The following is a 144179-nucleotide window of genomic DNA, read 5'->3' on the forward strand; positions in this document are numbered from 1 at the left end:
TAAAATATCTTAAGAGTAATGTTATGTTTCTTCTCAGAATAAGTGAATTCTTTCAATAGATGTCAGCCATTGGGTGTGTGGCTTGGGTAATGTGAATCACGAGGAGCATCGCATGGTGCCTCTGACCAGGGAGAGATAGAGAGGCTGAGCTAGAGAGGGAGGGAGGGAGGGAGGGAGGGAGGAAGAGATAGGGAGAGGGAGTGAAAAGCACAGAAAGACTGAGGATAGTGGCACATTTGTGACCTAAAATATAATCAGCATGTGAGGTACAGGTTGATTGCTCAATAAAAGAGACTTACATGCATAGCTAGCCTCTAAAATATATAGCAGCAGATGGATTGAGGTCTTCCAGGTACTAACATCTTTTTTGAATTGTCTACAGTTTATTTGATAGGGACAATAAAGAAAGAATTCAGTAAAGTATGTAAAAAAAAATAAAAGTGCAGGTCACAAAATGGACCTAAAGTTTTGAGTAAATGGCAGAAATTAACATTTTCTTACAGCTGTCAATCAAATAGCCATGACTAAATGCACTAAAGCTATGCAGTGTATCAGCTGCCCTGACAACCAAGAAAATTCACATTTCTATGCCTTTTTAATGTGCATGCTGTGAGAGGTGTATGAGAATGTTCATATGCAAATGTCCTGAGGTGATTGGACTGGTCCTAGCCACATGGTGAACATAGTTCATAGGCATAGTATATCATTGCAAAGGTTTACCCAAGGCAACTGTCTAGCAATATATATACACGTTACAACATGTAAAAAAAAATTGAACAAATTAGTATCTACAGCAACAACCTGGGAGCAGTTACGGTCTTGCTCAGGGACAGAAAGACAGGGTTGATCACCTTCTCGGCTCCAGGACTTGAACAAGCAACCTTTCGTTTCCAGCTATCCTGAGTCTGAAATCTAGGCACGAGTGCGCGCTTGTGGTAAAACACAAACCATACCCTGTTCCACAGCTTCAAACTGAGACGCCTGCACTTTTCGATAGTGGCAAGAAATCTATCTGCCCTAAAATGGTTTGCCAGTATTTGCATGAATCCATACAACGGCTAAGGTTAAGGGATCGTGACACGTGTACTAGTCTAAAATAAATATTAAAGCGTTAATCGCACGAAAAAAGACACTCTTTGTTTTTCCAAAATACATTTAAGTTGGATGGAACTACAGTAAGTTAAATTCTCCAGCGTGACCAAAAAGGTCATTTTAGTTCCGGAATTGGTGCAGAACTATAAAAAATATCTACGTCGGCTACGTGATTTGTGAATGCAAAAAATAACCATTAGTCTAATTAACAAGTAATATTGACTGTGCCTATTTTGTGTAAAGACATTTAAATCCGTCGTGAATTGAAACCAAAATAAACGTGAGAAAATGAAGATGTTGGTAGTAGGCGAAGCTCACGAATCTCCGCCCCTCGGCGACCTCGCATTCCTTAGATTCCCACTCACTAACCTCACCTGCCTATTCATTGCCGTTTGATCAGTCCCAATAACGACCATGTACACTAATCACAAGTACTGCTATAAAAAGTAATACTTTTTTTGTAACGTCTACAATACAGTCTGCAATAACAGCCAAATTGAAAGTTTCAGCTACCACGTATCAAGGCGCACCTAAACGCTACACCCCATACCCAGTGAAGGTCCCGCAGAGGTGCGTGGTAGTGAATTAGTCACAAGAGAAAGATTAGTGTGCGTTAAGATCCTTGCTTGCTAAGTATAGGCTATGGCACTGCAACAAATGCATACAATAAACAGCACATGGTATATACTGTAACTGTTCACATAGTAAAACCGAAAAGGGGAATTCAGTAGGCTAGATGAATCGGCTCCTCTAGTGCAAAACTTTAACACACAGAGGCTTTATACTCTTTTTATAGAGCCATTCTAGTAAACGTTTTAGAATGAATGAAAACAAGTCAGTACCTTGAGAAGTATTATTGTGATCGCTGTGTTTTGGCGTGGATCCACATTTGAATATGTAACTTCATCCGCATTGAAGTTGCACCTCTACAAGTCCGCTCCTAGTCCCATGCATGTGGAACAGTTGAAACTCGCCTCCATAGTCAAGAACAAGATCCCTTCTTCGCACTCTGCTTCCACTCCAAAGGAATACGAGAATGCATGACGTCACCTCACTGTAGATTTGCAGCTTCAGTCTTCATTGGGTCTAGTTTGGAAAAGAGGGCGTTTCATTGGAGACTCGCATTGTTGAATAGACCAATGGCAAGGAAAAAATAGTTTCCTTGGTTACAGTTTTTGTCAACCAAATACATTTAAAGCGGTGTAGGAGACTATAAGGTAAGATACGAGAACCATGTTCTGGTCAATTGTTCTCCAATGTGATTCACATTATCTAGATAGTCTACCTTGTGTAATATAAAGCTACTCGTTGCTGAACGCGTATAACATGTCTTCAATATAAAGCTTTACTTTGGTCATATATCTATTTTTGATGAGTTGGACTAATTTAATACCGTTTTACTGAACTGTATGATACTGTATGGTAAAATGTGCATGTAGGCCTGAACTCAACTGTGTATCCAGGCCATTTTGGCTTATTTACCAGCTTGGGCAGCACCATTGAGGCCATCCCCATGTTAAAATAAGGCACTTTGGTACAATTCATTGTTGATCCCTCCCAATGACCAGTGGTGTAATCACATTACGTTGGAAGTCTTCTCACTGTTTAGTCATGTAATCATCTATTGTGTTGTCGATTCCTTTTGAAATGCCATTTGGACAGGTTGGGGGCCATTCATTACATGTGCCTAGTTTGTCTTACGAATCCTAGAATATAAAAGTGCATATTAACATGTGAAACTAGTAACAGTAAGTAAGAACTGTATGCGTACACCTTTGCAAACACTTCCTGTCACCTCAACTACTCATCAGGTACAAATATACCAAAAATAATGTGTGATTTCAGAGACCACAACCCCGCCCAAATGGTTCACTCAACATACTTTATGCCTACACATTATTACAGTATCAGAGCTGATGAGAATGAGAAGTTACTAAGGTTATTTCTATAATCCCATTCCTGAATGTTGAATAGGCTGTTTTGGAGGAAATTAAGTGATAGTGGTTCTCTCCATTAAGTTTTTTAAAGTAAGTTTTAATCCGAAGAATAAGCTGATTAAAGCAACAGCAGGAAGGTAATGAGGTGTAATGACCTTTCTGTCAAACATTACATAAATGTTTCTACATATTCACATATTCAGTTTCCTCCTGGCTGATGTTACCTGACAATTCTGTGATTACAATGTTTTAATGATACATAACATAATGCAACATTTCTATAAGACTTGCCACTCTTTAAATAAGCTCTAACTGTGATGCTTACTAATGATTCCATCAGTCAGCACCTAAAGCCAGTGAGCTCACTGAAACTCTTAACACAGTGTAAAGATAAAGTCAATATCGCAATGGGTGATTAATATCAAGCTAATTCTAAATACAATTTGTTTACTTATTTTCCTGTTATTTAACCAAATAGGTCAATTCTTCTGAATTATGACCAGGCCAAAAGCATGCAACTGCAAGGTGTCAGGATACCTCAAAGGACCAGAGAAATAAAGTCTCATGTACATTAAAAATACCAGAAATATTCTTATAAGAGAAATAAACATATAATAATCAGATTAAATATCATATACTGTACAGTGAAACGTTTGGATGAGTTAACATTTTTGATGCGGAATAACATCCTCTAGCTTAATAGTAGAAAGTCCAAACTTGTAAAAATGACCATCCTGCTCTTCCTCGACCATGGCAGCGTAGTGTTTAGGCTATTCGTTAAAAAGCACCTCATTAAATTGGATGAATTTAACCACACTGCCATCTGCTTGGTCTCACCTCAATCCTTAAAAGATAAACAAGTTGCTACCTCATATTTGCACCCGCTGAGTCCCTAAACATATCAATGGTTTAGGGGGTGCGTCTTATGTGTCCTTCTGTATTAAGTGTACTTTGTTGTTTATTTGTCTATTTCATGTATATAGTGTTAATTTGAAGTTATTTTATCTTACATTGTTAATGCTATTCGGGTTATTGTTATTTGCAATTGAATGCCTTCATCCAGGCCATCACTGACTATTATAATTTGTTCTCAGTTGACCTACATGGTTATTTTTTTTTTCATGCAATGCTAACAGGCATCTAACAGAAGACCAACTTCTGCAGAGACGGACACCTATTCCCATAATTTTAGTCATGACCAACCCCGTTGTGAAATTTGAACCTGCTCTCTCCTTTAAAGCCCACATTAGCCTACTCGTGTCGGTAAAACGTAATTGTTTCACCTAAGGAATGTCTCACCTAAGACCATCTCTCATCACCTTTGATGCAGAAAAGCGTATCCAGGCATTTCTTTTCTCCGGGATTGATTATGGGAATGTAATGCTCTGGGTCCTGTTTTCAAACTCCATTCTTTAATTACTTCTCATTCGAGCAGTGCAGCAAGGATCCTGACACAAACAAAAATGTCTGCCGATATCACCCCCATCCTGGCTGACCTCCATTGGTTTGCGGTCTCTCAAATAAATTACTTGAAATGGCATCGGACCTGGCTACCTGTCTAATCGAGGTCACCTCTCAAGAACCTCCACGCAACCTATACCGTCATACCACTCCAAACTGCTTTAACAAACCAACTACCAGGTTGAGTGAAGCAAGAGAGAACCCTGCGCAATTGAAACGAAGCGTGCGCTATTATAACGTCGGCTCTCGTTGCGCATGTTACTCAAAACCATTCCAGCTGCGTTAAAGTCAGTTCTCAATGCAATCAGAAGTCTTCATCTAAATATCTGCAACTGGATCAGAAGACCCGGAGCTATTCCATAAAGCCACTGAAGCTCAGGCCTAATTACGTTCTGGTCCTTTCTACGGTGGTAAAGATGAACTAGCAAAGCAGCAGTTGGTTTTCAAGACAGAAATAAACATTGCCCTTAACTGCTCACCAAGACGTAGCATTACCAACATGTTTTTCTTTCTTGTTTCAGACTTTACAATACATTTATTGCATTTTCTTAAGTTTTTTATAACATATTTCTGTAATGAAGAATCCTAATTGTCTGATAACATACAGCTCAGATACCCATACCCCACAAGACATGCCACCAAAGGTCTCTTCACAGCCCTCAGGTCTAAAACCAACTTGGGCGAAGCGTAGTATAATACAGAGCCATGAGCACATAGATAGAACTCCCATCTTCAATAACTCAAGTAAACAGCAAAATGACCGTAAACAGACTGATAACACAACATCGCATGGCACAACTAGACAATGACCGGTTTTCTGTTGACTTCAGGGAAAGTAGCTTTTGCTTTGGTCAAAGCGAATGGGAATCCAAATAAATCAACATTAACTAACGCCACATCATTTCAATTGTTAACACAAATCATTTGTGGAAAATCATATTTCAAACCAACTATTTGTGCGTGATCTTTGTATTTTCTTGTCTGCCTTTCTGTAAAAAGAATCAATTGAATGAGGACAATCACATGGAACCTCATACTGATCAACAGATGTAAAGCCATGAGTGGAAGAGACTTACACAGCGTCCTAAGTAACTGCCGAACAGAGGATTTAGGTGAGTCATCTTGGCTTGAAACCAATTCTGACCTCTCTAGACTCACTGACCTCATAGTCCGCAGCTGCAAATTGGACCTGAAGTCCCTGTGTTATTAGATGCTCAACCGTCAGCCAGGACATTTCTGCCTTCGTTGTCAGAGGCAACGGTACAGCTTGTGTTTATTCACCTGCCTCTGGAGTCACAGCTGAACCGTTCAGGAGCTGTCTGTCTGACATGGCCAGTTTGTTTCCTCCCTTCCCCCTGGCTGCTCCACATATAGGACATCTCTCATCATCAAGCTTGTGTCACAAATGCCACCTTATTCCCTATGTGGTGCACTTTTGACTGTTCAGTTGTGATCGATTGAGGGGCCACGGTTAAAATAGGGCACTAAGCAGGGAATGCCATTTGGGCCAGACATTTATTGTACAGGGCCATTTCCATCACACTTCTTTCCTCAGCTGTCTTTGGGCAGGAACAACACCTGACCTAAGAATTGACAGTTGAATAAGTGGTTAATAAGTGATTCACATGCTCAGTGGTTACACACATAGCCCTGTCTTAGACATAATGCTTTTCTTCTTTTGCTATAGAAAAACAGACTTTTCGGATGAAGGATGGACATGGAAGCTCAGTGTATAAACCGGCTGAGTATGAGAAACTACAAGCAATAGTTGCTGCCAAACGACTGGAGTCTGCACATATTGCTCAAAAGGTATATTTTCAGACATTTTATGCTTTATTGGACAGGAATGTGGTGAACGATTGAGAAGAGAGTTTTTGATGAAAGGGCAGTAGGTCACGTTCAAACCCATGCTGCAGCAGAACATAGCTCATGGTATAGATCTGTGGACCACCCTAGGCCACCAAACAATACATATTTCTGCTTTGTGATTACTCTGATTAATTTGCCCTTGTAATGCTATGTGAATATTAGCCCCAGGCAATATATACTATACCTAAAGCAAAAAAGTGTTGCAGAACGTATGAAACCAAAGATTGCATTTTTTACAATCTTTTAGTGTATACTATAAATACTTTAAGCATATTATTCAGTTATTCTTTCAGGAAACATCTGAAAAATATATCACTCACCAAAGGTAACAACTCCCATCCTATGTCTGTCAAGATGGCAGATTTCTCGACATAATGGGACAATAAAAGACTTGGACAGTGAATGCATGTCTCTGCATGATACCTGCGCATCGTTTTTCTTACTCCAATAAGCAGCCACGAGCTTTGTCTGAATCATAATCCAGTTTAAGGTTGTAGTGACCTGCATTCAGAATGTACAGATCATGGGCATGCACTCAGATGACTGCTCACATTCGCTCTCCAGTAATGCGGGGGAAAAGATTTACTGTGGAACCAACAGTGGACTCTTATCTAATTTATGAAGGCTTTGCAAAACACACAACAAATTATAGAAGAATATCGACATTGTAAAGTATTGTGTTGGATGTTTGCTGAGTCTACGGCAGAAGGATACTATAAACGTGTTTGAACTTGGCAGTCTCCCATCTTAGCATCCTAGCTCTGTGAGAAGGTAACCTTAGGGGCCATGGGGATTATGCCTGTAGACCTGCAGTGTTTTAATTGGTAAACTTTGGCAGACGCTTTTAAGTGTCTTATTATGGTTGCCCATGGCTCGTTCCAATTCAGCACTCTGCATGGACCAGATAAGGCAGCCAGTGTTTGCATGAGCCCGCCCCGCTGAAAGGCAGCCGTTCAGTTGTGGATTTCTCAGCTGTGATAAAGGGGAAATAAATGACCATGAGTCACTGCAGGATGTGATCAGATCATTGGCTCCTAAGTTGGAGAGTGGGAGTGTCCTTGATACTGAAGGCCGTCAATCTTTGCACAAGGGATCGTGATAAGATCCTAGGGACATTGGGAGTAAAGGGACAGCTTACAGTTTTAATGAATTCAAACAGGGTTTTTAACGGGAAAATCGAGAGACTCTTGCCTCTGTTTGTATGTATGTAGTAGGGATGGGGATTCTGAATCACTAAAATGAATTGAATCCTTCAGTTCAGTCATTTGAAATGATTTATCTCTTTTTAATTATTAATGAATTTACCAAATCATTATGTCCAATCTGTTAATTCCATTACTAACTTGCAATGCGATCATATTATTAACTATAATAGCAATCAATTTGCATTTTCCAACATAAAACAAATGCCCATAGTAATATTAACAAATTAAGCTTGTTAATATTTTTCAAACAATTAACCATATATGAAAAAAAATTAAGTGGAAATAACATGATGTGCTAAATGAGGCGTTAGGTAGCCTACTATTCATATAATCCAAGAATCCAAAGGTTGGTCGATTAAATCCCAAGCTGACAAGATGAAATGTCCATCCAGTTTTTTTTAGCTAGTATGCATAAATGAGGAGAGCCATTTAAAAATGTTAGGCCTAATATACAATGCAGTTCATTAGTATTTGTAACAGATTTGATATTGTTTTGGATCTGTTCTCCAGGTCACAGAGTTAAAGTACATTCTGTCAGCTTTAATTTCGGGGTATTCTCCTCCATATCAGGTGAACTGTTTAGACATAACAGCACATTTTGTGCATAGTCCCCCCATTTCAGGAGACCAAAAGTATTTTGACAATTTACTACACAGCTGTCTCTTATTAGGCAGGTGAGTATGTTTGCATCATTAGTGCATGTGCACAAGAGAACTGTCATGTATAGTTGTTCAGATTCTAGGCTATGCATTTGCATTTGGAGTCAGTTGCTGTCTGACAACATAAGGGCCAAAGTAGTGTCAATGCAATTCAAGCTGGCCACCATGAAGCTGGTCATTATGATGAATTAAAACATTAATAGAACAGAAAATTGCAGAGCCAAAATTAACTGTGTTTGGTGCATTAATAAGAAGAATGCACTGATTAGCTCAGCAATGGCAAATTACTGGCTAGATCAAGGATGACCTCTAGAGTGGATGACCAAAGATTCCTCACCATAATTCACAGAAGAACTACGAAGATTGAAGTGAAAGGGCAAAAACAATAGCTGGATTAAAAACAGGATAGCCTAAAAAATAACAAAAAGAGCATGTAGATATCTGGAAAAGGTATTGTGTACAGACGAGTCAAGTATTAACATCTACCAGAGTGATGGCAAGAGAAAAGTTCTGAGAGAAAGAAATGGTTTGCCAAACGTATCTGTAAAATAAGGCGGACGTGTGTTACATTTTGAGCCTGTATGGCTGCCACTGGAACTCTCTCACCTATCTTCACTCAACTGGTGAGTGCAGCAGGATGAGGACTTCTGGAGTCTAAAAAAAGATCTTGTCTGCTCAGATCCAAATGCCTCCAAACTCATTGAACAGCACTTTTCTCCTTGCAGCGGGACAATGAGACCAGACATATTGCTAAAGTAACCGAGTCTTTCCGTTTTTACCTGACCTGAAAAATCTATTAATCATGTGTTTCAATCAATTAATAATCAAATATTAATTTAATCAACAGGAATTTCTTTGGCAATGGTATTCAAACCCAATTATTTGATGTTTCCAAAAATGAGTTATTATTCATTGCTTTCAAACATCTGACAACTGTAAGGCATTTGTGATGTAAGTTATCAGATTCTGACTTCACCAGCAGCCTAAGTATGTGTGATTTTCTTTTGCGCAATAGTGATTCACTTAAACAAATCTGTGAGAGAACTGATTCAGTACACTCAGTTCATTGAAGCGATTAGTTTAGAAAACTGCACATCACAAGTGTATAGTGGAAGAATTAGAGGTGTATTCAGTTTAACAGAGGCATACAGCACTTACTATTGAGGAATTTATTGTGGGGACCGCTGCACATTGGTGCCTTTGAGCGATCTTGGCTGATATGTTATATTGTAATGGGTTATGTTTTCACCTATGTTTACCAATCCTCTTTGCCTTCACACGTTAGCCTTGTTAATATCCTTCAAGAGAATCCTCAATGTGTACAATTAATTATATTCAGCATGTCCATCCCAAATGGCACCTTATTGACATTTTAGCACTCCGCTTTTGACACCCCACTAGTGCTCCACTAAATAGGAAAAAGGGTGCATTTTGGAATGTGGACATATTTACAATTATCTGAGCCAATGACCTGTGCCCTAATCACTGCCATAGAGGACAGCGTGGAGGGCTACACAGAGAGAGCTTTGGAAATCTTCTCTTTCAAAAGGGTAAAGAGGAATAAATGAAAAGGGATTAAGATACACACTCCCTCCTTTTCCCGCCAGAAATCCCTTTTGTATGTATGTTTTGCATGTTCCACCTGAATATTTCAATTTGCCAATGTGTGCTTTCCTTTCAGGTGCTCGGCAGAGATAATGTTTCACATGCATTCCTGTAGATTATAAACCTTTCAAAGTCAATATTTCAAAGGCAAAAGCACACACACATACTGGCTAAACTAAACAGCTGAAAATAGACACATTTCACAGTAATGCATAAAGTGGAAAAATTGACCAAACTCTCCTTTGTTGTTCAGTAAGCTAAAAAACATTACTAAGGAGTGTACTGCTTTCTGTTCATGTTTTGTCATAATATATCACTAATATGTCTAGGGAATAGGAATGGATGGTCAATACAATTGCACTATGTAGGTAATGTTGAATATGGAATGCCATCACTTTTACAGTCTATAACGCTAGCAACGATTTTTTAAAAATCTCTTTTAATGGATAACCCCAGTACCCTTAAAACATAATGAAGCACTTGTGAGATATACCTGATAATGACCACAGTGTTTCAATTAGGAATTAGCTGATATGAAAGCTGTCTTCCAGGTGAAGAAGACACTCCTCATGGCCAAGGAGACCAAGGAGAGCTCCTTACTAAGGCAGCACAGGCTGGTGTGGAGCCGAGAGCACAGCAGACTAGCCGACGCAGAGTAAGAAACTCCTCCCAGCACGCCCGTTACCATAAACCATTACGTCACATACTATAACCGCCGAACACACCCGTACATGTCTGACAAACACTGCTCCCAGATATATAAAAAAGCCCAAAACAAACCTGTGTAAAATGGGTGATGAGTGATTCAAGATGGCCAAAACGAAGAGGGGGAAGATGTGTTGCAGAGGGGATGGGATGGCTCGGTTCAGACTGCTATCTGTCCTGTGATAATGAGGCAGTAGCAGCAGCATCGGTGTCACACGTTTTGAAGGGAATGTTGACGCTAGATCCGGGGTGTAGCCCGTTCTCAGGGTAATGTACTGTGTCAGGGATCCAAGGTTAATCGGGCACACAAGTGTGAGATCCAGTAATGAGCCTACTCTGAAGACAGACACGGACAGGCACAGACAGAGAGATACGGACAGAGATGGAGAGGCAACGGCAAGCCCGCAGATGGACGGACAGCGAGACAGACGCAGACAGGCGGACAGTAAGACAGACAGAAAGACTCATCATGCCGCCCACACATATTCTCCAACTTAATTAGTGTGCAGCTGATGTAAGAGATAGGAGGAAAACTTTGTTTCTATAGTTACAATCCCATAATGTGTTAGCTGGGACTAATGGTCACAAGGCATCCATAATGACACTGTGTGCCCTATATCGGGCCCTACTTTTTAGGGTACTGCTCTTGACACGGGCCCTGGTAAAGAACACCATATCTTGCTCTAAATTCACTTTGCTCTCTTTCCGTGCTGCAGGGAAAAGGCTGAATCAGAGCTGCAAGAATGCCTGAGAGCAAATGTTCTGGGCAGTAGAACAGACATGGGCATCCTCTCTGAGCTGTTGGACCACGGTACAGTATCCCTCTCAGTCCTGACTGTATAAACATGGTTCCAGTCCCTGTAGCGTGTATCTGACAGTGTGTGTGTGTGTGTGTGTGTGTAACTCTCATTAGAGCTGCATCTGGGGCGTGAGCGCGAGGCGTTCAGATGTGCCACTGTGGAGCCTATCTGGCAGCTGAGGGAGGACTTGCAGCACAGACTGAGTGAAATCCAACACCAGCACCACCAGCAGCTTCCTCAGTCGGCAGACTGGCAGCAGGTACTCCAGCAGGTAGGTAAACAGCACGGTTGTGAGGCAAAAAAATTGAATAGGGAGTAATTCAGGACACACACCGCTTCCTGGGATGGGAGTGCAGGGGCTCGGGTGCAGAATGCTTCAGAAAGCTACAGAGGAACTTCCTTTTCTTCCCGTTCTTAATTGATACAGAATTTCAGCTGCTCAACAGTTCGGGGTCTCCTTTGTCATATCTTTCGTTTCATAATGTGCTAAATGTTTTCAATGGGTGAAAGGTCTGGACTTCTGGCAGGCCAGTTTAGCACCCAGACTCTTTTACTAAGGAGCCATGCTGTTGTAATACGTGCACAATGTGGTTTGGCATTGTCTTGCTGAAATAAGCAAGGTCTTCCCAAACAGACGTCGCCTGGATGGCAGCACATGTAGCTCCAAAACCTGTGTAGTTTTTTTCATCATTAATGTTACCTTCACAGATGTGTAAGTCACTCATGACATGTGGACTAATGCACCCCCATACCACCACGGATGCTGGCTTTTGAAATGTGTGCTGATAAAAAGCTGGATGGTCCCTCTCCTCTTTAGTCCGGAGGATGTAGCATTCATTATTTCAAAAAATTATTTCAGTTTTCCACAGGACAGTTTTCCACTTGGCCTCAGTCCATCTTAAATGAACTTGGGCCCAGAGAAGGTGGCAGAGTTTCTGGGTCTTGTTTATATATAGTTTCTCTTTGCATGGTGGAGTTTTAACTTGCATTTGTGGTTGCAGCGACGTGCTGTGTTCACAGACAATGGTTTTCAGAAGTGTTCCTGAGCCCATGCAGTGATTTCCACTACAGAAGCGTATCTGTTTTAATGCATTGCCGTCTGAGGGCCCGAAGATCACGGGCATCCAATATTGTTTTTTTATTATTGGTCTCTTGCATACAGAGATTTCCCGGATTCTCTGAATATTTTAAAGATGTAGATATTTTTATGTACTGTAGATGATGAGATCCCCAAAGTCTTTGCAATTTTACATTGACAAATGTTATTCTTAAATTGCTGCACTATTTGCCCACGCAGTCTTTACCAGTGTGGTGAACCCCTTCCCATCCTCACTTTTGACAGACCCATCCTCCCTGGAATGATCTTTTAATACCCAATCATGTTTCTGGCCTGTTGCCAATTGACCTAATTTGTTGTGTGATATTCCACCAGATTTAGTTTTTTAGCATTGCACCTCTTTTCCAGTTTTTTCTATCCCCTATCTCAACTTTTTTGAAAATTTTAACTGGGCATATATTTTTCAAGAAACATGTCTCAGTGTCAACATTTGATATGTTGTCTTTGTACTATTTTCTATTGAATATGGGTTTGCAATGATTTGCACATCATTGCATTCAGTTTTTATTTCCGTTTTACGCAGCGTCCCAACCTTTTTGGTAACGGGGTTGTACTAGGACAAATCTGAAAGCATTACATTGCTACAGGTACACATATAATAGAACTCACTCTGAGGATCCCAGAGTCTAAATGAATCAGCCTTCTGTTTCTTTTGTCCGTAGTTCCTCTGGTAACCAACGGTGCTGCATTCATTCCCCATGAATCTGGTGTTTGTTAGAAATCCTTGCAACGTAAAGTTAGTTCTCCTCTTGACTCCTGGAGGTTTTTCATGCTCAGGGAGACCATTGTTGGATTAAGAGCAGGCAGGAGGGTTGTCTTTGAATTTGGGATACATAGGTGGACACAGAGGACCCTGCCAGACATTTTGTCTGTGTGCCTGCCCCTGTGAGTGAGTCGGTCTCTGGCCAATCTCCATCCCCTGTTCCTCTCCTTTTTCATCCAGACACTGCTGCCATCCTCACTTAGTCCCGCCCACCCGAGAACCTCACCACTTCAAACTATGACCTGACTCCCTCTTTCTCTCTCTCCCTTTCCTTCATTTTGTACTTGTCTGTGCGTCAGAGTAATTTGTCTGGAGGGAAGGGTTGAGTTTTCAGATGAACCTGAGCTGTTTTGTCTGATTTGAAAACAGCGACTCTCTCTCAATTAGAAACCTAATCCCTGTGTTTCGTGCTACTTTTCATTGCAGCCCAATGAGGACTGGTCAAAAGTAGTCCACTATGCAGGGAATAGGGCAATGTGGGACGCAGCACTTGAATCCCTAATGGCCTGTCTGAGTAAACAACTGTTCACCTCTACTCTACCGACTGGCACCAACCTGCAGCTCTCAGCACAGCCCCAAATAATTATACACTTGTTGGATTTTTGCTATTTTCAGTCAGAACACCTTTTCACTAGGATCTGGTTGAAACAGCACACACCGCATTGTATAGAAATGTCATGTTTCAAGCAAGAGCCATTCAATTCCTGCTTAATAAACGTATTTAGAGGTTTTGGTGGGGACAGAATCCTCACAGTCACAAGGGTTTTAATACTCCCTCTTCGTTTGCATTTGTGCGCCTCTTATGCCCCCCCCCTCACTTGTACCCAGATTATGCTGATGGATGATATACAGTATCTCACTGAAGTGAGTGCACCCCTCACATTTTTGTAAATATTTGATTATATCTGTTCATGTGACAACACTGAAGAAATGACACTCTGCTACAATGTAAAGTAGTGAGTATACAGCTTGTATAACAGTGCCCTCTTGGGCATGGAGTTCACCAGAGCTTCACAGGTTGCCACTGGAGTCCTCTTCCACTCCTACATGACGACATCACAGAGCTGGTGGATGTTAGAGACCTTGCGCTCCTCCACCTTCCATTTGAGGATGCCCCACAGATGCTCAATAAGGTTTAGGTCTGGAGACATGCTTGGCCAGTCCATCACCTTTACCCTCAGCTTCTTTATCAAGGCAGTGGTCGTCTTGGAGGTGTGTTTGGGGTCGTTATCATGTTGGAATACTGCCCTGCGGCCCAGTCTCTGAAGGGGGGGGATCATGCTCTGCTTCAGTATGTCACAGTACATGTTGGCGTTCCTGGTTCCCTCAATGAACTGTACCTCCCCAGTGCCAGCAGCACTCATGTAGCCCCAGACCATGACACTCCCACCACCATGGTAGACTGTAGGCAAGACACACTTGTCTTTGTACTCCTCACCTGGTTGCCGCCACACACGCTTGACACCATCTTTACCGAATAAGTTTATCTTGGTCTCATCAGACCACAGGACATGGTTCCAGTAATCCATGTCCATGCACTTTGTGCACTCAACTTCTTTGGTTGACCCTGGCGAGGCCTGTTTTGAGTAGAACCTGTCCCTGTTAAACCACTGTATGGTCTTGGCCACCGTGCTGTAGCTCAGTTTCAGGGTCTTGGCAATCTTCTCATAGCCTAGACCATCTTTATGAAGAGCAACAATAATTTTTTTCAGATCCTCAGAGAGTTCTTTGCCATGAGGTGCCATGTTGATCTTCCAGTGACCAGTATGAGTAAGTGTAAGAACGATGACACCAAATTTAACACACCTGCTCCCCATTTAAACCTGAGACCTTGTAACACTAACGAGTCACATGACACCGGGGAGGGAAAATGGCTAGTTGGGCCCAATTTGGATATTTTCACTTAGGGGTGTACTCACTTCTGTTGCCAGTGGTTTAAACATTAATGGCTGTGTGTTGAAATATTTTGAGGGGACAGCAAATTGACACTGTTATACAAGCTGTACACTCACTACTTTACATTGTAGCAAAGTGTAATTTCTTCAGTGTTGTCACATGAAAAGATATAATCAAATATTTGCAAAAACATGAGGGGTATACTCACTTTTGTGAGATACTGTATACTGAACATGGTTATTAGTTTTTTTCACTGAGGTTGAATGGTTAAGCCTTATTTTTTGTGTTCATGAGAACATGTACAGCAGGGAAGAGAATCTAACTGTTTTCATTGTGATCTAGTGTTGGCTGTTTCACAATAGATTGCTTTCCCCCCTCTGAGTGGCATCAAAAATCAAACCTGCTAGGAACGGAAAGAGGCTATGATTACAGACAAATTGGCATCAGTGAATTGCTCTGATTATATGTTTTTCTGTATTTTCTGACTAAGGAGACAATAAAGCAAGAACAACAAGATAGAAAGGGAAATGTGATATTGCTCTGGGTTGTATACACTAAGAGACATCAATTTCTCCATACTCTTAAAATGTGACCAAATTCAGATGAGACAGATAACAGCCATGGAGAGCAAACTGTTATAATCAGATACAGAGGCGGAAAGAGACTAAGTAATGACTACTTGAAGCAGAGTTTGGCTTCAAAAATGTGTCTTTGAGGTCACTGTCAATGTGAGTCTAAACATCTTTTCGATATATTCTTTGCGATTGATAGGTCAACTTTGTGAAAGACCAACAGGCTGTCATCAATGAAAAACTTCAGACAGAGTATCGGGTCATAGAGGAAGTCACCCAGTCTCTGCAGGAGAGTTTCACCAAGACCGCAGACTATCTGGTTGAGGTAGATGACGTCCCAGAGCAGATTTTGTATTCAGACTGCGCCTACCCTGAACTGAAAGCCTCCTTGATCCAAGAATTCCAATCCCTGTCTGAGAAGTACCAGTCCAGACTGCAGAATATACTGGACCGCCTGCAAGGATTGGATAGGTAAAGAACTGCACAGACTTCAAGTATTACCATAAAGAATGATTTCACCAAGCACAAAACTGTTGAAGGTACAGTTGTTATCACAACTTTGAAAAAGAATTAATGTGATGGTAATGAATCAACATGGAAAATTGATTTGAAAGGAAAAAAGTAAAGGGATAAAAAAAAAACTTACTTCTTCTAACCTAAGTTCAATAGCATAGTAAACAGAAATATGTGATGACTGTAAATTAGTTGTAAACAGAAGCTAGACTTTGAATTGACTGTGCCCAGCAAATGGTTCCTCCTGAACAGTGACAGGTGACAAAACACTGACATTTTGTTTCAAATATTGTCTATTCAAAACACAGGCGGACAGAACCGTACAAAACTTCTACAAAAAATGTACAAATGCCAGACATTTTGAATTGATATCTTGCTCAAAACTAATCAAAGCAAATTAGTACTTTTTGATATCCTGGCTTATAATAAGACTATAGAACACAGTGTGGATGTTGATAATAGATGGAAAATCAGCTTGATGCCTTCAGCATATGCTTCGGAACAGGGGTATTCAACTCTGTACCCCACAAGGCCCAGAGACTGCTAGTTTTCTGTTCTACTTCATATGAATTGCACCCACCAGGTGTCAATCAGTCTCTGATTACAGGTGACTAATGATAAAAAGCTGTGACACTTGCTTCCAGGTCCAGAGTTAAATATGAAGGTCTAGCATTGCACAGTATATTGATGTATTTCCCCTACAGCAGTCTGAATGGAGCAGATAAACAGACAGCAAGTTCTATCACCAGAGAAGAGTGCTGCATAGAGATGGACAGAGATCTCGTCTGTGTAATAAAATTACTGAAATAAATGTAAATAGAAAGCTGCCTGAAACCCATTTAAAATATAATTTCTCATACCAGAAATGAGCCAAACAAATTGTTGGTTCAATGTGCTATTTAGCAATTAACACCTGTAGGCTAACTGCCTAACAGCACAATCACTACAGATAGGTGCAGTAGATTGAATTATAGAGTTGGTCTGGGCTGGCAACAGGTGGCCCAAACCCGGCCATTAAGTACATTATCGGGTCCCACAAAGTTTCAGATAAATTTGTTAATTCAATTTTTGAGAGGGGTCATATTCATCTTTTTTAAATCACTAACAATAGTGGTGGATGAAAATGGTTTATTTAGGGAATCTGGGGATGGGCCGTGAATGCTAACAAGCTAATAAGAACAGCCTTGTCTTGCTGACATGATGTAGCTGTCTCTGAGGGTATGTTTGGTTCACTCAACAAGCAAGTTGCGTACATGGACCCCCTCCCCAACTCATGCAGCTCGTCATCATAATTAGGTTTCCTTGTCAATGAACTGATGAACAACTTCTGTCTGTAGCATAGATGATGCTTGTAACGGAGCTTGGACATTTAATTACAGTTGATAAGAGTTACTATCATAGAAGGCTGTAAAACACATATGGACCACTCTTTTGGACCACTTTTTGAGAGGGGTCATATTCATATTTTTTTAAATCACTAACAATAGTGTTGGATGAAAATGGTTTATTTACAACTCATAAAATAGTAGACAGATTATATGATCATGTCTCACTGTAATCAAGGTATGAAATAATTGTTAATTTCAAATACAATATTTTTTGGGTTGAGTATGGGCATTTATTTTTATAATGATTATAGTTATGTTACACCCCCCGAGCATCTGTCAAACTAGGCATGCGGCTGATTGTAGCTGTTGCTGCTTACTCCTGCAGTAAGGTTTCCCATCTGCATATCACATTGGGCTAATCATTAGTTAGATCAAAGGTTCCTATACTACTCCTCTGGGACCCCAAGCCGTTCCATATTTTTGATCTATTTCAGAGCTAGCACACCTTATTAGACTTGTCAACTAATCAAGCCTTTGATTAGTCAATCAGATGTGCATGTTCAAGGCTACAAGGAGAGAGGTCAGAACCACTGAGCTAGAATACAAAATTAGAAACTGCTAACCCTAAACATTATTTTGTTGCTACTTGGTATTACTTAAATGGCCCCAAAAACATTCCACTGGCAAAAATTTTGTTCAGTTTGTTCAGGAAAATTATGATATTTAAAAAAAACAATTAAAAAACCAAAGTTGTTCGGTTGTCAGGTTTGTTTTGCTTTCATTTGGTTACAGGGACTGAACACAGTGGAATTGGGCCTTACTGATTTGGAATTGGGTGTAGTTGATTTCAGTGTCATTCATTCTGATTTGTATTGTTTATGCAGTTGTGATCACATGACCAGCAAAACCTTCAGGAGGACCAGACAATAAATTTGGAAATCCCACTTAGTTGACTACATTAAGAGGGCAGATGCTTTCAACTGTGCTGTCCTTGCTAAAATACGTTTTCTCACAGTTAATTCCTCTAACCATCTCTATGGTGGTTGTCAAACTGGCAAAGTCTAACACTCCATGGGTTTAATTACGTCAAGCCATTCTACACAGTACAGCCATTTTACAGTAGTTAAAACCATATCTTCTATGTCAAGAAAGCCTCAGATAGTCATCATCCAGAGATGTTGTGTGTTAAAAATGTAACACTGGCAGGTGTACATTGTCTGGTTGTCACCTTACAGGAATTCTCAGCATGTTTATACTGTGGGCGATCGAGAAACGTTTCCCTTTGCTCTCTCTCCAAACTGTTCCAGGTTCTTTGGTTGGTCGGCAAATGACCATCTGCGCTTCCAGATGACCGTGAGCCAGTATCGTCATGATGGACCACAGCACCACCGAGCCCTCTACGTGGACATGCTGCAAAGACTGTTCCCCGACAGAACCAGAGAGGAGCTGGTCAGTTTCCAGAAGTAACCACTCCCTGTTGAGTGCCCTGGATAAAAGTAGTGCACTGTTTTGGAAATAGGGTGACACCTGGGCTGTCGCCAGCCAAAGTGATTCATCATCACACTGCCTGACAAGCACAACAACCAAAAAACATCACCCACCCATAAGGAGAGCATGTTTCTTAAAAACACACTCTCTCAGAGCTCCCTGAGGAACCCCCACACCCACCAGGAGAACCTGCGTCTCCCTCCCCCTGGTCAGCCCGCCAAATGATGTGCTTGGCAGGCTGCAGTATCTGCCGTGTCACCCTCCATGGGCACATCTCAGCCCTCCATCACGCCACCGCCTCCACCCACTCATTGCCATGACAACCGCCAGGGCGCTCCTCTCCCTTCTCCCCCCGTCCTCTCCTAGACCTGTCCTCATATCTTAGGGCAACATTGCGCCTCCCCCCAGTGCGCTCTCCTTTCTCCTCTTCCTGCAGACACAAACAGAGTCAATGGAGTGCAGACTGCACCTAATACGGCCATTAGTCCCAATTACGTTGACTCAATTCTCATTGGTAATCAGTCCCCTGAGCGAAAGAGCAAAACCCATCACGGTGAAGTTGAGTTTGAAAGTGCATCACATGGTAGCCTCTCCTCGTGTGCCGCTTGGAGAAGCCAAAATCTTGCATTGATTTTGAATAGGATACGTCTGACTGCGGTGTAACGTCCAATAGGGAAGCTGCCATCTGAGGGTACTGTACACAAACAGTCAGTACATAATCAAAATTATTCTGACATAATTGTGTTCTCGTAATGTATACGGACGGTGAATGACAGAACAGTGCGTTCTGAACATTCGTTTTTTCTCCCCCATTAGAAACAAAATGAGTCTTGTCCAGTTTTTTACAGTACCGCAGCTGTGTTGTGGACACATTACTCTGTTTATGTATGTTGTTGGAAAACATAATTCCCTGAGCTCATCCACAGACATATATGGCCATTGTAAAGCCTAATTGTTAAGGATTAGAGAAGTCACATGGTCACTACATCACTTCGAGTCAAGACCTTGGCTTCTCGCTGCCGTTCAAAAGACAGCATACAACAGTTCTCATTATACAAGGGTTAATGTGGCGTGGTTCGTTGGATGATGGTTAGCAATTGTGATCCATGATCCGCAATTCGTTATACTTTTGATGAACGCCAACAAAAAAAAAATCTATCAAAGTAGAGCAGAGTGTTGGGAATGGTTCTGTCCAACAGCCCACTCTAAGCTTTGATGTTAAAATCTGTTTTCTAGTGTTTTTTTTCCCCCTCTAATGTGTAGCACACTACCTGAGCTGTATGTGGCACTGTGCCACGTTTTCCCGGTCTTCATTAGAAAGAAAAGGGGGAAGAAACTATTGCAAAGCTAAAAGAAAAATCCAAAAAATAAAGGGCCGTCCCAGCGCCTTGATTGCTCTGCCTTTTGATTCGCTTCAGTCATTTGAAAAGCACGGGCACATTAAATGAACCGTTGTGACAAAAGGCTCTTTCAGTTATTTCCGTTCCTTTCATAATCATCTCCTTTGTAAAATAATTGCAGTTTCACAGTGTTTTGGAGGGGCCCTCCAGAAATATTTCACTTGAAAGGGGACCCTGGTGTGATGTGAATTTGATTGGCTAATGGTGGGTCAATCAAAGACATGTGACCCTTGATCTTGGTTTGTCCTTTTATCTGATCCTTTTTATTCACCTGTTAGAAATAATCAGTATGTTAAACTTTGTTAAACTATTTTAGTTGCCCTTTCAGGCCACTGTCCCTATCCCTACCAAAGACACTTGCTATGGAAATATGGTAGGTGTTTACAAACCCAATCATTACATTAATGATAGGTGCCATAGATGCTCGAATTTGCCATTCTTTTTCCAGTTCACTATGCCCCCTGGTGGACATGCCCAACAAACGTTACCATTTTTTATTTACCATGGTCATGATTTCCATGTCATGTGTCGTAGCTAATGAGATGTGAGAGGCCAATTGTCTGCTATTACCATTTAATGGAGGTGCCCCAGGATGTTCCTAGGCATTTATGGAATTCAGTTATGTTTTTTTGAATCTTTTCCTAGTGGCTCAGGGATTTGTCTTTATTTTTCCATTATGGTACAGCTTTTGAGCTTTCATGGTGAAGGCTAGGGCACTGAAGGAGTCAGGGCAGCGTCTGATGTAATACTGCTGTACTGCTTTAAGAGTGCTCATGGGATATGAGCATGCACACCTTGACACACGCTCATTTACATTCTCATACACACTAATACATTAACATACATAACTAGCCACACACACATTAACATGCATGCACAGAAATGCAGAAAGGACACATGGACAAACACATTTAAATCAACAAATGTGCACTCATTTTCACATGCATGTTAATGCATATACTGCACACACACAAACACACACATATAACAGCAAGTGAAACAGAGATAGATAAAAATGTCTGATGGATCTGTAAGATCTGAAGTTGTGCATTAATAAACAAGATATTCTGGGCCTGCCTCTGGCAGAGTGGCGTATGTTAAATCTGCCAGTTCACTCACTTTCAATAAAAGCAGTCAGCCACCGAATGCCTTCTCAATGTCAGTTAGCCATTATTAGTCCTAGTAGATTAATATCATTCCCTCCATTCCAATAAAGTAGTGAAGTGAAGCTGCCTTTGTGTGATTGCTGACAAAATGATGAATTGCTACAAATGCTCCTTAAACACAAAACACTTTCCTCTAGCACATTTGACAAAAAAAGGAAAAGTTCATTTCACACCACATATGTTACTAATATCCACACCTTGTTTAGCTGTAATCCTTCAATAGGTTTATGCTGCTTTGGCACTTGGTAGTTTAATCCAAAGATTGAATACTTTATAGTGTTATAAATCATGTTACAAGGGATGTTAATATGTCATTCTGACCAATTTGTGCATGTCTTATTACAGCACTAGTATTACAGCCAATTTGGATATTCTTTATACTGAACAAACTTATTCTATAATATAGAACACTGCAGCTAATCCTGTTCTTTATTCTGTTATAGTTCCGTCTCCATGGCTGTGTTTTGTTGCAGATGGACCATGAGCGGAGCTTAGACTGGCATCGCTTCACCCAGGTCCAACTGCGTGTGCTGTCCCAGAGCTGGCAGCGGGACCGAGCTGACCTGCTGCTCAAAGCCCTGGCGACCCTGGAGGAGGCCAGGCAGGCCCACGAGGAGGATCTGGCCCTCCACACAGACCGGCAGCACCAGCAAGACATCTGCTCCCGCCTCAGAGACAAGGTACAGATACATGCAGTAAACAGAAATGGCATCCTGTGTCTGAAATAGAATCCAGTAAGGCTGAAATACAGTCCAGTATGTCTCCAATAGCATTATGTCTCAAATGGCATCCAATGTCTGAATTAGGAAGCAGTGTCTGAAATGGAATCCAATATGTCTGAAATAGCATCCACTGCCTGAAATCACATCTGATGTATGAAATAGAATAAAACATGTCTGAAATTGTATACAATTTATTAAATAGCATTCATCGAGCGAATTAGCATCTGATGAATGAAATGGAATCCAATATGTCTGAAACAAAATCCAATTTGTTAAATAACATCCAATGTCTTTATTGGAATCCAATGTGTCTGAAATGGCACCCAATTGCTCAAATTGTGTCCGATGTCTGAAATGGAATTCATTCATTATCTGAAGTGGCATTCAATGACTGAAAAGGCATCCTATGTCTAAAATGTATGAAATGACATCATATGCCTAAAACAGCACCATATTCCCTGTCTAGTGCACTATTTATGACCAGGGAATTTATAGAGCTGTACAAAATATGGCACAATTTTGGCTCCATGTCTGACTGCAGAGGATCTTCATTAAGAAGGCAGCCATCTCAATACTCTGTTACAGTATCTGTTGCCAGCTTCTCTTGCTTAGTCTGGGCTGTCACTGGGGATGGGCCGTGAATGCTAACAAGCTAATAAGAACAGCCTTGTCTTGCTGACATGATGTAGCTGTCTCTGAGGGTATGTTTGGTTCACTCAACAAGCAAGTTGCGTACATGGACCCCCTCCCCGACTCATGCAGCTCGTCATCATAATTAGGTTTCCTTGTCAATGAACTGATGAACAACTTCTGTCTGTAGCATAGATGATGCTTGTAACGGAGCTTGGACATTTAATTACAGTTGATAAGAGTTACTATCATAGAAGGCTGTAAAACACATATGGACCACGCATGAACATGTTTAAACAGGAAAATGCACATAGAAATTATACCCGGTACCTTGTACATAGACCCCTATACTGTATAGCACAGTGATAAAGGGAGTCCATACGTTTTAATGGAATCTTTGCAATGCATATACACACAAATAAACAATACACATCTATCTATTAAACTTGTTTTCCAGCATCCAGTATACTCACACATTTCTGTGCTGGAGTGGAGTCCGTTTATATATTCATCGGGACCAAATCCACTTCTCCAAATAAATTATAGTATTTCATCATTTACTATTGTAAAGCTTTGGTAATGCAGTCTAGTTGGCTTTACAAGCACGCAATGACTAAATCAATTTTTTGGAGATTGGATTTTGTGATTTGATTTTGTGATTCACATGTACAGTTCAAATGTATCCTCATTTGAGGGAACGTGTTTTTAAATGTTCACTGGAGGAGGTTTAGTGGTGCTGGAGGAGGCCTGGTGGTTGTGCCTGGTGGTGGTGCTGGAGGAGCCCTGGTGGTTGTGCCTGGTGGTGGTGCTGGAGGAGGCTTGGTGGTTGTGCCTGGTGGTGGTGGTGGTGGTGCTGGAGGAGGCCTGGTGGTTGTGCCTGGTTGTGGTGCTGGAGGAGGCTTGGTGGTCGTGCCTGGTGGTGGTGGTGGTGCTGGAGGAGGCCTGGTGGTTGTGCCTGGTGGTGCTGGAGGAGACCTGGTGGTTGTGCCTGGTGGTGGTGGTGGTGCTGGAGGAGGCCTGGTGGTTGTGCCTGGTGGTGGTGGTGCTGGAGGAGGCCAGTTGATTGAGCCTGAGGAGGCCTGGTGGTTTGTGCTGGAGGCTTGGTGGTTGTGCCAGGGGAGGCCTGGTGGTTATGCCTGAGGAGGCCTGGTGGTTGTGCTGGAGGCGGCCTGGTGGTGCTGGAGGCCTGGTGGTGCTGGAGGAGCCTGGGTGGTGGTGCTGGAGGCTTGGTGGTGCTTATGTGCTTATTACATTGTGTTGTATAGTACAAAGACTGATGGCCCACTGAGCTGCCTTTCTTGAGTCATTATGATGTGCAGTGAGTATTATCTGAGCCAAATTGACCCCTGCTGCTATGAAGGACAAGTCTACCTCAATGGCCAGGGCCTGGTGTGTTAGCCTAACTATGCTGTGGACCATGCAGTGCAGATGGCTGCATGGAGAGGAAAATTAGAATGAGCCAAGCGCCCCCGGGAGTTGGAAAATCCAAGACTTATCCTGAATGTCTGGGCAGAGATAAATTCTCATGATAGGTTTTGCTTGTTGGCGCTTCATCATCTTGATTTCAGATTTACATGTTTCAGATTTACATATAGAATAAGTTGACACATTAATATGGAATGGTGAACTAGCATTGCCAAGTGAAATCTAGCTAAGAAACACATCATGTAAAATCAGCTGTTCCAATAATGTAATCAACAGAATATTCTTCTCAAGGTATGTTCGGTTTGTGTACCAGCCGATTTGTTATTCTGTGACTTCATTTGAAGGCTTTTGTAATTACAGTACATTGTTCTGGCCTCTTTTTTAAGACGAGCACTTGTAAGGCCATTGCCATGGAAACTTGAACCCAAATACCCTCATTCAAGTAATTAATTTCCTCCACAGCTGTCCCTGACAACCCCTCAAAGACATTTTAATGAACCATTATGTTTAGCACATCAGCAAATTAACCATTTAGATTATGCATTGAGTTGAATCAATCCTGCACACCAGATGCTGAAAAAGAAAGACGGATAGGTTTTAGTGGCAGGAGGTGCTAATCTTTGAGTCAGGGCTCTCTGGGGTACTTGGCAGTAGCAACAACACTGTTATAAATGTACATGTGCTCAGGCAGGTGTTCTGTGTACTCCGCCCTCGTAACCTAGGTGTCTGGAGGAAAATCCAATTTTGTAATTACAACATTGTCTCATCGCCGCAACCCCAACAGGCTCAGGAGAGTTGAAGTTCAGGACATGCATCCTGTGAAACATGCCCGCCAAGCTTTGATTCTTATTATCACACTGCTTCCTTCAATTTGTGAGAGAAAACACTGTAAAGACCTAGGATTGTAAAGGGAAGGTACAGTACTTAAAGACTGGAAACTTGCCAAGACATCCAGGGTTATTTAAGATGCTTTAGACTTGTATCGTGTCTTCAATTATCTCTGGTCTCCTGTGTGGACTGATAACAAAACAATGTATGAAAGCTGCCAAACATTATCCTAAGTATAAATACTTGTGAATATCATTGCTGTTCAATTTGAGAATTTTAGATACTGTTTCCAGTGGCCTGACCCACCACAAGGAGTCACTAGAGCAATATGACACAAGGACTGACATGCTTGTCCTAGCCTGAGAAATGCAAATCCAGCTGTGCACTGAATTGGGGAGCACTCCCAGTCACAAACGTTGAACCCAGGTCGTAGTGGCATCTCAGCATAGCTATGTATTGTTGTTGATTTATTGGCAGAGGTATGGAAACATTTTGGGATACTGAAAAGTAGTAGGATAAAGTGGAGACAGAGATTGAACCCTGGTCTCCGCTAGGAAATGGTGTTCTCACGTCGGCGAGTAGGAGGTTAAGGTTAACACCAGCCAAGACAGAAAGCCTGCATGTGAAAGTCTGATGGACTGCTGGTTAGCGAGGCTTCAGTACAGTGGGTATTAGGTAAGACTGTGTGGGCCACGTAAGATGCTTGAGCTGCCAGCCCCCAAGGATTAACTGCTTACTGTGTATGTCCAATTGATCTCCCGCGGGACTTTTTCATCTTGGTTAAAAAGGCCCAGTTCACACTGTTTGTTAAAGCACACTTGAGGAGGCCCAATTAATTACATAATACATATAGGCTACATCTGCAATGGCACCTGTTGTCTACACGGTGCCCTTCTTTTGACTAGGGCTCCAATCCAAAGTGGTAAAGTATATAGGGTGCCATTTGGGCCGCTGTTTGTATATCTGCATAGAAATGACTACATTCATGGCGGGGGTGTAGTTCTGGATGGTGAGAGCTACAATGGCACCATACATGGCCACACTTAATCTTAATAAGCCACATCATCATCACTGTTTTTTGGGAATTGTCAGGATTGGTTCTGGAAAGTCTTGGCTGATCACTCATTGGTTGATCTGCCAGCGAATTAAGTAAAATGGGGACCTATTACAATTTCTTCCCCACCAGCCATGTTCAGAGGACAACAATGTTAGAAAGATTGTTCATTAGCAAACACTTTTTTTGGAAGGCCTGGCAGATGTAAAAGGCGCAATGTTTTTTTTTTTTTTATTCTGATATTTCTTGGTTTACTCTTCATTTTTAAGGCTGGGAAGTGCGAAAAGTATGTGTACTCTGCAGTGAAGAAGAGACAATGAGCTTGTAGTGATACATTGTTGTAGACTTTGTGTAATGAACGTGTTATTCCTCATCTGTCCTCAAAGATGTATTTTCATCCAGCAGCCATAAACAAGCAAGACATATCCAATCATTTCAACATCAGTTGTGGCAGAGTTTCCCCCGTTTTCTCAGGAGCTTGGGGAAAGTGCAGGAAGATTAGTTGAAGATCTCAAGTGGTTCTGATGGGCGCTACACTGAGATAAACACTCAAACCAGAAAAAAGGCTCACTTAACAGAAAGAGACGCATGCATGCCAATCGTGACACACACAACCCGCCCAGGTTGTTTGCACTCCTTGCATCTTTTCAGGTTCCAAGCATCAAGCACCCAGCTATCTTATCTAGGCCAGAGTGGAGCTTGATTGATGGTTCAATTATGTGTGTTAGTTATCAAGGGTTTTAAAAACCTAGATCTTCTCTGGTGTGATTTCATTTATTTATTTTTTTTGCATTTTTTTTTTTGCAACTTCATTGGTTACCCAACAGAATATGAGTCACAAATGGCACTCTACTCCACAAGAGTTCTGGTCAGAGGTAGTGCACTATTCATTGTTTAGGGTGCCATTTGAGATGCAGACGGAATTTGTGTGTATTTAATCTTTTGATATATGGAAGATATACATTTTCCTGTTTTTCATATAGTAAGTTTTCATATTGCCAGTGGACTCTGCACAGCTGCTCAATATTGACAAAGGCCTCTTAGCTATACCCATGAACTTTGTCTCTACCAGTAACTAGTGATGCTCGCTAGTTTTGAATATCCAAGGCTGGGTGCAAACGAGTACTGTTACTGTTATTTACACTGAAATATTTTTAAAATTCACCGTTAAGTGCATTGCTCAAGGGCACAACAAAATATTTTTTTACATCAGCTTGGGGATTCAAACCAGCCACTTCATCTGCTTGTGAGCGCTTCATCTGCTTGTGAGCGCTCATCTACTTGTGAGGGCTATATGCTGCCCACTATATAGTGCACTACTTTTAAACCGTGCCCTAAATCTTGTCCAGCTCAGTCAAAATAACAGCATGCTATTCAAAGAGCTTGATGTGCTATACATTTGGTTCAGTACTCATGTTTAGAAAACCATGGGTTGTTGTGTGCTGCAGGCAGGGTGTTCTGTCCAATGCTGTTGTAATTATGCTGAATTCATCTGAGATGTGATGATGTCATGACTCAGGCAGCAATGCCTGAACTCATTAGAGGCCAGTCTAGACCAGGATGATGCCCACAGAACCTGCAGCTGCTGTATCCAGACTGATCATTACCATCAAATGTCAGATAGACTTTGCCTGCCTCCCAAATGGCGCCCTATTCTCTAAATAGTGAACTACTTAATACCAGGTAGTGTGTTATGTTTGACAAGACCCAAAGGCACAGCTTTTCTTTTCCTCTCTCTCTCTCTGGCTCTCTCCATCTCTCAATTTTATTGACAGTACAGAAAGCAATGTAGACAGCACCATGCCTACAATTGTGGTCTATGTGATTGTGAAGCCATTCTTTATCTATTTTTTCTCCCTTGTCTCTCTCTTTCTCTTCTACACTCTTTAAATGTCAAAGACTAGGTGCTAGTAAGAGTTCTATTTTTAAAACCATCAATAGGCTTGTTACAGTTGATATTATGCTTGACAGAAGCCCTGATTAAACCTGGTTCAAACTAGCCATCTTAATTTTTTTCCACATTCTGATTAAATGTTTAGACCATTAAAAGACAGATTGTGATTAGCTCTTACAAGTGTAAACAGAAAACATTACATTTTTAAACCAGTGCTTGAGTGTACTGACGTGTATGTAGGTATACAGATGAATCATTGGTTACTTATGAACTGCACTCCTACTTGTATTTAATGTCAATATATGTCCTTGTATATGTTGGATTATGGGTTTTATGTATGTAGACAGCCACAACCACAGTTTCACACAAGAGCAATAAAGTCATGATCTTTTATGTCAAAGTTGAATGGAAAAGGTTGAGTAAGTTTGAGTATTTAATGAGAAATATAAAGACTGCCCTCTCAGGGCTTGTTTACATTGCGATACATTTTCAGAGACATATCGAATAAGACTTGTGACACTCGATTGTTTTGTTGTTTAAACTTGCAGATATCCCCCACCTTCTGAGGTAGTATGAGCCACATTTTTTATCGAACCTTCTCAGGGGTTTGTAAGTGTAAAGACAATTGTGTTGGAACAGTTTCAAGTTTCTGTTCAGTGCGCACGCATATGGCTTGATTTTTCTTCTATTGACGGGCATAATCCTGTGTAGTACATCTCAAACACGCTTGTGTTATTCAAAGGCTATGAAAGTTATTATTCAAACTAAGATAAATCTATCTAGCGTTTTATTCTCTCTCGTAATGTAAATAGGCCCTAAGTCTGAGGGAAGACTATCTACAATATTGAGCCTTTGTCTTGCTTTAGAACAGATTAGTAATCTTTTAAATCCTCAAGAATAGGCAGTTTTCACCCTTTTAGAATCATTTTGATTAATTTGTGCAGTTTTTCAAAATACCCTTCAAAAGAAGCCCTTAACTGTTCCGAACAGATTTCATATTGAGATGTGGTCTTAGTTCGGTTCATTAGAAGTTCCTGATCTGGTTCCCTTTTTGGTGCAATGTGCACACAAAGCCTCCACAGTTTGCTTATGAATATTCTTACACTAATGACTTTAGTGACATACACACAAAAGAGATGGTGCATGTTATCTTATAATTTGTATTATACAAAATAGTAATTTGTGTATCCTTTATCTAGTTCAGGGGTGTCCAAACAATTCCACAGAGGGCCGTGTGTCTGCAGGTTTTCGCTTTCACCTTGTACTTGACTGACTAATTAGGTTACTAATTGATATGTTTCTACCCTCACCTGGTTGTGTAGGTGTGAACTGGGAACCAATTCATAGGGCAAATCTAAAACCCTTAGACACTTAGCCCCGTGTGGAACTGTTTGGACATCCCTGATCTAGTTACTTCTGCATGCAAGCTACGCATTTTTTACTGTAACTATTACTGTATGTTTATTTATTTATTACCAAATGTGTAACCATTACCTTTCAAGAAGTAGTTACATTCCTAGCTGTCCAATAAAAAGTTCGGATGGCAAATGGCTTTTTCTGTGCTGTGTATTTTCCCAAAGTGCAGTTTTAGAAAATGATCGTGGTACCTTTCTAAACATAGCAATGTAAATGCAAAGAGGACTCGGGTAGGAAAATAGTTGAAGTGAACAGGCAAAGAGGGCTGAGTCCTCATTTCAGGCAAGGCCAGTGTGAGAACAAGAATTTACTTCTTTAGCTTTTTTCACCTCAAGTTCGGTTTAAATTGAGGTTGGTCCTTTTAAAAGTCCTATGTGTGAAAACACCTGTAATGTAAAACCCAGAAATCTTTCAAAATCACAGTTTGTACCCTTAGTGGCAGCCTATTCCCTCTATATAAAGCATGTCAAAGTAGTGCACTACATGGAATTGGGGTGCCATTTATGGAACACGCCAATTTCATTAGAATAAGGCCAGCCCAGGGTCTTTCCTCTTAACAGCGTTCCCCAAACAGACAGCCAGTTGTTGGGTTCTCTCAGCTAGGCAGGCAGGCATGCTGATTGGATTGATGATGATGCTGGTGTTAATGTGTGATAGACTGTGTTAATGCCTGACTCTCTGTGGGGGATTCCTAAGCTCCATATTGATGGATCTGTAAATCTGTTCGCCTGTTTGGAATGCAACACATCATTGCACACTGCGCCACAGGGACCCTGATGCATAACCAACCTGTCACTCAACCCCCAACAACTGTTTGTGTGTCGACGCATGTGTGCGTGCGTGCGCACACGCGCACACACACAGGCGTGCGCACACGTTTACAAAGTGTTTTTGCATACGTGGAGGTTGTGTGTGTTTTCACAGCTCTGATCGGGTGGATGGTAAGCATTGGAGCGTGCTTGGTGGGACCTTTCCCTTGTGGTAGTGTGTGCGGTGTTTAAGGTATGTTGGGAACAGATACAGTAAAATATGTGCGCAAGAGGGGGTTTCTGGGCGTCAGCAGCCATGTTATGCTGTCATGAGTTATTCTGATGCAGATGTCCTGTGAGTGCCTGTTTCAATACTCCTTATTACTTTGCATTCATACTATGTGGTTAGGACCCAGCTGGGCATCTGGCAACGCCATTCGGTCCAGAGAGGCGCTCTCTAATGAGCGCTAACCTTCGCGTCGTGTTTATGCGCCTGTGTCCAGCTGCAGCAATGGCGTGTCCGCCAGGAGGAGGTCGCCAGACTGGAAGCTGCCATAGCCGCCCGGCAGCACGATGAAGAGGAGGATAGACGGAGGAGGGAGCAAGACAGAGAATCGGCCATGAGGTCACTGCAGAAGGAAAAAGTAAAGACCCATTCCTCCTTACAACTGACCAGCACTGCCCTCCTAATGACCCTCTACTCCTCAGCTTGCCTGACTGTGTGCAATCACATTGTAGCATCTGTTCAATGGTTCATAATGATTAACTCCATGGATTTACATGTTGTCAGAAGGAAATGAACTAGCTCTGTTTGTTAGGGTAATCAAGAGGATTTTCATCAGCTTGATTAATTGTGTATTCTACAGAATGAGATTAAGATAGTGTGTGTGTGTGTGTGTGGTCCCTGACCTGCGTTGCTCTTGGCATTCCCCTAGGGTGTGTATTGTTGAAGGTCTTGTTTGACTGCACCCCTCATGTTTTATTAGCACAGTCAAGCCGGAAGAATCGTTGATTAATGATGTTGTTTAGGCTGAAATTGATTAAATATACTTCTACAAAATCATCACGCAGACAATCAAATATCATCTAATTCATTTGATTTACTTGTATCTGATTTCACACCTGCACAATCTTTAACACACAAACGTACTACAGCGACGCTTCCCTCATGTTGACTGGCTTTGCCCCAGGCGTCGTTGTAAACTTTCTTCTCTGTTTTGTGAACTTTTGTTCCATTGCCATATCGCAGGTGAAGCAGTATTATGATGAGAAATGGAGGAGGAGAGAGGAGCTGGAGAGGAAAGATCAGCAGAGACTGACGGAGCTGAGAAGACTCATGGCAGAGCAAGCTAAGAGAGATAAGGAGCGGTAAGCATGCACCAAGGACCCTGACTGCAGCAGAAACAGCTTAGCCCCAAGGTCGCTAAAGGAGAAACCTCCTCATCCGACAACCACACAGGTCCTGGTTTCTCCCTATGGCTTGATGTCGTTTGAACTGTGTTAATAAAAATGTGTTGGTGAGTAAAATAATGGATTCATTTTTATGCCCTTGACAGATTTAGACATTTGTGTGTGAATTTCAGGAAACGCCTGTGCGTTTGGATGGAGGGGTTTTCATTTCCTCTTATATTCGGTTCTCCTGTTTATCTGTGGTTCTCTTTTGGATTATGTCCTCCTTTCAAGTCCAGTACATTGCGAGAAGAAAGAGAGAGGGAGACTCAGGGTTTGGCCAGTCGGGGCAGGGTGAGGGCTGTTCAGAGGCAGGGTTGCTGTGGCAGTGAGTGGAAGCTCTCTCTGGCAGCTCCTAACGCCGACTCAGCCTGGGGGACCGCTGTGCCACCATAGATAGTTGGTGCCTGGGCTGACGGCTCATGTCCTTGCCCACTTCCCTCTACTCATCACCCCCTCCACCTCGTCCCTTGTGCCCTCAGGGTGCAGTTTCGCGAGGAGTTGCTGCTGCGGCGCAGGGAGGAGAGGGAGGCGATGGCACTCCGAAGCCTGAAAGAGGACGAGGAGAGACAGAGTCGTCTGGAGGCCCTGAGAAATCAGGCACGTCTCTTATCAGCACTTACTCGCATTAGCTGCGCTGATTGGATCTGCCATTTAAAATGCCACGCTGGAGAAGTATGGGGGGGGGGGTTGACCTGCTTAAATGTTGGTAAAGCGACATCACTGACACTTAGTGGTGGGATGGGAAGAAACAGGGAAATACACCACGGCTCGGCTACCACGAAATGCATGGTTTCAAGTGTTTTTCCTACCCCTCACATGGTCAAGGTGGCGGTGTTAGCCGAGCCAGATCCAGATCGTATGATGGGATGTACGGAGGCCTGGAGAGCCCGGCTGGCGCAGCTGACCGAAGAAGAGTCTCAGTGGCATCGTCCTGTCTATCACCTGAACACATACACAGACTCTCAGGTGGGTCTGACTTGGCACTGCCCTTGATTGAGTGCTTCCAACTCAATCTGCACTAATGTTAGAGTTAAGTGTCTGGGTTGACGAGACTGCTTTTATAATAACGCGCCGTCGCCATTAGTTTCCTCCTTGGTTTAGATGTCTTAAGGTACTATTTGCTATTCTTGAGCTTTCCATGAAAATAATACAAAAGTGTATACTGTAAACTTAAATGCTTTTTCAAATAAAAGGAAGGATAGAGGAGAGTGCTGCCATAGCTGTAAGCCACAAATTGTTTAGTCGAGGTATCAACAAAAAAGGAATCCCAGTAACGTTTGACCTGGGTTAACGGAATAACACCGTCATGCAGGTGGCTTCGTCAAGGCCAGTTAGGGAATGTCTGGCAGGTTGGGTTATGACTCATGACCAAGAACAGTCTATTTACAGCATATAATGCAATGTTCCAAACTTGTAATCAATGACTAACTGACCTTGGTTCACGATGTTTGTCTAGAATACAAAAATACAATACAAATGACTTGTGTTACAACGCCTTCTTTACGCCTTGTGGACGTTGGAATGTTTTGACTTAAATGCCACCTTCTTTCTAATATAATACCTAACTTCTGACCAGTCATATGGGCCTTATAGGTTCCTAGTCAAAGGAAGTGGACTAAATCAGGACTAGGGTGCCATTTGGGAGAGGTTTCTTTCTATTAATAATAAATATGTGTCCATCCTGATTGTTGTGTATAGGTTCTGGATGTGTACTCCTTCCTCTCTTGGTTTTTAGATTGTGTCTGATCCAAGGCTGAGGATTGAACAAGCCCTTCGGGAAGCAGGTCTTCACAACACTCTGTATGCTAAGGAGGTTCTGTCTGGAGTCCAGCCACTCAGACCACCTCGACGGGACACAGTCTCCACAGGCTTCAAGTCTTCAACAAAGACTATTTAGGGCCATGTTCATCAACACTGTAAAATCACTTCTGGAAACTTCTGGAAATAGTTACAGTACAATTTTCTTTTCAAAATTGTAAAGAGCATTTTTATTGATATTGCCATTGCCAAAGTGTATGCTCAACTGTAAAACCTATGCAGGCAATATATGAAGATATGTTTTTGTAATATTTTATAAATGTTTTGGCTGTAATAGTGATAGTTACAACAGCTTTTAATATATTTCTCATAGACCACTGGTATCCATCAATATCTGGAGTGTATTTATTTGTTTTAGTTGTGAAACGTTTTATCAAGTCTTTTCGATTGAAACAAGTATGTACACTTGTCAAACAGAACAGGGCATACACAGTACCTTGCTATCTCTAAAATAAACTATTTGTCGGAAATGTTTCACAATTTCTTTGGCAGACACTTCTCAGAGAAAATTTAAAACAGCATTTATTGTTCATGTCACTATTGGATAAGAACTGCTTGCCTTTAAGTTATTCTGCTGCTGTATAGTTGATAATTTGACTGTGTAACATACAAGAGGTGTGGCTGTGTCAATTCAAAGTTCAAACAGGAATCTATCTTGGCCTAAGATAATCCGGTGCATGTCATCTGTATTTTCAACTAGTCATTTCTTATTAATCCATGTGGAATAAGAGGATGTGAACTCAAATCAGCCAGGCCTGAAGAGACTCAGGATTTAAAATGTTGGCTACACAATGCCTTATTCATGAACTACAATGAGAGGTTTAATTAAATTAAAGTCAGAAGATTTTATTTCTCATAAAATTAACACATAACTACATACAAAACTCACCAAATAGTAAGAGAGAAAAACAACAATCTACACACCACTATACAGTATACACATATACACATCAGCCTGGATTGTGGCTATATACATTTAACGGCCAGTGGAGGTGACCGGGGGAGTTTAGGTGATGAGGCCCAGGCGTTTCTTGATGAAGTGGGCCAACAGAACCTGTGGCCTCTGCTGGTATTCCTCTAGTACATCATGAGGGGTGGAGATCTGATCTCCGTCGAAGCGGTTCAACAAAGTCACACAGATGACAGCAGCTGGGGAGATCACATCAAACACAAGGACACTTTTCTGTGACTGCAAATCGACTGGTTACCACTTTCATTCATATTAGGGTTTTCGCCACTGGACAGAGGATTTAGACTTTTTTTTTTATAATACCTTTGATGCCACAGGCGTGACACATTGCTCCAAAGACTGTGGACTCCATCTCAATGTTCCTCACTCCACTGTTGTAGGCTTTCCTCAAGTACTCCAGTTTGTCTTCTGTGGAGAAGGAGCAGAGGGCTCCATCCAGTCGGCCCTGGCCTTGTGGGACACAACATTAAACAAGCTGGTTAGGCCAAAGCTAGGAAGCCAAAGAAACTATCTGAGTGTAGCTTTACCTTGGTGCTTTTGTGTAAATAGGTGATCAGGTTACCTTCGTAGAAGTCGTGTGTGCACATGGTGTTTCCGATGACGGTTGGAAAGTTGTTCAACTCAGAGGAGCACTGCAGCAGCTCCTTAGAAACACCCACATCCAGCTCGGTGCTCCTGATAATCACCTTACCCAGAACTACCTGCTCAAACTGGGGACGGAAGAAGCAGTCCACTGCCTTATCTGTGACCACTACTGTTCCTGGGGCCAGACCTGTAATGAGACACCAGTGGGATTGTTTAAAAAAACGGTGGTTCTCAACTAGCTGAAAATGGAACCGATTAAAACCAATGGCAGTCGGGAACTTTCAAGCCAATTACCCTTGAATAATATTTGTTTTGCAAATGGAAGCTTTAAATTCCAAGGTCACAAAAATGCCCAAATTATTTTAAAGGAGAATGCGGATGGGAGGGTGGGGGGTAGAATATGCTCTTACCAACTCCACCCGAGGTACCAATGCGGAAAAGGACGACATTGTGGCAGCGGGCATGATGCACCAGTTTGATGAGCTCATGAAGCATGATGGAGATTGACGGGCAACCCATACCATGCTGCAGAGACAACGGGAAGAATTTCACAATCAAAAAGACTTGTAAGATCCAGCATACTGGACAAGAATTGTCTGTTCACAAAGATGAGCCATGTTATACCAGCTGTTAAAAGGCCGGTGAGAGTCAAGTGAGATCATTATTTTATTAGAGAGACATATCCATTGTAAAATACTTACACTAATAGAAAGCACAGGTCCCACTTTGTACATTGAGTAGCGGTCGGTTCCCTCACAGATATCTGTGATATCATCTATGCTTCCGGGCAAGTCCAGCTCCTGGTGAATGAACTGGGCAAAGGACTTCATCCGATTTGCGCTGCCACCGACACACACAAACTACACAAGGGATAGGAAAACACCAGTGTAGCTTTTCATAATCGTCCGGTATTTGCAGTATTTTCTTTAGGCAACTTACACAAACCTTGATTTCTCCAAACATCTCAGGCAGGTTGTGGGTCTTGGTCCCCAGGTTTAAGTGATAGAGAATATCCTCTTCCATTGTATCCAAGTGAGGGTTCTTGACATGGACCTGGTCGGCTGTGTGGAAAACCTCATGCCTGTAATGACGTCGGTGGAGCTCATTATAAAATAAAAGTCAAATGGGCAGTGCTTCAGTTTGTCCTATTCTATAGGGTATTGTCTATGTTGTGTGAAGTCATGGTGCATATCCCACTTCCCTCAGTGTAAAGTCAGAGATCAACCAATGTTGAATCTAACTCCTATAATTGCATAGTTGAAGTTTCTTTAGTGCAGGACAAGACTAAGCCAGAGTATGATGAAGCAAGGTCAAAATAAAATACGCACTTGCTATATTCAGACTGGTCAGGGACAGTCACCATGTTGTTAAGTAAAATAGGTGCCATGGCTGTCATTCACTAGAACAGATAGAAAAACAATTATTATTTACAACCTAATTGATACAGTATGATGTAAATCCAGAATTAAATTATATTAACACAATGTTACACCCTCACGAGCAATGCATACCTCTCAGGTTGGAAATATTCTGTATTCTGAGTAGGATAATAATGTAATGTTGTGTGGTCTAGCAAATCCCAAATAAGTGTTGCCTCTTGTTCACCTGAAGGATTTTACGAAGTTGTTTGGTCTATTAAGAGGTTTTGTCTCGCTGGGACTAATATAGTGTTGACCTGTTACCTCACTCAGGAGTGATTGGTCAGGAAAGGAGGAGTGACGGTTGGTCACTCCCTCAGGAAAGTTAACTAATATCAACTTTGAAAAACATTGCCAACTTCAAAAAACAAAACAAATACTTGGCACAGATCCAAAGTAATGACTTGACAGTGCATTTCAGAAAAAAATAGAAAATACTCAGGTTTTGTAAACAAATTACAGCCAAGCTACTGAAAAACAGGAAAACGGTAAAAAGTCCCAAAAATGCAAACTGCAATGCAATAAATATATAAAGGGACATAACTATTCTGACGAGTTGAACACAATTGAGGGTTGTGTAATATCACACTCATGGGTTTCAGAATAGGTCTAGTTTTTCAACACAGATTTGAAAGCAATCAAGTGTCCAGAAATATTTGAGGATTTGTGTCAAAATACTGGAATACTAGATGTCACAATTTCAAAACAATTGTTGCAGACCTGACACATTCCTAATCCTTTGTTTGATATTAAGGGTTAAAGAAGTCTGATTATATTTGGGGGCCAGTAAGGAAAAGTATGAAAATGTATGCAATCACTATTGTCATTCACTAGATAAGCTAAGTTGCTAGATATTCACTTTGTAGTTTATGTAAATTGCATCTGTTGCATATTTATAATTTTGACATTGCTATATTATAACAAAGGAAAAGCCAAGGACATTATGTAAGAACAAGTCAATTCATAGACAGCACAGGTCACTGTAACAATCTGTCACATTAATACATACTGTATTGCTATGTCATTTGAAATGGTGACGAGAAATGGTCACTGAGCACAAAAACAGACTATTGTGAAATGCGAGTGTGAGAAAATAACTCATCCAGTTTCCATGCACAACAGATTTATTTAAAAAAACAAAAAAACTTTATAGCAACCATAATGAGGCACAAGAAATACATAACACTTTAAACACCAGGCATTTTTTAAAGGAGCCATTCTAAGCAATAGACACCTTTTAAAAGCAAACTATCACTCTGAAAACTACAACAACAAGAGATGAACAAGATCATGGCGTAACATATTACATTTGTTCTTATTAGTGTTACAGTGCAAATACAGTTTATTAGCAACAACTTCAGGCACAAAACAGAGTGAGTCTGTCAGCGCAAACTTACAGAATTAATTTTGGAATTGTGTATACTTCTTGGAACAAGCACACATAGGCTATTATACCAACATTAACTGCTTTAGTTGACATACATGTGGTAGTGAACAGGCAAAACCTGTGAACGAACGTTCTGGAAAACACTGATGAAGTAGGTTGTCCTCTACTACTTCTACTGTTTTCTACTCCTTGGATCCTGCTGGAAAATACAGTTACAATTTATATTAAACATGATCACAGATAACAATGCATTCATAATGCAAATCAGGACATGTCAAAAAGCATAGCAAGTTAATTTCTTGTCTTTTTAGTTGCTTTGTATCAATTATGTAGAACTTTACATTATTTGCTAAACATAAATCAATACATTGCTTCCTGGCTCGACTTTATATTATTTTAATGTTTTATTGTTAGTGAATGTGTCATGTGTTTCTAATCAATGAAGGATATTGCCAGCTGAAATCGGGTGACATTAAAGGTTAACGTTCAAAACCGGTAAGTGATAATACTAACTTGATGAATCAGAATTTGGCCCTTTCTTGTCCTCTAGATAGCCAAAGCTCAACAGCTTAGACATGTTTACTGGGGTCGAATTCTTTGATTCTTGAGACCTGCAAGAACAAAGGGTAAGCATTACAATCATACTGTGGGGGAAATTGGACCCTTAAACATTTTGATCCAGGGAAGTGTTAATCACAACCACAAAAAACTAATTGTTCAGCTGATGCTAATATTGACATGGTGAGAGAAAGTGTACTAAAACAACCATTGAATTTGGATCCTGAAAATACTACCTCTAAATGGAGATGTAAATAATTGTAGATAATGTTGTTATACCCCACAACAATTTAAACAATATTAAAAACCTGCCATAACACCCTGTAAATCATTAAGGTGCTTTTGTAATTGATTGACTGTGGTGGTTTGCAATCATGTGGTGTACTTTCAGTGTTTCCTGATTTTTATGAAATGTAACCTATAAATTGCATTGGTAAAATAATGTTTCCCAATTCCCAAGAATGGTAAGTGTTAAATAGCAGCTTTTCTGTATAAGAAGGGTGTGAACATATCCCAACAACAGATTCCGATGGGCGTATATGACTAGACTGTGGACTTAATATTGTCCTCTAATAGGAAATCAGAGGCATTTGTTGTAAACAGCTGGGTTTCTTTCAAGGACATCATTTGGTTAGGAGTTAACAGGACATTTTCACTGGACAGTTACTTGTCAACAAAAAACATTTGGTTACTGTAAGTCGTGTCACTGTCACACGTCATTGCCAAGCACTGAATGTAAAAAAAACCCCATTGGAAGTCATATCAGAATCAATGTTGGTCTTGGCGTCATTCCACCTTAAGCTGGGAATCATTTTGTTGATGTATTGGTGTGTGCACATGGTGCTTGTGAGGACAATTCTGAATATTCTTGTCTTTAAATCAGCATTGCATCTAGGGGCAGTAAGCATGTAGGCAGGCACGTATGGCATTGGCTGAATCACATAATGGGCTTTACCCCAGCATGGTGCAGGGATTTTGGGTAGTGTCATATTGTGTGAGTGACAGAAGGCCATATTCAGGATTACCACTGTGAACGTTATCTGCATATTTTGACTTTAAAAGCCTGCAGATTTAAAAAGTTTTATATTCATAGCCATTTGACACTAGCTTTGACTCTGGAATAATACAAAAGCCTTTCATCCAACATTGTTAGAAGCTATACATTGTTTAAAGACAATGGAAACAAAAAAGGATATAGAATAATAAATAATAAGGATGAGCTAATTGAATGAATCCAAAGCAGTGTTTAAATTTAAAATAGTTACATTTCTTTAGCCCCATCCATGGATAGCGGGGCTGCTGGGCTGAAACACAAATACACCAAGAGTGTAGCTTTAAATCAACACTTGTGCTTGGTAAATGTCCTGTAAGTCACTCAGGATAAGTCTGTCTGACTCAAATAGAAATTGATTTTTTTTTTACATTGTAATCTACTTTTCATGTTAAAAAAAATGTACACTGAAAGACACCATGTGCAAACTGGTTGAGTCAATGTTGACATTCAGTAAAATGTGTTGTTTTCCCACACAAGATTTCAACACAATGTTCTGTAGATTCAACCTATGTTTAAAGCTGACATTGCTGTGTTGGGGGGGGGGGGGCACTGCAAGCTCATGCATTTCTTGCAAACCAAAAACCCTATATAATAACAAAACTAGTCAAGAGAAGAAAATGGCTAATTTCATGGCTTATTTACTCTGAGTTTCTAGGTTTGTCCCAGATATAGCAAAGGACTAGCCTTCCATTATCTTAGTTTTTTTACCCAACCCCATTTTACTGTCAAAGCTTATGAAAGAAATTGCTTTTAGAATGATCACAAATGCTGTCAACAGTTTTTGAGTCTAGAAACACAACCCTGGTAAACTAGCGTCTATCACATTGTTTGTAACAGTCACAGAGTCCAATTTCATTAACAATCAATAGGCATAAAATACTGAAATCATGTGTGGTTACATTTTCAGAGTAGTAAATATATGACAGTTACACAGTCATGGTGCCTCAGCTGTCTGGAGAGAAACAACTCTGCAGTACTGTGCACATAAGTAGAGCATTGCCATCTTGTGGATATGAAGTGGAAACATGGATACTCACGCTTTCTTGAAGTTGCCTGCAGCTGCTTCTTCATTCTTTTCTGATGCTAAAGACAAGCTCTCCATCTGGCTGTTTGGAGATATCTGACGACCACAAACAAGTCATTTATTATCTGGTATCTCTGCAGGATCTAACAGAGAAATTAAAATTGATAGAACACAAGACCGAACTCACAGTACCTTGGGAAAGTATTCAGACCCCTCCACTTTTTCCACATTTTGTTGTGTTATTGACTGAGTTTATCATCCACTTTTCTTTTTCCATCAATCTACACAATATCCCAAAATGACAATGTAAACCATATTTCTAGAAATGTGCCAATTTAAGGAAAATAAAAAAATAAAATAAACTCTGTTTTGCACCAATGCATTCAGACCCCCTTATTCCCTTTTTGACTATGCCTCTACCATTTTTGCACATCTGGATTTAATCAATGTCTACCAAGAACTGCAATCTGTACATCTTCCACAGATGTCCAATGGGGCTCAAGCCCAGGATTTGGCTGGGCCACCCAAGGACATTCAAAGACTTCCCAAAGCCACTCCAGTATTGGTATGGCAGCATGCTTTGAGGCATTTCATGATGGAAGATGAATTGACACCTGCTGGAGAGTTTTTAATCGAAGACAACTCTGTATTTTTCTTAACATCCAGGCTTAATAGTTTGATTATGATCAGAGTCCTTCTTCTGGCCTGTCATATTCCTTTTACTCTGGCGTGCCTTCCACCAAACCACTGTACCATACAGGCCTAATTGATGGAGTGCTGAAGAGATGGTTGTCCTTGTGGCAGGTTCTGCCATGTCCGCAAAGAAACTCAGAAGCTCTGCTTTGGCAATTCCTTTGCTTGGTATTGCTCTGACATGCACCAAGAAGAGTGGGACCTAGTACAAACAGGTGTATGTTTTGTTTTTTTAAATCATGTCCAATCAATTGAGCCACTCCGGTCAAGTTCAAGACTAGAGACATCTTAGGCATGATCAGAAGACACAAGATTTGGACAGTCATTCAAAGGGTCTGAATTCTTATGTACACGAGATATTTCAGTTTTTCGTTTACAATAAATCGGCACAAATTAGGTTTTCGCTTTGTCATTAAGTGACACTGTTTGACAGATAGCAAAAAATGTAAATGTAATCAATAATAAGTCTATAACAAAACAAAATATGGTAAGAACCTTTCCAAAGACACTGCATTACAGCACAAGTATTAAAACTACTTGTCTACCTTTGAACATACTTGATCACTTTCTACTCTTGAATATGGATGGAAGTTCTGTGAAATACATTAGACATTCCTTTGTTGACACCCTTAGTTGTGCATCGTTCCATAAGTCTAGACGAAAGATAAACATAGCTGGGTTCTGCAAAAACACATTTTTCATCAACAAAGCCATGTATATAATCCTTATGCACCACTTACCTGACTGGGGTTTGAATGTGTCCCTTGCTATCAACAAACTTCAGTTCAAAGTTCCTATAGAACAGCTGGGCTAAGTGCTGCCACCATAAAAGAAACCTAATTATTTAAAAATATTTAAGTATGACTACCCGCGGGGAAACCATTTTTCTTGACTGCATGTCGTTGTACTGTACTTGTAATGACAACGTTGAATCTAATAAAATGTTTACAAGTTTGCTAAAGGCGAGCAACAGATTCATCCCCCTGACTGGTAAATAAGAGCCATTAGGTATTATACAGGATTAGGCATATGGGTTTGTTGATGAGAAACATGCTTTTGCCATATTCAACTATGTTTTCATTTTTGCCTCAAGCTATGATGTGCAACTATGGGAGTGGACAAGGGATTATCTGATAACAAGTAGGGCAACGATTCCATAATTGTGGTTGTAGTTACTCAACATGCATATCTGAATACTTACTTCACAATACATTATTTGATATGAAAGTAAAAGAACATTATATTGCTGACATGACACTGAAGTTATTATCCCATTCACCTTCTCTTTGTCATCAAAGTCCCTTTCCCAAGTTGACTTATTATCACTCCCAAAGGGAGCAGTACTTGTCATGTAGTTTTGGAAGCTTTCAGTTGGACTGGAAGAAAAAATGTTTAACAGAGTTTCATTACCAGAGCCAGGGTGGCTGTGTATAACAGTGTGCCACATGAGCTTTGCAAATGAAATGGTCACACCCATATTGAATTATTGATCAGGCCACACTCCCCCACACCCAGTAAACAGAAGCAAACATATCCTAAAATACATACTATTGACATAAACTGAACACCCACCTGTCTTAATCCCAAACAAATTTTACATTTTCACGATCAATGTTAATAACCCACCTTGGCCGAGCAAAGCAGACAAATTGAAAACCAATTGCATGCACAAATTATTTACATGTATTGTATTCATGTTGTCAATATTCTCATCTTCATTTGCTTTTCTTAGTTATAGGTTTACCTTGCTTGCTCTTGAGCTTTTGGAGATCCAGAAAACCAGTTAGGGGCTTTGTATGATGAGGCTGCATTTGGCTTGGTGTCCAAGTTGGTCTCCTCATGCCACAAGAGACCTGTAAATGATATGATACTTGGCTGGATATAATTTTACAGATAGCTACCTCGAAATGGTCTATTCAATTACACTCATCTCTGTTAGCCAGCTAGGTAGCTAGTACTCTTGCATTGTCATCCTATCTTTCCAATGATATGGATGGGGTGTGTGATTTTACTTAGATACACAAATAATTATACAGTCAGTAGCATTTCTAGCTATTTTGCTAAAACAGAATACAGTTGTACCCCTTTGTCCTCCTTGTTTGGCCAGTTTAGTATAAGCAGAGTCAGACTCATTTATTCCCGTCCGGCGCCCTTTACTCCTCTCCTCAGGACCATTGTTAGCATCTTCCGACAGACCAGGAATCTGGGAGGTCGGCGCAGCTTTTGTTGAATAATTATTCAAGCCTAAAAAAATAACAAATACATTGTTAAGCCTTACTTCAAATTGTTGCTAACGTTACGTCGTATTTCACCTACCTGGAACATATTGAGAGACTCGTTGGCATTATTGAGATACAACGTCACTACTAGCTAGCAGAAGCTAGCTACAGACGGTTAGTAGGGCAGGCCTTCATATCTTTCGCTACTAATTAGCTAGTTAGCTAATGATAGCTAGCTAGCTAAGTTAGTCAGCTTTCCACATTTGAAGACCCTATGTACTTGCCATTGTTGTTTTGACGGGGATCTGTTTCAGTGTTCATGTCTATTGTTTTCTTTCTGATGGAAAAAGAACGCAGTACAGTACATTCAGCATTGTCATCCTAGCGAACGCTGCTGGCGAAATAGCTAACATTTACTTGCTAACATTAGCTTAGCATTAAGGCGTTGCCAGCTAGCTGCTGTATGTTTTTTTTTTAGCACATGGATGCATTCAAGCGTAACGACGTCTGTAAGTGAACTGCAGAAGCTAAATATGCAATATGGTGTTCAAGCATCACTCCAAAACATTACTTACATGTTGTCCAGCTATACTACAGTTGCGAATGCGAACAGCGGCAAAAGAGCGTTGAGAAAACAGGGTATTGGTTTAGAGCTAGCTAGCAGCGAGTGACAAGACCGAAGGCACAAAACGTCCGACTGTTCCTAGCAAGACAGTGCGCAACGTACTGAGACTGTGCCCAAACTTTAGTTACTATGGAAACAGGTTGGGACCGTTTACATTTCGTTTTACGTTCCCAGTTATTGAAGCGGAACTGGCAATTTTAACAACATAAAATCTTATTTAAAAATGTTAAACTCCACACACCTTAACAATATGACGCCCTTTATAACAGTTACCTACAAGCGATCACCTAGATTATTTTCACGTTTCTACACCATACTGCTGGGGATGTTCCAAAGTGAAGTGATTCACATTTCTTTCAAACTCGAGAACCAAATGAAATGTCACCTGCATTCTAGTCGGGCCTCTGAATGGAGAAGCTACTGTATAGCTGTACCCACCAAAAACGATATGGGAAGACAAAAGGGTAGCTTAGCCTATCGCTATCTTTTGTTTTTAATCTGATGATAAATAGTTAGCAACCTCCAAAAATATATAATCTAGTATGGGTTGTTCAAGAGGGAACGGCTGTGGTGAATAATGGGAGCCGAGTCGCATTGGTGAAAGAAGCCGTTCATTTGGCAGATAATTTGAAAGTGTAATAGATTAATTGTATATCTACACTGCCGAATCAATAAAAAAAAAAAGTGTTTGTGTTCCACGTCCATTTTTCCAAAAGGGCAACGTCAGTAAAAAAATCTTTATCTAAAAATTAGGCCAGGTAAAATGTAACCTATTCGAATGTGCATTATACGCTCAAACATAATCATACTTTACCTTTTCACATTTACTTTGGAGATTTGCATTGGAGAAAATGTGGGGTTATTTTTAAGTATATTGAACAAAGATCCATTCAAAAAGAGCTGACTTTCAGGTGAAGGGTACCTGAAGCCACTGAGTTACAATCCCGTTTCCAAACAAGAAAAGGGACCAGGCAAGCCTAGTTGTGCCGGCCCATGAATGAAAGGGTTGAACGTGGTTGCCCTGGCTTGATTTGATCTGCTGATTCCTATGTGGTAGAATGTCTTTAACCATATAATCTATTTAAATACTGAGTGTTATTGCACATGATTTGTGTGTAGAGATGTGGTGGCAGTTTACTTCTGCATTGACATACCAATTAGTCAAAACTACAGTAATTCCCTAGATTAGCTAACATCCAAACCAACAACAGGTATAAAAGGGTTGCTCGCTACACAACATTCAACCTGTTAAATAAGGAGATTACTGTACAGTCGGTGGCTAGCTAGTAGCCATAAATATTGACTCCAATCACTCCATGGCAGGGTCATTTCTTTAAAAAACAATGACAGTTGATTAGCTAACCACTACGCTATGTAAATCGAAATCAATCAAAATCGAGAGCAACATTTTCATCCATCCATCCATCATCTTCCGCTTATCCGGGGCCGGGTCGCAGGGGCAGCAGTCTAAGCAGGGATGCCCAGACTTCCCTCTCCCCAGACACTTCCTCCAGCTCTTCCGGGGGGACACCGAGGCGTTCCCAGGCCAGCCGGGAGACATAGTCCCTCCAGCGTGTCCTAGGTCTTCCCCGGGGTCTCCTCCCGGTGGGACGGGACCGGAACACCTTCCCAGGAAGGCGTTCCGGAGGCATCCGAAACAGATGCCCAAGCCACCTCAGCTGACCCCTCTCGATGTGGAGGAGCAGCGGCTCTACTCCGAGCTCCTCCCGGGTGACCAAGCTCCTCACCCTAAGGGATCGCCCAGCCACCCTGCGGAGAAAGCTCATTTCGGCCGCCTGTATCCGGGATCTTGTCCTTTCACCATAGGTGAGAGTAGGAACGTAGATTGACCGGTAAATCGAGAGCTTCGCCTTGCGGCTCAGCTCTTTCTTCACCACGACAGGCCGATACATCGACCGCATTACTGCAGAAGCTGCACCGATCCGTCTGTCAATCTCCCGTTCCATCCTTCCCTCACTCGTGAACAAGACCCCATGATACTTAAACTCCTCCACTTGAGGCAGGCACTCTCCACCAACCTGAAGTGGGCAAGCCACCGTTTTCCGACTGAGGACCATGGCCTCGGATTTGGAGGTACTGATTTTCATCCCCACCGCTTCACACTCGGCTGCAAACTGTCCAAGTGCATGCTGAAGGTCTTGGCTTAAAGGGGCCAACACAACAACATCATCCACAAAGAGCAGAGACAAAATCGTGTGGTCCCCAAACCTGACACCCTCCGGCCCCTGGCTGCACCTAGAAATTCTGTCCATAAAAATTACGAACAGAACCGGTGACAAAGGGCAGCCCTGCCGGAGTCCAACATGCACAGGGAACAAGTCTGACTTACTGCTGGCAATGCGGACCAAGCTCCTGCTTCGGTCGTACAGGGCTCTGACAGCCCTTAGCAAAGGACCCAGGACCCATATTCCCCAAGCACCCTCCACAGGATGCCGCGAGGGACACAGTCGAATGCCTTTTCCAAATCCACAAAACACATGTGGATTGGTTGGGCAAACTCCCATGAACCCTCCATCACCCTGTAGAGGGTATAGAGCTGGTCCAGTGTTCCACGGCCTGGACGAAAACCACACTGTTCCTCCTGAATCCGAGGTTCTACTATCGGCCGTATTCTCCTCTCCAGTACCCTGGCATAGACTTTCCCGGGGAGGCTGAGAAGTGTGATCCCCCTATAGTTGGAACACACCCTCCGGTCCCCCTTCTTAAAAAGAGGGACCACCACCCCGGTCTGCCATCCCAGAGGCACTGTCCCAACTGCCACGCGATGTTGCACAGGCGTGTCAACCAAGACAGCCCCACAACATCCAGAGACTTGAGGTACTCAGGGCGGATCTCATCCACCCCCGGTGCCTTGCCACCGAGGAGTTTCTTGACCACCTCTGTGACTTCAGCCCGGGTGATGGACGAGTCCACCTCTGAGCCCTCATCCTATGCATCCTCAATGGAAGACGTGACGGCGGGATTGAGGAGATCCTCGAAGTACTCCTTCCACCGCCCAACGACATCCCCAGTTGAGGTCAACAGCTGCCCACCTCTACTGTAAACAGCGTTGGTAGGGCACTGTTTCCCTCTCCTGAGGCGCCGGATGGTTTGCCAGAATCTCTCTTCGAGGCTGGCCGATAGTCCTTCTCCATGGCCTCACCGAACTCCTCCCAGGCCCGAGTTTTTCCCTCCACAACCACCCGGGCTGCAGTCCGCTTGGCCTGTCGGTACCCGTCAGCTGCCTCAGGAGTCCCACAAGCCAACCAGGCCTGATAGGACTCCTTCTTCAGCTTGACAGCATCCCTTACTTCCGGTGTCCACCACCGGGTTCGGGGATTGCCGCCTCGACAGGCACCGGAGACCTTATGGCCACAGCTCCGAGCGGCTGCTTTGACAATGGCGGTGGAGAACATGGTCCACTCGGACTCAATATCTCCAGCCTCCCTCGGGAGTCAGTCGAAGCTCTGCCGGAGGTGGGAGTTAAAAATCTCTCTGACAGGAGACTCGGCCAGACGTTCCCAGCAGACCCTTACAGTACGCTTGGGCCTGCCGAGTCTGTCCAGCTTCCTCCCCCGCCATCGGATCCAGCTCACCACCAGGTGGTGATCAGTTGACAGCTCCGCCCCTCTCTTCACCCGAGTGTCCAAGACATACGGCCGCAGGTCAGATGAAACGACAACAAAGTCGATCATCGACCTGCGGCCTAGGGTGTCGTGGTGCCACGTGCACTGATGGACACACTTATGCTTGAACATGGTGTTCATTATGGACAAACTGTGACTAGCACAGAAATCCAATAACTGAACAACGCTCGGGTTCAGATCAGGGGGGCCGTTCCTCCCAATCACGCCCCTCCAGGTGTCACTGTCGTTGCCCACGTGGGCGTTGAAGTCCCCCAGTAGAACGATAGTGTCCCCAGTCGGAGCACTTTCCAGCACCCCTCCCAGAGACTCCAAGAAGGTCGGGTACTCTGCACTGCCGTTCGGCCCGTAGGCACCAACAACAGTGAGAGACCTATCCCCGACCCGTAGGCGCAGGGAAATGACCCTCTCGTTCACCAGGGTAAACTCCAACACATGGCGGCAGAGCTGGGGAGCTATAAGCAAACCCACACCAGCCCGCCGCCTCTCACCATGGGCAACTCCAGAGTGTTGAAGAGTCCATCCTCTCAAGGAGTGTGGTTCCAGAGCCCAAGCCGTGCGTAGAGGTGATCCCGACTATCTCTAGTCGGAACCTCTCAACCTCACGCACAATCTCAGGCTCCTTCCCCGCCAGCGAGGTGACATTCCACGTCCCTAGAGCTAGTTTCCGTGTCCAGGGATCGGGTTGTCTAGGCCCCTGCCTTCGACTGTCGCCCGATCCTGTTTGCCTTGGGAGACCCTACCAGGGGCATATAGCCCCAGACAACATAGCTCCTAGGGTCACTCGGGTACTCAAACCCCTCCACCACGTTAAGGTGGCAGTTCAAGGAGGAGAGCAACATTTTCATTATCAATGTATTTTGTCCATCGCAATATAACCTTAAACAGTTTTACTTTAGGCTTAACATAATGTAGCTATTTGTAGCCAGCAAAGTTTTATTCCAGAACAAATACTAATGCCTGATTTGTTTTGTCTTTGTCGAGGATTGAACACAGGTCAACTACGTGGCAGTCCACATCTTTAACCACTACGCTATTCAACAACACTTACTCACTCACTCAGTAAGAGACATTTAATCTTCTTGGCCAGGTCCTCTTACGCGGTCTGGCAAAAAGTTTTGATTCTGTTTAAAATGTAAAGAAAAACATAACGTGCACTTGGTGAAAGACTGCGCAGGTTAATAGTGCAACAACAATAATGTTTCTCAATATAAAATTGCAAAGAGTTTGGGGATCTCTTAATCTACAGTACATAATATTAAAAGATTCAGATAAAATCCAGAGAAATCTCTGTACGCAAGGTACAAGGCCGAAAACCAATACTGGATGGCCGTGATCTTCAGGCCCTCAGGCGGCAATGCGTTAAAAACAGATTGTGTAGAGGATATCACTGCATGGGCTCAGGAACACGTCACTGCATCCACAAATGCAAGTTAAAACTCTACCATGCAACTAAAAAATCATATATAATCAAGATCGAGAAATGCTGCCACCTTCTCTCGGCCTGAGCTAATTTAAGATGGACTGAAGCAAAGGGGAAAACTGTCCTTGTGGTTTGATTAATCAAAATTTGAAATTATTTTTGGGAATCATGGATGATGCATCCTCTGGGCTAAAGAGGAGAGGGACCATCCAGCTTCTTATCAATGCACAGTTCAAAAGCCAGCACCCATGATGGTATGGGGGTGCAATAGTACACAAAGCATGCTGACTTGCACATCTGTGAAATCACCATTAATGCACAATATGAACAATATGGCTCAGTGTGAACAATATATACAGATTTCGGAGCAACAAATGCTGCCATCCTGACGATGTGTTTTTCAGGGAAAGCCTTGATTATTTCAGCAAGAAAAGGCCAAACCATTTTCTGCACGTATTACAACAGCATGGTGTAGAAAAAGAGTTAGGGTGCTAAACTGGCCTGCCTGCAGTCCAGACCTGTCAAATATTTGGCACATTATGAAATGAAAAATACGACAAAGGAGACCCCAAAATTTGAGCAGCTGAATTCCAATATCAAGCAAGAATGGGAAAACAGTTCACGTTCAAAACTACAGGAGAAGGGTACAAAAGAATTTCCAAAGCATTAGATATACCATGGAACACAGTGAAGATAGGGGCCTCAGATAGGCAATTTTGGCACAAAACCTTCAGGCGTCCGTTAGAAAGCTGAAGATGAAGTTCACCTTTCAGCACGACAGTGACCCAAAGCACACATCCAAATCCACAAAAGCTTGGCTTCACCAGAAGAAGATAAACTTTTTGGAATAGCCCAGACCTGAATCCAATTGAACATCTGTGGGGTGATCTGAAGAGGGCTGTGCACAGGAGATGTCCTCGCAATCTGACAGATTTGGAGCACTTTTGCAAATATTGGCACGTCAAGATGTGCCATGCTAATAGACTCCTACCCAAAAAGACTGAGTGCTGTAATAAAATCAAAAGGTGCTTCAACAAAGGATTAGTTTGAGGGTGTGCACACTTATGCCACCAGGTAAATGTGAGTTTTAATTTTTTCCCCTCAAAGATTTCAGTTTGTTTTTCAATTGAATTGTTCACGTTATAGGTCACATTAAAGGTGGACAAAGTTCTGACATGATTTATCTTTGTCTCATTCTTTAACAATCTCAAGAACCTGGCATTTTAACAGGGGTGTCTTGACTTTATATCCACTGTACATATAAGGATGAATGATTTGCACATCATTGCATTCTATTTAAATTGTTTTACGCAGCGTCTCAATATTTTTGGAAATTAAGTTTTATTATAATCACTGCCCCCACTACTTTAAATATTGACAATCCCAGCCATAAGTTAACATTTTGTGGTAAAACATACTGAATCGTTTTACTGAAAAAGTGCACAATACCAAATTAATTGAGGCAGCAAAAGATGTAACAGTTTTTGATTTACAACCTGATATTTATTTGACTTAAAGCAGTGTATTGGTGTGATATCGATTTTTTCCTAAAATTGCATACATTTCTTAATCCAGCAATGCTTTAGTTCACGTGATTAAACTTCAGTCAGACAAAACCTATTTTTAAAACCATACAAACTCATAAAACCAGATTGTGGCATTTTAGGTATATTTCCTAAATAATATTTATATTGTCATATGCACTCACCTAAAGGATTATTAGGAACACCTTACTAATACTGTGTTTGACCCCCTTTCGCCTTCAGAACTGCCTTAATTCTATGTGGCATTGATTCAACAAGGTGCTGAAAGCATTCTTTAGAAATGTTGGCCACATGGTGGTCATAAAGGGATGGACATGGTCAGAAACAATGCTCAGGTAGGCCGTGGCATTTAAACGATGCCCAATTGGCACTAAGGGGCCTAAAGTGTGCCAAGAAAACATCCCCCACACCATTACACCACCACCAACAGCCTGCACAGTGGTAACAAGGCATGATGGATCCATGTTCTCATTCTGTTTACGCCAAAATCTGACTCTACCATCTGAATGTCTCAACAAAAATCGAGACTCATCAGACCAGGCCACATTCTTCCAGTCTTCAACTGTCCAATTTTGGTGAGCTCGTGCAAATTGTAGCCTCTTTTTCCTATTTGTAGTGGAGAGGAGTGGTACCCGCTGGGGTCTTCTGCTGTTGTAGCCCATCCGCCTCAAGGTTGTGCGTGTTGTGGCTTCACAAATGCTTTGCTGCATACCTCAGTTGTAACAAGTGGTTATTTCAGTCAAAGTTGCTCTTCTCAGCTTGAATCAGTCGGCCCATTCTCCTCTGACCTCTAGCATCAACAAGGCATTTTCGCCCACAGGACTGCCGCATACTGGATGTTTTTCCCTTTTCACACCATTCTTTGTAAACCCTAGAAATGGTTGTGCGTGAAAATCCCAGTAACTGAGCAGATTGTGAAATACTCAGACCGACCCGTCTGGCACCAACAACCATGCCACACTCAAAATTGCTTAAATCACCTTTCTTTCCCATTCTGACATTCAGTTTGGAGTTCAGGAAATTGTCTTGACCAGGACCACACCCCTAAATGCATTGAAGCAACTGCCATGTGATTGGTTGATTAGATAATTGCATTAATGAGAAATTGAACAGGTGTTCCTAATAATCCTTTAGGTGAGTGTATTATAAAGACTATCATGCATATTATAATGCATCCAATGATTGTACTTTTCAGAAAACTAACAAGCAAATTCATTTGAAATAGTTTTCAGTAATGTATTAATTTAAGAGTACAGAATGGGTATGGTATCTAATGTATAAAATACAGAACAGTACTTTAAATACTGTGGAAATGTATGTTTATGTCTATGATAACAATTAACTGTGATTTTACATTATAAGTGTATTGTAAATAGAATTATTATAATTTCATTTAATTGTAGAAATGACATTACTATTTTAAGCAATGTATGCTGCTAGCTAACAGCTAGCTAACTAAATTTGATACACTAACCATCAGCATAGTAATTGGAGGGCAGAAATGGGGAGTATCTAGGCCACTTTTTAGTAGACGAAAGCTCCCCAACATCGCCATCTGCTGCATATATACAGTAATAACCTTATTTGACGAAAAAGGTTGGTTTTTACAATTACCTTAGGCATGTGAAAAAGCCTGTGCAACACTGATTCATTATTTACTGTGGCAAGGTAGCGGAGACCATGAATAAAAAAATAAACATAATTCTGAAACAGTGAGGTTACGTAATATGTAACTATACTGGTGGTTAACTTTCATGTTCATTGATTAAAAAGTATGTAATTTTTCTGAATAACTAATTCAATAACTAAACGATGAAAACGATTTCCCACATATTGTTTTTAGTTTTAGTTTGCTGCACAAAACACCACCCTGACTGCTTGTTGCTTGACTTTTCCAAACTGGTCTTTTTACATAGCTCATGCAATGCTTGTTTAGTAGCAATAACATTTAATTTAATATTTTCCATATCATGACCACCTGTTTGCTTCTAATATGCGAGTGGTGTCACTCGCAATATCAGTGGTGTCAGTCCCAAGGAAAACACACATTAACATACTTAATTGCAGGTTCTTGCTCGACAATACTTGATCTATATACATGGAAAAAATAGTAATAGTACAAATAAATAAACAGCACAGTCATAGAGTTCTGGCAAAATTCAATTATTCCGTCTACTCCAGTTTCCATTACTATACACCACGGATTGATTTTCTTTCTTGAAATCAGAGTTGTTCAAGTTTTCCCGAGCCTGCCTATAAACAGACCAGCAGAGAGCAGTTGGTAATTGGGAAGAGTATGTAAATAAGCTATCTTAATGCAGTTTCACGAAGTGTTAACTTCTTGATTACCATGCACATTTGTTGTTTTTACGCATCAATCGTTTTACTTCGATTGAAGAGATTTGCATCGGAGGTACACTTTTTAATAATGTAAATGGCTGAAAAGGGCAATTGTCCGACCTTCCCGAGGTTAAGTGGTAAATTTTTCTGATTGATGCTCACGGGAACTACCAACGTTTATGAGTAGCCTACTGGAGTGGAACGAGCAGTGATGTAGTTTTGTAAGACGCTTTTTGTACTATCATAGTTTTACACAAAATGTACATAATAATGTAAAAACTATTTTCTATTCACAGAATATAAGCAGAAAGATTCAATACGAACTTCAACTATAGCTTTCTATGGAGGCGGAAAAGCCAAAAGCCCAGAAATGGCATAACGAAGCGCCGGGGCTGGGATGTAGGGTTTGCGCATTGCCTGAAGGTAGGGAGGGGAATCTCCCCTTGCTGCACCACAGGTAAGCACCACGGACTTGTAGCAGATTTAAGCTTCAACTGGAAGCCAGTGGAGTGAACGTAGGAGTAGGTGACTTACAAATTTGAAGAGCAGTTTCACAGGTTGGAATGGGTAAATTGTGACTGCGAGAATGATTGTCTTTTTGATCTTCTCGAACATAGGTAACTGCCTAGCTAGTGTTTCGACAATTCAAATGTATCATGTTTGCATAGGCTTTCAAACTGCAGACTGGTTTCACAAGCCCCAGGAATAATAATATCAGTATAAAGGCATCACCACACAATACCATCACCAGTAATTATACAATACACTTGTGCAGTTGTGCAGGTCTGATCGTATAGGTGAGTGCATGCATGAGTTTGTGGGCCCATTTGAGCAGTCAGTATAGGTGGACAGACGTCAGGTTTTCTGCAGTCTGATGGGTTGGAAACTGTATCAGAGCCTCTTAGTTTGAAATTCAATGCTTTGGCACAGTTCTTAACGGTCCAACAAATTGCAAATGAACAGCGCATAGCTGCATCCTTTATAATGCTGGAGGCTTTTGTCTGGAATTGTTTCTGGATGAGTGGAAGCATATCCCCAGTGATGTGCTTGGCTGTCTTCACCAGCCTACAAGGTGTTAATTCTCTCAACTGGGGTTCTCTCAACTATAACTGGGGTTATAGACTTAAAATTCCCTTTGAGGTGGTCATTTCAGTAGGACATGTGGGGACGTACATCATCCTGGAAGTCGACAGGTGGAACACTTATCTAAGACCGACAATAGCAAGGGAAAACGAACTTGTCGCAATCTGCCCCTCAGGGCAACTTACTGTCCCCTAGGCCTACTTACCAGCTAGGCTGGGAGCTATGTCATCCGCTGGGCAGGGAGCATGTATCCTTCATTGGTCCTTTGACGCAAACAGGAGACCAGAAAATAAAAAAGCTTGAAGGCTAGAAACCTGCATGAAAAGGAAATTGCAGGTGTACAACTGCACATGGTGTGTCAACCAAAGCCAAGTGTTCATGCTTGGTAAAAAAAAGACCAGAGGACTATTCCCATACCTGAGCACCAAGATTCTGATACCTACCACCTACACATATTAAGTGGTTGAAAATGGGTAGGGCTCCATATTCAAGGTCAACATTGAGAGGAAAAAACAGAAAAATGCCCTTTCCTCCTACACCTCCAGTCAAGCCTCTAAACTACAATGTGTTTGAGGAAATCAGTTTATTTAATAGTCTTGCTCCAACGACTGCAACAAATAAGGTGACGCTGTACCGCCACTGCATTTAGGATAAAGTAGCCATGGCACCAGGACGCATGCATTCTTATCATGTTTTTCTCTAAAAGGGTTCTGACAGGAACCAAAGAGTGTTCTTCATGAAGCATTCCAATTCAGAACCCCCTTGCTTTCCACAAATTTATGAAACGATCTTTGGAAATCTTTGTGCGACGACACAGAAAGAAATTTGAGCTTTCTTAAGCTACAATAAATTCTGAAGCAGTACATGATGAATACATTTTCTGATTGGGACAAGATCTCACCACAGTTACCCGTGCTGCTACCATGACAACAGACTTTGACCACTAGGGTAGTAGGGGGTAACCAGCTCCCTGGGCTAACTTGACCCCTCCCCCCATGTAATTCACAAAAATCACATATGGTGTGACCAAATTTTTTGCCCAACACTTTCCCTGGCTGCCACTGATCTTGCTTAACTAATAACGTTCTCTGTGTCATCACAACTTTTGGACATAAAGATTTCCAGATATGTTTCAATTAAGTTAGATCTATACATTTCTTATATACAAGTAGCCTTCAGATAAATAATCCACTTGTTTAGAGAGAACATTTTGAATACTTTTAAAATAAAGTAGTAATATGTTGGATGGGTGTATTGGGGTTAACTGGCCCCCAGTGGCTATTTACCCCTTTATGGTTATGCATGTCATTTGTACAATCACCAGATCAGTTTGTGCTTGCTAACTGTAATTAGTATTTGTTACAAAAAATCTATGCATAAAACAGATTAAATAGATTTTAAAACATTTGTAAAACCTTATTTCGGTAACTAGCCCCCCCCCGTTACCCTAGTTCAAAACTATAAATTGCATCCATTTAGTTCCCTTATAGTTTATTAGCCTAAGCCGAATCAACGTCCGCATACACCCCCCCACCCACCCCCCCAACATTTTCATTTTTGTGTCCGCAAGTAGGTAATGTTCTTGGGGGGGGGGGGGGGGGTTGCTTACCCCATCTTACCCTACTACAAACTTTGTTCTGAATAAAGTATTCAGCTAAAAGCCAAAACAGAGTAAATTAGATTCAGTTTTTACCTTGGTGAGGAATAATAATAATAATAATAATAATAATAACATACTTATATAGCGCCTTTCATAATACCCAAGGTCACTTAACAAATGAGGGGTGAGGGGGGACTTGGGGGTTAGGGATCAAAGGACTTATTGAAAATAAATGTTTTAAGGTGCTTTTTGAATATGGGCAAGGATGGGGCAGAGCGGATGTGGAGTGGTAGACTGTTCCACAGTTTTGGAGCATTGGCAGAGAAAGCCCTGTCTCAACCTGGTACGGGGGGTGTCCAGTAGGTCTTTGTCAGAGGACCGCAAGGAACGTGACTGTGTGTAGGGGTGGAGTAGTTCTGTGAGGTATTTAGGTGAAAGTCCATGGAGAGATTTGTAGGTAAGCAGGAGGATTTCATAGGTGCGAGACTTGACTGACAGCCAGTGGAGCTGTTTGAAAATGGGAGTAATATGCTGCCAGGGCTTTGTGTGGGTTAGAGTCTGCTGAGGGTCTTGGTGGAACATTGTGTATTGCAAAATGTGTAGCCATGTGATGTGTAATTCAATTGGCTTTAATAAGGTTTTACCTGTGATTTAATGAATTGCCTGTCTGGGTATATGATATTTTGTGTGTGTGTGTGTGTGTGTGTGTGTGTGTGTGTGTGTGTGTGTGTGTGTGTGTGTGTGTGTGTGTGTGTATATATATATATATATATATATATATATATACACTCACCTAAAGGATTATTAGGAACACCTGTTCAATTTCTCATTAATGCAATTATCTAATCAACCAATCACATGGCAGTTGCTTCAATGCATTTAGGGGTGTGGTCCTGGTCAAGACAATCTCCTGAACTCCAAACTGAATGTCAGAATGGGAAAGAAAGGTGATTTAAGCAATTTTGAGCGTGGCATGGTTGTTGGTGCCAGACGGGCCGGTCTGAGTATATAACAGTAACAATCTGCTCAGTTACTGGGATTTTCATGCACAACCATTTCTAGGGTTTACAAAGAATGGTGTGAAAAGGGAAAAACATCCAGTATGCCGCAGTCCTGTGGGCGAAAATGTCTTGTTGATGCTAGAGGTCAGAGGAGAATGGGCCGACTGATTCAAGCTGATAGAAGAGCAACTTTGACTGAAATAACCACTCGTTACAACCGAGGTATGCAGCAAAGCATTTGTGAAGCCACAACACGCACAACCTTGAGGCGGATGGGCTACAACAGCAGAAGACCCCACCGGGTACCACTCATCTCCACTACAAATGGGAAAAAGAGGCTACAATTGGCACGAGCTCACCAAAATTGGACAGTTGAAGACTGGAAGAATGTGGCCTGGTCTGATGAGTCTCGATTTCTGTTGAGACATTCAGATGGTAGAGTCAGAATTTGGCGTAAACAGAATGAGAACATGGATCCATCATGCCTTGTTACCACTGTGCAGGCTGGTGGTGGTGGTGTAATGGTGTGGGGGATGTTTTCTTGGCACACTTTAGGCCCCTTAGTGACAATTGGGCATCATTTAAATGCCACGGCCTACCTGAGCATTGTTTTTGACCATGTCCATCCCTTTATGACCACCATGTACCCATCCTCTGATGGCTACTTCCAGCAGGATAATGCACCATGTCACAAAGCTTGAATCATTTCAAATTGGTTTCTTGAACATGACAATGAGTTCACTGTACTGAAATGGCCCCCACAGTCACCAGATCTCAACCCAATAGAGCATCTTTGGGATGTGGTGGAACGGGAGCTTCGTGCCCTGGATGTGCATCCCACAAATCTCCATCAACTGCAAGATGCTATCCTATCAATATGGGCCAACATTTCTAAAGAATGCTTTCAGCACCTTGTTGAATCAATGCCACGTAGAATTAAGGCAGTTCTGAAGGCGAAAGGGGGTTAAACACAGTATTAGTATGGTGTTCCTAATAATCCTTTAGGTGAGTGTATATACACATACACAGTATCTCACAAAACTGAGTACACCCCTCACATTTTTTGTAAATATTTGATTGTATCTTTTTATGTGACAACACTGAAGAAATGACACATTGCTACAATGTAATGTAGTGAGTGTACAGCTTGTAGAACAGTGAAAACTGTGAATACTCCCACCACCACGCTTGACTGTAGGCACGAAACACTAAGTTTATCTTGGTCTCATCAGACCACAGGACATGGTTCCAGTAATCTATGCCCTTAGTCTGCTTGTCTTCAGCAAACTGTTTGCGGGCTTTCTTGTGCATACTCTTTAGAGGAGGCTTCCTTCTGGGAACACAGCCATGCAGACCAATTTGATGCAGTGTGCGGCATATGGTCTGACCACTGACAGGCTGACCCCCCACCCCTTCAACCTCTGCAGCAATGCTGGCAGCACTCATATGTCTATTTCCCCAAGACAACCTCTGGATATGACGCTGATCACGTGCACTCAACTTCTTTGGTCGACCATGGCAAGGCCTGTTCTGATTGGAACCTGTCCTGTGAAACTGCTGTATGGTCTTGGCTACTGTGCTGCAGCTCAGTTTCAAGGTCTTGGCAATCTTCTTATAGCCTAGGCCATCTTTATGAAGATCAACAATTCTTTTTTTCAGGTCCTCAGAGAGTTCTTGGCCATGAGGTGCCATGTTGAACTTCCAGTGACCAATATGAGAGAGTGTGAGAGCGATGACACCAAATTTAACACACCTGCTCCCCATTCACACCTGAGACCTTGTAACACTAACGAGTCACATTACAACGGGGAGGGAAAATTGCTAATTGGGCCCAATTTGGAAATTTTCACTTAGGGGTGTACTCACTTTATTTGCCAGCAGTTTAGACATTAATGGCTGTGTGTTGAGTTATTTTGAGTGGACAGCAAATTGACACTGTTATACAAGCTGTACACTCACTAATTTACATTGTAGCAAAGTGTCATTTCTTCTGTGTTGTCACATGAAAAGGTATAATCAAATATTTGCAAAAATGTGAGGGGTGTACTCACTTTTGTGAGATACTGTATGTATGTATGTATGTATGTATGTATGTATGTATGTATGTATGTATGTATGTATGTATGTATGTATGTATGTATGTATGTATGTATGTATGTATGTATGTATGTATGTATGTATGTATGTATGTATGTATATATATATATATATATATATATATATATATATATATATATATATATATATATATATATATATATATATATATATATATATATATATATATATATATATATATATATGTAGTAACGTTCAAAAGTTTGGGGACACTAAGAAATGTCCTTATTTTCCATGACAACATGCATGAACTGAGTTTGAATAGGAAATATAACAAAATGAATTGGAAATATAGTTATTGACAAAAATAGTTTTTAATTAAAATAATTGTCTAATTCAATCTTTTGTCAAATAATCCTCAATTTGCAGCAATTACAGCCATGCAGACATTTAGCATTCTAGTTGTCCATTTGTTTAGGTAATCTGAAGAGATTTCACCCCATGATTTCTGAAGCACATCCCACAAGTAGGATTGGCTTGACAGGCACTTTTGCGTACCATACGGACAAGCTTCTCCCACAGCTAAATTTGGTTGAGATCCAGTGACTGCACTGGCCACTCCATTATAGACAGAATACCATCTGACTCCTTCTCTCAGCTGACTGTCCTGTTGTAGAACGAAATTGGCTCCAATCAAGCGCAGTCCACAAGGTATGGCATGGCATTGCAAAATGGACTGATAGCTTTCCTTCTTCAAGATCACTTTTCGCCTGTACAAATCTCCCACTTTACCTCCACCAAAGCACCCCCAGACCATCACATTGCCTCCACAATGCTTGACAGATGGTGTCAAGCACTCCTGCAGCTTCTTTTCATTTGGTCTGTGCCTCACATATTTTCTTCTTTGTGATCCGAACACCACAAACTTTGATTTGTCAGTCCATAACACTTTTTTCCAATCTTCCTCTGTCCAGTGTCTCCCATCTGAATCTTTTCTATTTATTGGTCAGTCTGAGAAATGGGTTTTTCTTTGCAACTCTGCCTAGAAAGCCAGCATCCCGGATTCGCCTCTTCACTGTTGACGTTGAAACTTGTGTTTTGCGGGTACTATATAATGAAGCTGCCAGTTGTGGACCTATAACACGTCTGTTTTTAAACTAGACACTACTGTATTTGTCCACTTGCTCAGTTGTGCAACGCGGCCTCCCACTCCTTTTTCTATTCTGGTTAAAGACAGTTTGTTCTGTAGGAGGAGTAGTACACAGCGTTGTATGAGGTCTTTGGCCATTTCTTAGCAATTTCTCGCATGGAATAGCTTTAATTGTTCAGAACAAGAATAGACTGACAATTTTCAGAAGAGTGTTCTTTGATTCTGGCCATTTTGTGCCTGTAATTGAACCCATAATTATTTTTGCTCCAGATACTCAACTAGTCTAAAGAAGGCCAGCTTTATTGCTTCTTTAATCAGCACAACAGTTTACAAAAGGGTTTTGTAATTATCAATTAGCCTTTAAAATGATAAGCAGACACAATTTTCCATTTGAACACAGGAGTGATGGTTGCTAAAGATGGGCCTCTGCACGCCTATTTAGATATACCATAAAAAATCTGACGTTTCCAGCTAAAATTGTCTTTTACAACATAGTAGTGCATATTAAGTATATTTGCATGTGTATATCTGTATATATGTTTATGTATATAAAAGCCTCTGCTGTCAAAACATAACCAAATTACTTAAACAGACAGTCTTAACCAGTTTAAATTCAAATTGCTATGGAAATTATAATGCAAACTAAGATATATCCAGCATGTTATTCTCTCTGTAATGTAAACACGACCGTAGATTTATAGTTCGATTTATAATAATTTCCATATCATTTGAATTTACACTGACATGAGACATACTAAGCAGGATTGTAGCCGTTCATCTCAGAAAAATCGAGTAATAGTATACGCACTGCATAGAAACGTGATACAGTTCCGAAAGAATAGTGTCCACACATGCAAACCCCCTGTGAGTTTTCGCGAAAATCTATCGAACATCTGGCGCACGTTACCTAAGAAGGTTGCGTCTCGAGCTATCAGATATCTGTAAGTTTACACAACAAAACAATCTAGCAAGTGTTATTCAACATGTTTTGGAAAAGGTAGCAAAATGTAGAAAATGATGACAGTGAAAATACTGTCTCGGTTTACACCCAAAGCACATATTTTTCATCTGCACCATTAAAGTAATTCCATAAGCAGGGAAACTTTATTTGGGGGAATGCTAAATCCACCATTTTTAGATACCTGTACAAGCTATCCTTGGTGCTTGCAGGCTAAATAAACTAGAGCATTGTCATTAGCAAAATTATGTGACTATAGGCTATTTACACACTTGACTTTGTTCATATGTCTTGTCTTGACGTGTCTTGCAAATCGAGTTTAGTGAATGTGCTAGTATGTTTATAAACATTACTAATTAATCATGTCGATGTAGGCTTTCTTCTTTAATTACAAATAGCAGAGCTCTCTTACCGCTAGTGTTGACAGATTGTTGAGACAGTAAACAGCATACAACCCTATTTGAAAATCAACCCGTCCAAGCCCATTTTTGCCCGCACACATGCATTGAAAATAGGCAAGCTGTGCTAGAACCCCCCCCCCTAATTTTAGGATGCCAGGGGCGTGATGGGCGTTCACTCCATCCAATCAGCATACGTGTAGAAAGTGTGGCTTTTTCGCGAAGATGCTTCCGGCAGTCAGATATGTGCTACTGGTTGACAGACCAGGCTGAGCCAAATAACCGGTAATTGATAACCCATCTTGGTTGACAAGGGGAAGTAGAAATTTGGTACAAGTCTGAGGCACGATGGTTGGGAAATGCTGCCCTAAAGTAATATTTGTAAAGTTTAGACCTACTTTAAGACAGCCCTTGATTAGTGATTTGTTGACTAATCGCCAAACCAGAGTTTGAATCCTGCTCCAGGATTATCCCAAGGGTCCCCCGCCGTCTCCTACCGGGCGAGGCAATTGGTCCTGGTTTGGTGGGTCTATAATGAATACAAAATCGAGAATCCCGGAAAGTGCGTTCCTTCCGGCGCATAAGGACTTACAATGCAGAATTCAATCTTCAATAGCTATTACATAAAACGTGCTATATCCAATATATATATATATATATATATATATATATATATATATATATATCCAGGAGAGGACTATAATGCAAAGCTTTTTAATATTATTATTTTTTTAGAATGTTTCATAATCATATCCACGGCATGTTTTTATTTTATCTATTAAATTATGTTTTTATTCCTCACAAATAAAAGGTGTCGAAAGTCCATCCTGCTTTTTCAGAAGCATAGTCACCATAACATGCTTTTTCTATTAGCTATTTATTTTTAAAAGAGTCTCAGTGTGTGTTCTTTATTTTTATTTATTTTTTTATAGCCTAATAGAAATAATAGAAATACTAATAATGGAGTTCTACCCATACAAACGTGTGTGGTAAATGTAGGGGTACAATCCTACCTTGATTTAGAATACATGCATTCTCGTAATTTAATGTTTGGCTTCGTATTATTGACGTGGGAAAATGAATATTCAGTATAAAAATAACACTTTAATCCAAGTATCTACCTGGAGTTATTTTTTTCTTTAGTTTAGTGTAGGTCTCATTAAGAACATGTGTTGAACATAGGCAATCATATATCATGATATTTGTTTGCAAGACAGGTCTTTATTCCAATTCAAATATCACTGGTGACCGCCTCCCCAGGTGGCTGGTGTGGGAATATGCGCAGAGGAAATGATGTGGTAATGCTCCTCTAATTACAGTGAGTTGCAGGGTTACTTCCTCCTAGAGTTTACCGTAGCGTAGCTCCATACCAATATCGAGTAACGACACCAAAGCTTATGGAACGTCGGAGAAGTTACAAAAGACTACAACTTTGTATGACTTTGGATTATGAACGTTCGTTGAATTGTAACATTGCAGATTATCGAAGTCAAAGAAGGGCAATGTCGGCTGAAACCGGAGTCTTGCTTTTGAAGGCATGAAAACAAATAGGCTATTATTGTCGCTGATTTTTTCGGGAGATGGCAGAGTAGGCTAGCTTGCTTGTGCTGTATGCACATAAAGCTACGTCTGTGCGTTCTCAAAGCACTTTATACGTGTAGCCTATGCAAGGTAAGATGTTTTTTATTATTATTTATTGAGGATTAATTCCTGTTAATTTTACTATATTATTTTGCGTATTATGTTACTAAACATATACTAGCCTGGTCGGTGGTGGAAAGTCATTGGCACGTTCAAATCTCTGTCTACCAGATAACTTCTCATAGAAATACAAGGCCTATTTTTCAGAATCTGGATTAAAAAAATACACAATATAAAAAAAAAGGATTGCTTTCTGTTATTGTTTGCGAATGACGGGAATGCCACAACAGCTTAATAATAGTCAAGTAATAAAACTCCTTAATTCCTCAATTAAAGTAAATCAAGTAGATAAGATGTTTTTCAGTATTTGTTTAACTTATCATGGACGGCGCTATTTCTTTGGCGCAGAGGTAGTCACTCGGCGTAAAATTGCATCCAGTTGTTACTTTGTTAGTGTCCCTTTGTCATGTAGACTGGGTTGGGAGCATCACTCATTCTTTATCGTGTGCTTCCATCAATCTCACGCTGGGCAATAAGCATCACAATGTAGCCAGAGAGGGTGAAGACACTAAATATTTAACGACATTGGAACACACATTAATAACTACCTGATAGTTCACAGGTCACTTCTTTTAGACAGCACACTAAGTAATTACTTTTGGCCAATAGCTGCACTTAGACTTAATAAATTGAATGCATCACATAGTTGTATTTATTTAAACATCCTTTGTTATGTGTTGCTCCTAAAAGGAAAAAAAAAAAACGTTTGAAGCATGGAGAAAACATTTGAAGAATGTAAAGAATGTTTTGAAATAAATGTTATTTGACTGAAGTTGCAAGTCAAGTAAAAGAAGGCTGGTTAATCTTTTTGCCTCATTTGTTTCAAAGTAGTCTGATATTTGTTATTCACTTTTGTCGTAGTTTATAAGCATTAAAACAACCTCTGACAGACTAACCTCTCAAACCAGTTATTAAACTATAAATGTCAATCTGAATGTCAGTTGTCCCTTTTTGGATTCTTGTAGAATAAACACATCTCCTTATATCCCATGGGCATCATTGTCTCTCCAGTGTGTCATACTGCATCCAAGGTTACCCTGCATGATTAAATGAGTCAAAAGGTTATTTTGATGTTGATGGGGATGATGTGTAAAGGCTCTGGTATCTAAAATGACTAATCAGGTTACTGTGGGTCCTGTGTGAGATCCTTTGGACGTGTCCAGGCAGGCGTGCTTCATTGCTCGCCTGGCTTGAGCCTTGAAGGTAGTGTCTTTTTGATGCTGGTGATGATTGACGGCTGTAATGTTGACACTAACATATGTGAGCGATGAGTGTATTGGTGGGCGAATTTGCTCATGGGATAGACTAGTTGGTCTGCCGGAATACACAAAGGTAATTTCTTTGGTTGGCGTCAACACTGGAGGGAAACTGTAGCTCTTCCCTTTACTCCCCAGTTGGAGTGCTGGTAGATATTGCTTTGGGTGAAGCTGTTCAGAATAGTAAAGCCCTTCTGCATGCTTTTTCCTACCATACAGTAATGGAGCAGTGTCAATGAGCGCTTGTTGAACTGGAGTGTGTTTCGCTAAGGACCCAGGCCTCGTCTTAAGTCAGGCTGCCATTGTTAGGCGCCTGGCGAGCTGAGTGACTCGCGTCCCAGAGTCTGCTGATAACAGTCAGATAACAGGACGTCAGTCAGTCTGGACGGAGGCGCAGATCAGACCCAGCGGTCACGCCATGCTCCCTGGCTCTATTCAGTTCAAGTGAAGGGTCTGACTTGATCATGCCTGCTCACTGACCCATAAAGTACTGATAAGCTCTTTCTCCAGCAGTCCGTCCCGACAATATGATCATTGTGCCCGTGGCCCATGACAGTGTACTGAGTGTTAGGAAAATCTCTGGTAGTCTAGCCTACCCCTCCTTTGGCACTCCTTTTCTTTCTTCCCGAACGTATCATGTTTAAACGCTTTCGCACTTAACAAAGCCGGCACCCCAATAGAATATGTTTGTTGAAGCTTTTTGGATGGTGGAGCAACGTGTTGTAATTATGTTTCCTTATTTGTTCTGTATATTAGTATTACGTAGAGGGGGTTTCATATATTTCTTTTTAAACCTCTTTTTTACTTTGACTGAATTGCTACCACTTATCTATAGAGGCTGTTGAATCTAAATTGTTTACCGAAAGTCATCCGCAATAGGTAATTTTCTGATGTTTATATTCTGTCAAACAGCTTTAGTGCCCCAATGTTAGGTTCAATGTAAATAATTTCCTACCCATCATACTAACGTAAATTGTTTTGACTTGGAACAGATTGTTCATTCTCGCCCTTAAACATTATCCAAGTCATTATTTCCACATTACATGATATGAGATCCACTTCTGTCGGAGCAGATATGCTGGCCTCCAGAACAGATCCGTTCTGCTGCAGCTTTTTCAGAGCACCATCAAGGGTATAATTTGCCCAGAGAGGCCTGAGCGTTTCAGAAAGCATAGGCGAGAGAGGAGGAAGGGAAAATAGGCCTTGGCAATCTTTTCTCTGTGCACAATAATTTGGCTGTCAGAAACAGCTGGCAGTATAGGCTGAAGCTGTATGAGAGAGGAAGAAGAAGGGAAGAGCTTGCCTTGATGGGGTGGGGGGTGGGGAGAGAGAGAGAGAGTCCTGTCTGGCCTGGCCTATGGGAGGATCTGGTTACACACTCTGTCATTTACAGACAGGAGACTCAGGGCTTCAAGTCTGAGCAGGAGTCTGGGTCTGGCTCAGACGTGGTGGTATAGGTGGCTCTGTCTGAAAGCAGCCTGAGAGAGAGAGACACGGGTGTGTGACACTGTATGCAGGCGTTAGGGGTGTATCCCTGTGTGTTTGAATGTGCGTGTCTGAGAGGGAGGGTAGGGGAGACGGGAGAGAGTGACAGAGAGAGAGAGAGAGAGAGAGAGAGAGAGAGAGAGAGAGAGGGGGAGGGAGGGAGAGGGGGGAGGGGAGAGGGGACGGACTTGGCAGACACTCCAGAGAAGGAGCAGCAATCTCTTTAAGGACCCATCAGCTGCGAGGCTGGCGCTCCTGACCGCGCGTGTGGCCGAGTGCTGACATGCCAGTAAGTTTGAGCTTTTAGTTTTCTGTCCGGATTAGCGGCGCACCTGGCCAGGCCGGAGGAGCACATCACGCGGACCGCTTTGCCCATTTCACCCTGTTTGTTCACCGCTTTTTTTTTTTCTGGATGGGGCTCTCTGTCGGCATGTTATTTTTAGTGGAAATCCTTGAGCCTTTAATAATCATAAGCCTTGTGCAGACGAAGCGTATCAGGATGAGTGTAGCCCAGTCGTCTGGGACCTGGAGGGTTCTGCAGCCTTTGCTCTGTGCTAGACAGGATGTTAGACAGAGAGTGACTGTGACCCAGCCAGACTTGGGTCTTAATAGTGTCTTTGAGTGTGATCCGATGCTACTGGGTAGCTCACTTTTGGTGGCTCTCCAGCCGGCTATTGATTTCAGCTTCTATTCTCTGTTCTAATGTGGGTGAAAGGCGAATAAGGAAAAGACTGGAGTCTGCTGCCTGCGCAGACTAGAGCAGACCTAGATCCGCAGTGTTGCTGGCTCCTCTGTCTCTCTCGCCCTCTCTCTTTCTCTCGCTCTCTCACCCATTACGAGGAGACTGCACTGGAGACAGTCTGCAATACACATTTTATGAGCGAGTCACTCGCTTCAGCGCTCTGATCGCTCAGCTGTTAGGGGGAAAGTTATGGCTGTTTGAGCTCTGCTTCTCCGTGTAGAATACTAATAGAATTAAAAGGTTGTAATTGTATGGAGGCAATTCCCCAAATGTGCAGTGACCTCTGATCTCTTGTTTTCTGTGGTTGTTTTGTTTATGCCTGTCTTCGGACAGTTATATATCAGTTTTTGTTGGTGTCATAAGCGATATTTTCTATGGCTATTTAATGCTTGTAATAATCCATTGAGAAGGCAGTCAAAGAAAATGACAGGCTATTTGTTTGCGATATGTAAATACTTAGAAAATGACATTGGTTTGTGAAGAGCCATGCAACCCAAAATGTTTTCCAGGATTCTGTTTGCAGCATAACATTACTCTCTCTAATATGAAACATGTGTTTGTGTGCTGTACTGCAGTTCCATTAGGACATTCTTCCCTTTTACCACAAAAAGCATCTCAAAATGTATGTTGTTTTTAACTCTCCAAACCCTGGCTTTGTCAGGAACAGCCAGCTCATATCACCTGAGACATTGCTGAACCTTTATAAATAGTCTCTTGAACGTCACTGTCACATCATCTCTGCTCAGTATGACATTGTGTTCCTAGATGATTCAACGTATTAACCGGAGACAAGATAATGGCGCTGAACGTTGCCACGTTGGTGCGCCCCAATGCATCATGGTCAGCATGGGATGAGATCCAGCCGATCAACAACAACAATGTTCTGTCAGCTGTCCTCTGTAGTTGAAGAACCAATTAAATGGGAATGCGTACCACTCCCACAGAATTCCCTGTATACATCAGGAAACCCAGGTCATAAAACCTCTATTGACAGCAGGGTGCGACTGAGAAGGTCCAGCTGCGGTCATGCTGAGTGTAAGGGACTCAGGCCAGCGTGGGAAGACTTAGGCTGACATGGAGACCCATGAGGATGGGCTGGGGGCGAGAGGGGTGATCTTGTTAAGCCATTCTCAACCACAAAGCTCACTTTCTGCCAAAGAACGTATAATCAATACAAACTGATTGCTATTCCCCAGGCCTAGTGATGTTGCCTATGATTCTTCTTGTGGCTAGAATCCTGGCCTTTTAGAGTGTTTCTATTTTTCCTCGTAATCCACGCTGTATCTTTAGAATGTTGTCTCTGAATGAAGTGTGACCAAACAGGTCCAACAGTGTGAGGGAAAACCAGTACCCAGTCTGTGAGATACTAATCAAGTCGGTCCTCAAAGAGCCGTGTCACTCCTGCACAGTGAACTTTGTCAGACGGTCATTTGGAGGGAAACTGTTTGTGCATTCCACTTTCTGCAAACATTTCTGAAGGTCATGAAGACCGTGTTTGACTTGGCCTGTGTTCCGTGTTGCGATAGTGGTCCAACAATGAACATAGCAGTGCTATGGCGACCGCTACTGGGTTAAGTCTAGTATCGCCTTGTTTCAAGTGTCTTCACAACGCTATTACTGTTTTGTTAGCACAAAGCGCATACTTTGTTTGATTGTTCTGGAATTCAGTCAGTCTTTGAGACATTAGTACATCTGAGTGCCGTGGCGCTGGAGCTGTCTTTATTTTTCCTTATTTGTGCTTATGTCCTACCTGTGTATAGTGTCAGAGGTTGAGGCTGAATGTGACCGTTCCAGTTGGAGGTGGCATTCGATGGTGTCATATTGCTCATAGGGATCGTTCTTCCATCTCCTTCCTCCAAATGTGATTTCAGAGTAAACATGATTCTGACCACATCAGTAGTTGCTGCCAACGTTATCCCGGTGCATCATGGGTCGTCTGACAGAAAACCAAACTGCATTCTAGTGAAGAATGGATCATCTGATACTGAGGTGAAATAAAAAAAATTCAAGCCTATTCCTTATCTGGAGGGTCTCTGTACATTTCTCTAGCCAGACTGATGGAAAAAGTTTAGCTAAAAGAAAATCTATTGCTTCTAGGCTAATTACATAGTGTGTGTTTTAGAAAGGACCCTGTCCAAAACATTGGAACCAAACCTGATGTTTGGTTGATATTGCTTTTGTTCCCTTCATGTTAGACCTCATTCTCCACATACTTTCAATGTTTTAGCACCACCCAGAATTTTTTTGGTCAAAGTTCCATTCTTGAACTTCTTTGGCTGTCTTAGTCGCTTGCATGAGCCATATTTGTGGTAGTGAATGGACTCCCCAAAAAACCCACAGTCATGTGCCTCAAAAAGTGTCCTTAAAGAAACTCTACAGCCATCTCATGTCTTTGTGTGCTTACAGGCATGTCAATATAAAAACCAGCAACAGTGCTTGTTCACTAGAGAAGAGCATTATGTTAATTATCAGGTAAACAACACTGTCAGTTGAGTTTATACGCCTTCTGGGTCAGGGGTCTGGGGTCAAAAGCACTGTGTGCATACGCTACGCATTTAAATGCAGTTGTTTTCTCCACAGTTCTTGTAGTTTAAATAAACTCTTAGTGGTTAAGCCCCCCAAAGATGTTCAGGTATGCAACTTTAACAAAAAGATGTGGGTGACACTAAAAGTATTTGAAAATTTGGTCTAAATTGCACACAAAAAATGTCTCTCTAAGCAAGATGGGACTGTCAGTACTGTGAGTTTGCAAACAAAGGGCTATTTAAATAAGATTCCATTCTTTACACTGTACGAGAGGCAACTATGAGTGAGGTACTGTAGAGTGGCCCGGGCGTGGCTAAAATGGGCCAAATGGGGCGTTAGATTCCATAGGAGGGTCCTGGGGCCACGGAGGCCTGCCTAGGGGCTTTTCATTTTCTCTTTTTAATCTCCCATTTGATGAGGCCCTCGGCAAGGGCGGATTTACATAGGTTAATGAGTGTTGTCTTCCAATGAACTGGGTTGTGATTATGGCAACCGCCCAGTTGTTTGCTGTCTTTCATGAGTGTAATGATTTAGCAGGCAAGGGTTGTTTTCAGGCCCCAAATTATTTTGACTGTCTTACTGATTGACTGTTTTCATAGAAGGATGACATGTACTTGTAAGTGTAATGTCCCTAAATGGAAGTGCAAACTGCTGCCTGAATATGAAAGTTGAAAACAATATAACAAAAGCTACACCCAAGCCTTTTTTTACAGTCTGGTTTATAGAAGTGGTCCTTGCTCTTGATTTTAACCACTACACTTACACTTGCCAGGGGCATTTCTTCGCTGTTCTTTTGTTCAGTTGAATGCAAGGGAATTCTTTTCCCTGCGCTCCATATACTATCATAAAAACACACATCTGTGGTTGCACATTTGTCCCCATGTGAATAGGATGGGATTATTTTCTATTTGTGTCTGGCATTCTGCATGTCACAACCAGTCTAATGCTGCAACTTGTTGTGCAGTTTTGGTCCACATTCTCCCATACAGCCATTCAATTTATTGTTGCTGCTGCTATCAAGAAACGATCAAAGTGTTTCTGTACAAACTCAGAATTGAAGCGTTTCTCGTTAGCGTAATGTCTGATGTGCTTGGTACAGATAGTGTTGCTGCCATCAGGAAGGCTGTTCTCTGCTCCTATCTAGAACCCAGGCTATACTCTATTCTCACTCGTAAGATTTACCAAATAGGTTGTATAAACATCCACATGACATAAACAATGCAAACCTATGTCTGTGTTGCTTTGTTTACTCCGATTTACTTGGCCGTTTGGCCGCTGGCAAAGACTGGCCATCTGAATGAGGTGGTCTGATTGGATGGGCAGCGCTAGTCGGCTGTGTGAAGGTGATCCGAGTATTCAGAGGGATGCTTTCACCCCCACCGCCGTCTGTGTCCCACCCACATCCAGCTCGGAGCGATCCATCTGCGCGTCCCTGTTGTCACGCTCTTGTCTGAGCACGATGATGACACGTGAGGGGAGATGATGGGCCCCGGAGCATGCCAAGACTGGGGCAGCTCATCCCAGCCTCTCCCTCAGCCTGGCTCCCCTGGTGCTGGGGCTATTTGTGCCATGGTAACTCTGCCAGCCAAGCTCAGACACAGATTCCACCTCCTGTCTCCCTGCTCGGCAGCCTGATGACTCAGCACCTCCTGTAGGGCTCCCAGCCCAATCTCAAGCAGCAATTCATACGCAAAACATACACTGGGTCTGGGAAGACTGCCGTTCTCATAGATAAAATGTATTATACACAGCTGCACCAGTCCTTACCTGAGCACATTGCTGACAATTGTAACCTATGTGACAAGTACACACTGACTATTTACTCTGTGTCCATGCATGGTCGGGTGAAAAAGGATTAATCAATCCAAATATCTGCCTTGCACACAGGGACTCAACAGTCAATGCCGAAAAACGCTCATTGTAATGCAAATGCAGGCCTACGGTTTTAAAAAGGAGCAGGGAATCGTTTCATGCTAATCACCTCGAGCATTCCCACTGAGGTACTTTTCAAGAAGGCCCCAGCTGCAGGATAAGAGAGACAAGGATTTCAGGAAACCAGATAATTTTTTCCAAACTGCCTCCGACTACAGCGTGGCCTTGTCTATGTTTGGTTCCTCTCAGTCCTCAGACAACATCTCAGCAAAGCCCCCTTTCAGCCAGCAACTCCCCCTTCCAATCCCATGCTTATGTTCTTTACAGGGCGATCTGTATTTGATCCTCCCCCAACCCCCTTTACGACTCCCTTGGCCAACTGTATTACAGTGATGCTGGACACTAGCCCAAGATAAACAGAATATGGCAACCAAGAAGAACTGCCTGGCCTCCCTCCCTGAGAATGCGCCTGAAACTGTGTAGGCAGGGGGAGCCCTGCTCTGGCAGGACATCGGCTCGGTGAAACACACGGCTGCCTGAAAATTCCGATCTGGAGCATATAAGCACAGTACTGCCGTGAATCTCCAGTCAAGTCACCTATGTGCTCTGCTCAATGTTTTCCGCACATGCTACCGGCCTGGTTTGTCCCTCTCTCAAGGGCCAGTCGGATGCCTCCAGTCAGGAGGGAGTGTGCCGATCGACTGGCCCTTCTGTTCGGTCTGGCTCTGCCTTGGCCGCCCCGGTCGGTTATTCTACATGGGGATTATGCGTCAGGTGCCATCTCAAGTTGGCGATCGTGTTCTGCCTTCTGATATGCTTCAAACATTAGGCTAAGAAATCAGGTGGCAACCTTCTCTTAACGTGACGGCGGACAGTGATTCATAAAACGCTCAGAAGAGGGTCCTTATGTGACGTGCAAGAGACTGAAGAACTCCATTCGGTTGAAGGCTGGAGATTGAGCAGATTAAGTGGGCAGATAATGAAGGCAGTATATTGATCTGTCAGGGATGGATATTAAGGTCCTGAAGGGCGGCTTCCTGCTGGCTGTTTGGACAATTCCTGTCATTTTATGCTCTTCCTAGCTCCTGCAGCAAAATGCCACTGGCTTTTCCAAAGATTCAACGAATCTGGAGGTAATAAGCAGGATTTACAGACTGCTCTTTAACAGGATGTTCTGGAAAACTTTGACATTTTGGGAATGTTGCAGTCATTCCTTTGGACTTTAAACTTGACCAAACCCTAACCAAACAATACAGCCCACCTTAACCAACCCATCTCTGTCCTGTCCTCATTTTGGGTGGCCCCCTGTCCTCCAGCCCCCCCTTCTCCATCACTGCCCTCATGTTGCCCCCTGGCCATCCCTATGTGCCCCTCCCGCCCCCGCTCTACCCGGTACAGGAGCCGCTGATTATCTCTCAAGGCAGCCTCTGTTTTGTGCTCTGATTAAAGGAGCAGCATGTGGTCTGTGTGCGAGCGGGGCCATGCAGACGCCATCGGGGTAACGCTAACACTATGTGCTTAATCATTTATGTCTGGGAGCAGGCACAAAGGCTTTGGGGAAACACACTGGGGTATTTATCAGGGAGCAGACACACACACTGCCAGGATAACGGTCAGCCCAGGCTTAGTATGTCATAAACCCCCAGGGGTGGGGTGGGTGGGGGGGCGGTTAGGTGGCAGAATTGGAAGGTGTTTTTCTGCCAACAACATACAAATGTTATCCATGTGTACTGGGATCATTTGGAAAAACCAACCTTCAGCGGGCTGCAGACGTGTTGCTGTAACACATGACGCCGCTTGACTGACTGGTGCAGCCGGAAGCCGACAGGCATGAAGGAGCACTTTATTGCTTATGAGCCTAACAACACAGTATGGAAGGTTTGTCGATGACCTCTTCATTTGCTACATTATTATTTGGGCTTCCACTTGGGTGCACCCGGCGCTGCTCTCCTTTTCCTCGTCCTCCCGTCTATCTGCTGTCTCTCACTGCGTGTCTTAGCCAATAGGAGCACACCAGTCTCCCCAATGCTTGCCACTCAGTGCCTTGTTGCCAGGACAACAGGAAGGCATGAGACCCACTTTACTTGAGCATTTTCAACTTGCTGTTGACTCTTTAGCAGAGACAACGAAAGGACTCTTTTTTTATTTTATTTTTTCCCCGTAAAATGTCCCTGTGCTCTTAAGTCCCCTGCACGCCTTTCCCTCTCAGTCTGCCTGCTTTTCTCCTGCCACAGCGTTGCCTGTCAGTCAATTTGGTGGATGAAACAAAGAAATGTGTACAGATGCTGCTTGTCGCTGCCAGTATTTTAAGGACTCTTCTGAACGTGGGTTGACAGCTGTCATGCATATCCATATACATTACACACAGTTCCAATATGGACACATGCTTTGCTAAATGACATGTAAATGTGATGGCCGACTAATTGCCTCAACCCATCTCTGCATTTTCTAGGTCTACAATGTTAAATGGCGACATGTTTCTGCTGGTCTTCATAGTTCTGGTTTTACCCTCTTCCACTGTGCAAGGTGAGATAATGCTTCTTCTTTTTTTTGCATTGTAATATCAGAAAATATATATATCTGCAGTAATAGTGTAATGATGGTGTCACACATTAATACTTACCAACCAGTATTTCTATTGGCAGTGATGTTAGCGTATTGACCCTCCCACCACACGGGGAACAAATCCCATGTGGAGAACCTTCTTAAATAGCCCTCTGGTCGCATGATAATCCATCTGAAATCTCCCTCCGCCTGGAATGTCCCGTCCTGCAAAGCAATCATTAGTTTAGACGATGTTATGAGACTGACAACCGATTCCATGCTATTGGAACAGAGAGCAGTCCCCTCTCCAGATGTCCTTGCACACCTGAACCTGATTTAGATTCATGGTGATCTGTCTGAGACAGGGTGAGTTCACTTTTAGATAAGGTGAGATCACTTCTTGAAAACCAGTTGGAGATGGGCAATTTCATCAGGGTGATGGTGTGACTGAATTGCACCGTGAACAGAAAGGAACAAAAACGTGTCTGTTCTCATAAATAAATGGGGGTGCTTTGGTGTCTTTAAATGAACCCCATCCAGCAGGTCCACATACACAGCCCTGAATCCACGTAGGGAGTGTCGCTGTTTCGGTCAAGGGTGTGCTTCTCCTCACCTTCTCTCTCTCTCCCGCTGTCTCACAGCGTTTTTTAACAACTGCAGTGACAAGCTCTCAGACAGAGCTCTGGAGAACTGATGCTTTCTCGCCATCACTGTCTGGCTGGCTGGGGAAAGAGACCTGTTATTCTCCATCAGCTAGTGTAGTGTAGCCTCTAGCTGCTAACCTTCATTATCAGGATGACCGAGGTTGAATATAGAAACTGCTGCACAGGCCCCAACCACGTCATTCACACACCCCAACGGGTGCTTTGTGCCTGCGTTGCCTTTGTCAGCGACGTTTAAATTTGTTTCTTTTCATTAATAGCCACCGAGTGTGATGGGATATTGGGAGTTTTGTCTCTTTTGAGGTTTACCGAGACGCTCTGTTCCTCTGACTCTTTCCCGGGCAGATTATGGCCTCTCCGGTGACTACGAGTGCCTGTGTGACGTGCCGCCGTGCGGGGCTGGAGACCGGTGTTTTGGCCAGCAGTGCTACTCCACCCTCTCAGTCCAGAACAACATGTCTGTCCAGCAGAAGGGATGCATTGTGGGCGGTGGCGAGGAATCTATAAGTTGCGGAAGCCCCCAATCCCCTAACCTGATGGTGGAATGCTGCCACGGCGACCTTTGTAACATGAATGTGACATTAGCCGAGATGGGTGCGTGATGCTCCTAGACTTGCATTTTGACCTTCTCCACTTAAGCAATGTGTCACTAACATTTACACCACTGATACTTACCAACCACATTACCACTAATGACACATTTTCACGTTGTGTTCATTTGTGTGAAAGCCATTTGGGCATAAGGGAACATGTGCATAAACAAAATATAACCAGATTCATTATATTTATCAAAACTCAGTCAGTTATTTCACAGAGGGCCAACAGTCTGCTGGCTTTATTTCCTTTCAATTTGTGTTCAATTTAAGGCCCAGACAGCCAGGTGTGCGGAGTTCCTCACTAACGAACGACCCTAATTTCTCAGTCGGGTACAGGGGAGTGTTGAAAGCACGCAGAGCGCTCTTCCCTCCGCAGAATGAGCTCGACACCCCCGAGTCGAAATGAACGAGAATCACAAGCGTCGGTCTGGTCTCCTTGTTGTTTTGACCAGGTGAGGAAGGGGAACGTGCCTCGCGCGTCAACGAGTGCGTGTGCGAGGGTCCGCCATGCGAGGGCGCGCAGCGCTGCACGGGCCAGCGGTGTTTCTCCTCCATGACTGTGGCTGAGAACGGGGCGGCGGTTGGCCAGAAGGGCTGCCTTCAGGACGACGACCAGGGGCAGGCTGCCTGCTCCGCCCCTCCCTCCTCCAGCCACATAGTCCAGTGTTGCCAAGGGCACCTGTGTAACATGAACGTCAGCATGGACGCCCCAGCGAAAGGTTAAATGCACCCCCCAAATGTTTCATCCTCTTTACCTCACTGGGTCTCCAACTCGCTTATTTTAGTTTTTTAGAGTTAAACTATAACAGATTTAATTTAATTGAGTTTGTATCATAGAGGTGATAATGTTTATTGTATATGTTGCAAAAGAACCCCAACTCTGTGGCTTGTTCAAGGGTCAACCTTCCCCAATTCCTAATGCAAAACATGACCCGCATCTTCACCCAATAACTCCTGTCTTCCTGCTCCCTGTCCAGAGGAGAAAGCGAAGTTTGCCGGTGAGCACGAGTGTGTGTGTGAGGGTCGGTCTTGTGCCAGCGGGCAGCGCTGCATGGGGCAGCACTGCTTCTCCAGTCTGACGGTCAGCGACGGGGCCCTGGTCTACCAGAAGGGCTGCTTCAAGGTGTACGAGCAGAGCAGGTTGACCTGCAAGACGCCGCCCACCCGGGACCAGATCGTGGAGTGCTGCCAAGGCCATCTGTGTAACATGAACATCACAGTGGAGCTGCCCGTCATGGGTAAATAAATACCATCCTCAATGTGTGTCCACTAGCGCCCTATTGCCTATTTAATGCACACCTGTAAAACGAACTCCTGAACTGTAGGGGACAGGTTGTCACTGTGCACGCACGAGAAGGCCTCACATTCACATTTGTTCATTCAGGGATCTGTGTTCTAATGGGAGGTTAATGTGATGCGCATTTGCATTCCAACCCAGGTGGTCAATGCCATAAAAACAAAGCGACAGTCTGGGCCGTATGATCTTCTGCGGACTGCGGTTTGTGTTTTCTTTACCGAGGCAGGTGCTCTTTTGATAAGCCAGTGGTGACGCGTCATGGTGGTTGTCTTTGGGATGGGCATTTCTGCACCGTTCATTCAATAACCACGCTGTTCTAGATTAGCCTCATTGTCAAACCCCATGTGAACAATAGTCTGGGTTTTCTCTTTTATTCGGACCGTCCGCCACAGTTAGTTCTGCTGGTTTTCTTTTTTGAAAGTCTTAGGACGCGCCGTCTACTTGGCCATTCTCCAGCGAGGACGCGACGCTGCGGCCCGTGAAATTGTCTCCCTCAGTGGTTTGCTGCATGGTCCTATGTCTGTCAGGTCGATTCTCAGTCCCATATGGCAGTTCCACCTTAGGCACCCTCGCAGCAGAGCAGGGAACAGTAAGAGAAAACAGACACACGTTTGCATATTGTTTAGTCACAGTCTGCTTCCTTCTGTGCCCGCTCGGAAATTGTCAGCGCGGTCTGTCGCAGACTTGTAGGGCAAAGCCTCCTGGGAATGGAGAAAGACAGTCTGCCTCCCAATCTGCACCCTATTCCCTACATGGTTCACTACTTATCACTAAGGAATAGGGTCCCATTTTAGGATGCAGTCTGATTGTGCTGCATAGCTGTGGTCACCTATCTCCAATAGAAAAAGCAAGGGCTGGAATTAATAATAAAATTGGTGCTAAAAGCAAATTATTCAAGTAATAAAAAAGCATTATTTCCTTAATATATTGTAAAGGAGAGAGACAGGATGGCCAGTGATTGGGACCTTGGAGGGCCTTTATTAACAAAGTGACAAGAAATAATGAAAAGGAAAACTTAAACTCTGGGTCAGGGTAGTGCATCCTTCTGTTCTTCCACTCCCTGCTGCACTGAGCTGCTTCCCTGGTGGCCCTTTTGGAGGCAGGTGTGCCTCATCAAGAGGGTGGCAGTCGAGCTGTGTTCTAGGGTCCCATGTTTTACAGTCCCGGGCCAGGTGGTTCTCCCTGGGGCTCAACGCTGATATACAAAAATGTGTACTTTTTAAAACACTCATTAAAACTAGTGAGTGACATTTCCTTTGTATTTGTAAGCAGCTATTCATCAGTCATCATGTTAGCAGAACACGACCTTCAATATTGAATACCATGTGTGTCACTTAACTCTTTATACACCCTGTAAAATTCATCATAACCTAATTTCATCTGTAGCCAGATAAACAGCTTTCTTTCCTTAATTATTTTGAGGACCATAGAACATTATCCTGGTGGGACTTTAATATGATTATTCAATGTGGTTATTTAGTCAGTTTATTCACATAAAGATATTTTAATTTCATTTCTGGTAAAATAATTATATTTACAGATGCAGGTGTCTAACCATGCTGAGCAAACGGATTAATGAAACGTTACTGACACATCCAGTTTACATCAAACCTGTCAAGTAAAAAAATATATAGACTTTAGACTTTATGGACACATTCAATAATCCCTCTCTAAAATCATTGTCCTTTTTTTCTTTTTTGTACCATATGTTGAGCTAGGTTAGCTTCTTCATATTCTGTTACTCCAGACTTCTGTCTGGAGTAGGGGGAGTTCAGGAGCATGGTCAGTACTGAGGGCTCTGCAGTCTTCTCCCTTCAGGGGTGTTTGGAGTGCGGTGGTCGTATCAAACGTTGGAAGTGCTGGTGGTGTCAGCGGCTGGTCCACCCGTGGCTATCTGCTGCAGTGTGTTTTACCTCAGCCTCCCTGCCTGCCTGTGTCTGTCTGTCTATTAAATCTAATACAACCCTAATGTCTGTCCCTCAGCGCCAGAAACCAGTGTCCTCAGTTTGTGTGGCCTGGGCAGGACAGACAGGGGGTGCAGGGGGGAGGAGCGAACAGCGAATGTGTTCTTTAACATGCCTTGTTAGCATCGCCTCACCTTGAAAGATGCCTACCGAAGCTGGGGGATTTTGTGAATGCTGTGTTTGACCCCGGGCAGCTGGGATCCCTGTTCACCTGGCTGAGCCAAATGACAGATGGACCTGGCTGCAGATGTCTTATTCATAGTCCAAACATACTACTGAAAGGTTTGGGGTTCTTTGGGATGAACCTGAACATATTTCCTGTCCTCACAGCAGGCGATATGCCCAACTACAGCGTCACCACCCTGGCCATTGTCATTGTGGCTCCGGTCATCGTGCTCATCGTCCTCTCGGGTGTTGCCATCCTGGTGTTCAGACGGATCCATCAGAACCACATGGAGAGGCTGACGGCCCGGGAAGCTGAATACGGCACCATTGATGGACTCATTGCTTCCAACGTGGGGGAAAGCACACTGGCAGTGAGTAGGACAGAATCACACTGTCATAAAACCCAACCGGCACCCATGTTCTTCAAGAATCCTAAAGCAGGACTTTTCTACTGTTAGGTCCATAGTAATATGTTATGTTAATTTGTTGTGATTAGCACCAAAACACCTTAAAGGTGATCTTAAAGTTAAAACAAACTCTGTTCAGTGCTGTTAGAATCCATGCAGTCCCGCTCTGTTCATTGGTTAGAATCCATCCAGTCCAGCACTGCAAAAAACCTCTACGGACCCTCAAACAATGTTCAGCTAAAAGAGCATTAGTGTGCATGCTAGACTGGAGTGTGTGTGCTAGGTAGCATGCCATCCATTTCCCTGGGCGTGTTGTAGGCCTTCCTAACTGTAATGACATTTTTCCCCTTGATTTTAGTAAATATTTATTTTACTACTTTGATAAAAAATCTTGCATATTGTTTTACTCAAGCATATTAAAACCATGTGTTTTACATATTCACTCGATTTAGAGAAAATTGCCTCTTAGTTTTTTTGAATCTTTGCTAATTAATTGAAATAATGGGGTCATCAGTATTTGGTTGATTATCTTCAGCAGTTTACCCACCACAAGACCCAGACAGTCACATGTATTTTTAATTTAAAACATTAAGGAAACCAGAACAGTTCAGCGTGACGAGTCCTATTGATAACGCAGTGCTGGGGGTGCTAGAATTGCTGAGGTTGGATCTATATCAGGCTATTTTCAAAGCCCATCAGAGCACTTGGCAACGGAAACCCCAAATATGCTGCGGCTGAAAGTTTGTTTCAGTATAATTAAAAAGTGCTTGGCAGCAGCCAAAGTGAAGTTATTAGGAACAGTAGTGGCAGGGAAAAAAAGGCTGCCTTTTCCCTAAAACGCATGTGGCCCTCCTTCTGTAGCCCTGGGCGCCTGCCGTGATTATGATTATGGTAATGCTGTGCCTGAGCCCCCTCCGCTCCTCTGTCCTCCACCTCGATCCACAGTCCAGATCTACCCTCCCACAAAACTCCACCAAATGAGTTAGCACTTGGATTTATGGCTTTTTTTAAGCACTCCTGTCCTTTTCCAAATTGCTTCCACCCAGCTGTTGTTTTATGCATGCAGCATCTATTTTTCATTTTTTTTGCCCGTTTTAGTTCTGTACTTGTTTGTTTTTCTCTGCCATGTTTGAAGGAGTTTCTGAATACTGCCCCCTAGTGTCCGCCATGACATTCTGCAGAGGCCTGGAGAGGAGATAAAAATAAAAGGCTTTGCAGCATTGCGCCTGTTTCCAGTCTGGGTCTGGGATTAGATCAAATCTCCCCCTCAACTCACTAATCACCAGAGACTACTGCTGTTTCCCCAGCAGGGAGCCCTTTATTTGACAGGCAGGCAGACACAGGCAGACGCAGACACAGGCAGACACAGGCAGACACAGACACAGGCAGACACAGACACAGGCAGACACAGACACAGGCATACACAGACACAGGCGGGCGGACACAGGCAGGCGGGCGGACACAGGCAGACGGGCATAAACACAAACTGATGGGCAAATAGAGACTGACACACACAGACGAGGGGACAGAGACGGGCAGGCAGGCGGGCGGGCATATAGATGGGCAGGCAGATGGCCAGCGGGCAGACAGACGGGTGGGCGGACAGACAGACAGATGGGACAGACAGACTGACTGACAGTCAGATAGTCAGATGGGCAGACAGACACAGACAGACTGGGAAACAGACACAGGCAGATAGACGGGCGGACAGACAGAGACTGGCAGACACACCGGCAGACATACGGAAGGACAGACAGACAGGCGTAGAGACAGAGCGTTTTTACACTATGATTGGTTTATGTAGATAACGGGTGGTGGATGGTGGGCAGGTGGGCGGGGACGGAGTTGGGCGGGCGGGGACGGAGTTGGGCGGGCGGGGACGGAGTTGGGCTGGGGGGGACAGAGAGGGGTTGGCGGGCGTTTGTAGACTGAGAGGGGTGGGCAGGTGGGCGGGCGTTGACGGAGTGGGGTGGGCGTTGACGGAGTGGGGCGTGGCCGGGGCGTGGCCGGGCAGTGACGGGGCGTGGCCGGGCGGTGACTGAGTGGGGTGGGGGTTGGCGGGGACGAAGGGCGGGTGGGGCAGGTCAATGACAGAGTGGGGCGGATGCGCATGCATACAGACTGACACACACTGATACACAGACACACACTGATGTTGCCACAGCCTGTCCACACCCAGGAAGAGAGACCTACAACCCTCACAGTAGAGCATTGAGGACTGAACACGCTCCACTTAGCCTAGGCCTCTTTAAAGAGGGAGGGGGGCTTTGTTTGCTCCTATCCGAATCCCAGGTGCTCTGTTTTCTTGAGTCTTTGTCTGGGCCGCCTACTTCTATGGGGATTACAGGCTGATCCAGTTCTCCTGGATGTGGTTTATTTATTGTCTGTCCCTCTCCTCTCTCTCAGGACTTGCTGGATCATTCTTGTACATCGGGAAGTGGCTCCGGACTCCCCTTCCTTGTTCAGAGGACTGTAGCCCGACAAATCACATTGAACGAGTGTGTGGGTCAGTATCCACAGCATGTCCTGTCTTTGTCAAATGGCTCAGGTGTATGTATAGGCCCTGTATCTCTTTCAAAATGGGTTTTGGTGTGAAATTCAACTTGAAGTCATCTTAAATTGTAACCCCTTGGGCTCAGAGATTTGTGTTGCAAAGCAGATCTAGTGCTGTTCTCTGACCCTGAGAGTTTTCATAGGTGTTCTTGAGTTCTTTTTTATTTGGAACTGTTCTTAGTTGTCATCAAGGGCGTCTGAGACACTGAACTCCCCAAATCCTGCATTGCACCAATTTGTTTTGATGTAATGTCAAATAGGGATATATATGAAGTTAATTGGATTAGTTTGTGCAAAAAGTTTAAGTTGAGTAAGATAACTAAAATGGTCTTTAACACTTTGTTGTAAAACCAGTTAATGCTGGGTTTATTTATTTTGTAGTTGAATGATTGTGTTGACATTTTGTATTTGATCAATCCAACTCATAATTTGGTATTTGGTTCCTAACCTGTAAGTGCTATTCTGGCCAGTCCTTTTCACATGATCCTATTCATGATGATTTTAAAATGCACACCTGACCCAGGCCATATTAAGAATGACTGCTGTGCCCTTACGGATCCCCATGATCTCCTCTGCTGCAGGGAAAGGCCGGTATGGGGAGGTGTGGCGTGGCCAGTGGCAGGGAGAGAGTGTGGCTGTGAAGATCTTCTCTTCCAGGGATGAAAAGTCCTGGTTCAGAGAGACTGAGATCTACAACACCGTGCTGCTGAGACACGAGAACATCCTGGGTACGCACCTCACCACACTGGGCAGTGCAGGCCAGACTGGCAGGACCGCTTCGCTGTGGCCAAATCCTAACTCATGTTTAGTTTCAGCACCAGTCTTACTGACTGTTTTGGGTCGCATCTTAATAATAAAACAATTAATTTGCCATTGTTTTTGAAAAACAACAGTTCCCTGCTTTCAACTGTGTTCACAAGCTGATTTGTTTTATTGAATGTCGTTTTCCAGGAACAGAGCACATTTAAACACATTTCTATAGAAGGGCCAGTTTAACCAAGCTGGCTAATTTTGACTTTCATTTTGTCCGCAGGCTTCATCGCCTCTGACATGACTTCCCGGAATTCAAGCACACAGCTGTGGCTCATCACCCACTTCCATGAGATGGGCTCCCTGTACGACTACCTGCAGCTGAGTACCCTGGACACCGCGGGCTGTCTCCGCATGGCCTTATCCATTGCCAGTGGCCTGGCACATCTCCACGTGGAGATCTTTGGCACACAGGGCAAGCCGGCCATCGCCCACAGAGACCTAAAGAGCAAAAACATTCTGGTCAACAAGAATGGCCAGTGCTGCATTGCTGATCTGGGTAAGTGCGCAGCATTATATGCGTTCAAAAGTCTGTGAGAGTGGTCTCAAACACGTTGACCCACGTGAAGAAATTTGAATGGCTTGGGGCAAATGCATATGACGAAAGCTTGCCGCAATCAGCAACTCCCTTTAATCCGTAGGGAGATGTTTTGATGAAATGGCCAGTTAAATATGTTGAAATTAGGGCAAGGCGAAAAAAGTGGTGAAACAAATTTAAAGTTTCAAAAAAGCTTTTAAATAAATAAGGTTTTTGTTCACATTTTAAGTTGATTGTGATGAAAAACAATATCTATCCATGTTTTTCAACTCTTCGGTGGAAAGAACATTCTGAATTCTATTTTTTGAGGTATGACAAGAGATGGTAAAAGCTTTTTTGCCAATATGCCAGCGAATACTCCAACCCTTTTCCTTCAATTTCCTCTTTTTGTTTAGAAAAAGCAATGCAGCAGTCTCTTAACCAGAAATGTATTAAGGAGCCTTTTTAAGCCCCATGTCTGACAGTCACAATGTTCTCTGTGCTAAGTAAGGATAAGTGGGAACTATTTCAGGTAGCTCTCTCCATCTTCTGATACTATTTGAGAAATATACTAAAAGAAGGAATTTCATTGCATTAAGTTGTTTATACACCTTGTTCTTCTCATAAACAATATGTTGATGTTTTTTTGATGGGACAAAATGTTTACGTTATTATAAAAATAGGTTTATTTTTTATAACCACACTCTGCCATCTGGTTGTTGTGCAGTTGTTATTTTGTTCAAAACATCCATATGAGTCTGTTCTCTAGTTTCTCTGTATGATTATGGTTATTTCTACTTGGACATGCTAGACAACCAATTTTTTCCCTGTTACAGGCTGTCATTCTTCTTAGATCAAAGACTGCCTTGATATGCACTGTTATGTCGATGTCACTTAACATTTAGATTTTCAAGGCCTGTTTTAAGGGGTCAAACATTTAGTCTTGTGGAAAATGGCCTTAATGGAAATCGTAATCGATTTATGGCAAATAGCAGTAGATTACCAAACGCTTAGACCATGGAATGGATGCATAAATGTTACATTTTGAGAGTTTGAACGTTTCAAAACATGCAAATATACAAAAAATATTATAATTGTGTTCAGCTACAGTTGAGGTTGGTTGCACCACTGTGGACAATTATGAAGTGAAGAACCTCTCCAAAAACTACATTAATGCTCGCTGAATCATGACAACTTGACTTGATACAGATCAGTTTTTCTGGGCCAGAGATACTGAAACTGTGATGTACTGTGTTTTTAATGCTGAACATTTACAGCAGCCAAATAGGGTGGCTTGAGATTCATTCTGATTTACTAGACTGATTAATGTAAACCGATGCAAAGCAAGGCCATGGACATGGACTGTAGGCGCAGAGCAGCACCTGTCTCTCGGCATTTGCAGTCTGTGAGAACAGAGGTAGGCATGCCGTTAGTCTCTGGATACCGGCTCGCCCTCTATTGTTCCCTTCTTTATGACCGCCTCAATCGGTCCTGATGGCAGGTAGCTATGCAGGGGAGGGGCTGTCTCTGGAATATTCTGGGTTTTGCTAGCTTTTCTCTGGGCGCACTGTCCATGGGACCTCTGACACCAGATGCTGGAGCTGGCACACTGCCATACATACATACAGTACTTAAGTTGCAAAAATAATTAAAATCTATATTCCCTCTAAATACTAAGAAGCGGTTGAAGTGTAAATAAAAAGGTGAACTAAAATAGTTGGGACGCTGTGTAAAATAAAAACAAAAACAGAATGCAATGATGTGCAAATCATTTATCCTAATATTTACTTGAGAATGAGAAATAGAAATGTTATAGTTTAAAGGAAAAAAAACATGCCCATTTTGAATTTGATGCCAGCAACACGCTTCAAAAAGGTTGGGTCATGGTCATGTTTACCACTGTGTTCCATCACCTTTTTTAACAATACTATGTAAGCGTTTGGGAACTGAGGAAACTAATTGCTGTAGTTTTGAAAGTGAAATGTTTTCCCATTCTTAGTTGATATAGGGTTGCAGCTGCTCAACAGTTTTTTTCGTATTTTTCATTTCATAATGCGCCAAATGTTTTCAATGGGTTACAGGTCTGGATTGCAGGCAGGCCAGTTTAACACCTGGATTCTTACTACGGAGCCATGCTGTTGTAATATGTGCACAATGGGGTTTGGCATTGTCTTGCAGAAATAAGCAAGGCCTTCCCAGAAAAAGACGTCATCTAGATGGCAGCATATGGTGCCTTCACAGATGTGCAAGTCACCCATGCCATGTGCACTAATGCACCCCCATATCATCACATATGCTGGCTTTGAAATGTGTGCTGATGACAAGCCAGATGGTCCCTCATTTTTAGTCTGGAGGACGTGGCGTCCATGATTCCCCCCCCCCCAAAAAATCACATTTTGATTTATCAGACCACAGGACAGTTTTTCACTTTGCCTCAGTCCATCTTAAATGGGCTTGTGCCCAGAGAAGGTGGTGACAGTTCTGGATCTTGTTAATATCTGGTTTCTACTTTGCATTGTAGAGTTTTAACTTGTGTTTGTGGATGCAGTGACATATTGTGTTCACTGACAATGGTTTTCAGGTGTTCCTGGGCCCATGCAGTGATTTCCACTAGAGAATTGTGTCTGGTTTTAATGCAGTGTCTTCTAAGGGCCCGAAGATCACGGCCATCCAGTATTGGTTTTCATCAATGTCCCTTACATTGAGAGATTTCTGCGGATTCTCTGAATCTTGTAATGATATTATGTACCATAGATGATGAGATCCCCAAACTCTTTGCAATTTTATGTTGAGAAACATTATTCTTAAATTGTTGTACTTTTTCCCCGCACAGTCTTTAACAGAGTGGTGAACCCCTCCCCATCCTCACTTCTGACAGACCCAAACTGGAATGATATTTTAATATCCAATCATGTTACTGACCTGTTGCCCATTGACCTAATGTGTTGTGTGATATTGCACCAGGTTTAGTTTTTCTAGAATTACACAACTTTTTCAGTCTTTTGTTGCCTCTGTCCCAACTTTTTTCAAACATGTTGCTGGCATCAAATTCAAAGTGGGCATATATTTTTCAAGAAACAAAATATCTCCGTTTCAACATTTTATATTTTGTCTTTGTACTATTGTCTATTAAATATAGGGTTTTAATTATTTGCACATCCTGTTTCTATTTACATGTTATGCAGCGTCCCAACCTTTTTGGAAACAGGGTTGTATTTATCACATTTTATATTTTTGGCGTTAGGATTTAGAGTATATACTCAAAAGATTATAATACTTATAATAATCAGTAAATATATATGAATGGTTAATCATTGCTGAACATTTTGAAATGTAAGGAACAAAATAATGTTTTAACAGGGCTCGTTAACAGGGCTCGTTATTCATATGGAAATACCCACCCTCCACAACTTGTCAGGATAAAAAAGTAATCCAAGAAGTGTAACACAGTGTCATCTATTAGCATTTTTATTATGTAACATGTCACTTGTAGATACAAAACCCATACTGAATTCAAACCAAAAACTACCAGGGTTTCACCCTTCAAAAGAACACTTTCATTGTTCAGAATTAAGTGTGTGGGCGCAGGATGAATATGGTAAATAAAGTTCTGTGTAAACATTCCTAAAGCGGGTTAGAATTAATCCCAGCCATGCTGCATTTATGGCCTCAATAAATGATTTCAAAACTGTCTTTTAGTATAATTACCTAGGTTGTTTATCATTTTCACATAATTTGACCCCTTCCAAATTGCCTAGTACATTTCTGTGGCCTCAGACCTAACTCTGTGTATAACTTCATCTTTGTATTATCTACCATGGATGACAGCCTGTAAAAAAGCACTAGATGAGCTGTTCTCTCTCTGTCGATTGCAGTTCACATTAATTCCTGTCCGGGCACTCATGTTAGCTCCCCACACCTGTCCAAATCTGAGGGGTTGGGTTGAAGGTGGAAGCCAAATCTTGTTTGAACCATCTGTGCCATCTGAGAAATATTGCCTTTTCCTCATTGTATTTTGAGTCCTTTTTGAAATATTTTTTATGTGTGCTATTTGTATAACAGAAGCTTGTTTTTTGGGTGTTCTAGGTCTTGCTGTGATGCATTTTCAGGACACAAATGAGTTAGACGTGGGCAACAACCCTAAGGTAGGCACCAAGCGCTACATGGCCCCAGAGGTCCTGGACGACTCCATCCAGATGGACTGTTTTGAGTCATTCAAGCGAGTGGATATCTGGGCCTTTGGCCTGGTCCTGTGGGAGATTGCCAGGAGGACGGTCAGCAACGGTCAGTACAAGACAGATCATCTGCATACCAAATGGCACCTTATTTGCTGTGCAGTGCACTACTTTTGATTGGGGCTGTACTTTACAGTGTAGGGTATAAAATGCCGTTTGAGACATGGTGTCTGTATATTCACTTACTCCTTTAACCTCAACCATATAAAACAGAGCTCTAAAACCAACTTCTATATACTCCACCATCAAGAACAGAGCTCTATAACCAACTTCTATATCCTCCACCATCGAGAACAGCGCTCTATAACCAACTTCTGTGTCCTCTACCATTTCACATCAGACCTCTCCAGCCCAATCTTTAATCTATTCACTACCTTAGAAAAGGGCTCCTCCACCTACCTCTCAATCTGTCGTGCAGGTTTTCCCTCCAAACCTACAAGTCTAGCACACCAGATTCAAAGAAATTAATAAATACCTTTAAACTGAATCAGACACAGCCTGTGGATTTGTATTAAGATGAATGACTCATTTGAGCCGGACCATTGTGGGGTGCTTTTTGCCCCTGCCCTGCTAATGGGCTTCCCTATAGTGACTTATGGACCTGGCTCATTTCTTATGAGCAGTGCTGAGTGGCCAGGCCTTGATCACAAAATGTTTACTGTTCAGACATTTCTCCTTCTAACTCTAGTTTTTTAATAGAAAACCTGATCTAGAAAATTGCATATTTTAATGTGATGAAAGCAATAAGCATATTGTTTATTATCTGTCTTTTGCCTACCTGTTGACACATGCATGTCTGTATGGAAATATTACTTGGCATTCCTTTCAGGGGTGTAAAATAATTTGGTGTCCAGTAGCCTTCTTGAAATTGATTTCACCACTTCAGACGGATGGCTTTGCAGAAAGCCATTAGCAGTCTAAATCGAAGCTGCCTTATCACAAAACTGCATTGACTGCTGTAAGAAGTAGCCAATAATATAAATACGTACTTTGACGGAGTCTTAAGATCCTAGTGTCCTATTCATTAAATGGTGAATGTGACTTTAAACAAGTGACAAAAACAAGCCAACCCTGTCTGTCTGTGTTAAAGTCTGGGACCAGTGGTGCTGGCGTCTTATCTGAAATGGATCCTGCTTTCTCCACTCTCAGTTAAATGGCTTTATGGTTATTTATAGTAGAGCCTGGCTGACAGCCACACGAGCGATTGGTTAATGTAGGACATTGCTACCTGACTTTCCTCATGGCTTTCCACCAGGCATACAGTTGCAATGGTAGCAACCACAAAACCCAAGTAGCTTTTTTTATCTGTATAACTGCTGTTCCGCTTACTGTTTGAAATTGATGGTGACGGTGAGATCTTATGATGTCTGTGTGCTGCGTGTTCCCTATACCAGGAATTGTAGAGGACTACAAGCCTCCCTTCCATGATGTGGTGCCCAGTGACCCCAGCTTCGAGGACATGAAGAAGGTGGTCTGTGTGGACCAGCAGAGACCCAACATCCCCAACCGTTGGTTCTCCGACCCAGTGAGTACAAAGCCGGAGACAACTAACATAGAGAATGCCACTGTGTTGTCAGGAGAAAAGCACTGGCTGCAATAAAATGTCTATTAAGATGCTGTGCAGAATGCTGCAGTGCCTGCTGGGTTGTCTGTCCTCATCAGAAAGTTTCCTGTCTCTTTTGTAAACAGTGTGTCAGCCACTCACCTCGTCTGCTCAGCTCCATTGAACACGTTCTAATAGGGCCTGATTGACAGTTGAAATCTCAGTGCTGATAATTCTAGCATTGAAGAATAATTGCTGTACCCTTTCCATTGCTGGTTGTCGCTGTGAAGGCTGAACTGTATTTTACTCATAAATGTAATTTTCTTGTGTAAATTAGTGTTCATGTAATCACGTTCTTTTTTTCTACAGGAACAGTTTGGAAATAGCTGGAGTTCAACAGATTTATTTGATTTTCTTCTCCTTTTTCAGACATTAACGTCCATCGCAAAACTTATGAAGGAGTGCTGGTACCAGAATCCATCAGCCAGATTAACGGCACTACGCATCAAAAAGACTCTGACAAAAATCGACAACTCCCTGGACAAATTGAAAGCAGACTGTTGAGCTTCTTACTCGTTGGTGCTGAGGAAGAGGAGACCTAAAGGCCTTTAAAGACTTCCAGCAGACACCCAGTAATAAAGGGACTGGTTGGACTCAGTGCTCTTATAGTGGCACATTGTATTTATTTTAAACAAGGGTGGGACACATTTTGGCATCCAAAGATGGCTTACAGGGCATTCAAAAGAATGCCAATGGTTTTGAATATTAGGTGACTATCCCTTTCAAGACATAGGAATATTTAACTAATAGTCACCTTCTTCAAGGAAGAAACTGTTACCTGGGCATTTGAATTCTGTATATCGCTTTAGAGTTACCGATTTCTTTGGGTTGAGATATGTCTGAACATACAATATTGGCTGTCCTTTATCGCTTATTGCACTAGCAGTGTTTGCATTCCTCACTTGCACTGTTGTGAATGCATTTGGAAGAAAAAAAATCTTGCCAAAAATGTTTTGTTCTATAATCCACACAAATTCCATATCTTCCTCACTGTTTTTCAGTTATCAGAATGTGGAAAAAATTTAAGTTTGACTTTCACTGCATCTCTCACCTACAATAATGTTAGAACAGTTCTTTCAGTATTTCATCCAAACTGTAATTTATTTAGCTAACTTACTGAATTGTAGAATTGTACTGCTGACAGTTATAGACACTATTTTCTTCTGAGATGTTGTCTAACGTATCCAGTCGCAGAAACTTTGTATATCATCATACATTTTACATTATGTACCTGTTTGTTTCATCAGCTTAATTGAGACATGCTGAAAGAGCAAATAAAATATTTCATAGAGGACGCTGAACTCCATTCATACAGGAGCAGAACATATGCCTGTAGGCCTAAAGTTATATTGTCTTAATGCGTGCATTGTCAAAGTAATTGAAGTCCAACTTCAGCCTTTTTTATTTCTTTAATATTTTATATTAAGTAGTGATTTCTATTAATTAAATAGAAAAGAAAATGTAGATGCTATCTGTCTCATCTGTCACAGTCACAACAGGAACCTGTTTTGTGATGATTGTCACTAATTATCCACCTCTTATCCACAGTTGGAAGATTCCCAAAATGTATGTGGGAGTAAGCAAGAAATCTCAAATATTCCACAGAATGTTTTTTGCAGACATGCAATGTTTGAGAAAGTTACATTAGTTTTGCAACCCCATGTCAGGGTAAGTTATGCTTGTGGGGATATCAAGTAGAGGCTGTTAATATAAACCCAGAGCTTATTTCAATTTCAACATCCCCCTGAACTATACAGTTCCCTTGACCTGGCATAGTACCCTCCTTTATATGTTACTGACCTGCTGCGGGTCTCAAGCTGTTCACTGCACCAATTAACTTTGTGTTCAGCCTGTTGGCTTCTGAAAAAAAATGCAATGCAGGAAAATATGTATATTCCATATTGAACACAACACAGCTGTAAAATGCAATTTTTGTATTTGGGTCATCTCAGAGGTTTCTGTAAGGACAAAGCAATGGCTACATCAGTCACCAAGACTGCCTGGCACCTCTCTTTCAAAGGTTTGTGAGCCTAATTGCACACTATTCACTCTACCACATTACTTTTGACTGGGGCCTATGGAAGTCTGCCCTAAAGTAGAGCACTATATACAGTGGATATAAAAAGTCTACACACCTCTGTTAAAATGGCAGGTTCTTGTAATGTAAAAGAAAGAGACAAAGATAAATCATGTCAGAACTTTTTCCACTTATGATGTGACCTATAATGTGAACAATTCAATTGAAAAACAAACTTAAATCTTTGAGGGGGAAAATGGAAAATATAAACCTTACAATAACCTGGTTGCATAAGAGTGCACACCCTCATAACTGGGGATGTGGCTGTGTTCAGAGTTAACCAATCACATTCAAACTCATGTTAAATAGAAGTCATTACACACCTGCCCTCATTGAAGGTGACTCTGATTAATCACAAATAAAGTACAACTGTTCTAGTAGGATTTTCCTGACATTTTCTTAGTTTCATCTCAGAGCAGATGCCTTGGTCCGCAGAGAGTTTCCAAAGCATAAGAGGGATCTCATTGTTGAAAGATATTAGTCAGGAGAGGGATTCAAAATAATTTCCAAAGCATTAGATATACCATGGAATACAGTGAAGACAGTCATCATCAAGTGGAGAAAATATGACACAATAGAGACATTACCAAGAACTGGATGTCCCTCCAAAAATTGATGAAGAGATGAGGAGAAAACTGGTCATGGATGCTTCCAAGAGGCCTACAGCAACATTAAAGGAACGGCAGGAATTTCTGGCAAGTACTGGATGTGTGTTACATGTGACAACAATCTGTATTCTTCAAATGAATGGGCTATGGGGTAGGGTGGCATGACAGAAGCCTTTTCCTACAAAGAAAAAAAGTTTGCCAAAACAAACATCAAGTCTCCCAAAAGCACATAGGGAAATGTTATGGTCAGATGAAACCAAGGTTGAACCTTTTGGATGTTTGGTGCAAAAACAACACTGCACATCACCCAAAGAACACCATACCCACAGTGAAGCAAGGTGGTGGCAGCATCATGATTTGGGGCTGTTTTTCTTCAGCTGGAACCGGGGCCTTAGTCAGGGTGGAGGGAATTATGAACAGTTCCAAATACCAGGCAATTTTGTCACAAAACCTTCATGCGTCCGTTAGAAAGCTGAAGATTAAGTTCACCTTTCAGCACGACAACGACCCAAATCACACATGCAAATCCACAAAAGCGTGGCTTCACCAGAAGAAGATAAACATTTTTGAATGACCCAGCGAGAGCCTGGACCTGAATCCAACTGAACATCTGTGGGGTAATCTGCACATGAGATGTCCTCGCAATCTGACAGATTTGGAGTGCTTTTGCAAAGAGTGGGCAAATATTGCCATGTCAAGATGTGCCATGCTAATAGATTACTACATGTAATAAAGTGCTGTAATGAAATCAAAAGGTGCTTCGACAAAGTATTAGTTTAAAGGTGTGCACACGTATGCAACCAGCTAATCGTGAGGTTTTTTTTCCCCTCAAAGATTTCAGTTTGTTTTTCAATTGAATTTTTTATGTTATATGTGGAAAACATTCTGACATGATGTATCTTTGTCTCATTCTTTTCATCACAAGAACCTGGCATTTTAACAGGGTAGTGTAGACTTTTTATATCCACTGTAAGTAACAGGTTGCCATTTGGATTTTGTGGTAAATATTAACAAATTTTAGCTGTCTAATATTTGCGTCATAGTGGGTTGTGGTGCAACTGAGTAGACCAACAAATTATGAGAATGGCAGTCATATTTCTTTTGAACAATGTTCCCCACTGTAATATGACTGCAACACATTTATTGTACACATTTCCCCTCAGCTTTTAGGTTCTGAAGCTTTCAATTAAAACATTGAAGCAGAGTGTTGCCTGTGGTGATAGTAATTCTTAAACTGAGCTTGGAGTTCCTCAGGCCTTAAGGTTATTCTGATTTATTTCTAAAGGTTTGTTGTGCAATTTCATAATTAACCTGGCAAACTTTCCTTTGAACACACTATCTTTCTGTCAAGCTGTCTAGTCTTCCTCTCGGCTTCTATCTCCAGGAACAGTGCTATTTATCCAGGGGTGGGATAAGATTACTTAACTGCAAATAGCCTTGGCCTTGAATTATAGAGATTGCACATACCTGCTAAGAATGGAAGCTAATAGAACCACTGCACTTCAAGTGGGTTACTATGGAAATGTACTAGCTATTTTTTTCATGTTGCTAGTTACAGTAGGTTTATAGGAGGTATTTAATAATTGACTTGCGCAATATTTAGCCATTTTAATGAAGCAAAGGACACATTGGCTTAATCCAAAAGGAAGCATATTTTATGCCTCTTCCACCATCATTCAAGGATTCCCTCAATATGGTTTATATGTGGACTGGGTCTTTGTAGTTAATGCATTTACATAGTTGTCCCATTGGCTTACCTCTGCATCTTGGAAATCACAGGACTTACATCTGTGTTAGGCACCTGGAATGGTCCCAGCATACACCCAAAGCATGTCAGGGTATAAGAGACTGATGCCCACTCCTCAACTGGGATTGTGATGGCGAGAGATATTTAGAGGCCTCAAGTTCCTCCTGCTTACTCGTCCAGACCAGGTTTGTAATGTAATGTTACATTGCTAATAAACCAGCCTCTTAAGTCATCATCCCTGTCTGTTGCTACATGTGGTTGATGCACCAATCAAGGTGTATGGCTGAGGTGAAGCCATTTGCAACATTAGGCACATAGTGTTTTTCATCATTTACTAAAAAGGTGTGTTGGTTGGTGTGTCTGATTGCAAAATATATTCATTGGCTTTGTTTAAACGTGAGGTAAATAGTGATTTATTTAACTCTTCACCTCAGGGGAACCTCACTTTATAATTGCATGTACATGGTTTATAAACTCTATAGAAGGTATAATGGGAAATCATGAGCTTTGTCTTTGATTCTGTTGACTATTATCTTATTGGGGCATGGAAACATGTTTACAAAGTATGCATACCTCTGATAAAATAGATAAATGAGCAAGTAGAATGGAGTAGATACGGTTCCTCGTCATTGCTCACAATTTTGTTTTGTGTTGGTACTACTCTAAGCCTAGCAAAGGGCACTTTAAATAGAAATTTTATTGAATCTAGGCTACAGTACTATTTGTTAATCACAGAAGTGTGTTTCCTGATTTAATGGTTTCTACTGACGTAGGCCATAGGGACAACTAGACCCGCGACAAAGAGACGTTCCGTACTCTTTCATTCACATGTCTTTATCAGTGGGCTATATCGTTAATCCTCTTAAATTCCAGGCTACAGAGGCGGGGCGTTTTCAGTTCTCTGGTTATTCGGAGTGAAGCAATGCGAAGTGTGCACATGGCAGACGGACTTAATAAGAAACCGATGATTTTCTCTGGAAAAGAGGTATAGACAGGGCGTCAATGAACCAAGCAGATGTGGCTCCGGCCATGACTCGTCCCAGGTTTCACACTGTTGAGGCGGCGTTGATATTTATATCCGTCGCACAGCTGAGCACAGGTAGGCTATGCTTTCACTTGATAAACTTTTTCTTACTAGTTTTAAGGGATTCGAGTACATGTATTTAACATGTAGGGTAATTATTGTAATATTACATGTACCTAGATTAATTACTTAATAGGCTACAGGTTTCATACAGAAACTGGTAGTCATATTCAATCTCTCTTTTAAATAATTGTTGTTGTTGATCTTACCGAAAGAAGACACCCCCGAAAAAAAGTATGGATTGACACTGTAGAAATAATGCATTGGCTTTAAAATATGATTACACTATAAAATAGGTCAGTATACCTTTTTTGTAATAAGGTGCAAAGCAATAATATAAATCTATCCCTCACAGGCAGGCATTCAAAAACATGATTCTGTTATTTTTAATAGAAGCAACATTTAAGCTAACATATTGTCGCATTGCACATATTTCCATTCTCATTGTGACCACACTCAATTTTACCAGTCAGTAGCCTATATGATGTGAAAACAAACGAAAGCGCAGAACCTGAGCATAAGTCAAATAATCAATCAAATTACCGCATAGGAGAAATACGATAGTCTGTGTGTGTATAGAGACTGAAATGTTCGTTATATAACCAACTAATCCAAAAAAAAAAGAAAAGCATATTTTTTTTATTTACCCCCCCAATCTTATCAAGACCCACTGCTGGTTCCAAGCGCCCTTCAGGGGTCTTTAAGCCACAGTTTCAACAAGTACTTGCCTGGTAACTCCAAAAAAGGTTCGTGAGTGGCAACAAGTTCATGCCTTTTTATCTTTGGCCATGCTGCAGGATTTTGACATTTTCCGCAGGAGTGCCTTAATTAGATGTTATTTTTATTTTTTTGACGTTTAATTGGTTCATGTTTCAAACACATATTTTAATTTGTCTAATTATTTATTCTTATACTGGTTTTACTTTCCGAACTCAGTATATCTCAGACATCCCTATTGTTCAGGTTTTATTGAAGCCAGGTTAATTAATGTGTCTTGCGGTAGAGATCCCGCCATCTCGAAATTACACTGATTGGCACCAGGGGGGCACTGTCATTTGTAGGGGGAGACAAATTTGCGATTGCCTCGTGTAATGTCATCTAAAATTCAGGCATTTGCACATCCTAACCCATCTTCTTTGCCTAGTGAAAGGTTATATGTGTCTACACTCGAGGACCTAGCCTCTTAGTCATGATAATATATGGCCGTTCTTTCTTCTACATTTAGTATTTAACTGAGTGCACTGTGAAATATTGACGTAAAACACCTCCTACTAATAAACAAGAGAGCCCTGAACACTTACCGGTGCTTCAAATAACACCTTTATTGACAAAACTGCGATCCAAATGGATGTTTGTTGTGGCATTCGACTGTCCTGACGAGTTGCCAAACAACAGTGTTAATTGCCTGTATGTTCTGTTTCCAGGTCTTTCTGATTTTATACTTCATAATCAAAGCACGTAATATTTTTTAAGGATGTGCACGTGACGGGAAACCTTTACGAGGACTTTCCATTTCTTCATCTCTTATTTGGACATTTTTAAAGGTAGCAGGTGTACAGTCTCATTATCTTGAAAAGGTTTACATTGCTTTAGGGTGAACGTTGTGCAAATAGTACATATGCAAGGATTTACATTACAAGGTTTAAATGTACAGCTTTTGCTACTTGTCCCATTTTGACAATACTCATTCAACATGAGCCTCCTAACATTTGGAGTTTCTATAATATTCTGCCCTTACAATTAGTCGTTGTGAAGGGAGCTGTCTGTTTACATGACCAATGGCCGAGAAGCTTCTAGAGAGGATGACGTTCTCCCCTTATACATCGAGATCAGCAAGTGAGCCCCAGCTGTCATTATGGCAGAATTATGAAGTGCCTTCTCATAGTACACTTCAAATCAGTGACCATTCATTGGCCAACAGTAATAACTATTCCAATTCGGTTTTGATAGTGTTTTGTCATGGTTTTGAACCTCAGATGTAAATCAAGACGTCCTTGCAGAGCAGCAGGGTTCCTACCTGACAGGTGTTTTCCGTCCATTTGCATATCTGTCATGAACAATGGTGTTCACTTTCCCCGTCTCATTTGTTAACTTCCCACTGACGGATTAGTTTGAGTGCAGATTCTCTCACTGCACTCTATGTATAATTTAGCAGACATCCAAGTGTTCACAGTACAGTGCCTCTTATGGCAGAAACACTCTTGTATGTTAGTATGCCTGTCCCTGCTAGTGTCCTTTCCATGTGGACAATGGGAAAGACAGAGAATGATGTAAACACTTGAGCATCGCTGGACTGGCAGCCAATATAGAGAAAAGGATCAGCTACTGAAGCGTTACTATCCTAAAAAACATTATCCTAAAAACACCACATATTGTTGTGCCCTTGAGATGGAGCAATGTGCTTAATCTACAATGGGTCCATGGGCGCTGCACACCATCTGACACACCAGTGTTTGTCTGTGTCTTAATTGTGTTTGCTTGTGAGCATCAAGACATTTACATTCAAAGAAAGCAATAATATGAGACCTTGTGTCTAAAATCTGAAATGTTTTTAAAAGTAAACGTGTGACTGTGGTCCAGCAGTCTAAGCCCTTGCCTACGGTACACATAAAGGGCTGCAGTGTGTCCAAGTCTGACCTGCTGTGTTTAGCATGAGCTCTCCACTCTTTCAACATTTTCCTGTTCAATAAAGCATACCGTGCTTGCAATAAAGGCAAATACTCTATGTAATTCACAGTAACTTGTTTTAAATGTTCCTTCAATGTATATTTACCATGAAAACAATAAAAGCTATACAATTCTATTTGCACAAAACCAATTTGAACTTGGTGCAATAAGGTTCTCACGATGAATCAATAAAACATTCTGTGTGTTAGGTCGTGTACATAATGATCCATGAAAAAGGAAGACATCATAGCACAGTTCAGTTTTTTTGCTCTCACAAGAATGACCTTAACTTACTGAAAGTTGTTTTTGGTAGAAGTAAATAAATGCAGCTACTTTGCAAGTGACTGTACTGCTGTGGCTTTCGGGAAGCCCCCCTCTCCTTTTTTGTTGTTATTGAGTTAACTTATATTAAATACACCACGTATGATTTGGTTTAAGTGAAGTAACCTGGGAACGTTTTGATGTTTTCCAAGCTCATGTCCTGCTAATTTTCAATCCACAATCATGACATCTTTTAGGTACACTATTTATACGACTACTATTGACGTTGGTGACAAATGTTTAGTCTTTGTGACTAAACAATAATTGGGTAGAAATATTAACTAGTAATCTATCTATATAAATTTGACTCCATAGTTTCTATCAGTGAGTGTCTAGCTCAGAGCTACGTTTTGTCCAAAGGTCTTGAATGGACAATAAAGTAAATTTGATCTCACCGGGAACTGCACTTCACAAATAAGGTGTGTTCTGCTCTTCTTTTTTTTCTTCTTCTCATATTAGTGCTAATCAGTGAAATGACAATTTACACCCAACAATTAATCATTTTTCAGTAGCCAGACTAATTTAACACTCCTGGAGCAAAAGCACACTCAAAGCAGAATTTCCATAAAAAAATGCTCCATTAGGAATATATCATCTGATAAATGTTCCCAAATATCGTTTAATATATATAAACAAATATCAGTTCATAGACCTTTTTGGAAAGTGACATTACTCACAGTGAAGGAGCAAGTCATCCAGGAATCTATTAAAAGATTGTACAATATGAAGTATTTCTCACCACATTTCATTGTTAAAAGCTTTGGAATAGTTTATTCATTTTCACATCACATGTCTTTGGGAGAATCTACACCTGAGAGATTCCCTGCAGGTCCTTATAAACTGCTGTAAGATTTTGGCACAGACCCATCCTTTTAAACAGTCCTTTCCTTCTATTTGCCATGCTTTCCTGAGTGTCCTTTATCAAAACATGGCAGGAGTGGGTAGGAGTTCTGAGAAGGAAAGAAGATTTTCTGGGTGTTAAATTCGCCCACCTCCTTTTGCACTTTTGGAGCATGGCCAGGGTTACATAATAGGACAGAAGGCCTCCGCTTCAACAAAGCGTATGATCATTAGCCATAATAGCCAGTAGCCATTAGGTCTGTAATAGTCAATGCCCACTCAACACCTCCTGCTGTAACAATGAATGAATGGTTTCTAGATCAAATTTCCATGCTGTAGCTCAGACAGCTAGTCCTAAAACATGAGATAAACAGTGGTTAATTTTGTTCTCCAGAAGTCAAAGGGATATTGAACGCCTTGTAAAAAAAAAGGCTAAAAAAAACATGCAGACAATTACTATTTCTTTGAAAGTTCTTATAAGGCCAGACGTTTACTGTTTCCACATATGTTGCATTTCAGCTTTGAAGTGTGTGTGTCAGCTTTGTGCCAACAACACCTGTGAGACGGGCGCGGACGGAGCCTGCTGGAACTCTGTGATGCTGATCAATGGGAAGGAGGAGGCGGTCAAATCTTGTCTCTCCCCGGCCGAGATGAGAGGGCAGGTCTTCTGCTACAGCTCCAGGAATGTTTCTAAAAGGAACTGCTGCTTTACAGACTTCTGCAACAATGAAACACTGCATCTGCATTCAGGTACTTATAAAGCTATGGTTTACTAAGCTCAAAACTTAATTAATGTAACAGATTACTTTACATTAGGATGGATGCATAGAGGATGCATTTCAAATTGCTTAGCAAATTAGAATCGTAGTTATTTAATATGTAGGGCCTGAGGGGGTTTATGTCGGTATATGGTCAATATACTACAGCTAAGGATTGTTCTTCATCACAACACACGTGGGATTTACTGCAATGATAAACTGGTTACAAAATGCAATTAGAACATTAAAAAAAGTTATTGTTTTGTTATACCAGTGTTACACAATCTTATTTAAAATACTACAACTTTTATCCTGTCAGCATCCAGGATCCAAATTACCCATAGATACGAAGTATTAACCAGCCAGTATGTTTAAGGTTTTAACAGATTTGGCCAGATACCATATGAGAAAAGGATATGTTTTCACTTTCTGGAAACTTCACCACGTACAATTCCTGAACTCAAGCCCAGACTGTGCTGACAGGAGTTTACCCTTTCAGCACTTTCTGCTCCACCTGCAGTTATTCTAGCCGAGGAAATGATCGTATGAGAACAAATTCAGAGAACACTCATGCAGACATTCTCTGTGGGATTTCCCACTCAGACTGCGGTCAGACGAGCTGAGCTAGCACTGATCCGCTTTACATATCCTGTGACATAATAGCGTTGTCAGTGGTTAACCCCGGCTAGCCAGTGATCTTCCCGGGTTTATAAATACCTGGTCAGGCCTGACGTGTGTTAGAGTGAGACGTCTAGTAGAGGACTTAGTGGCTGGCCAGTTAAAGCTGTCGGTTCATGTTGCCTGTTGGCTCATGCACCATTGACCCCAGGGTGAATGTCTGTATGCTGGCTGTACTCCACACTGATAAAGCAAAATACAGACCCAAGAAACGAACAACTAAATTGAATAACAGTCCAATATGCCACAGGCGTCATCTGTAACATTACATCATCTATATAAATATGTACATAAACAAACAAGAAAAATTAGAAAACAACAAGAAAGACAATATAAGTGGTTAAAGTGAAAATTCTGAACTTATAAAGTTGGGTTTCTGAGGAAAAGGTGTCAGGCTTTGGCGCCGGTATTTACCTTATTGCTAACTAATTTCTTTCGTCAAGGCTTTTTGCTGGACAGCATTTTCCTTTTGACTGGACAGCTGATTAATTAGGTCATAATTAATCTAATTGTCTAACTGAATGACAAAAATAATGACCTGTGCTTCTGTTTCAATAGAACTATTGTTACAAATGTAAGTATGTGTCATACAATGTGTGTGGTTTGTGTATATGCTGAGAGGGGCCTTTCAATGCTGAGAGGGGCCAATCTACACCCACATCTTGCAAAAACACTACTAGATAGCTCAAATCAAATTTTAGAAATAGGGGTTTTGAGCCAAACGTCACTTTAATACGTTTGTGAATTTCACATTTGTTCACAAGTTGGTACCCTATTAGATTAAATAATATTCCTTCAATATAGTTTGTCATTTCCCTTCTTATTTCTAAGGGGAATGCCATTTACGGTTTTGATTACTGTTGTGCAAAGGAAGTGAAGTCTCCTCTGTCACAAAAGGAAACTCAGCAAAAGCAGTTCGCTAATATAACAGTTAAAAAATGCTTAGATGTGGAAAATGGCCTTTGAAATGCATATCAGATGCTCATAATGTTTCTATGACATTTAAGTTTGTGGTGTAAACATTCTTATTATTACTGTCATCTGCATATTTTGTATTTGCTCAATATGGAAGAACAACAGAGTAAGTTATGGTGTTGTTTGTTAAACAGACACACTTCTCCCTTTTTAGTGCTGGCCTTTTCATATAATAATAGAGACTGTCATAAATACGCTATTATTGGTCAACATTATATTTCCTATGCTCTATGATCACTTAATATATTGCTCACAGTGAAAGTTAACACCAACTGTCTCCCTAAATAGTCTCCAATTGGCAATCAAATATTTTCAATAGAATGTGTTCCAACACTTTCATGTATCTACAATTGGATAGGTTAGAGTAGTTAAGTCCAATCAGGTATTTTAGTATTGGGCTTGAATAAAGCCCACACATCTTTTCAATAGAAGGTTGGGTGACTTTAGCCAAATAGAATCTAGAATATGGACAAAGCCATGGTGTATTGCTTGCTGCTGTTTTGGAGGAAATGGTTCCATTGCAGAGACTCTTCTGTTTAAAAGAGGTACAGGTCAGACTCTCTGTTCTATTCAGCTATGGTTTTGTTCAGCCCATAATGCCAGTTTCCTTGGTTACCACATTGATTGTATGTACCAAAGCAGAGTGGTCCAACTGCTTCCAAATTGCCCAAGCTGCAGAGAAAAGGGAACAACTGTATCAATTACTCATAAACACCACTTCTACATGACACTGATCCAACTTAACTGACCACAGTTGTTTTGGATGAAGTCTACATCACTTTTACATGAAAGGGTTTTTGTTAGGGACTTGGTGTGACAGACAAATGATCTGTCAGCGCAGGGATTGCAATATTGTGTTCCAATAACAGAGCTGATTAAATAAATGGTTCCTTCACTTCTCCTTCTATGCACCAAATGGGGGACTCTTTGTCTAATGAGACTCTTTTAAGACATGTAAGGTCAAATTTCAAGAGTAACATTGAATTAAAACACTTAGGTATAACATTTATTTTTCAGAGATGTGTTGTACCATACATGTTTGTTAAGTAATGTCAAGGGACAGCTGATCTATTTGCAAACCGGATTCTTCTGGATCATGTAAAGCAAGATAAATCAGCTATGTTTATGGATGCTATTGTGAAGGATATAATGCATGACAGAAAGTGCAAAGGGCAGATGAGATCACGATATCTCTGCATGTAAAACACTGTATCTGTCTTCCCAGATGGACTGTTTTTTCAAATATGCCTAGTCTGAAGAACACGTTTCGTATTGTCACATACACTAACTATCAATAAAGACGTATTCTGATATTTGTAATGTTTGAATATGTCAAAATGTATGACCGACTTAGCACATACTGTGCTCAAAGTTGCCTCTGAGCAATACAAAATGATTAGTGGCCTGATCAAAGCACATAGCTTTGAGTAGGCCCCTAAGTAAGTAGATTTAGCAACTGGTATCGTCGTTGAAATAAATTAATTCATTTGACAAGTAGGGCAATATAGGTTGGGGCTGGTTTCCTGTTGTGTTGCACTTTTCTGTTGAGGGATTTGCTTTACTCTACTTGGACGTGTGGTAGGAGGGCATTTGAGGTTAAAGGGAACGATGTGTTGTGAAACACTTAACTCCGGGTTAGTCGACTGTGTTCACATTTGGAACTCTGTGTACTGTTCTCACCCTGCCAACAGTGCAAAATGTCTTACAGGATGAGGACACTCACAGACGATTGCTAGATTTAACGGCCAGGTCAAATGAAAAGGACCACTTAGGCTTTAAAGTGCACTTTATGGGTGATATTCAGGATTTTCCAGCTTATAGTAGATAAGGATATGCTTGTATGCTGAACCCGTATAGTATTGAAAGAATAATGCTTCATTAAGTAATGTGTTACTCTTGACCTCCATGATCTCCATTCTAGCATTCTAACATTATTAAAAATTTTGTTTTTAGAATTCTTTTTTTGGGTTGCCCCTGAAAGGGTTGTTTCCAGACAAATTGTCCACACCATGTGTGAACAAATGGAGGACTGAAAAATGTCAGCTGCTCACTATTTTCTGAACGTCATTACAACGTTACACTTGCAGGGCATTTAGAATTTAGAAGTCTTGCAGCAGAGCCAGGTCAATCTGAGGCTAGATACATATTGATTTATGCTTGATTAGTGTAAGCATATTAAGCATGTATTAAGCATATTGATGTATGCAGCATATTGATGTATGCTTAATAAGTGTGGCAGATGTTGTTATCCAGTAGTAACTGCATACATTTTCATACTTTTTCTTAATGGCCCCCAGAGGGGAACAAACCCACAGTCATGGTGTTGCAAGCACCGTGCTCTTACCGGGTGACCTATAAGGGTCACTAAAATATGTTATGAGTGTGCCTTCGCAAATCACAACCGTTTGGAATTTATTGTTGGCCAAACAAGCTAAACTTTTGGAACATACAGCAAGTAGATGGCCACAGTAGGCCTCTAGCATTTTGAGGCTTCTAACTCACCACAGCCCTTTCCCATTTTACAGCTGTATTGTAAAACAACAATTTTTTTCTGAAGCTGACACCAAGACAGCATTCCTATTCTTGATTAATGGTGTTCTGTGTAAGCAATTTTTTTGTTTAACACAAAGAAATGGTTAGCACAACAACCTTCAGAAACAATTTACTGTTCAATAATACTTTTTCACCATCCTATTTGGAACTGAAATGAGTAGATTCTGTAGGCTGCACATTGTTGATAGTAATGAGCTAATTAATAAACAAAGTTGTTGGAATTGACCACTAGAGGGCATAGGAATCATGGAGAGTATTAGCATATTCAAATTTGAGTACAGGAAGTCTCTTTATATGCCTAATGTAAACATTGTCAGCCCGCTTTTTAAAATGAAATATTAAATATGCATGTATACACAGTATATTTTGTTGATGGATCTTGTATGTTAGGTACTTAATGCCCTGCTATCTGTGTGTTGTCAAGGGTATCTAGAGAGGCCTTCGGAGGAGCCTGGCTGGGGCAGGCTGGAGTTGGCGGCAGTCATCCTCGTGCCTTCTGCCCTGCTGTGTGTGGGCATTCTGCTGGGGGTCTGTGTGGTTCAGGGTCAGCGCTGTGCCTCCAGCAGGGCCCATAAACACGATGCAGAGGAGCCCCTTGACGACCAGAGTCTCATGTCCCCCGACAAGTGTCTGAAAGACCTCATCTTCGACATGAGCACCTCTGGGTCAGGCTCTGGTAAGACAGATACATGTATGTTGTTTAGGTGTAACCTTGTTTAAGTGCTCATGAGAAAATGTCTAATAGTCGTGTTCTAACTGATGGTCCTCATGGCAAGTAGCGCTTTGAAACCATTACACGTGGCCACGTTGAGCAGGAAGAAGGCAAATTGCTGTACGTTAGGAGAGTTCCCAGTTTTGACTGTGTTCATGGACGTTTACATGAGGCATCCTGATGAGCCGGCCATGGTTTTGGTATCACAGGACTACCACTGCTAGTCCAGAGGACGATCGCTCGGACCATCGTGCTGCAGGACAACATCGGGAAGGGCCGCTTCGGGGAGGTCTGGAGGGGGAAGTGGCGAGGGGAGGACGTGGCGGTGAAGATCTTCTCGTCCCCAGATGAGAGGTCCTGGTTCAGGGAGGCGGAGGTCTATCAGACCATCATGCTCCGACACGAGAACATCCTGGGATTCATTGCAGCTGATAACAAAGGCAATGCTGACATATTATAAATATATATACACACATAATTGCCACTCTTTGCTTTTGCGAAGTATGCACTCTTGTATGATTTTGTTAGTTGTTTAAGTTGTCTCAGATATGTATGGCAGAACTAAGATCAGATGGTTCAGGTCTGGTCTTAAATCTGACAGGCAAAACTATTTTTAGATCGGCAGACCCGCTGTTGTATACAGTATGAGCCCAGGACTGACCCTTGACCTGAGCATAAAACGCTCCCAGGACTGATCCCTGACCTGAGCATAAAACTCTCCCAGGACTGATCCTTGACCTGAGCATAAAACTCTCCCAGGACTGATCCCTGACCTGAGCATAAAACTCTCCCAGGACTGATCCTTGACCTGAGCATAAAATGCTCCCAGGATTGGTCCCTGACCTGAGCATAAAATGCTCCCGGGATTGATCCCTGACCTGAGCATAAAATGCTCCCAGGACTGATCCCTGACCTGAGCATAAAATGCTCCCAGGACTGATCCCTGACCTGAGCATAAAACTCTCCCAGGACTGATCCCTTACCTGAGCATAAAACGCTCCCAGGACTGATCATGTCATTTTATTGCTTTGGCCATATGCAACTAACAGTCTCAATACAATACACAGACGCCAGCCCCTGGTGCTTGACCGTGCCCCTTCGCTGTTTGTTGCAGATAACGGATCTTGGACTCAGCTGTGGCTGGTGTCAGAGTACCACGAACATGGCTCATTGTTCGACTACCTGAACAGGTACACAGTGTCCGTAGACGGCATGATTGTCCTGGCGTTGTCCATCGCCAGCGGACTGGCACACCTCCACATGGAGATAATTGGCACTCAGGGTAAGGGAATGGCACCGGACTTCTTTCAGCCGAAGTCCTTACCTCAGAGCTTTTAATGGGAAACGTAAGATCCCTAAATATCCCGTGTAGATACTGTGTAATTCATGGATTGTGTTTAGCATATTCAGAGTTTGTGTAGGATTAAAACAAGATCAGATGTTTTAAAGGGATAGTTTGGAATTGTGGCAAAAATAGATACTGTATGAAGATATAAACTGTCGGGAATGGCATGCTGCTGTGCCTAAGCACAATTAGTACATTTCATTCATGTTGCACATGCTCTAAACTAGAGCGAGTAATTTGGGATTCTTCACATTGACTTCTATTTTTTAAGGTCATATACAACCATGACAACGTACATGAACATTATTTCATATTAGCAAGTTATCAAAATTACTAAATAAAGTCATAACTGTATTGTGAATGTATTCTTAACACTGGACATGGATTTTGTAAGGAACATACAACAGTGATAATCCATATATCAAGTTAGCAAATTACCAAAATGATTATAATAACTGTGTTATAAATACTCTGAATTTTGATCGGTTGTACAGGAAAACCTGCCATTGCCCACAGAGACATAAAGTCTAAAAACATCCTGGTTAAGAAGAATGGGACGGCAGTCATAGCAGACCTGGGATTGGCTGTAAAACATGACTCCAGCACTAACACTATTGACATACCGTCCAATCACAGAGTGGGAACAAAGAGGTAACTAGGCAGATTTTAAATTAAGGACAAGAAAGTATGAAAATGGATGCAGTCATCTGGGTTAAGATGACTGCGTACATTAAGAGCATCGGCTAATTGACTTAAATGGAAAATGGAAGAACAATTCTTCTTGTATTTGCCACTTTTACTTCTTCTTAAATATTAGTATTCATCTTTATTTTATCTCTAAGAGATATTAACAGATAAATTGTGGTCAGGTGATAAGGAAGGTTTCAGAATTAAACACACTAAGTCTTTATCTCACCTGCCTAGTCCTTGTTTCATCATGTAGTTGTTGGTTAGGTGACCGGCATCCATTTACCTGCACTCTCTGCCTTTCAGAGGTCCTATTTTTAGGACACCATATGCCATATGCTGTGTTGGTTAACTGTTAACACAGTGATGGGATGTCTATATAATCACAATGTCTCTGGGTCACTGTGTGCTTGCTTCCTATCTATACATCTCCAGTACATTGAGTATCATTTTCTAAGGGACAGATGTGTTAATGTTGACTCTCAACCCTAAAACCCTTAATTAGGAGTTAACAATTGATTATTCCGCCCACAGGTACATGGCCCCAGAGCTACTGGATGAGACAATCAATATGAGCAGCTTTGAGTCCTTCAAGCGGGCAGATATCTACTCCCTGGGCCTTGTGTTCTGGGAACTGGCAAGGAGGTGCTCTGTCAGAGGTACATCATGTAACATTGAAACCATTCAAATAGAGATGCCCATTCTGTCCTCTGCATTCACTACTGTAAATTAGACTATTTAACGCTAATACTCCTTTCCTGTATTGTGTATTAATTTTGACCAGGGCCCATAGTGTAATGTAAAGTAGTGTATTAGATAGGACATTTAAGACACAGTTATTTAACTTTATTACATGAAGCTAATCACATGGAAGTATCTTGTCTTAGATGCTAATGCACTGGAAACTGATTGGAACTGTTACTGGTTTGTGGGGCAGGTGACTCTTATTTTATTAAGCGATTCATCCTTATTTAAATAGTAGCGAAGTGTGTTCGTTTTTATTTACCTTTTTCATTTTTTTGATTTAGGTGTTATATAAACAGGTAAATCAGTTCCAAAAAAATTTACATTTTGAATGATGACGAGGCCAAAGGCATTGCAAGATGACAAGACAACACTCACTACCACCTAAATAATGTATTAGCCATACTGTAAAATGTATGTTTGATAAATTCTGCAGTGCCTTTATTTATTTATTAATTTATTTAAGGGTCTTTTAGAAATGAATTCCAGTCATTAGAGGCAGCGTACGAAAATGAATGATGACCAAATGAGGTGAAGGCGCAGGTTACTGTTGGAGTACCTGGTAGAGTGTGAAGGTCAGAGTGATGAGGGGACACTGGTGACAGAGCATAAAGCTGTGTGGGAGATTGCATCAAATGTATTGAGGGGTTTTTACTGGCAAGCCTATGGACTAGGTTGCTATGGTGGACGATTGGTAGGAAGGTTATCTTTACCAGTGTTTACTTGGCAGCTTGGGTAAAGGATGGGTTGCAGAAAAGTAAACTGTTTCCGGATTTAACTTTCTACTGAAGATGGTTGATTTTGGGAAGGAAAGATAGTGGGCAGTCAGTTTCACCACTATTCGGTAAACACAATTTTGTCACAATTTGTTTATTGCCATGGAACTGATGAAAGTTGATACACGTGCCAAGATACTAAGGAAGTGAAGTGTTTTTGTTCCCCAGGACTTCAAGAAGATTTTCAGTTGCCTTACCATGACATGGTGCCTTCAGATCCCTCCTTGGAGGACATGAGAAAGATTGTTTGCGACCAGAAACTGAGACCCAGCATTCCCAACCAGTGGCAGAGCTGCGAGGTGACTTTTTAAAGACCTATTTCTTGTAATGTTATACTGTGTTTGATAGAGAGTGCTGAAAGATGGAGGAGAGCATTTTTGATGGAAAAAGCTGTGGGCTTCAGCAGTACATATGCATCGGAGGCGCTGGCCTATTTCCCTGGACCCCCCTGGGCCTCTATCATGACATGTTTGGAGATTAAAAAGTTCTATCCAATTCCTTTCAATTTATAAGAAAAATGTAAAAAAAACTGCATCATGTTGCGACAAGGCAGCCTGACATCCAACCCATCCCCCCCCCCGGGGGCGCGTGGCCGATATGACCAGCTCTCTGCAGGGTGCATGGGCGTAATGCTGCGACCAGAATTCAAACTACCGACTGCAATGCAAGGCAGTGACATACACCACTGTGCCACTCTGGGGTGACAAAATGACTTGTTATGTAGTGATCTTGAGAAAATGATCTTGTGATCACAGCATAGCAATCATTGTTGTCCTCTATATGGGATGAAGAAGTTGTGATCTTGACATAAGGCCTTTATTTTATTTATTTTTACTCTGGTAGCTGCCAGCTAGAGAGCCCAACTAGCTTATCTGCCGGCTAGATACCCTATCAGGTGGGGAGTTCAGTCCACAGTGAAAATATGATGTCACTTTGACATGCGCTGTCTTCCTTCTAGCCATGACCATGTTAGATATATTAGGATTTTGAGTTGTATCTGTAAATTGAACTGCTGCTTTTAGGAAGATATCACCTGCAAGGACTATGATTTCCTGTAATACCTTAGTAGACTAATTATAACTCTCTATAGACAGCAGGCGTGCTAATTGGCAAAAAAAAGTTCAGGTAACATTTTGATGTGTTTATTGAAAATCGTGCCTCTTTATTTTCTAGGCACTGCGTGTGATGGGCAAGCTGATGCGTGAGTGCTGGTTTGCAAACTCTGCAGCTCGTCTCACCGCCCTGAGGGTCAAGAAAACCGTCTCTCAGGTGACTGTACTCACGGACAACAAAGATTAGGTTGAATACCTAGCTAGAGTAGCCCTCTGGCTGGCGCTCCTGAATGTAAGAAGAAATTATCATACTCCATTGTATTAAGTTTTGTTGTGGTTTGCTATGGTGGGCACTAAGGAATATGCCTCTGTACTGAACACTCGCAGCTTGTGATGCCAAAAGAGCCTACTGTTCACATCAGTGAACACGTCTGTCCTGCCCTGCAGTATGGAATAGGAACTGGGTCAACCAATCCGGAGGAACATGCAATGAAAATGATGTGACGTGTCAGGAAAAGACGGATGATGTACTATAGATGCGAGTTCAATTGAACTCGGTCAAAACAATAGAAATGCCTTGAAAATGCCATTTAGATTCTCCTCAGCGCCCCCCACCTCTATATCAGCCGTTCACACTGTATTTCGCTGCGGGAATTCTCGGGAGTGAATCGGACTAAAATGATTGTAAGCTGTTAGAGAACAAAAGTCATTGAAGACATCTCAGATGCTTTACAGATTTTGTCCTTTGTTGTGGACACCAATCATTGAAGACATCTCAGATGCTTTACAGATGTAGTCCTTTGTTGTGGACACCAATCATTGAAGACATCTCAGATGCTTTACAGATTTTGTCCTTTGTTGTGGACACCAATCATTGAAGACATCTCAGATGCTTTACAGATTTTGTCCTTTGTTGTGGACACCAATCATTGAAGACATCTCAGATGCTTTACAGATTTTGTCCTTTGTTGTGGACACCAATCATTGAAGACATCTCAGATGCTTTACAGATTTTGTCCCTTGTTGTGGACACCAATCATTGAAGACATCTCAGATGCTTTACAGATTTTGTCCCTTGTTGTGTACACCAATCATTGAAGACATCTCAGATGTTTTACAGATTTTGTCTTTTGTTGTGAGCACCAATCATGCCATGGTTGTTCTAGCCCTCACGATATGCACATGCAGTCCAGGGATCTCTTTATCGGATGTACATGGAGATTTTCTCTGCTACCTCAGATATTTTTCAGTGCCCAAAGCTTGAAGTTGCACATGTTAATGCTTTGTGCCATATATAACTGTCATGTAGCGCTAGGCAACCTGTGGAAATGACTGTAAATGTTACTGATTAATGCACTGACGCCTGGTGGTACCGGACACGCATGGTCATTGCCCATGAAGATAACTGTTACTGTGGAGCTGCCCCCAATCTCTCAGCCCTCCGCCCTTTTCTATCTATATGGTCTTTCTATACTGTATGACTTGAAAATAATCTATAACTTGAAACTATACATCGTGGAAAATAAATAAATAAAATATTGCATCTTGTGCCCTCGAGAGGCATTTTGGTCTAAGTATAGCTCAAGGTACTGCTGCATCAATGCGACCAGGATGTAAACTCCTGTGTATGGAAACTGACAGTGCACAAGGGTCTTGCGTACCGTGGTGCGAATTGGCTCAGCGCCATCTGGGATTGGTGGGGTGGATATTGTACAGGGTGGCTTTGAATCCTTGCACTCTAATGACTCCTTGTGGTAGGCTGGATATCTGCATGTAAGTATCTGGGAATACTGCTTGAGTGAGCGGTATAATAACAGGCAGAGTGGATCTGCAAGATGTGCGTTGGAGGACACACTTAGATTTTTGACTCTCCTGTACAAGCTGGGTGTGTTGTTGTAATAAGCAAAGGCCATAATCTCAAGCTTGAGAAAATTAGGAGGGGAAAAAGTGGGGTAAAATGAATATAAAAATATCACATGAATATAACAATGAAGGGGTGCAATCTGCCCAAACAATGACAACAACTATGATAATCAGGCCATCACTTGTGGAATTGGCCACAAGTTGGCGTCTCCGATTCACAAACAGCACTATGGAAGCAAGGATGTTCAGAGAATATACTGTGTTTATTTACCTTTACAATGTTTACAAACATTGGATTAAAACAAGCAATATTCAACTGTTCTGATGGGGTACAACTCTTGAGTTAAGCCCATGGGTTGTCTTCGAAAACCAATGACCATAGAGCATTAATTCCACTGAAATTCCAAAACTGATGTGGCAATCGCTGATTCCACTTTTAATCACATCCACAATTTATGTATGCTTTACAGTCATGTGAAAAAGTAAATGCACCACCTGGAAAGTTGTCTCTTTTTTATTATCTAAATAAAATTCTAACCACATTCATTAATAAAGGTAACCCAATTAAATAAACCTCGCAAATAACTACTTTAGAAGCAATTTTTTAAGCAATTTGACGGATCATCTACAAATGTCCAGAAAAAAGGAAGACCACTAACAATCTACATAGGACAGGTTGTCCTGCCAAATTCTGCCCAAGAGCTAACTGAAAGACGCTCTCTAAGAACCCCAGGGTAACGCCCAGAGATCTACAGAACTCTTGAGGCAATCAATCCAATCCTGGGTTCAGGACCAAAACTACAGGAACAATGTGCTATGGACAGATGACTCAAAGGCGGAGTTGTTTGGCCTCAGTACCAGATGCCATGTTTGGTGAAAACTAAACACTGCCTTTGAACAGAATAACCTCTTACCAACTGTAAAGCATGGTGGTGGTAACATTATGCCCCCGGGCCTGGTCAACTATGAATTCCATATAGTACCAAATCCTTATTGGAGAATCTTTCAAAAAGCTGAAGTTAAACGGAACATGGACAAGACAATAATGCAAAACGTGTGCAAAGCTGCAATAGAATGGCAACAAAAAAAAGAGAGGGCTATGGAATGTCTGAGTCATTGCCCAGATCTCTATCCTATCAAAATGCTGTTGCAGGACTTAAAGTTGGCTGTGCATGCAAGCCCTCGGACCTGACACAGTTGACACAGTACTGTATAGAAGAGTGGATGAAATTGACTTAAGAGACTGGTAGACAGTTTCAACAAACGACTACATGAAGTTATTTCAGCTAAAATGGGCAACATCTGTTATTGAAGCAAAGATTTCTGTAGATATTCAGATGTATAAATGATTTAAAATTATGATCTTTCATTGTCATTTGTTAAGTTAGATTACCTTTTATATTCATGTGTCCTTATATGTTAAGACAATACAACTTTCCGGGGGATGTTCTTAGTTTTTGCATGACTGTCTATGTGTTTAACCTAATAAAAGCATTTTCTCTGTAAAGCACCGAAGAGATTTACAATGTTATATTTATATTTTTATATATTAATATACATTAATGTAATTTACCTGAATGTAGTTATGGAAACTCCTTGATCAATAGGAATGTCAATATACTATATCCAATGCCTTTATTTGAATGCTGCACTATGCAGAATAGAGAAACAAAAGTGGGAAAATGCCAATGGGAAAATATACATTTTGTACTTTATTTTAATATATGTTAACTTTTTTTTATTATTTCTGTATGCACTACATTGTTGGTATAAGCTACTCAAAGCAGTACAGCCTTTATCTAAAATAATGTCAATGACTGAAGACGATTAACTTTTTCCGTTAAGTTGGTGTTCACAAACCTCCAGCTCCAGCACTATTCTTATCAAGAAACACAATGTGAAGTGGTCAATTGTTTTTTAATCAACATTCTTAAACAAAACGACGATAGCTTGTATGTTTTTCTGTCCAAAATATTTATATTCATTAATTGTTGGTTGTCTGCTGAAGATGAATTTGACAATGTTTCTCAGTCATGAGTACGAACGGCAACTGTGTTCAGGTTGCTCATGTGAACACTAACACCATTGTAAAAATGCACTTGCTAAAACAGGCAGAAATTAGCTAAATCTGGGGCGGCTGTCTCCTCTCCATCACATAGTATGATTGGTATTCTGTTTGTTATAGCATGTGGACACTACTTCACACAGTCCTTCTGCAAATGTAAAAGTATGTTAGTTAATTTGACACCATAATGTGTATTGTTTTGTAGTGAAGTGGTGTGGTGCTTATGCCAATTTGCTTCAAGCAAAATGCTTGTCATTACAGACATTGTTACACCAATTTCTATCCACCCTGGCTATTAACGACAAAGACTATGTAGATGTATTCTTGTTTGCGGTTGCTATTTAACATTCTTGTAAGTCGGCATCTGTCTGTTATTCTGTCTGTGAAGTGTTTTAGTTGAGGGGGTACCTACTAAACTTGGTCTAAAATTGTAAAAGACTGGCTCTGCAAAACATACCGTGTGCGTAGCTGTATCACAAAGTCAGTCACATTGCCGTTTTGTATGTAAAAACAGTTCTGCCTATTTCTTTTGGATAAGCTGATATTTGTCTAAGCAGGAAATTCAGTCATGCTTTTGTCCTGTGTCAAGACCTGCAGTCGAGTCAGTTTGTTTCACAAGCTGATTAGACTGATTATTTTCTGTCAAATGGGTGAAATTGTTTTGCCTCTATAAGACCATCATTCATTCCAAAGAAAAGAGACAATTTCGGGTGACATCACTGGGAGTTTTGCCTGCTCTGGGAATGCGATATAACTTTTATAAAAGTGTTAACGTTTGGAAAGATCACCCTCCAATGAATTATCTTCATTCTTTCTGTTGACAAGAGTAATTATTTTGTGTTGTATGTTATATGGGTCTTTTTATGTCATTTTGATGTGTCATTGCATTGAATTTCGGTCTTACACTATTTATTATATTGAAATAGTCAATAAACTACTTTTCACTGAAAATGTTTATATTTTTTCATTTAGTAGTTTATAGATTTTATCAGGTATAATTCCACACAAGATGATAGACAAGCACAATATAAAAGGCATGATTTCAGCTGCCTCAGTAAGAGCATTTCCCTTTCCTTTTCTGTAGTTTATCCGAAATGAACATTCGTTTGAGTCACATATTTATTCCCTGCAATGATTCATAATTGTACTGTGCTTCGAAAAGCATAACTGCTAATTAGTCAAAAACCGCAGATTTGTCAGTTGAAGGGAGGAAGTAAACCATGTCACCTTGGCTTTAACAGTACTACTCAGATTAGTCATCTGCCTGTGTGCTGTGCTCTGGCTTCACAGATTCTTCCGATCGATTCTAGAGCCCTGTGACAAGGATCATGGACAGTCAGAAATTGTTGGTTAGATGTGGCTTTTTCATAACTCAGACGTGGGTTTTCTCAATGTTGACAGAACATATTCATGGCCTCAAACCAATTCAATTTGTTTGTTCAGCAAGTGAAGCATGTGTCATGAAACCAAAAATAATTGTGTGAATCAACTAAACAAGGCCTATGTCAAAAACTGACTGTTCAGATAATTGGTCAATTAGCCGCAGACCAGTCAGGGTGCCCATGCTGACCTCTGTCCAATGCCTAAAGTGCCTACAATGGGCATATGAGCATCAAAACTGGTCCACGTAGCAATGGAAGGAGGTTGCCTTGTCTGATTAATCACTTTCTTTTACATCACATGGATGGCCGGGTGCGTGTGCGTCGCTTACCTGGTGAACACATGGCACCAGAATGCACTATGGGAAGGAGGCAAGCCGGCTGTGGCAGTGGGATTTTTATAGGCAATGTTCTGCTGCGAAACCTTGTGTCATGCCATTCATGTGGATGTTGCTTTGACACATACCACTTACCTATGCAATGTTGCAGACCATGTGCACCCTTTTATGGCATTCCCTGATGACATTGGTCCCTTTCAGCTGGATAATGCGCCCTGCCACAAAGAAAAAATTGTTAAGAAACGGTCTGAGGAACACAACAAATTCAAGGTGTTGATTTGGCCTCCAAATTCCCCAGATCTCAATCGAGCATCTGTAGGATGTGCTGGACAAAAAGTCCAAACCATGGAGGCTCCACCTCGCAACTTACAGGACTTAAAGGATCTGCTGATAATGTCTTGGTACCAGATACCACAGCAAACCTTCAGAGGTCTAGTGTTGTCCATGTCAGGGCTGATTTGGCGGCAAAAGTGGGACCTCCACAATATTAGGCAGGTGGTCATAATGTTATGGCTGATTGGTATGTTTACTACACTTATGACTGTGTTAGTTACATAGTGATTATATTCATATAAAGTGTGACAACCAACAGCAGTACATGTCTAGTTTACTCACTGGCCAGGCACTGCTGTGGTTGCAAGGTCAGTGGCACAGCTAAGTGGGACAGAGACGAATGGAGTGAAGCCCCACTGCAGTCCATTAGTCTGTTCTGTGAAGAGGTAATTAAAGAGCCACCCCAAATTACCCCCAATGTCCTCTCTGGGTTACACTACACAAGTGCTGTCAATTCATATCCAAACAACCATGAAAAAGGTACAACCCTGTTTACTAAAAAGTTGGGACACTGCGTAAAATGCAAATCATTTATCCCTGTATTTAACTAAAAATAGTACATAGACAAAATCAAATGTTGAAACTGAGAAATATTATTGTTTTTGGAAAAATTAATGCCCATTTGATACCAGCTACATGTTTACCACTATATTACATCACCTGTTCTTTTAACAATAAGTGTTTGGGAACTAAGGAGGCCAATTGGTGTAGTTTTGAAAGGGAAATATATTCCCATTTTTGCTGCGCAACAGTTCCAGGTCTCCTTGATCATATTTTGTGTGCCAAATGTTTTCAATAGGGGACAGGTCTTGACTGCAGGTAGGACACCTTTTGATTTTATTACAGCACTCAGTCTTTTTGGGTAGAACTCTATTAGCATGGCACATCTTGATGTGGCAATATTTGCAGACTCTTCTTTGCAAAAGCACTCCAAATCTGTCAGATTGCAAGTACATCTCCTGTGCACAGCCCTCTTCAGATCACCCCACAGATGTTCAATTGGATTCAGGTCTGGGCTCTGGCTGGGCCATTCCAAAAAATTCATCTTTTTCTGGTGAAGCCATGCTTTTGTGGATTTGGATGTGTGCTTTGGGTCGTTGTCATGCTGAAAGGTGAACTTCCTCTTCAGCTTTCTAACGGACGCCTGAAGGTTTTGTGCCAAAATTGCCTGGTATTTGGAACTGTTCATAATTCCCTCCACCCTGACTAAGGCCCTGGTTCCAGCTGAAGAAAAACAGCCCCAAATCATGATGCTGCCACCACCTTGCTTCACTGTGGGTATGGTGTTCTTTGGGTGATGTGCAGTGTTGTTTTTGGGCCAAACATACCTTTTGGAATTATGGCCAAAAGGTTCAACCTTGGTTTCATCAGGCCATAACACATATTCCCACATGCTTTTGGGAGACTTGATGTTTGTTTTTGCAAACTTCAGCTGGGCTTGGATGTTTTTCTTTGTAAGAAAAGGCTTCTGTCTTGCCACCCTACCCCATAGCCCGTTCATATGATGAATACGGGAGATTGTTGTCACATATAGCACACAACCTGTACTTGCCAGAAATTCCTGCAGTTCCTTTAATGTTGCTGTAGGCCTCTTGGATGCCTCCCTGACCAGTTTTCTTCTCGTCTTTTCATCAATTTTGTAGGGACATCCAGTTCTTGGTAATGCCTCTGTTGTGTAAATATGTCCATGGTAATGTCCATGGTATATCTAATGCTTTGGAAATTATTTTGAATCCTTCTCCTGACTAATATCTTTCAACAATGAGATCCCTCTGATGCTTTGGAAGCTCTCTGCGGACCATGGCTTTTGCTCTGAGATGCAACTAAGAAAATGTCAGCAAAATCCTACTAGAACAGCTGAATTTTATTTGTGATTAATCAGAGTCACTTGATGACAATGATGGCAAGTGTGTAATGACTTCTATTTAACATGAGTATGAATGTGATTTGTTAACACAGCCACATCCCCAGTTATAAGAGGGCACACTTATGCAACCAGGTTATTTTAAGGTTTTTATTTTAACAGGGGTGTGTAGACTTTTTATATCCACTGTATGTTATGTGCACTAATGCACCCTCATACCACCACGGGTGCTAACATTTTAAATGTGTGCTGGCAAGAAGCCAGATGGTCCCTCCACTCTTAAGTCCAGAGGACGCATCATACATGATTCCCAAAAAATATTTCGCATTTTGATTTGTCAGACAACAGAACAGATGGTTATAAACCTTGTCCCTTGTGTACAGAGATTTCTCCAGATAATATAATGATATTATATACCGTAGATGATGAGATTCTAAAATTGTTGCACTATTTGCCAGAATGGTGATTTTGGAGATGTGTTGCTTGCATCAAATTCAAAGTGGGCATTTTTCAAGATATACTCACTTGTCTTTGTACTGTTTTCTATTGAATATAGGGTGTAAATGATTTGCACATCATTGCATTGTGTTTTTCCTTAAATTTTACACAGCGTCAGATCTCTGTAGGATACAGGGTTGTACTTCTAAATACTTTACAAACATTAAATTGCACGTGTTCAAGTTCAGTCATTAACAAGCATTTAGTTCAATTAATAAAATACTCTGTATATATATGTTTGTGTACTGAAAAATTATGGTCCCAGACACTAAATCCTGGTGTTAATTTTTGAAAATAAACCAAATAATGATTTTTTTGTTTGCTTAAATATAACTATGAAACACTAAACTATAGAGAATGTATTTAACTTTTATTATTCTTAGAAGTAAATACAATCTCCTGAAGGAGGTCATTTGACAATAAGATGTAATGGAGACATATAAAGGGATGTTACTATTTGATTATTCATATGTTTTGTAGCTCAAGCACATCACAGTGTTGGGATACTTGAATAGAAATAGATCATATAGTATGTATTGTTATTTATCTTGCAAAAAAAAACACTCTTTATGTCCTGTCTTCTTAAGCATATCACACAACGGACAACAGTTTTTCTTCTTGTCTATTGGCCTGTGTGATTTCCTCTTGGATCAAACCCTGTCTGATGCCTTCTAGGCATTGACCTATGGTTTGTGTTTGTAAAGCAAGTCTCCTGCCTCGAGCGAATGCCTGCTTTGTCTGTCCTCACAAGACAAGTCTCTTTGCTTGGCGAACCAGAGAGACTCAGGTTGACTACAGCCCATTCAGAACACAGAAACCCGAGTGAGCTGAGGCAGGTGCAGATGTGAGCCTAGACCAGAGAGATGGCGGTTTTTCATGCATTGCTGATTTCTGACAGACCATAAATCGAATCACGCACACTGCAGAAAGAAAATAGGACTGTTTGAGAAGAAAAAAGAAAAAAGAAAAGCGGTAATCTGCAGTTGAAACAAAAGAGCAAACTCCCCGCTCCTGTTTCTGTAAAAGGCTAAGGGATGTGGTTGGGACAATGGAACCACTCTGACATTCGCAGACAGAGTTATAGATGTAAATGCTGACCATATATTATTAATTATACTTTAAACTATGTTTTGAGGATGCAGTGTTCATTTATAGTTTGTTACAAATGGTGTTCTAAAAGCTGGCATGTTGGGTTTTGACCTCAAAAACAGCAAAACTAAGCTCATGATGCTTTTTAGAAATGTATTCTTCAACAGTTAATACATTTGTATAATTTAGTATGTAAAAAAATATATGGAACAACTCCAGATTGGCCCTTTAAGCACATTCCTTTTCCCGGCCGCAGCAGAGCAAACAACAGAAAAAAATCTAAAAGGGGTGAAGCAAAGAAGTCAGCAGGGTTGTGATCTGCTAAAACAGGTTCCCAATAATCACATGGTGTAGATTTCCGCTTTGACACATTTGCTTTCAGCTGCACCGCGGGGACTGGGTCACACCACATTCAACACATGTAGAGTCACTGTACTGAAGCTGCTGCGGGAGGGCTACCCAACATTGCTGTGAGCACCGAGTGCTCCATTCCACCACCAAAGTGATCCACCATGAACTTCAGTGGGCTTCTGCGACAGGGCAGCATGGACAGTTACATAACGGAGGGCTCTATCAGGAAGAAGGGGCGGCTGTGGAGTAGACACTCAATGAAGGGAAAACTTGACAAACCCAGTCAGAATGGAGATACTACAATCACAACCCTGCCAAGAGGCTGGAAACAGGTGAGGGAGCAAACAAGATGTAACCATTTGACAGTGTTTTCATTGTTGTCATGTAGCAGAAATGCAGTCTTACAGATGTTAGTATTGATGGCAGTTTCACTGGTATCTCATTGATATTAGTTTAAAGAACTTACACTATCTCCATGGTGGGATCAGATATATACATTTGCATGTGCGCGGCACCTAAACAAAACAGAACTTGCAAAGACAAAAAACCTTGACTATTGTCACTTCTGGCAATGTACAATGTGTTGATTAATGTATTTTAAAGATAAATTATGTCACTTCCTTTATCAATATCAAGAGACCAGTTTTTCTCTTAAATTATATAGACATTTTCTGAACTCGTCCAGGTTAAAATCTCAAGAATAGCCATTTTCATTGTTGTATAGTAAAATATGTTTATTTCCAGTCTAACAGAACTTCCTCCAACTCCTTAGTGGATTACACTGATCCTCATAGGTAAATACAAGACTCGGTCATTTTATATAACATGTGGATTGTTAATGCTATGATCCATAATTCTAATTAATGACCAAAGTCACAAGCCTATAACCACATCTCTTGCACAATCTTTGCAGGACTACTGTTATGCTGAAAAAGCAAGACAATGAGACGTTTGGATTCGAAATCCAGGTAAGACATTTATTTACGTAACAAATAACAATATATGTATATCTGAAACATTCTTGCCCGGTGACCATTGCTCCCGTTTTAGACCTATGGTATGCAGCCAAAGAACAGCACGTCATTGGAGATGTGCACGTTTGTGTGCAAGGTGCAGGAGGACAGCTCAGCTGAGACCGCGGGCCTGACCACTGGTAAGACGCCTCCGTCTCACTTCCCTCTGCTGTAGCCCACACGGCAACCATGCTCTCAGAGATATCACAGTTACACCCATCGTCAAACACTTCAACAGGCAAACGTCAAGTATTTTGCAACCAAGCAAAGCTTAATGTCGAGTACCTCCATCTCTTCCGCATGGTGTTCAGCCTTGGCTCATTTATTGTGGTCAACCTACAGTACCTTTTTGAAGATTCTGTTCAAACTAAAATCCGATAACATCTCCCTCTTTCTCACTTTCTTTTCTCGTTCTCATGATGACTACAGGTGATGTAATCATTGCCATCAATGGGGTCAGCATTGAAGGATCTGACCATCATCAGGTCGTCAACCTAATTCGAGAATCCACAAACCTTTTACAGTAAGATCCGCAGGAATCGTTAAACCAAAAAATTACTTTAAATCTGACTAACCAGACAAACATGTTGTGTTTCCCGAAATGTTGTTATTGGCATTCTATTTCCTATTGGAGTACACTATAAAGAGCCAGTGTGTCCTGGTTCTTAAATAATGCAGTGTGTAGGGAACTCTGGTAGCTCGTGCTCATGTTGTCTCTGATCTCAGCTTGGAGACGGTGTGTGGGACGGTGGTCAAGAGGATCGAACTGGAAAAGAAGATGAACTTGCTCAAGGTGTGTCTCCCTTACAGGGTGCATTTTCAGCTTCAGCAATGCACCATATTAAATAGACCTCGCAGAGGAAAGTATATGTGGTGAGCTTTACCACATAACCCCACCCAGACAAAGGCATGATAGAAAACACAGCAGGGCCGGATCAAGAAAGATTCAGAGTGGTTAAATGACATGCCATTACAAACCCTACTCTAACCCTATTGTGGATGAACTAGGTCACAGGGAAACTTTCTAAAGGTCTCAGTTTACTGTCTCACTGTCTCATTGACCTTGGAGTCAAACGGGTCTAATTGTCTCATTTGTTTTTGTTGCCACAGAAAACCCTGAGAGAGAAATGGGTGGAGTTGCAGACACTCACATTACAGGAAAAAAGCCTGACTCGAGGTGAGGGTTTTTGCCCAGTTGTGATACAGTGGTTTCTGTTGTCATTATCTGACAAAATGACGCGTTGCTTCTGAGGAGCATTAATGAGCTGTCAGCTGTCATGAATTAACTGACAGAACAACATCCTGTCAATAAGCCTCATCCGGTGTGGTGTCGACTAGTGCCAATTAACCACTGGAACGTTTCTCTCCAGGTAACCTGAATGACAGTTCCCAGCATCCCTCTATGGATTCCCTGATGTCTCCACTATTGTCGTCGGGACACGGTGGGCTCCGCAACCGCCGCTTCTCCAGTGACAGCAGCTGCCGCAGTGGGATGACGGAGGACAGCGACCTGGCCAGTGTGTTTGGAGACATGAGCTCTCCCAGCCCTTTTAGCGCAGCCAGCACGGACGACAACTGCTTCTTCTCAAGAGACTTTCCCCCGGAGGGGCCCGTGGGGCATCAGGCCAGCCACGGCCGTATGCGCAGCAGCAGCCTGGCCTCCAGCAACGACTCCCCCTCCTCCCCTTCCTGGGACCCCTCCAGAGCCTCATCCCTGTTTGGGACCCTGCCCAGGAAGACCAGGAGAGGCAACGCGAGAAAAAACTTATTGAAATTCATCCCCGGATTCAACCAATCGGTGGAGGAAGAAGACACCTGACACGTGCTGCGAACGAACACTAGAGTACGTCTGGGACGGAAGGTGACGTTCAGTACAAACACATCCTGCTAAGACTGAGGATGTCCTAATATGGCCACCACACCCCGTGGGCTCAGATGTAGCCACATACAGTAATGTATGCATGAGCATTATCAGTAGGAGAAGCATTAGGAGGAAGCGGGTGTTCTGGCTTTGATAAATTATCATCAGATACTGTACACACAATGGACAGCTGCCATTTTCGGAGGACTTTATTTAACTGTAATGTAAAGAGAGCATTAATTCTAACCATAACAGTTGTTTGTATGAAAAGATGCAGGAACTGAGTTCATGTGTGCCGCAAAAACTGTGCTTGACATTGCTTCAAAGTACATTTTAAAGTAGTAATAATGACAGGAGAAATGGGGAAAGAATAAGCATAATCTTCCTCAGTTAACCAGTTTCTTTGTATATAACTTGAGACATGTATGCCTTGTGTATTTTATACGTGACACAATGACATATTGGACAGCAACAGTCTAACAGTCTTTTTCACATGAAAGGTGAGTTCATAACCACTTACTTAGCTGCACAGTTCAAAACAGGATGTGGGCAGAGGTGCTACATCCTTCACTATTTTTGCTCCCATCGCCTCTTTCAGGTTATCCACAACTGACTTTCAGTCTTGATTATTATACTACACATAACAATTCTGTTCCCTCCAATAGATGACAGTTTTTAAAGACGTTCGTTGAGTGTCATTGCAATGTTTTTTTCTTTACGAATGCTTAATGTCTTTATTTGCCGCTTATATTTGAACCAAGGCGCATCTGTTTGAAAATCCTTAAAGACAAGTGACTGTAAAATGTTATACTAATAAAAGGTTGACTCTAAATGGCCCTCTTGCACTCCTGTATTGCCTCCAATAGTTTTTCATGTTGTAAAGTATGTCTTACATAGGTGCATGTATGAGTGGAAGAATCTGTGGTACTTCTGAACATTTACTCCTGCAGCATGGGGTCAAATCCAGCAAAAACAATCCCCACTGTATATCTAATAAAGATAGAAATTACCTGAAAATCAATGTATAGAAATACACAGCATGTGTATTATATTCTCACCATGGTCAATGTCCACTAGATGGAGTTGCAGTCTTTTTAAAAGACTATAAGATTTAGAATTGTATCAGAAACTACAACAATGACGTGAATGAAGTTTTATTGTTTTGTGTTTGTACTCAGGCACTTTAAATGACACAAAAATGACAGGGCTGAAGTACAGATGGTCAACTTTAATTTTAAACCCTATCGGAAAGTAAATAGTCCTCCCATTTTAGGGTACCAAGCATATTTGGACAATTGGCTTCACAACTCTCTTGATAGGAAGGTGTATGTGTTTTCATCGTTACTGCCTGCACAAGAGAGCTATGAATGTCTACTCTTGATTCTAGGCTTTGTAGTCCCAGTTGGAATGAGTTCAAGAATCAAAGAAATGCAAAGCAGTTGCAACCGTGTACTAAAAGTTTTATTTCGATTGTTAATTTGTCCAGTTACTTTTGGTCCTCTGGGTGTCTATGTATTAAAAGGTCTGTAATTCAAATTCAACCTGACGGTAGGCACTAACTTCTTATTTGCTTGAGTACGGAGCCATAAAACTTAACATGTTGTCCAAATACATAAGGTTTGCTCTATACATGCACTGCCTTTTTAAATTGTGCCTGATTCAAAAACGACTCAGTACTCAGGACCTAAATCAGCAGATTAGAATCTCGGGAACCTGCCAGCACCGAGGACTTCATGCTTTTTATTCTTCCAGACCAAGAGTGGAGAACCTTATAAAAAACACCATTCTATAGGATAGAGACTTGTCTGAGACAGCTTGCAAGATCGGGTGAGAGAGAACAACACACAGAATGCAAGCAAACTCTTTTTAGTTGGAGCTATGTATGATTAGATTCAACTTAATCAGCAACAGTAGGTATTCTCATTGGCATCCATTAAGGAAACTTGAACATACTCCACATGTGCAATGTCACCAGTGAGGGCCACAGGTTGGATTAAACTAAAGAATCAGCACAATCAGTTCACTTGTCTATTCCACAAAAACAATGAGCCATTTATTAGTACAAAACAAAAACACTGTTCTTCATTGGCTCAAACGTGCTAAGGGAATGACATCGCTTACTAGCACAGAAAGACAGCTAAGCCTCAAATCAATGATTAAAATGCAGAAGGGTACCCTCTCTCACAATCCAATGGGATTACTGTGATCAACAACGAGCACTTGCATTGGATGACTGGGACGTACAACTCTAATGGCCAGCTGCAGAAACGTCTGTGGACCGATTAAACAAAAGCTCAGGAAAACAAGAGGTGCACAATTGACAACATCAGAGAAGCCTGATCAAAACTGCCAACGGGGGTTGGAGTCAAAAAAGAAATAAAACATAACCCACAATGGACGTGGAAGAGAGCCACTCTCCTCTGAATCAGCCAGAAGGGGACGGTTCAGGTGGACGTGGGGATGTGATGGTGTCCCAGGTGGTGGAGATTCTCAGCGGGATGAGTCTGGGGGCCGTCCGGTCTCTGGAGCAGGCTGAGGGCAGAGCCACAGCCGCTATGGACGAGGAGGGAGAGGACGCAGTGTTCTTCGAGGACGGTGAAGCACCTGTACATGCAGAAGGAAGGTCTCTTCCCTCATTTGTTAGATCCACGGAGAGGTCCGCTGGACCACAGAGGGGGGAGTTAGACCAGCTCAAGGCTGAGACAGACGGAGGAGACACAGGAAGCACTGGCCTTTTGAATAAAGGTGATACTGGGTTACTTCAAGATACCCAAATTGCCCAAACTCAGCCCCAGAAAGAAACTTTGCCACGAGACACAACTCAAAAACATGAACTGGCCCGAGCCCAGCCAGGGAAGGACACATGGACAGACACTGGTAAGGAAACAAGCAATACACTCTGATTGAATAATCTAGCTCAGTGTTTCCTGATCCTTGTCCTCGGAACCCAATGGGGTGCATGTTTTTGTTTTTGCCACACCACTCACACACCTGTTTCAAATGTTACCCTACCACTCACACACCTGTTTCAAATGTTACCCTACCACTCACACACCTGATTCAAACGTTACCCTACCACTCACACACCTGATTCAAACGTTACCCTACCACTCACACACCTGATTCAAACGTTACCCTACCACTCACACACCTGATTCAAACGTTACCCTACCACTCACACACCTGATTCAAACGTTACCCTACCACTCACACACCTGATTCAAACATTACCCTACCACTCACACACCTGATTCAAACATTACCCTACCACTCACACACTTGATTGACATGATCAACCAATCATCAAGCATTTCATTTGGATCAGGTGTGTGAGTGGTAGAGTAACATTTTAATCAGGTGTGTGAGTGCTTGGCCAAAAACAAAAACATGCACTTCTTTGGATCCCGAGTGACCAGGATTGCGAAACACTGATCTAGCACATTAAATACACAATGAATATTTTAGGCTAATCATAATAAAACCAGACTAATAATACAACCAGATGTCTCATTCATGGCACCCAGGCAATACATTTTTTTATGAACAAAACATTTAATGTACCATAATAAAACCTTTGAATATGAACAAGGGCATAACCTTTTTACTTTCACATTGAAGTTTCATCAGTGGGTCAGGAGATGGTGGTAAAACATGCACCCGAGTCAACAGCCCTGCCTGTACTGGAGGGGACGGCCCAGCAGAGAGGCATGCCTGAGACGCCATCTTCCTCTGGGGATGAACTCAGCGGTGAGGGCCCGGATGAGGCGGAGAAAAACACCAACAATGGTTCCCAAGATTCCCTGTTGGGAGATCAGAAGTCCAGCCTTACCTGTTGTAAGGAGCCCTCCAACCACAACACCAGCTCCAAATACAACACTGTGTCCTATAGGAAGATACGCAGAGGCAACACTCGGCAGAAGATTGATGAGTTTGAGTCCATGATGATGAATATGTAACAATACTTTTAAGTTCCTTTTTGGAAGATACTGCAGCTATACTCCAACAATGAGTTGGACATGGCATGCTAAACCAGCTGCTGTGGAAACTGGCATACTGATCAATTGGCTACATCGGTTGTATATCTTTGTTAAATACAATTGCTTAACAGGGTGCATTGTATTCCCGATTGAAGCCAAAACAGACATCTGAACTCTACGAGACTAGAACTTACCACTGAAATGGGCTCATTAGGCATAGCAGTTATGTTACAATGGATTGACATATAGCTATAAATAAAAAATAATCCTCCGTTTTTTTTTACTTTTGATTACTGAAGGTGGTATCTCATTAGATTAAAATCATTGAGAATCTAGTAATATGAAGATTAAGACGAGCGAAGTTAGTCATCTTCCAAACAATTCCTAGATGTTTTTCAGTACACTTCATTACACAGGTCAAACAGAAATGTACACCTTTTAAAATATATATTAAAAGAATCGGGTAAGGTTTTAAGAACTAAATCAACTAAAATAGTCAGCCCTTTAAGTATGACTCTTCAACTTCGGTCCTCTAGGGCCAAAATGTTTGGCTTTATCTGCTAGTTAATTACACACTCCTGGTATCTCAATTTTGAGTCAGGAAAAAAAGTGTTTGCCTGCAAAGACTTGTCCTCTTTAACAACCCAACCATTCTATACCATGATATGTGCCTAAGAATAGAAAGAAAGAGTACATGTTCTAAAGAAACTATTGTTGCATGATAAACTCACTAAAGTGGAAAAAGGAAATCCAAAACAATAATCTTTAATAGCTACACAGAAAAGCAAATAATTGTAAAGGATTTGAAATGGATTCATCTTTGAAAACAACAGCCCCCTCTAGTGTTGGAGAAATGTACATACATCATGTAATAAAACTAAAACCACAGAATAAAAATGGAATAGTAAAAAACAAACCAGTCTAAAAGGCTTTTTTACTTTGGTCTTTTGACCAAACTGATCTGCCTTATTATCCCAGTAGAGCCTGGAGGTGGAGGATGAAGGCCATAGAGTTTGATGTTATGAGACTTTTGCATTCTCCCACCCAATGGTTAAGGAAGGGAAGCAGGTCCTAGATCTGCACCTATGAGAAACTGCGACATGGAGCTGACACGTAAGGCATTTCTATTTTGTTTAAATACAAAAAAGCTCATGCCAACACAGGCTCATGCACACAGCATGCATTTCATTATGTACATTGTATTATGTTGAACTGTGACATCGGCATTCTGACAGGAATTAACATTTGTAGCGAGCTTGGGAAAGTGGCATAGTAGATCGAGCCTAATGGCACTGAAACAGTAAGAAACATGGCTAGCTGATCAATCAATGAGTATATCTATTGAAAAATGTGTTTGGTACAAATCCGCATGTAAACAGTCAAGGCACAGAGGTGGTTGATTTCCAAGGCCTTTAAAATACAATTTCTTTGGCAAAGCTTGTAAAATCAAAGGCTGACATAAAAGTGTAACACCAGTCATTTACACCAACAGAAATGTACATTTGGCCTGATAAAAAAAAAACAACAGAAAATACATTGCACATCCCAACACCAACCACGCACATGTCCACCGCGGCATACGCCGACCCCACCCAAACAGACGGAGCAGAGCGATGTGTCCGTCACTCAGCGTGGTAGTGGGTGAACTGCCACTTCTGGTAGGCGCTGGTAGGATCACAGTCCTTCAGCTGTATGCTGTCCCCCAGAGCCCCGGCCTCCAGACACTGGCGGCGTGGAGCCTGCTCCACTATCAGGTGTTCCACCTGGGAAAGGACGACAGCGCAGGTGGGGACAGCACGGTCACCATTAAAGTGTGGATGCAGTTAACACTATTGCCTCCTCACTCCACAACCAAGGTGCAAACTAAGGTGAACATTCCCTGGTTTCATGTATAACTTGCACCAGTGTCACTTGTGTTTGGAGACCGTGGGTGTGATTGGAATATTTTTTAAAAACACTGACGGCGCTTGCAGGGTTAAAGGCTTCTTCTAAAATGAACGTACCAGAGCGGAGTTGGAGGCCTTGTGGAGCCAGCGTAGCTGTGGCTTGCTGCGGTCACACGGCTCCAGAACCAGATGGGGGCCCTTGCCCTGAACAGCCACACAGACATCCTTCTGGCGAACGTGCTTCAGCCAGGTATAATTGAAGTGCTGACTCTGAGGTTTCAGGACACAGGGAAGAGTTAGGCTGCATCCAAAATGCTACTGCACTCCCTTGCAAGTGCATGGCTTTCAAAGTAGTACACTATGTAGGGAATGGATCCATTTGGGACACATTTCAACCAATTTTCAAAGTCTGGTTGTGTGTTGTAATTCCATCTGAAGCTATGTAATGTGTTGTACATTTCATATTCAATATGAAGGTGGAGAGGTTTTACCTCTTGGCTGAGATCACAGCTCTCAAAGTACAGGAAGGTATTCTGCAGAACGAGGCATTTTCTTACTCCGCGGTTGAAAACCTACCAAAGCAAGATCACAGGAATGACAATACAGCAGAATGCACAGGGCTGTCACATAGTGTGTTTATTTTGACAGTGGAAAACGATTCCACTGTTGGTTTCATTCTGCGCCTTCAACAAATCCTGACAGAACTGTCACAAGCCTGAAGAGACAGTCAGTCTTTGTTCAGATAAGAATTGACTTGTCTCTGTTGCCAAGACACAGAAAGGAGACAGAAAACATCCACCTCACTGTAAAACTACAATTGTCTGTCAGCTTTCAGATGGGAATGGATTATTTCATGGAAAAATAAACCAACAGTTGTTTGCCAGAAAAAGACCATCAGGGCAACGCACTCTAAAGGTAAGCAATCTAAATAGGAAAAAGCATTAATGTATTCCTACTGATTCAATGAAGACAAATCTAGTTAGAAACTGCAGCAATAAACTCCAAGGTGTATACTACATAAGTGCTTTGAGCATCTGAAAAATGGCCATAGAAACCCATTGAATACTTATTACAAACCCGATTCCAAAGAAGTTGGGACACTGTACAAATTGTGAGTAAAAAAGTAATGGAATAATTTACAAATCTCAAACTTATATTTAATTCACAATATAATATAGATAACATATCGAATGTTGAAAGTGAGACATTTTGTAATGTCATGCCAAATATTGGCTCATTTTGGATTTCATGAGAGCTACACATTCCAAAAAAGTTGGGACAGGTAGCAATAAGAGGCCGGAAAAGTAAAATGTACAGATAAGGAACAGCTGGAGGACCAATTTGCAACTTATGTCAATTGGCAACATGATGGGGTATAAAAAGAGCCTCTCAGAGTGGCAGTGTCTCTCAGTAGTCAAGATGGGCAGAGGATCACCAATTTCCCCAATGCTGCGTCAAAAATAGTGGAGCAATATCAGAAAGGAATTTCTCTGAGAAAAATAGCAAAGAGTTTGAAGTCATCATCATCATCATCATCTACAGTGCATAATATCATCCAAAGATTCAGAGAATCTGGAACAATCTCTGCGTAAGGGTCAAGGCCGGAAAACCATACTGGATGCCCGTGATCGTTGGGCCCTCAGACGGCACTGCATCACATACAGGAATGATACTGTGATGGAAATAACATGGGCTCAGGAATACTTCCAGAAAACATTGTCGGTGAACACAATCCACTGTGCCATTCGCCGTTGCCGGCTAAAACTGTATAGGTCAAAAAAGAAGCCGTATCTAAACAGGATCCAGAAGCGCAGGCGTTTTCTCTGGGCCAAGGATAATTTAAAATGGACTGTGGCAAAGTGGAAAAGTGTTCTGTGGTCAGACGAATCAAAATTTGAAGTACATTTTGGAAAACTGGGACACCATGTCATCTGGACTAAAGAGGACAAGGACAACCCAAGTTGTTATCAGCGCTCAGTTCAGAAGCCTGCATCTCTGATGGTATGGGGTTGCATGAGTGCATGTGGCATGGGCAGCCTACACATCTGCAAAGGCACCATCAATGCAGACAGTTATATCCAAGTTCTAGAACAACATATGCTCCCATCCAGACGTCGTCCCTTTCAGGGAAGACCTTGCATTTTTCAAAATGACCATGACAGACCACATACTGCATCAATTACAATGTCATGGCTGCATAGAAGAATCCGGGTACTGAAATTGCCAGCCTGCAGTCCAGATCTTTCACCCATAGAAAACATTTGGCGCATCATAAAGAGGAAGGTGCGACAAAGAAGACCTTAGACAGTTGAGCAACTAGAAGCCTGTAATAGACAAGAATGGGACAACATTCCTATTCATAAACTTGAGCAACTTGTCTCCTCAGTCCCCAGACGTTTGCAGTCTGTTATAAAAAGAGGGGATGCCACACAGTGGTAAACATGGCCTTGTCCCAACTTCTTTGAGATGTGTTGATGCCATGAAATTTAAAAATCAACTTATTTTTCCTTTAAAGTGATACATTTTCTCAGTTTAAACATTTGATATGTCATCCATGTTGTATTCTGAATAAAACTTCCACATCATTGCATTCTGTTTTTGTGTCCCAACTTTTTTTATGGAACCGGGTTTGTACTATAAAACATACTTACCAGGCCCTCAGCTTTAGTCAACGGAGCAACCATTTCTGGGTACACATTATCCAGGTACCATTTGAAGCTTTTGCACTTGAGCCTTTTCCTGAGCTCAATCTGGTCAGTGAGGTTGCCGATGTCGGTGGCGGTCCTGTCCAGCAGATGATGGTACCCGTGGCCATAAAACAGGTCCTTGTACTCGTCCAGCCACACCTCGGCCACCCTGGCCAGGTTACGCTCCACCGTTTTCTGGCGGTCCTTCGGGAACTTGTACGGGTTCTCGCCTCGGAAAATGTGGCCCACCCTGGAACACGGGATGATCTCGATCTCCCCTCCACACATCCATATCTGCAGCGTCAACAGCACAGGGCAGAGTGAGGTCAGAACATTTTGGCCGGAGGTCCAGGGGGCAGCCAGCTCGGATCAGAAAAACGACCTCTCTCCTGCATGAGAATGTGGGACACAGGATAAGGTATCACGTTGCTAAATATAGTGGCTCTTGCAGTAATGGTTTTAAAGCTCCCATTTTTGGATGTGTCATTGTTTCCGTATGTTGTAACTGTAGGTCTGTTCTTTCCGGAGAATGTGGGCTGAGTGGAGCAGAAATAGAGCCAAGAACAGTGCATGGGCAATTTGGCTAGTGTACGGAGAGGCTTAAAAGAATATTGGGATGGTAGCTATTGGTCCTCTCCATTAGCGCTCTGGTTTGGCTTAGCCATTAGCTGTGGGCACACTCTGCCCAGTATTATGCGTTTCCTTCATCATGTTTTAGATTTAGCGCATGGCATGATGTTGAAATAATAAATGCTTCTCAGATGTCCTACTTTAAAACCAAAAGCTAGCTGTGGGTTGTTTGTAAATTGTGATTTAAGCAAAAGTTTATTGAGCCAACACGAGTTATGCTCTGTACTTATAGCATAGAGAGACTGGCATGCATATTGTTGACATGAGCCCTCTGATTATAGTGAAGGGCAAGACGCTCTGTTACCAAGGTCTTTCTTTGCAACGCCAGACCATACTACAGTCCAGTAGCCAAGATATGATTAAACTAGAACTTGTTTGGTTTAGTGTGACGCTGACCTTTTTCCAGACAGACCTCCCCCTATCTATACAACAACTGAATCAATATGCCTTGAAATGCAAAAGCACACATTTCAATGCTAAAACTTGTTTAGTAATTAACATACTGTATACTTACAGTACTCATTCTGTCATCCCTGTTTTTCCTAAGGTATTTGGTGAGAATAAAGAATGTGTGATCCAATTTGCACTAGATGACTGCCCTCCAATTCAGGCCCAAAACTCAGATGACCACTGCAAAATGTTGATTTAATGGTCAAATAACCATTCATTTTAGATGCTTATCCACTGGCGGGTCACTATTACAGCAGAGGCAACCAGGTTTTTGGAGGAAGTGAGGAGTTAAAGGTGCCCCTCCTTAACAAGTCACCCAGGACCAATACGATCCAGCCGGTTGAGCAAGCCAAACACCTAGGACTGACATTAGATAGTCACGTCATTAACAAAGCAGTGGTGAAGACTGGGAGAGGTATGTGTCAGTTAAGAAATTGAGCATTTGAAACAAATGTAAAAACTTTACTAGTCCCTCTGGTCTTGCCACCTCTTGGTTATTGTGTAGGCATGCTCAGCAAAGAAAGACCTAGCAAGACAGCAGCTGGCACAAAAGAGAAGCGCACCTTCAATACACACAATACTTCCAGAACTAACATTGACTTTAGGCGGGCCAATATTAATAGTAGGCGTGTCAGCCTCTCTTGGTAAAGTATAGTAGACAGGGCTCATCATTTCTTGACAAATATTACTGTGACTCAATGTCCAAATTGTCTGCATGCATATAAAGATCAGACACAACGTATTCAACACACGCTACAAAGATCTCTTCACAGTCCCCAAGCCAAGAAAAAAAGCCAGGAGAAGCACAGCGCTATAATAGAACCAATACAATATGGTATTCCAAGCACACACAGCTCCGGACAAATTTAAGAGACCACTGCACGTTTTCCGTTCCTTTCCAAAAAAGTTTAAAAGGAAGGTTTTGAGTGAGGAACAGAAACGTTCAATTTGCAGTGGTCTCTTAGTTTTAACCCTTCTGTTCCTCACTCAAAACCTTCCTTTTCGACTGTTATGCAAAGGAAAGAAAAAGGTGCAGTGGTCTCTTAATATTTTCCAGCGCTGTACACACATTAGGTTTTCTACTTGGGGGACCTGAGACCTAAGCCTGAACCAGGAATCCATGTTGCCTGTCCTTAGCCCTAAATCCAATACTAACCTTAACATCCTAACTTTCAGCCATTAACTTAGTGTTGCCCTTAAATCTAACCCTAAATCTCATTGGTAATGCCTAGAATGTTTCTTAATACATTGCATTGTTTCAATCGCAAGTGATTACTCAGTGAACTTCAAATACTATAGAATATCTGGGCTAATCACGGAAGAGTGAAAATCAGGCCACATGTAACAATCAAGGAACTTTCCCATAATCAGTCTTTACAATAAGTGCTGTTACGATGTGACACTTAGAGACGCTTTCTTGACTTCGAGACAGTTTAAGTGTGATCTAGGAACAGGTAAGAAAAACAACAAACTCTGGATCAAGGTTGATCTGATGGCAGACAAATCTATTACAGTGAATCCAATTTACCTTAAAAGAGATTTCCATGTTCTCTCCTCCCCACACATCCAGGCCAGGATCATAAGAGCCCAGTTCGTAGAAGTACTTCCTATCGATGGAGAAAAGGCCTCCTGCCATGACAGGACATCTGTACAGCAAACAGCTAAGTTAGCACCTTTGGACGCATGGCATAGGCAACATATTAAATATTTTACAGAATACTGTGATAGCAACATAACCAAATACAAGAAAACACTTTTGGAAGGCACAGCGGAATATAGCCTTGTTCATTATAACAACCAACAAACATGGACGCTTTCCATCAGAACATGCCTCATTGCCCCTTCAGAATGAGCAATTTCAAATTGTTGGGTGAAATCTGCTGCATCCTGTTGTGATAAGGATACTGCCCATCTCAGAATCGGCATACGTTGTTATTGCGTCCTTGGAGATTGCATTGAAACCCTTATCACTGACAACATTCCTAAATGGTCTTATCAACGGTCACTGAGGAAACAGGATATGAGTTTCTGAATTAATCAGCACTATTGTACAGACTGGTGACAAACTCAAGGGAAACCCTGGATCAATGAGTGGAGGAACATAAATGCAGATGCTCCCATATAGGTGTACTGCATGATAGGTCCACTTGCTGCCTAGGAGCAAACATTACAAGCAGAAGTCGACACTAAATAAAATTTTTGTTCCAACTAATAAATAATATACACGTTATTGGACACATGGTTTCACACATGATTACATAGATTGAATGCACCACACCCTGTCTGCACATCTATTTAAAAAATATATATTCAAAGTGCCTCATGGACATATTTGAGCAACCATAGCAAACTACATAGCTAAGCAAACTTCAGTCAGTGAAAACTAGCAAAATGAAGCACTTGTATCCTGGTGGAGCTCTAAAATCAAAGAAGATTAAAAAAAATAACAGGGAATTTTGCAGAAGCTCACCAGTTTCTTTACGAGTAACAGTACAAAGAATTCTGATGATGAAAGTGTAAACCTCCTCAGCTTGTTGCATCATTGCTGTTAGCACAGAAATATGGGCAAATGTTACAGCGGCTAGCTCAGAAGCTGAAGACGTCTTGCCTGAAACATTCCATCAACAATGTATGGATGAACTGACGGTGAGGGAAACTGTCAATATCTCAGACGGCCCAGCACTTTGGCCAGACAAGCAAACAGACCATGACAAATGTCAGCTGATCAAAAGGGGGCCCAAAAAAAATAAAGTGTCCTTTACTTTCCTATTGTAACACACCTCAGTTCAAGCAAACTGACAATACTGTATCCCTTTCTTATAATAACAGGACTTTGGCAGATACTGGTATGTGGTAATGCTAAAATGGTTATGCTAGAGTTATGAGGCCCCTAAATTGAGCTTAACAAAAATGAACAAATGCACCCCTGACTCTCCATCACCATCAAAACACCAGATGAGGGAATATCTTTTGGAAGAATATTATTCCATCCCTCCAGCAGAGTTCCAGAGACTCATAGAATCCATGCCAAGGTGCACTGAAGCTATACTGGCGGTGTGTGGTGGCCCAACACTTTAGCGAGATGCCTTTTTCCCTTTCATTTGTCACCGGTCTGTATGTGAATGTATACAAGCACAGTAACAAGAAGAGGGCTGAAATACAGAACTACCTGATTGGATCAGAGTCCTTCATGTGATTCTTCTTGATGAAGTCTTCCGAAAGCGTGCTCCATCCAAACACCAAAGGCCATTTGAAGATTCCTCTTTGGTAGTTGTCAACTAACACATAGCTGTAAACATTTCTATTCATTAGTTGTAATAATGCAATCGACAGAGTATCGCTAATACCTTAAAACGGTAAGGTACTACTGCAAGACGGGAATAAATGGCTAAGATATTCACAATTTTCATATCAGCGGAATCCCATACAGTGTAACGGTAAGGATGCATTACCTCATATCCTTATCACTGATGACTTCAATGACTGGACAAGCCACCTTCCTCCTGTCCATGTAAACTCTCTCCAGCAGGGGTTCCAGCCAGCCCACATTGCATTCGATGTGAGAGTCAAGAAAGGTCAGAACGTCACCTGAGTACAATGTAAACAGCCCACTGAAGACCGACACCAGCAAAAGGGCCACTTGATTGCCACGTGTACAGAATGGAGATTGTTTGAACAGGATTCTGTGTTTACAAAGCATACAAGTGAGAGGGGTGATGGGATTTATCCGGGTGTGGTACCTTTGGCAATGGCGGCTCCTGCCAGTCTAGCACGAATCAGGCCCTGCCTTTCCTTCAGACGCACAATCCGGACTTTAGGAAGCTGAGACATATACACATCCAGGTTGTCCTTTAGATATTCTGAGAAAGTAGAGAGGATTTAGGGCCTATAATTAATTCAGACTATGAGATGACATCAGGAAAAACTCCAGGTCCTATCCATAAGCTGTTGTTCCGGTTTGAGGAAAACTATTTAATAAAGAAAATCTGATGTGTATGTTACATTAAATTCCAAATTGTTGTAAATAACAGATTTCCTGGATCCTGCAGTCATGAAATGTTATTGGATTAAGGGGAGATTAAGTAAAAAAATTAAAAGCGAAAAAAAGGTGAAAAGATTTCATCAGTTGAGCCCAGAGTGTTTCCTGGTCACACTCAGGGTCAGAAAGACCTCTAAACCCAATAGCAGCTACTGTTAAGAAATATCTTCTAATTTCCTACCTTTGGTACTGAAATCATCTACCAGAATGATCTCTTTGAGGAGGTGTGGAGGAGAGCGGTTGAGGACACTGTGGACAGACCGAAGCAAAGTGGACCAAACCTCATCCACAAAGCAGAAGATGACACTGGTGGTGGGCAAGCTGTCGTGAACCATGCTCTCAGAACACCTGGGAAAGAAACAGCATAAGAGGTGTTACCTCAGCATCCCCATTGTACCCTGTCTGAATAACGAGCGTGGGAGTAGGTGGTCCAAGCCGAAGACTGACTCACGTCTGTGGCCTAGTGTCAGGGATGGCTCTGTCCACAGGGATCTGGTCACTCAGGTACACATTGAAATGGCCTTCATTCCACCGGTTCCTCACCTCCTGCTCCTTGTCACTGGGCACAACGGCTGCTTGCCCAAACTGCCCAACTGCATTGATATCTCTGGGGTCCCGGGTCAAATCTAAGGCCAGCACTTTGTGGATACCTGTATTCCGAACAACTGTGGAGTCTGCGGGAGCTGACTGGAATTTGGGGTTTTCTGTAGGTCGGAAGATTTTCTTTATGGCATCAGGGTTACCTTCATCAAGCACATTGAGTGGTTTGTCCTTAATAGGGACAACTCTCTCTTTTCCATTTAGTACATCCATTTTGACTGTGGGGTCCCTGAAAACACTGTCTTTAATAAATCGTTCTTGTTTGCCCGGCTGTTGGAATTTCTCCTTAGTGTCGTGCATCAGTTTATTGTCTTTTTGCACTAGGCCTATATTGCCAATTGCTTTCTCTAGTGTCTTTTTTGAGGTAGGTGTTTCAACATGTTTTTCTTGCTGAACGCCAGATGGCACTTTAGTGAACTTTGAGATCACTGCTGTAGGCAATGCCATTTTCTTATTATCATTTTCCTTAGGTCCGACTTTCTTATCATCCACCAACAGATCCACTACTTTTTTTGACACGTCTTTCACAAGCGTAGGCAAAGGCACACTCAACGGTCTTGTGACATGATTCACAGCAACCATTTGGTTATTCGTTATGCTGACAGGCTTTCCATGTTCTAACTTAGTTTGGCGATCCCCCTTTTTCTCATGTGAGTTTGCTTCTTTAAACGGCGGTTCCTTTTTGACGGCGGGTCCTCGTTTTCTGTACACTTCAAGGACGCTCTTTTCATTGTGGATTGGACCTTTATTACCTACCTCGTCCAGGTCTAAGTCTACTCTCTGTATGGGATTTTTAAATCCCCTATGCTTAAACTTTGTAAGTTTCGTGGCCTGCTGTCTCGCAGCCTTTATTTCCTTCACTACGCTTTCTTTTAAAAGTTGGCTGTTAACGTCATTTATTGAAAGACGAAGTGCTGCCATATCGAACAGCAGCCAAATTACAGACGCAATGAAAACAAATGCCAGTACCCTCCCACTACCCCTGAAGTATTTCCTTATCTTCATCACCTTCATTATAGCCAGTATCGATACTGTCACAACATCTTTATAAAATGTGCGAGTTATACTTGTCGTCCCCCGTTCAACTTCTTGGGCAGTTGTAGCAGTAGCCTATTGCCTGCGTGGCATTCCTGATATTACCTTGGTCAAATTACAGTCGGAAAGTTCTGTAAAAAAATCGTCGAATTAGTGTCCATTTTGCAGCCAAAAACGTGTAAGACAAAATAACCATGCACTAAAAACTCACTTGTAAAATTCCACATTGTCCATTTACTTGCCTGAGTCTCACAATGTAGCCTATTACAAGAATCATCATAACGCTGTCCACTATTCTAAAAATACATTTTTGCATTTTGTCACTTGCCCTCAACTAAATCAATGAGAAGCGAAACCCACAGCCATCAATCATCGACTCACTTTCACAAACTTGTATCCGCTCCGTGGTGGAAGGAGCTCCATTTGCGACGTTGTTCAACTTTGCCCTTTGAGTGCATACAGTGATTGGTTATAACTTAATTTATTCCAAACGTTTTAGCGCACAGTAAAGGTGGCGTGGAAGAGGGAGTGGCCTGTTGCAATGTCAACAAATGAATGCATGGCACCTTATACCGATTTTAAACGCACCATTCTGATTAATTTATTGACACAGGCTTTGGTCTCTCATTGATCTTTGCACAGCCGTTGATTTTCAACTCCACCTTTTAATGTTAGATGGTAAGTTCTGATAGCGTACCACTGAGATTCATTGTGTACCATCGAGACTGAGATGTTTTACTTTATAATGTAAAAACCAACGAATGATCGCAAAGTTAAACAGAGCATCAAACTGTATGCCCAACTACAACTGTATGCACATTGTTCACTGGATATTTGACAAATGCACATTTAGTTTATGTAAAAATATCAAAAGTTTGCTAACAGGAGGTAGGAAACATCACAACAAACCTTTGAAAATGTTGCTTCTTCTTCAAGCAGGCTAAATGTGTTTCTGATGAGACAAAATCTGTAAATTGTTAGATGTATACCATGTAAATATAGCTGCAGGCCAATGCATAGTAAAACGTCAGAGTCGCTGACTGTGGAATCGCCCATGGTGTATGATGTGGCAGTAATTAAGCATAACTGGTGTAACCAGTAACGCGAGTTTGTTGCTCTTGCGTCTGCAGGGCGTAGTGGATGTTTTCATGACCCAAGCAGAACATTTTACTGTATCACTTACTAACTCTGTCATAAACAAACATTTGCTTTTATATCCTTGTCAGAAGGATAGCAAATCCTAATCCTAACTCCTGGTCTGCACACATACACAAATATAGACCTGTATTACAAACATACATTTTACTTTTCACTATCCTTGTGGGGATTTTCCCTAAATGAAAATCCTGTACACAAATGCCCACAAACACACACACACACAGACACACACAAAGACACAGTACCATAAAAGCTGTATTATAATAGCCATTAAGCCGTGATTAAGAGAGATAACTACAGGTTTTCAGTTCATCAGCAGACATCTCTTGGGAGCTCTGTTTGCTTAGTCCAGACCATTTAGACACCAACCAACACTTGGAGGGAGAGAGGTTAGGGGGATTGAGAAGAGACAGAACGATAGAGAGGGTAGAGGCTGAGATCCACACCGAAAGGGGAAAGTGAGAGAGCGCGATGGGGTGCAGGTGGGGTGGGTGTGGTAGTGTTTGTTGAGTGTTGGGTGGATGCTCTCAGCCACAACACATAGGCGTTCATTAGTGGCTTGACTAACTGATTGGCCCCAGGAAAGCCCTGAAGCCTTGCAGTGCATGTGCCAGTTTATATGTCCTATTCATTTCATCTATTCATTATCATTTATCTATTTTGGCACTGATTATTTGGTGAATAAATTTAGTCACAAGTTTAAAGTAAATGTTTTACAGGAATAGTACCTACATTCTGACTATACACTAGGCATTTTTACTGGAAGCCATTTGCATTGGAAATTACAGAAAACATTACTGACAATTGAAGCTCTTAATTTGACACTTGCATGTGTAAAATTGACAAAATAGTTGTAGTATGTCTTTAGAACATGCTAATCAGACCTTGAAATTAAAATGACAACAGTTGGTCTCTGTAATTTACATAGAGGTCATGTTTTGCTAATAGGCTATGTGTCTCGTTTAAACAGACAGGCCAGCAAAGAGATGGTTAAGTCTGACCCACTGACATTTTCAGCTCCAAATTATGCACAATGTGTGAATTAAATTAATTAGAGAATTCATTAAGAAATATGGCTTGCGGAAATGAGTGTAATATTTAGTTATGTGATGTAATTTTCTTTCATTGTTAAAGCTAATTTGTTTCATAACAGTTTCTGAAATAGTTTCTCTCTGTGTTAACTATGATATATGTAATTTGTTAGCCGTTTAATTAATTATGATTAGATTTACTGAATGTACAGTTTGTTTTGACAGATGGTGCCCATCAGGGAGACCTTTGCACAATTAATTTGAAATCAATTACTTTCCCTTTTTCCTCTTTGTAACATCTTTTCAGTTTTGGTGAAAAATATCCATGGCACATGCACCAACTGGGTTTTTACTCCAGCATTATTTATGGTCTATTATCTACTATTCCCCTAATGATGTACACGGCAGATAGATGAAGTGGACTCAGTTTAGGTTTACAGCCTATCTCTTTACTATGCACTGAGAAGGCTCACTCACTGACTCTGGCGATTGTCTCCCTGTCTCCACACATGCAGTGGTTGTCTGGCATTAATCAGCAATTTAGCATAATACCGCAATATAGTATTGCAACACCAATGTCATGGAGCATCCCATGGTCTGTAATGTTGTGAAGAATCCCTGTGTCTCAAGCCTGTTTTGTCGACCCCAGAAACTGTGACCTTCTCAATCCCAAAAGGTACCTTGTAGGCCTTCATTATGATGATGCTGTGCCTTCGACCAGGTAAAATATTGTCAGTCAAATTATTCACCAGTCACATGGGTGCTCTGTTTGCTCCCCGAGGGAGTTAATTTGCCACTTTAATTTACTATTCAGCTTTATTCTATTTGTTTTCCCCAAATCATTATTAATGGTTTTAAGGGATTCAGGTCCCCCAATTGTATCCTTTTAAGGTATTGACATTAGCAGGACGTTGTGTGTTACCTTGTTGAATGCTCATGGTTCTTTGATCAGAGGCTAATTATAGCATTGTGTATTATTAACCAGATGATTCAAACCATGATTTGTGAGACTGTACAGTATATTACAGGTATGACTAAAAGTATCTTTACTGTTAACTTTTTGCATTGTAATTGGAATCTGGCACCTGTGGGCTTTTTGGTATATTGTCAGTTTATTACAGCTAATGGCTTTATCCCCAACACATTGGATTGTACATAAAAATAGAGCTTCGCTCCTGTATTTAGGCCATACCCCAGTGTGCTGGATTAGCATAGTATAGATTAGGATAGTCCAGTATTGTTTCCAGTTGCTCACAAAGTGCGAAAGAGAAATCTGGGACTGCCTTGTGTTATGTTCTCATTTTACACCACAAGATGGAGCTTTTGTTCTTTTCTGGTTCTTTCTTTTGGTCTAGCGGCCCAAAATCGAATCCCTACCATTCATGCAAAATGTCATTTGGACAGAAAAATGTGAAGCATAAACAAACAATCTAAATAGTTGAGTTTGATCATTCAAAGTATTTTGTAATTTAATAAAAAATGGGCATTATCATTTTTGGTTTTAACATTGACATTGATTAGCAAATGTGTACATTGTGTTTTATTCCCCATATACAACATGATGTAGTGCAGGCCCTATAATAGAGAGGTTTCTGTTTGGCCTGCCATTGGTTTAGATGCAACATGTTTTTGAATACTGGGTGGGTGTAATTTCAATTATAGAAATCTAATTAGAATGGGCATCCCTTCAGATCACTGCAATTTATCTTGTACACAATTTTAATTAATATAAAATTTACATTTGAACTTCTAATTATTACTTACAAATGTCCGCCAGTCCAAGTCTGACTTTAGTGCTTTAATTGACATTTAAAGGGATAGTTCACCCAAAAAGCCCTGTGAAATTGAACAGTAATCCATACTTTTACTAACCACTGTTTCCAAATGCAAAAATGTGTGGACTAGATTCCTTTGAATTTCTATTACTGATATTAAAATATTTGTTCATCATGTTCAAATCATCTGAAAGTATACAAAATAAATTTTGAAGCTCCACAAAGGAATTTATAGATTCTTTGAAACACGAAAATTACAACATTGTTGCCATTCATTTTAGGCACTTGTGGAATGTCGTGGTATCAAAATGGTTGGGATTGATGCTACAAATGCTAGAATATCCACATTGGGGGAAAATGCCAAGGAAACTGAAGTATATTTTTTAATGAACCATTACTTTCTCAACTTTTGAGCACTTCTACAGTAGACAATGAGGAATGGAAGTATTTTCTACTTTAAAAAAAAATCTGTCTTATTCTCTCACCCAGTATTCTTTCTTGATCGGCTAATTTGATTAGTTTCAACTTTGTAAATGTTTAAAGATAGACATTATCATTATTATGAATAGAATGTGGTTGAAGATACAACTCACATATGCATACTCAGGAGAAAGAGTGAAATGCATTATTGTTGGCTTTTTCATCCATGCTTTTATTTTTAGAGATGAACAGATCAACACCATCCCATTTTATCCAGGTAAAGTTGAAGAACTTGTCAGTCATATTTAACAGTATAAGTATTCCTGTACACATATTCTTTAATGTTGGACTTAAATGAAGGCATTTTCAATGAAGGTTCCCTGTTGGCCTGAGTCTGTGAAACTGCCACCTCAGTGGTTGAGTTGCCTGACTCTCTAACATGTTTTGAACACCACATTGACCTTCGACATGTAAATGATGAGGATTATGGAAGGGCGTAGGTTTTCAGCATAGGTGAACCAAACAAAAAAAAGCAACCAAGAGGAAAGGAGCTCAATATGTCGGTCAAATCCATATCCTTTAACCAGGTGATATGAAGGTGATACAAATATAGCTCTCTCTGGACATGAGTTAATGTGTGACATAAAAAATAACTACATAATTTGTCTCAATCCAGTGGGCTGACTTGGCATGGGCAGCAAGTCCTAAATGTCACGCTGTAATGAGTTCTGGCCAAAGGTACACAGTTTGGACATGGAGCCCGCTGGCACCTGGGCAGCCCAGTGGTCAGACTGCCACATACCCCCTGGCCATTTGGACTGCACATGGGTCCAGGCAAACTTTTAGCCACTTAAACTGTGATGTCAGGATTGGCGTTTGGTTTGGTTAGGTTCTGTTTTCATTTTTACACGCGTATGCAGAAACATCCTTGATAGAACAACAACACAAACAATTTAATGTCAAACAAAATAAAAAATACCCGAAAGATATATCTGATCTGGAAATATATTGATAGTGGATCATCAATGAACCTATATGATACTTATCTTCAGTTACTATTACTAATCTACTTGTTTGTGTTCGTTAGGCTTTCTATTCGTGAGAGAGTTGAAGTTAACACTGTTAATAAGTTTCACGTAAATCATGCGCTGATGCCACAAAGAGATTTGCACCAGACTGATCACACAATGTTTTGAAATATTCTCACTGTCACAATACTTAGTAATAAATGCGGAGTGGAGACAGGTAGTTTAGAGGAACTTGACTCCTTTAGTTACATTTCTATGAGACCTATTGGCAAACACGCTTCTTTATTATCTCACAATGGGAGATGAGGGAACATTGTATCTAAATTAACTTTTTCTATTTCCTGGTAAAGGAAATCAATTCCATCCTTTATGTTACTTTTCATCTGCCTTTTGTCTTGTTGTGGAATCTTTTCTCTTTCTCGCTCATTCATCTGTTTTGCCCTTTCCTTGATCTGATAGCATTAAACATATAATTAAGTCATAAAGGAAGGAACTGATGAGTGTAGCAGATGGTAATTGCGTCCTACATTTGAATGAAATGATATGCATTGCCACAATTTACAGCCTTTGCCTCATATTTTATTCAGTAACCTTTTATCTCTTTTCCTGCAGAATTATTCTGCAATAAATTTAGACATCTTATCAATAGCTGGAGTGATAGTGGCAGAAACATGGACAAAACTGAGCCTCCAACATTTTACGCTGTTTAAAATAATTTTCCATAATAAAGGACTTATCAGCCTTGGTCTATCACCGTGGAGGGGCGGAAAGACATTTCTAGAAGTCTCCCTTTGGTTTGTGGACAACCTGTCACTCTTCTCCTGGTATTCAGAGGAAATGCAAAACAACTGTTTCAGGTAGAGTTCAGGGAAGGCTTCTTAACATGACACATTGAAAGTTAAAGGATGCCATTTTTTTATAATAATAAAGGGGTTTCAATCAGAATTGAGAGCATTCTGAACTAAGACAATAGGACTAGGACAATTAGATCACATTCTTCTCCGGCAACAGACACAGACCTTGTTTTATGGGGTCATATCAACCAAATGGTGTCTGTTAGTCCACAGTATCTCTGTCTTTGAGCTCATTCAGGCATTTAAGAGGTCATAATCACAAAGAAGAGCCTTACTGAATTTCACAAGAATGTCAACAGAATCATGATTTTCACCGGATGAAATTCCTCTCCCAAACCATTGAGTTTTACTAGTACTGTATGAATGACTTTGATACTTCTGATATTTGGGTTTAATGGCTTCTGTTTGTTTAGAATAGGGGAATGAATGCATTTCTGGGCTTGAAGCCATGGTTGTATGGGGCTGGGGCGGGGGGGGGTGTCTTAGTGGAGTTACAGAACAGCTTTATGCTTCTCCATCTGGTCTGTGCGAGGCTGGTGACAGCGATTCTACACTACCAGTTCTGGATGTTCTTAATAGATAATTGTGTCTGTCCTATCTGTCCTATCTATCTACATATCTATCTATGTATCTATATATCTGTCTGCCATTTCTGGTATTGCAAGTGCCATTCACGACCAGTTGAGCTAGTCCCTCAATGAGTGCACTTCGGCATTACTATGGTCTGGTTCCACCTATGTAATCCATCTGGAAAACGGCTGTGAAGGATGCACAGTGGACACGTTCTTCTAAAAACTTTTCTCTTGGCGATCACTTGGAACAGCTCAACAGAGCTCTGCCAGGACCAAATGTTTGCACCATTGACATGCTTTCCCCCTACTAGTCCCTTGTGATGGGCTGGACACCGCTGATATTTGAGAATTGGTTGCTGGTGCAATATAGGTTTAATTCTCATGTTCCCCTAACCTGCCAAGCACCGCAGCGTGCCAGCTGGAAGGCTTAAACACGGGGGAGAGAGAGATATTAGCAGGGGCAAAAAGGAGAGACAAACAAACCCAAGTATCTGCAAACAGACCTTGGAGGTTCTACAAAGCGGCATCCTGTATCCTACCTGGGGCTCTTAACGTTTAGCCACGACACAGGTCCATTACCTTTAAGTACAAGCGTTTATGTTTGGGCGCCTGTTTTTACAGCCCTTGGGCTGCAAAGGGAATCTATCCCGAGTGACCCGACTGTATTTATTGAAGCCCCTTGAGTTTCCACTTGCTGGTAATAGACTGGAGGGGGAAAAAAACAGATAATGTGTTTGATCGATCAGCGTGAACAAATTTCATTTGTTAGGATCAATAAGAGTTTACAGTTGACAGAGCCGGAGAGCTACAGCCCTGCATGGAAAGTGTCTCACTTCCAGAGAGATGGTTTTGAGAAGCAATCCCGTCTGTGGTTTGTGTACCAGACAGGGAGGGACCCCTCTGCTGTGTTATTGCTAGCAATCTGTATTTAAAACTAATATGAATGTGTGCTGCATGGCTGCGGGCAAAAACCGCCAAACCAATCTGATGTGTTTCTTTTGGGTTCCTTGTGATGTGAATTAGAACGTGAAAAATAACAATTCCCTCACTGGCTATCCATTTTTCGTTTGAGGGTAATGATTAGATTTTCAGAGCAAAATAATGATTTGTACTGTATGTTGCCATTGTGGCCAAAGCATAATAGGAAAGTGATATGGAACACGAAGGGAAAAGTGAAGAAATGAACTGACGTGCAGGAGAAATACGCTCCCATGCTCAACCTTTTACCGTTTGCTCCATGTTTCGGCTTTTCATGATCATGCTCTGCGAAACGCCCTAAAGACATAAGAGCCCTTGCTCTCTGTCATGCGGTTATCGACCACCCCTTTACCTTCTGCTCAGAACCCAAACTGCATGAGATGGGAAGTCTACATGGATAAACATTTACAGTGGAAGGTAACGCTCCAGGCAAACGCAAATTCAGAGAGAATTTGCTGTGTACTGTGGCACTAACACTCTACTGTAATAGCTTGTATTTGCTCTGTTTTGACCTGCTCTGTGGTAAATATGGACAACATTTTGCTCACAA

The 144179-nt window shown here is 41.6% G+C and overlaps 9 protein-coding genes across 20 annotated transcripts in view; 5 read left to right on the plus strand and 4 right to left on the minus strand.

The window, feature by feature from the left end:
• LOC105022434 (plakophilin-4) overlaps positions 1-2131 on the minus strand; it is an 83726-nt gene extending 81595 nt beyond the window's left edge. Inside the window, exon 1 of the mRNA XM_010890817.5 lies at positions 1935-2131. The gene's annotated coding sequence lies outside the window, so the exon portion shown is untranslated. The remainder of the gene's footprint in view (positions 1-1934) is intronic.
• Positions 2132-5495: 3364 nt separating this feature from the next.
• Positions 5496-34294, plus strand: LOC105022496 (coiled-coil domain-containing protein 148). Its single transcript, XM_010890967.4, has 13 exons — positions 5496-5602; positions 6178-6299; positions 10380-10483; positions 11250-11344; positions 11447-11604; positions 15881-16152; positions 18830-18971; positions 22050-22256; positions 30798-30938; positions 31544-31662; positions 32226-32343; positions 32572-32712; positions 33482-34294. The coding sequence occupies exons 1-13, from the start codon at positions 5500-5502 to the stop codon at positions 33641-33643; spliced, it is 1884 nt and encodes a 627-aa protein (XP_010889269.2). The 5' UTR covers positions 5496-5499; the 3' UTR covers positions 33644-34294.
• A 95-nt stretch (positions 34295-34389) lies between these two features.
• On the minus strand, positions 34390-36769 carry upp2 (uridine phosphorylase 2). Its single transcript, XM_010890813.4, has 8 exons — positions 36631-36769; positions 36448-36518; positions 36065-36200; positions 35821-35979; positions 35530-35644; positions 35097-35306; positions 34838-34984; positions 34390-34713 (listed from the first exon to the last, which is right to left on the minus strand). The coding sequence occupies exons 2-8, from the start codon at positions 36513-36515 to the stop codon at positions 34571-34573; spliced, it is 978 nt and encodes a 325-aa protein (XP_010889115.1). The 5' UTR covers positions 36516-36518; positions 36631-36769; the 3' UTR covers positions 34390-34570.
• Positions 36770-37643: 874 nt separating this feature from the next.
• On the minus strand, positions 37644-61398 carry LOC105022432 (uncharacterized protein C7orf57). 6 transcript variants are annotated; one of them, XM_020054474.3, is made up of 9 exons: positions 61311-61398; positions 43757-43809; positions 43336-43497; positions 42998-43106; positions 42533-42629; positions 40574-40656; positions 39748-39786; positions 38438-38535; positions 37644-38123 (listed from the first exon to the last, which is right to left on the minus strand). In XM_020054474.3, exons 2-9 carry the CDS (start codon positions 43791-43793, stop codon positions 38107-38109), a joined length of 642 nt encoding a protein of 213 aa, XP_019910033.1. In that variant the 5' UTR covers positions 43794-43809; positions 61311-61398; the 3' UTR covers positions 37644-38106.
• Positions 61399-62595: 1197 nt separating this feature from the next.
• LOC105022431 (activin receptor type-1) lies at positions 62596-89526 on the plus strand. Of its 6 annotated transcripts, none has more exons than XM_010890807.5 (12): positions 62596-62967; positions 73331-73404; positions 74430-74678; positions 75133-75399; positions 75658-75918; positions 78272-78477; positions 80920-81019; positions 81648-81794; positions 82100-82375; positions 86480-86677; positions 88023-88153; positions 88601-89526. In XM_010890807.5, exons 2-12 carry the CDS (start codon positions 73338-73340, stop codon positions 88733-88735), a joined length of 2037 nt encoding a protein of 678 aa, XP_010889109.2. In that variant the 5' UTR covers positions 62596-62967; positions 73331-73337; the 3' UTR covers positions 88736-89526. The 6 variants fall into 6 exon arrangements, with proteins under 6 accessions (XP_010889109.2, XP_010889111.2, XP_010889110.2 ...); XM_010890808.4 differs by lacking the exon at positions 62596-62967 and adding an exon at positions 65913-66027; XM_034286792.1 differs by lacking the exon at positions 62596-62967 and adding an exon at positions 72583-72756.
• Positions 89527-93495: 3969 nt separating this feature from the next.
• LOC105022430 (activin receptor type-1C) lies at positions 93496-112734 on the plus strand. The gene is made up of 9 exons (XM_010890805.4): positions 93496-93762; positions 98095-98325; positions 102964-103215; positions 103461-103691; positions 104366-104533; positions 105091-105247; positions 105818-105942; positions 106972-107102; positions 107977-112734. Exons 1-9 carry the CDS (start codon positions 93666-93668, stop codon positions 108100-108102), a joined length of 1518 nt encoding a protein of 505 aa, XP_010889107.2. The 5' UTR covers positions 93496-93665; the 3' UTR covers positions 108103-112734.
• A 4826-nt stretch (positions 112735-117560) lies between these two features.
• On the plus strand, positions 117561-121352 carry cytip (cytohesin 1 interacting protein). Its single transcript, XM_010890804.5, has 8 exons — positions 117561-117967; positions 118380-118429; positions 118549-118603; positions 118686-118788; positions 119078-119171; positions 119375-119441; positions 119759-119825; positions 120019-121352. Exons 1-8 carry the CDS (start codon positions 117797-117799, stop codon positions 120465-120467), a joined length of 1056 nt encoding a protein of 351 aa, XP_010889106.1. The 5' UTR covers positions 117561-117796; the 3' UTR covers positions 120468-121352.
• Positions 121353-122776: 1424 nt separating this feature from the next.
• LOC105022428 lies at positions 122777-125224 on the plus strand. Its single transcript, XM_010890803.4, has 2 exons — positions 122777-123386; positions 124128-125224. The coding sequence occupies exons 1-2, from the start codon at positions 122903-122905 to the stop codon at positions 124463-124465; spliced, it is 822 nt and encodes a 273-aa protein (XP_010889105.2). The 5' UTR covers positions 122777-122902; the 3' UTR covers positions 124466-125224.
• Positions 125225-125235: 11 nt separating this feature from the next.
• LOC105022427 (polypeptide N-acetylgalactosaminyltransferase 5) lies at positions 125236-136284 on the minus strand. 2 transcript variants are annotated; one of them, XM_010890801.4, is made up of 11 exons: positions 136195-136284; positions 134630-135944; positions 134360-134526; positions 133880-133999; positions 133592-133727; positions 133309-133428; positions 131668-131785; positions 129024-129353; positions 126864-126944; positions 126490-126642; positions 125236-126249 (listed from the first exon to the last, which is right to left on the minus strand). In XM_010890801.4, the coding sequence occupies exons 2-11, from the start codon at positions 135790-135792 to the stop codon at positions 126109-126111; spliced, it is 2529 nt and encodes an 842-aa protein (XP_010889103.2). In that variant the 5' UTR covers positions 135793-135944; positions 136195-136284; the 3' UTR covers positions 125236-126108. The 2 variants fall into 2 exon arrangements, with proteins under 2 accessions (XP_010889103.2, XP_010889102.2); XM_010890800.4 differs by lacking the exon at positions 136195-136284 and adding an exon at positions 136025-136188.
• Between the last annotated feature and the right edge of the window lie 7895 nt (positions 136285-144179).

This window comes from Esox lucius, chromosome 16 (genome assembly GCF_011004845.1).
Source record: "Esox lucius isolate fEsoLuc1 chromosome 16, fEsoLuc1.pri, whole genome shotgun sequence".
In the NCBI taxonomy this organism is placed as follows: domain Eukaryota; kingdom Metazoa; phylum Chordata; class Actinopteri; order Esociformes; family Esocidae; genus Esox; species Esox lucius.

Coding starts and splice junctions, on each gene's coding strand:
- LOC105022496 (XM_010890967.4), top strand. CDS start 5,500: ATGAGGACAATCACATGGAACCTCATACTGATCAACAGATGTAAAGCC. Junction 10,484..11,249: donor AGCAGACTAGCCGACGCAGA/GTAAGAAACTCC, acceptor TCCGTGCTGCAG/GGAAAAGGCTGAATCAGAGC. Junction 32,713..33,481: donor ACACATACACAGACTCTCAG/GTGGGTCTGACT, acceptor CTTGGTTTTTAG/ATTGTGTCTGATCCAAGGCT.
- upp2 (XM_010890813.4), bottom strand. CDS start 36,515: ATGACAGCCATGGCACCTATTTTACTTAACAACATGGTGACTGTCCCT. Junction 35,980..36,064: donor AGATGTTTGGAGAAATCAAG/GTTTGTGTAAGT, acceptor TCCCTTGTGTAG/TTTGTGTGTGTCGGTGGCAG. Junction 35,645..35,820: donor GACCTGTGCTTTCTATTAGT/GTAAGTATTTTA, acceptor TTGTCTCTGCAG/CATGGTATGGGTTGCCCGTC.
- LOC105022432 (XM_020054474.3), bottom strand. CDS start 43,793: ATGAACACTGAAACAGATCCCCGTCAAAACAACAATG. Junction 42,630..42,997: donor AAAGCTCAAGAGCAAGCAAG/GTAAACCTATAA, acceptor TTTTTCTTCCAG/TCCAACTGAAAGCTTCCAAA. Junction 40,657..42,532: donor ACTTTGATGACAAAGAGAAG/GTGAATGGGATA, acceptor TGTGGTCGTCAG/ATATCTCCAAACAGCCAGAT.
- LOC105022431 (XM_034286792.1), top strand. CDS start 72,731: ATGAGCCTAACAACACAGTATGGAAG. Junction 74,679..75,132: donor TGTGACATTAGCCGAGATGG/GTGCGTGATGCT, acceptor TGTTTTGACCAG/GTGAGGAAGGGGAACGTGCC. Junction 75,919..78,271: donor AGTGGAGCTGCCCGTCATGG/GTAAATAAATAC, acceptor CTGTCCTCACAG/CAGGCGATATGCCCAACTAC.
- LOC105022430 (XM_010890805.4), top strand. CDS start 93,666: ATGAACCAAGCAGATGTGGCTCCGGCCATGACTCGTCCCAGGTTTCAC. Junction 98,326..102,963: donor AACACTGCATCTGCATTCAG/GTACTTATAAAG, acceptor TGTGTTGTCAAG/GGTATCTAGAGAGGCCTTCG. Junction 103,216..103,460: donor CACCTCTGGGTCAGGCTCTG/GTAAGACAGATA, acceptor TTGGTATCACAG/GACTACCACTGCTAGTCCAG.
- cytip (XM_010890804.5), top strand. CDS start 117,797: ATGAACTTCAGTGGGCTTCTGCGACAGGGCAGCATGGACAGTTACATA. Junction 118,789..119,077: donor GACCGCGGGCCTGACCACTG/GTAAGACGCCTC, acceptor TGATGACTACAG/GTGATGTAATCATTGCCATC. Junction 119,172..119,374: donor GAATCCACAAACCTTTTACA/GTAAGATCCGCA, acceptor CTCTGATCTCAG/CTTGGAGACGGTGTGTGGGA.
- LOC105022428 (XM_010890803.4), top strand. CDS start 122,903: ATGGACGTGGAAGAGAGCCACTCTCCTCTGAATCAGCCAGAAGGGGAC. Junction 123,387..124,127: donor GGACACATGGACAGACACTG/GTAAGGAAACAA, acceptor TTCACATTGAAG/TTTCATCAGTGGGTCAGGAG.
- LOC105022427 (XM_010890801.4), bottom strand. CDS start 135,792: ATGAAGGTGATGAAGATAAGGAAATACTTCAGGGGTAGTGGGAGGGTA. Junction 134,527..134,629: donor CCTGACACTAGGCCACAGAC/GTGAGTCAGTCT, acceptor TTTCTTTCCCAG/GTGTTCTGAGAGCATGGTTC. Junction 133,429..133,591: donor ATCAGTGATAAGGATATGAG/GTAATGCATCCT, acceptor AAATGTTTACAG/CTATGTGTTAGTTGACAACT.